Source organism: Rana temporaria, chromosome 3, assembly GCF_905171775.1.
Source record: "Rana temporaria chromosome 3, aRanTem1.1, whole genome shotgun sequence".
Classification (NCBI taxonomy): Eukaryota; Metazoa; Chordata; class Amphibia; order Anura; family Ranidae; genus Rana; species Rana temporaria.
The window spans coordinates 202,169,979-202,289,077 of record NC_053491.1 but is presented as its reverse complement, the minus strand read 5'-3'; the positions used below and the strand labels follow the sequence as shown (position 1 = coordinate 202,289,077).

At 42.0% G+C, this 119,099-nt stretch overlaps 1 protein-coding gene and 1 long non-coding RNA gene across 2 annotated transcripts; one reads left to right on the top strand and one right to left on the bottom strand.

Annotated features, from left to right (window-relative positions):
- Window positions 1-44,364: 44,364 nt before the first annotated feature.
- Window positions 44,365-106,635, bottom strand: DCN (decorin). Its single transcript, XM_040344142.1, has 8 exons — window positions 106,330-106,635; window positions 98,406-98,638; window positions 78,694-78,806; window positions 77,138-77,351; window positions 73,666-73,779; window positions 59,846-59,939; window positions 49,235-49,373; window positions 44,365-46,601 (listed from the first exon to the last, which is right to left on the bottom strand). Exons 2-8 carry the CDS (start codon window positions 98,599-98,601, stop codon window positions 46,407-46,409), a joined length of 1,065 nt encoding a protein of 354 aa, XP_040200076.1. The 5' UTR covers window positions 98,602-98,638; window positions 106,330-106,635; the 3' UTR covers window positions 44,365-46,406.
- Window positions 106,636-111,205: 4,570 nt separating this feature from the next.
- On the top strand, window positions 111,206-111,955 carry LOC120930417. Its single transcript, XR_005747718.1, has 2 exons — window positions 111,206-111,492; window positions 111,725-111,955. It is a non-coding gene; the product is annotated as an uncharacterized LOC120930417 (long non-coding RNA).
- Window positions 111,956-119,099: the final 7,144 nt, after the last annotated feature.

Below are 119,099 nucleotides of genomic sequence, written 5' to 3'. Positions count from 1 at the left end.
GGAATGAGTCAAAGCAAAGTAATGTGTGGTTATCAAGCTGTAGCTAATTTTTATTCTTGCTGGTCAAAGAGTGCACAATTTTATAAATGACATAAGGTCCTACTTAAACTAAAGCTACTATTACTGATTATTATAACAAACTTTAAATCCATACTTACTTTATGCTATTGAGTTGCAGGGTGATGTCATAGCTTTCAAAAGCTGAACTAATAGAACAATGATCACAAATGAGTAGCACAATTTAGTGGAATGATGCGTTATGGTCACATGTTTACACACACACTGAATAAAGTATAATAATGTACTACAGTGCTACTAAATAATTAAACATATGACACCAAAAAAATGACTAAATAATGATCACTGCATATAAAAAGTCAATCAACCAAAAAGTATATGTTAAGTGAATAATTAATGCGCAGAAAATTAACTCTGATGGTGTTAAAACTTAAACAACAGTACAATGGTAATTGCAATAAACGTGAAACAAAAAAACATAAAAACCAGTCCCAATAGTGATTCGGTATGTGAACAAACACTAAGGCCCCTTTCACCCTTGTACAACCTGAATGTCGTGCAACTTTGCCCTGACTTTGCCGCATGACTTTGACATGACTTGAACCAATGCCTGTGTAAACTTGAGGTCTATGGACCTCAAGTCGCATTAAAGTTGGACAAAAGTATTGCAAGGACTACTTTAAATTAACTGCGATTTGAACTCGCACATATATGAATAGTACTCATTGGAAATCATGGGGTATGACTTTTCATGTGACTTTGCAGTCCCAAGTTGCAGGACAAGTCGCACATGTGTGAAAGGGGTTTTGCGTTATACAGTCTTACCAAAATAATTTTTTATACCAGTGAATGCTTATATAGTTGTGTATTTATGTTGCAACATAAATTTACTACATCTCTCCAGGGCTTTATTTCAATGGGAACACGGGGGAAAGCAGTTCCGGTACTTTCAGCACTAAATGCATGTAATGGTTAGGGATGCTGGATGGTCTATGATGCTGGTTGCTGAGGGATCTATTTAACTGGTGGGGATCTATTTTTGCTTGGGGGTCAATTGTTGCTAGTGTGTGTCTTATATTGCTGAGGGGTAAATCCTTGCTGGGAGGGATCTACTGTTGAGGTAGAGGTATATTGTTGCTTGCTGCTGGAAAAACTGTTGTTGTTGCTGGGGGGCTATTGTTGCTGATTGAATCTATTGTTCCTGAGGTGGTAGTTTGAAACAGGGAAGGCAGTGCTGCTGGGGGGGTATAATGTTGTGTAAAGGGTCTATTTTTGCGGAGGGTGGGATCTATTGTTGATAGGTGGATCTGTTATTGTTGGGGTAAGATAATGTGTCTGGGATGGGCTCTATTGTTGCTGTGTGGGGTCTATTTTTGATGGCTGCAGGGGATCTATTTTATTGCTTTTTTTTACCATCAACAAATTGCATAAAACCACAAAAATTGCATATACTTAACACCACATAATCATAATTGGTTGTGTATTCTCCAAAAGCGGTCATACTGGGAGGTAGGTAGGGGGTGGAACCAGGGGATGGTACTCAGAGGTGGGTGGGGGGTAGAGACACAGGGTGACTCAAAAGGGGGAGTTCCTGCACCTAGTATCTGAGAAAAATCCTGCCTCTCTCCTATGGTGGAGATAAAAAGGGGAGTCAAGAAGATGAGAAGAAGCAAAAAAACTGTTTATAGTTGCTTCCTACCATTTGTATATGCTGAACAGTGTAGGGCATTTTTCCAGCACACTGAGTGTATTTATAAACAATTTGTAGAATTATTTATCCAATAAAACTGAATGTACATGCGTGTTGTCCGCAAATGGGCAATTCTTGGCTAAATCAAATGTTATTATTTGGTCGAATGTTTTTCATTCATACCGAATAAAGTGAAAGATTATAGATTTGTTTTTATATTTATATGATCATCAGCGCCATCTAGTGGCCTAATGTGATATTTTCCTGATTCACTCTGTTTTGTATTAATGTGGAACATTTGAACTGAAGAGAAAAAGCAAGGCAACATTTTTTTTTTTTTGCCCCCAATCACACAGAACAAATGTACATGCAGTTTGACATAACAAATACTGTACTTTTTTTTTTTAATATATATAAATACATCCCTTAGTGTACACCAAAAGCAGGAGCCATATGCAGAGCTGAAACTTTTTTTTTACAGTCAAAAACTGCGTGGAAAAAGGAATAAGTGAGAGGAGAATATTTGTTTCTCCACTGTATTAGTGCCAGATAATATGAAGCAGACATTCTGAAATAGGTATGCTCATTTAAAAATACCTTAAATGTGTACTTGCCAACACCAAACACACTTAACATTTATGATGAATTGCTTACAGCACTTGTGAATCTATAATTGTTAAATAAATATTGTTAATAGCTGTTTAAACTTATTTGCATGTTTTCTTGTGAAAAAAAAACTTATTTGCACGTTCTATATTTTTTTTTTACTATACAATACATGTGCCTTCACTTAACATGTTGCAGCTTCCAAATGTCTGACTTTAATCAGTTTTTGTACTGATTGCTGTTCTTTCCATGGAAACTTGTCAAGAATGTGTGGCTACACTTTGATTTTAAGCTGATTTCCATTGCAGATAATGCTCCTGACCGCTTAGCTCTGTATTAGGTCAAAGTACTAGACAGCATCAAGGGAAGATGAAGTGTGAGATTCACTACTAAGAGAAATGATGGCCTCCAGCAAAGCCTAAAGCCTACAAGCATACAAGTTAACCAAATAAAATAATTTAGAAATAATCAACAAATGACTGTGTAGCATCAAACCCCTTAAATTACATTGTTTTGTTGATGATAATGATATGCTACGATGGGAAGAGTTATTTTGGATATAAGCTATAGTTGAATTTGAAAAAGATTTTAAAGCATTATTTTTTTCCCAGAGTGAAGACCACTTCTTGTTTTGATACTGGAGGCATAATAGTTAAAGAAACAGATGATTTGTACAACTAAAACATGCAATTGCATGCTACAAGGAATTGCACTAGAAGCTTTCTGAGGCAAGCTGGTACTTGTATGGCAATTCACATACTTGACATTACTTTATCAGTAAAAAAGTAAGTGTTGCTTTTCAGTCAATTACATATTTAGCAACAATTGCAATAGCAAATTGCAACACATATCTGATAACTTTCCTGCTATTATACAACCAATTCTGGCATATTAATTCCCTAAGTATATGAGAATCTATAGTGTTTTATAGTGTTTAATAGACATGAACACACTGAAATATTTTGTTTCGTAATTTAGTTTTGGTCCGAAAAATACATTTATTTAGTTACTCCCAAAATTCGTTTTTATTTATTTCGTTTTTCGTAAAAAAAATGCATTCGTCCGAAAATCTAAATTAGGTCGAATCTGTCATTGAAGGCTTATGGTGTCTGTCAAATGTTCTAAGAAGAAGAAAAAAAAATCGACAGAATCTTTAAAAAGAAAAAAAATTTGACTCTTCATGTCTCTCTATGTCGAATCTTCATGTCTCTCTATGTCGAATCTTGTCTCTCTATGTCGAATCTTTTCTCTCTATGTTGAATCTTTTCTCTTTATGTAGAATAATATTGGACTAATAGAGTTAAGGTTAGGCACAATTAAGATCAAATCTGTCATTGAAGGCTTATGGTGTCTGTCGAATGTTCTAAGAAGAAAAAAAAAAGAAAAAAGAAGATTCGACAAAAAAATTTTTTTTGGATTCTTCATGTTTCTCTATGTCGAATCTTCATGTCTCTCTATGTCGAATCTTTTCTCTCTATGTCGAATCTTTTCTCTCTATGTCGACTCTTCTTCATGTCTCTATAATGTCGAATCTTTTCTCTCTATGTCAAATCTTTTCTCTTTATGTAGAATAATATTGGACTAATAGAGTTAAGGTTAGGCACATTAGACCGCAACAAAAACGAAAATAAAGCATTTATTTATGTCGGATCTTTCGGTTTTCGTTCTCTGTGCTTTTCGTTATCGTTTGTTAAAACAATAACGAAAATACCTGAAATTCGGACGAAAATGCATTCGGACGAAAACGAATGCACGTGTCTAGTGTTTAAAGCCAATTTGCATTATGTTTCCAGCTGCCAGATTCAAGTAAAATATCACTAAAGAGCATGCCAGCATCATAACAAAATGAGAATACAAGAGTGCTGCCTATATGTCTAGATGTTATTAAAAAAAATTAAGCAGGGCTGTTTTTAGGGTAAAGAAAAAAAAACTGGGGCACTATTGACAGATCCGCTTTCAGCGGTCCGCCAGCTTAGCGGGAGATCTCTCCACTGATCTCCGCTGAGGCGGCGGATGACAGGACCCTCTCTGCTCACTGAGCGGGGAGGAGCTTGTCCAGCATCGCTGTCTCCTATGGAGAGATCGGACAAAAACGTCAGCAAGTCTGTTTTCATCAGATCTCACCCGATCTGATCCACCATGGACGGATGGCGACGTATCGCCATCCATCTGATTTTAGCGGATTGGGTCAGATGTCAGCAGACATGTCTCTGCTGACATCCGACGCTCCATAGAGATGGATAGAGCGACCATTCAGGTCCGCCGACAAAACTGACAGGCGGACCTGAACAGTCTGACTCTGTGAAAGGGGCCTTAGAAATGGTGGCTTGTATAAGGAGCTCCTAAGAATGGCCAAATGTGAAGTAGTCTTTATTTACTTTTGGATATAGTAAAAAAAAGGCTAACCAAACCCCTATCCATTTTTATTTTGCTGTCTGTGTCCCACAAAGAAGATGTTCCTTCACTTCCTCCTCAACGTTAGAGTAATTTCCATATTACTGTAGATAGTTGTCACTAAAACCTTGCTCCCATTGAATGATTAACCTTCACCTTCTGTTTCTGTGGGGATTTCAAAATTATAGATTACTCATGAGAGGGTGAATCTCTTTAACAAGGTCGCAGACAACAACAAGATTTTAACAGAGGACCTAACCCTTACTCCGCCAGCTGCATTGAAATGCTCACATATACTATTGTAATACATACAATATACAGTACTGTGCAAAAGTTTGCATAGAATTCTTTCAGAAATAGAAGTGTTAATAGTTTATTTTTATCACTTAACAAAATAGTAAATGTAAAGAAAGGAGATCCAAATCAAATCAATATTTGGTGTGACCACCCTTTGCTTTCTTTTATTTTCTTTTATCACGCTTATATATTAACATGGTTCGCCATTCCAGCTTCATTAGCAAAAAGCGTGGTGAAATAACTGGTGATGATTAGACATAAATCAAATCATGTCAAACAATTTACATTACATCTATATTGTCACACAGATTTTAACATACACAGAGATGTAAAGCTGCACCCATTGGGTAGGCATTAGTTCCCAAATAGAGCTCCTTACCTCTAAGGGTGTACAGAGGTAATAGAATAAAAAACTGATGCCAAATCATGGCAGACTGTACACGCACCAACCAACCGGGGAATCAACCCACAACTGGATCTTCCCCAGAGGGGGGTATATGGCCTCAAATAATCTAATGTAAACATGAATTGATGAGTTATGAGTAAAACCATAATTCCAAGAAAAAATTATTTTTAGTTTTACTGCAGTAAGCATAATCCCTTATCTTTTTATTATTATCATTATTGTACAGTCCTTTAGTCCTTAGGCAAACAAACTGCCTCCTACTACAGCCAAATATTAAACATTTTGACTAATCAGTCCATTTTTTCTGCACCTCAGTTCCTATTAAAAAATAGTGATATGGGTAGGTGACATTGGCGAAAAGGTGGCACCAACATCCCCGTAGGTAAGTATAAACAAGGGAAATTTTTGGCGGGATTTTGGAGGGTGCCGTTAGAGAAGAAGCAATTGCAATACTCCACAATGAGTATAAAATAACAACGTTTTTATTTACTGTGGTGTCTGCCGTCCATCATGCTCCGCCGCATCGCACCCCCCCCCCCCCCAATATGTAACCTGTGGCTTTGCCCTGTCTTTCAGTCCATGATTAACCTGTCTATGGTTCAGTGCACTTCACCCTCTATACACGTTATATTGTATCTATGCCGTTACACCAACTATCACCCCTCATTTAATTCTTGAATTAGGCACTCCAAGAACTTGTTTGTGTTACTCTATTCATCTTTGCTCCTATGCCGATCCCTACCCTCCATGCGGAGCAGAGGGAGACGCACATCCACTGATTGGGGCATGTCAGCTTCCGTTGCGTCTTCCCTCTCCCTGCCCACGGACCGTGATGCACTATGGGAACTGTAGTAACCTGAGCCTTATGCCATCCTTTTGACCTTTTGCGCATGCGCCATGCGGTATCTATGCCGGAGGCCCATGCGTGACGTCAGACGCTAATTGTACGTCATCTGCATGTCTATATATAGCGTCTCCATATCACATTATATTGCTAGACATACCATGGATAGCCATACTATGAAACTGCTGTATGTAAGGTATAAATATATACACCTATATAAAAATCTATTTTTTCTCTCTGAACCTTGTGGCGCTTTATTGCCATCTCTTATTATGCCTTAAATTTTAGTTCAGTTTTTCAAATTACATCACCTGCTGCCATCTGTGATAGTAACTCTATCCCCCACATTTTATGAGGGGGATGGGTGATCTGCAGCAGGTATATGGCCATCCCTATATATAAGATGACCTATTCTTTAGTATTATAACTACAGTACAACATGAACTTTATCTTCTATATCTATTTTCAAATCTTGATTCATATAGCCCAGACCCAAAGTCCTTATGAAATCTCTTTATCTCACTACTCATTTTACATCTCCCTCCACAGACTTGTGTCTGTCGTTCAGGCACCCGTGGTCCATTTCCAATTATTGTTTTTATTGATTTAAGTACGCTTACATTCTCCCCTGGCAAATATTATGACCTCATATTAGCACATTTTGAGTATGGCTTTTTGGCTGCAATTCTTCCATTAAGACCACTTCTGGTTTTCATCAGTTCTGTGCTGGTGGCACTGTAGGACAACTTCTGTAAAAAAGAGTAAGCATGACATGTCTTTCATCTGCTGCATTAAGTTTACTTGGCCAACCACTGCATCTACAGTCCTTAATGTTGTCTGATCAATGGTGTCTTCAATGCTGAAAAATACAGGCAGATACTTATCCATCTTGCTATACCATCAGGTAGGCATGTGATTGATCCTAAAATTATTTTTACAGCAGGACAACTACACCAGCCATACAGCAAATGTCATTAAGAACTATCTTCAGCATAAAGAAGAACAAGGAGTCCTGGAAGTGATGGTTTGGCCCCCACAGAGCCCTGATCTTGAACATCATAGAGTCTGTCTGGAATTACACGAAGAGACAGAAGGTTGGGGGACTGCCTACATCCACAGAAGAAAATGTTTGGAACAACCTACCTGATGACTCAATTCAAGTCATGTGAACAAACTCTGTGCGTACCTAGAAAAATTGATGGTCGTTTGAAGCCAAAAGGTAGTCACATCAAATATTACTTTGATTTTGCTTGTTATTCTGTTCGCTCACTTTGCATTTTGTAAATTTATAAAAATTAACAATGAAAATATGTTGTGTTGAAAGCATACTTACTTTGCAGCATTACTTTACACATGCCTAAAACTTTTCACAGTACTGTACTATATTGTTAAAAGTATTGGGACATGTGCCTTTACACACACATGAACTTTAATGGCATATCATTATCATATCTTAGTTCGTAGAGTTCAATATTGAGTTAGCCCACCCTTTGCGGCTAAAACAGCCTAAACTCTTCTGGGAAGGCTGTCCACGAGGTTTAGGAGTGTTCCTATGGGACCATTCTTCCAGAAGCACATTTGTGAGGTCAGGCACTGACGAGAAGGCCTGGCTCACAGTTTCTGGTCTAATTCATCCTAAATGTGTTCTATTTGGTTGAGGTGCAGGGCAGTCAAGTTCATCTACTCCAAACTTGCTCATCCATGTCTTTATGGACCTTGTTTGTGCACTGGTGCACGCACAGTCATGTTGGAACAGGAAGGGGCCATCTCCAAACTGTTCCCGCAAAGTTGGAAGCAAGAAATTGTCCAAAATGTCTTGGTATGCTGACGCCTTAAGAGTTCCCTTCACTGGAACGAAGGGGCCAAGCCCAACCCCTGAAAAGCAACCACACACCATAATCCCCCTTCCACCAACAGATTTGAACCTGTGCACTGGTCCAAATCTGGTCCAAATCTGTTGGTGGAAGGGGGATTATGGTGTGTGGTTGCTTTTCAGGGGTTGGGCTTGGTCCACTTTGTTCCAGTGAAGGGAACTCTTAAGGCGTCAGCAAGGTCCGTAAAGACATGGATGAGCGAGTTTGGGGTGGAGGAACTTGACTGTCCTGCACAGAGTTCTGACCTCAACCCAATAAAACACCTTTGGGATGAATTACTGCAGAGACTGAGAGCCAGGCCTTCTCGTCCAACATCTGTGCCTGACCTTGCAAATGTGCTTCTGGAAGAATGGTCAAATATTCTTATAAACACACTCCTAAACCTTATGGACAGCCTTCCCAGAAGATTAGAAGCTGTTATAGCTGCAAAGGGTGGGCCAACTGAATATTGAACCCTATGGATTAAGACTGGGATGCCATTAAAGTTCATGTGTGGCCTACTTAACTCCCTTCCTGGTTACTAAGTTTGACACAACACATAGTCCTCTATGCTCTATGTACTCAGTTGCCTGGCACTTTTTTCATTTATTAAGGGGTCTTGGAAACACCATGGGATCCTCCTTTCTCGAAACCCTAAACATTGCATACTTTGGGATACTTCCTGATTCTGAAGTAGATACATTTATAAAAACACTTCTCCATGAAATCCTATTCTGTGCAAAGAAATTGATAGCCAGGGGCTGAAGCTTGCGGGGGTCAATGCTTGCCTGCCCTACAAAATGTATATTTATCTTTATAGAAGGTGTCCCCCCCCCCCCCCAAATACAATAAAATATGGAACTGCTGGCTAGAACAAGCCAAGACTAGCGTATAATCCCCCTCTTTCATTTTCCCTGACCCAAATTCACTGGGATTAGTGTTGCGCAAGCCCAACTTGCTCTTCTTAAACTAATGATGTCATTTTAAACACTTAGGGCCAGATTCACAGAAGAGATACGACGGCGTATCTCCTGATACGCCGTCGTATCTCTGAGAGTATCTATGCGGCTGATTCATAAAATCAGTTACGCATAGATAGCCCTAAGATCCGACAGGTGTAATTGACTTCCTATTGATCTTAGGATGCAATACTTCGGCCCCCGCTGGGTGGAGTTCGCGTCGTTTTCCAGCGTCGGGTATGCAAATGAGCTTTTACGGCGATCCACAAAGGTTTTCGCGTTCGTTATGTCGTCGCTAGCCATTTTTTCCCGTCGCAAAGTTAGGCCTGCTTTAACATGGCTTAAATTTAGACGAGCCATGTTAAAGTATGGCCGTCGTTCCTGCGTCAAATTTCATTTTTTTTTTTTGCGTAAGACGTCCGGTAATACGAAAGTACGTTACGCACGTCGCCGTTCAAAAAAATTACGTCACTTCGCGCAAAGCACGGCGGGAATTTCAAAACGGAGAATGTGCAGTACATCCGGCGCGGGAGCACGCCTAATTTAAATGGTACACGCCCCATTTGAATTAGGCGGGCTTACGCCGGACGCCTTTACGTTACACCTCCGTAAGTTTACACGCAAGTGCTTGGTGAATCAGGCACTTGCGCTGAAAACTTGTTGCGGTGTAACGTATAGACGATACGTTACGCCGCCAAAGTTATATGTGAATCTGGCCCTTAGTATAAGCTGTAATTATATCACATTTATTTATGGAACATGTACTATAATGTAACGATGCCTCTTCATTGGGGGCCTATTCACCTGCATAAGTCTACATGTATTCCTGCCGTGACCTCTGTTTGTTCATACATGCAGCTGTGGTTATGTGCTTATCTTCTCCACATCAGTAATAATCAAGTCACAGACTGTTTTTGTTCCATACGTGTACTATCTTTACTATGCTGTACATTCTGTGCTGTTAATTATTTCAATAAAAATTCACCTTCCACCTTTTAATTATGCTTAGTGAAGTTTAAGAAACAAGTATTACAGTGCAATGTGGTGCATCGTGCCATCATATGTTAACAAAAGTCAACATTTGCATTTACCTATGCTCAACACACACACTAGTGTGAATGGACCCATACATACTGTATATAGCAATGAATGGAGGAGGAATAAATGATTAACAACAAAAGTAACACATGGGAAAAACTACATTAAAACCTGAGGTTTTAGGTCAGAGACTTAGGGGCAGATCCACGTACAACGGCGCATTATTACGCCGGGTGTAGCGTATCTAAGATACACTACGCCGCCGTAACGTACTTTTTTTTTTCAAATCCACAAAGAATCCGCCCCATAAGTTACGTGGACGCAGTGTATCTTTGGCGGTGTAATGGTGCGGCATTCAAATCTCTGCGATGGGGGCCTGTTTTATGTAAATACGTCATGACCCGACGTAAACAACGTTTTTTTTTAACTGCGCATGCGCCGTCCTTGGGGGTATCCCAGTGCGCATGCTCGAAATTAACCCGGAACAAGCCAATGCTTCCGACGGTGACTTCATTCTACGCAAATCCCTATTACGCAAATGACGGAAAAATTTCAAATTTCTACGCAGGAAAAACGGCCATACTTAACAATGAGTACGCCTCATAACAGTAGCTTTAAATATACACCGGAAAAAGCCGAACGCAAATGACGTGAAAAAATGCGCCGGCTGGACGTACGTTCGTGGATCGCCGTAACTAGCTAATTTGCATACTCAACGTGGAATTCGACGGAAACGCCACCTAGCGGCCGCCGAAAAATTGCATCTTAGATCCGACGGCGTACTAAGACGTACGCCTGTCAGATCGACCCGAGATGACGAGGGCAATTTAAAATTACGCCAGCGTATCAATAGATACGCCGGCGTAATTCTTTTGTGGATCTGCCCCTTAGTACTTAGTAGGAAAACCTAAATACATAGTAGTAACATTAAAATGATCTTGTTTATCATGATTCAGGTCTGGGTGGGGATAGCAAATCTGATTCCCCAATTCTCAAGACACTAAAGAAACATATACTGCTTCCTGTTAGTACACAACACTTACCCTGTTACACTGGGGCAGATTCACATAGAATTACGCCGGCGTATCAGCAGATACTCCGGCGTAACTCCGAATCTAAGCCCGTCGTATGTCTAAATGTATTCTCAAACTGAGATACACTTTAACATGCCTAAGATACGACGGCCAGCGCCGTCGTATCTTAGGGTGCAATATCTACGCTGACCGCTAGGTGGCACTTCCATTGCGGTCGGCGTAGAATATGCAAATGACTAGTTACGCCGATTCACCAACGTACGCTTGCCCGTCGTAGTGAATTTACGTTGTTTCCGTAAGAGATACGCGGCGTAAAGATAAACATGCCCCCTAGGTGGCATATCCAATGTTAAGTATGGCCGTCGTTCTCGCGTCAAAATTTGAAAATTTTACGTCGTTTGCGTAAGTCGTCCGTGAATGGCGCTGGACATTTACGTTAACGTCGAAACCAATGACGTACTTGCGACGTAATTTTGCGCAATGCACGGCGAAAAATTTAGAAATGGAGCATGCGCAGTATGATCGGCACGGGAACGCGCCTAATTTAAATGATCCATGCCCCGTACCTGGATCATTTGAATTAGGCGGGCTTGCGCCGGTGGACTTTACGCTACGCCGCCGCAACTTTACAGGCAAGTGCTTTGTGAATCAAATCACTGATCCAGTTTGAAACCGCTGACTACACAAATAGGCTTGAATGGATGATTGCACATCACTCCTGATACAAGCCAGTTTATTATTTTGTTGAATTCAAAAACAATTATTATTTTGAATCCTTTTTTTTATTTCATTGCAGTTTTACTACCAGCACTGTCACCATTTTGTGTCACCTTTCCCTACATTGACTGATAACATTGATATCAACTGGTAGTACCAGCTGCACCAGGTATCATTATGACTTTTCAAGACAAATGTCTCATTGTGACTTGGCCTCTGTCACAAACAGATGCAGTGGGCAAAGGGCAAAGTTTATTCTTAGGTTAGTGAATAGTTCTCTACCAGCCCTGCCTGTGCTTAAAAAACACTGAACTGAATGTCACCAACACTTAAAAAAAATCTCAACCTGACTCAAGGTACACATTTTTGTTTTTTACTTGCCGTTGGCTGACAAATATCCTTCATGCTGCTGCTTGTTTAAAATACTATTCTACACGTATTACACCACAGAGAAAAAAGATTTTTCTTGAAGTGGCAAATTCATACATATATTCCCCAATACATAATGAGAAGGAAAAATAACTTTTTGTTTTGTAAAACAAGAACCTTTGGAAAAAAACTAACACAAATACTCCAAGGCGTGTCTTCATTTGCACAAACAGCAAAAATTATTATATATTTTTATATTTTCACTTCTTCTGGTGGTTAGTATTTAATACACATTCTTAAGCCCAGTGAACACTTTTATATATGTATAAAAAAATGATTATGTATTTATTTTTTCCTTTACAAGTAGTAGATAACTAGTAAATGAAAAAAGAAATACATAATCATTTTTATATAAATATACAAATGTGTGCACTGTGCTTAAGAATGTGTATTTAAATTGTGACACTACTTGTATCAAAAACTAACAACCAGATACAGTGAAAAAATAAAAATATATAATTATTTTTGCTGTTGCTGGAAATGAAGACACACCTTGGAGGATTTGTGTTAGTTTTTTCCAAAGGTCTTATTTTACAAAACAAAAAGTTATTTTTCTTTCTCATATTATTCTTAAAACACCTTAACACATGTCAGTGTCACCCAACACTGACTTCTTTTAAAAAAACAAAAATAAATTGTGAAGTACATTTTTCTTGGTAGCTTTCTTAGCCTTACTAGTTTTTCCAAAAGTGCTTCCCATTCTGTTCCACACATGTTATTCTACTTTGACAAAAAAAAAAACCTTCCTCTTGCTGCATCTCATTCAAATACAAATGCAGTGTCCCAAAGCAGACTTCTGTACAACTAGTTAAACAAAAATATGGAAAAAGTAATAAAGAATAACTGTTCTACTTTTTTCTGGACAAAATTGTTGTCCACATTCTTGAATGGTATTATTATTATTTTCAAAAGGTTTCATACTACAGAATGTAGAGAATTACACTTGGATCCAGTTAAAAACTATTACTACAAAAAAAAAAAAAGACTATTATTTAACACATATGTGTCTTGTTTGGGGAATAAGTGAGGCCTATTTGTTTCTGCTTGGTGGTTGAATTTTTTTTTTTTTTTTTTCTTGAGTTATTTTAGTCATTTAGATATTCTCATAATTATTATTATATAGGATTTATATAGCGCCAACAGTTTGTGCAGCGCTTTACAGTGTAGCGGGGGGACAGTACAATTACAATACAGTTCAATACAGAAAGGACAGGGGGGCCCTGTATGTCGAGCTTACAATCTAAAGGGAGGGGGAGGTGGTAAAAAAGGTAATAGCTGCAGGGGGTGATCTGATAGAGATGGCTTAGGTACAGTTATTAGGTGGATGTGGGATGGGTTTCTCTGAATACATGAGTTTTCAGGGAGAACCTAAAGGCAGACAGGGTAGGGGCTGACCAAACATACTGGGGCAGGGAGTTCCAGAGGATCGGAGAGGCTCTGAAAAAGTCCTGGGGGTGAGCATGGGAGGAGGTAACAAGGGAGCTAGATAGTAGGAGGTCTTGGGAGGAGCAGAGAGGAAGATTTGGGTGATATCTGCAGATGAGGTGATGTAGCTGGGGGTGATGTTGTTGATAGTCTTGTATGTTTTGGTTAATATTTTGAATTTTATACGACGGGGTAAAGTAAGCCAGTGAAGGGATTGGCAGAGAGGAGCAGCAGTCACGGATCGGTTAGTAAGGTGTATGAGTCTAGCAACAGCATTCATAATAGACTGAAGGGGGGATAGCCTGTGTAAGGGTAGGCCCGTGAGGAGAGAGTTGTAGTAGTCAAGGAGTAAAAAAAGTTGTTATATTATGTTGTTAGTCAGGAAGGGGTGAATTCTGAAAATGTTGCAGAGGTTAAAAAGAAAACTATAAACAATTTAAAAAATGCTTCCTTTATATTGGATTTATTCTTTGAAATTTAAACTATTGTTTAAACTCGTGTGAAACTGTTGAGAGATAACTCGTCCACTCATTCAGTGGCTTAAATCTACTAAATTACTTGAGGGTGTTCACTTAAGAGATGAATGTTAGTAAATATGATTCAGTTAAATGCCCAATCATGTGTACCTGTTCTTTGGTAAATCAGTGCCATTGCTCTTATTACATACAAGTACAGAGAAAATTTAATAAAAATCTATGACATTGACAGTTTCTTATAGCCTACCTGCAAATTAACATTTACTAGTTTTATTTATTTATGAAAAAATAAGTGTTGTAATGATCCATTTGGTAGTGCTTTAAATAGTAACTTAAACCATTCACATAATTCCATGCTCAGAGGGAGCACAATGTATTATCATGCTACCATTGTATTCACCAAGGCCAATTTGATCAGATCCCATTTCACCTCAAATCTTTGGATCATAGAATGAAAACTGCATTCCCTGGAGGAGACTCATGAAGACACAGGAAAACCCTGTGGAGATAGTGTCGCAGGTGGGTTTGAAACCCCTGATGATAGAGCATTGTAAGGCAATATTGTTAACGACTGACTATGCTGGACAATATAAATATACTGTGAATTATTAAAAATGTGAAAGACAAAAATATTGCTCTATTTCAAACAAACATAATCCTTAGAAACAAAGACAGTTTCCACAATTAAAGCCATTATGTAGATTTATTCATCAATTCAATGTAGAGATAGATCCCCCGAACATCCGCTCTAGAATTAGAACACATGATTTACAATAAATAGCAAATAAATTGCCGTAAAATTGGATTATTGGATTTAGAAAGGACAGACTGGAAATCATGTAGTTACTATGTAAGAATTCTAATTGCAATGTCAGTCAGATATAGTAGCCGATCAAGTGATTGAAAAAAAAAAACAGATTGGACAAGAAGTACATTTTCGAAGTGTATGTTAAAGGGAAGAGTAGGTGTTGATATGCTGGTCCTATGGTGTAGTTGGCTGTGGAAATTGACTTATGTTCCAATAAAATTTAAAATGCATGTTTGACAGTTCTTTGTTGACTTTTTCCAAACCCAATGTGTTAGAAGGTGAACTAATTAAGTGCATAACAGAGATAACTTCCAGAATACTGAAAACTGCAATATTTAGTTCCAGGACCTGGCAATCTGATTCCATAGTTTGTGTACTAAACGTTGTGTGCCAAAATAACTTGTTGGTTTGTTCCAAGTTATTGATAAAAGTTTCCACATTACTGAAATTCTAGAAAAGAACAGTTTTAACAGAATACGTTGCTGTTATATTTACAATCCACTTCTACAGTCAGAATGATTACAATTTTGTTTTTGTTGAAAGAAAATTATGTTTTCTTGGCTAAACTACCTGACTGGGTAGAAGAGCTGGGAATCTGCATTCCATGTCAGACTGCTAACCATGCTATGTGCTGATTGAGGAAATAATATACTTTGTTTAGTCATGTTAATGTTAGTCAGATCAGTACTTCACTCTATCTAACCAAAAAAAAGAATTGTGGATGTGGATACAGAAGTGGAAATAGCTGTGTTTTCTTCTTAAAAATGTCCAGAGTAGTGACAGCCGTATTCCAGGTGGCCATCTTAGAATGCTGAATACACCATTTAGTTGTCTCTATAGTCGATGTGGGATCTTGTGAAACCTCTTGACTTCAGAGTAAGGCTAATCTAGACGTAGAGCCAGGACACCCCTTGGTCTCCTTCTTCAGATAACATAACCATGCCTTAATTCAACCAGAGAACCACATTTTCTGTATTCCCCATATTGCTATATTGTTTTATGAGAAATGGTAGTGGTACTGTGTTGTGGAAACAGTAAAACCTGAGCAAAGAGTAATGGAAGGGTGGTAGGTGGTCAGAATACACCTAGACAAACAAGTTTATCCAATCAAGGTTGAGAATAATCATGGTATGGTGATAGTGGAATATGCAATGGGGTTGATTTACTAAAGGCAAACAGACTGTACTTTCCTTGAAATTTTCCTCACAGCCTAACGAATGAGGTGAAACTCAGCTGACTTCCATCATCCAATCGTGTGCAAACAAAAACAGTTTTTTTTCCCTCCTTGAACATGATTAGATAATCTTTGCAAAGTGAAATTCCAACACATTCATTAACCCTCCTGGCGGTATTCCCGAGCGTGACTCGGGGTGGATTTTTTGTGCTAAATTCGGTAACCCGAGTCACGCTCGGGGTAGCTATGCAGAGCCTGCAGCGCGCGCTGGCTTACCTTGTTCCTGGATCCAGCGATGCCACCGCGCTGTGTGAGCGAGCGGGTCCTCGCTCGATTCACACAGTGTCCTCCTGTGCCGCCGCTCTCCGTTCCCTGCGACGTTAAGACGCACGGGGGCGGAGATCGGCACCAAATTCAAAAAGGTAAACAAACACTATACATACAGTATACTGTAATCTTATAGATTACAGTACTGTATGTAAAAAATACACACCCCCCCTTGTCCCTAGTTGTCTGGCCAGTGTCCTACATGTACTTTTATATAATAAAAACGGTTCTTTCTCTCTGCAAACTGTATATTGTCCATAGCAACCAAAAGTGTCCCTTTATGTCAAAAATGGTTTTAGATCAGCTAGAAAACAGCGATAATAAATTATAATCACCTGCAGAATTGTGCGATAGCGATTTGTGGGGAAATTTGTCATAAAAAAAATAATAATGGCAGCAACAATTCTGCAACTGAGCAAATTTCAGTGATTTTGAGTTGATTACATTATTGAATAATTTTTATTAGAATTATATTATTATTTGCTATAATTATTTATAATTATTTATTATATTATAATTTATAATTTTGTTTTTAAAAAAATGTCATACCCGGGATGCCTATTAGACTCTGGTTTGGTCAGATTTAAGTGAGTTATTCCTAAGAATTACAGGCCTACAGTATAAAACGCCAAATTTCCTTGCAAATAATGGTACCGCTTTCAGCATCTTTTTTCTGAAATAATCATACCGCCAGGGAGGTTAAGCTCTGGGAAAAACTCCCTTGCAGTGTGCAACTTCCGTTGCAAAGTGAACAGCTGGTTTGCCCTTAGTATATCAACCCCAATGACAGGCCAGAAATGCCTCGTGGTGGTGAAAATGACAAAGAATCTGAAATAGAGTAACAGTTATGATGGAGGGGCCTCATCAGGATAGAAAATATCCCCAATGGAAACACTGACAGAAATAAAACACTATCCTGATGTAGCGCTACCCCCGCAGGAGCCGCTGATTTGTTATTGGGATCGGCATATTGAGTTACCTTAATGTGGCGTATGGGTGTAGTTGGAGAACAAAACAGTGAGCGAAGGTCCAGACAGTGAATAAAGGGTTTCCAATGCTTTATTTCCAGGCCAAACACGGCCAACATCAACATCAAATGGGAAGAGCAGGTTGATGAAGAAAAGGGAGAACCTTGCAGTGTCAGGCCCAGATATTAATTGAGCAGTCCTTGCTCAACAGAGTACCAAATTATTATTCGTCGCCACTCTAGTTGGAGTGGGCAAAGTGCCCCCGGACAGCCCCCTCTCACAAGCCTGGCAGCCGAAGTGTCACTTAGGATTTGCTGGGAGGAACAGATCTCTCTCACAGACCTGGCTCTAGGGCCTCTGCCACAGGCCAATTACTTTAGGTGAGCTAGATGAATAAATGGAGCGAATTCTCCCAGTAGGCTTTAGTATAGGTCACCAGATGACAGCAAAACGTACCTGTCAACATTTTGGTCACCAGATCCCCGATTGGTTCGTTCAAGCCCTGTTGGAAAACCTGCCTCTGAGTTTCCCTCAAGCCGACCCCCCAATCGAACGGCACCCAGCCTGGGATCCTCTCAATAGAACTGGGGACCCAGTAAGTCACTGGAGTCCCCTTTTACCTCCGGATGAGGGTTTGTGTAGACTGCAATTCTGGCCTGGTAGGCCGCGCTGGCGGGGTCCATGGATGCGCGCACCCTGAAGGTGGATGCCGCACCTGGAACCGGGGACCCCGCAAAACTTGCCTAGCACATGACACCTGTTGCAGATATACCCCTCCCCAGCATGCCTTGCGAGGAAGAAACTTCTCTAATTGGCTGCTGGGGAAAGTTGCGCTGCCAGAACCCCTCTGGCGCCAACTGCTGGCCAGGGATGGTATTGCATCCCTGGAGCACAGACTGACCCAGTGGACGTTTCTGGAGTGACAGAAGTCCCAATTTAGCAAATTGTAAATGGAAGCAAAATAACTCTCCCATTCCCCACTAACTTTAGCGTAGTGCCCATACTGAAAGTAAGGGGGCACTACACTGATAAATCTGTTCCCCCTATTTTTTGCCCTGGCGTCACAGCAGCAAAAAGTCACAAAAAAATCTCAGTTGAGTCACAGATGACAATAAAAATGTAGCATATATTATAGCCCTTAATCACTGTTCAAAGCTTAAAAATGTTTTTCTGAAGTCTGGCTTTTAAACACCAGATCATTCAATGCGCAAAGCACACTAGTCAAATACTTGGTATACTTGGTATACTTCGTATTTGTGTACAAAATGTGTATGAATCTATATTTTTCTTGGTCAGGTGGTATAGTTGGTTTTTCAGAGAAATCCTGGATTTTGGTCCTCTGTCTCCATGTCAGAAACAGTTTTGGAGTAGGTGAATCATATATTTGATGTTCCAATTTATCTTTTTAAAGGTAAGATGTTATGTAACTAATGCTATATTGACACTTCCCCCACATTTTATTAAGTACACATCCTGTCTGTTTTTAAAATGTGCCTTAAGAAAAATTCTGTTTTAAGTATAATTTGAATAAGCTTCTTTATGAAAAGGAGAAAGAACACTTTGTGGTTCACTAATTACAATTATAGTGAAAAACACATAACTTTATACGAGTTATGTAAAATGTCTATATAAAAAAGGACCAAATTTCAAGGAGTGGAAACTGCATTTATTTTTCTACATACTCCCCTGTTACATTTATACACTTATTCCAGAATTTAACTAATGCTTGGAAGGCTTCAGCATGGAAAGATTTGTCAGTACGCCTGAACCATCATAGGACAGCCTGCTTCACTTTGTCATCAGTGCTGAAATACTGACCTCCAAGGAACCAAATTTTATGATAGGTAATGCGTCAGTTATCTAGGATCAGGTGTTCCACAAGCTGAATGCTCACAGGAATGACTGCTGTGAGCTGGGAACCACCAGGGCCGGGATGGTCACTAAACAACGTACAGCCATCTTTGAAACGTTTACACCATTCAATCGTCTTACTGCGGCTGAGCGTCTCATAATCATAATGTGCTTGAAGTCTTTTGTAGATATCCGTGGGTTTTTTGCCTTCATTCACAAAGAAATTTCATTACCCCATGCTGTTCCATGCACTAGCACTTTTGTCTGCCATCTTGATTAACGGCCCCACAACATGTGCGGCCTGTCAGTAATAGAACACACTTGCCACCTACCATCCCTTTTTTAAACTTGTAAAATTAAAAGTCCCAGTTTGACTTAAACCACCCTTGTTTCTTTCCCACGAAACTGGTAAGTTTTTTTTTTACATTGATGGATTAAATAATGTAAATGTCTCATCTTCTTTTGATTTTGATAGGAATAAACCTGGCTAAATCTCTATCTCCAGCTTTATGAGTGCATGGTAATGAACTGTTGTAATTCTAATCATTTCTGATGATGTCTTATATTTGAAGTCTAATAAATATGTTGAAACTTGTAACGTTAAAGGGTTAGTTCACCTTTACCAAAAAACAAACAAAAACAAACAACTTTCTATGCAGGTAAGGGGCCCCTGTAGTTAAAAACAAACTGTGAGGGGGTTTAAGTAAAGTTGCATAATGCTCTTGCTATAGGTGTAGACCATTTACGTGCCTACCAAAGCCTGGCTGGAAAACAGAGATGACATCATCACTTCCTGCCTTGTTGCTAGCGGGTTACTAAGACACTCACAGCTGTTACTGCTTACCCTCACCATCATTGAAGCAAACTCTCAAAATCCACAAATGCGTGGTTGACTATTTCCCTCATCGCAGCATCACCAAGCTCAGACCTTGCAACATGGGGAAGCTAGCACTTGTGAGCGGGGTTGAACCGGTTACACAGGAGGTCTGGTGCTAGAATTATTGCTTTTGCTCTGACATTCACGGAAATAAATCACAAGTGTGGTGTGAACACTGTTTACATATATGTGCAGGACTTAAATATGTGTTTACCTTGGCGTGCGAACACAGGGGATCGGGGGGCACTTTGAATTTGAATTATTATTATTTATTTTATTTAAAAAAAACTTTTTTTACTGTCTAATTTTTATCACTTTTATTGCTATAATGGTGGGGCAGGAGAAACCGGAAAGGCAAACCAGTAGCTATTTAGCTACTAGAATTGCTTTTACATAAAAGTGTATTGTCAGCTGAAAAAAAGATACCAGGATGATGTCTGTAGCTGTGGGCATTTTTCCGGTATAACCAGGACGTCATATGACATCCTACAGGTGGGAAGTGGTTAACTTTGGCCAAAGCTGCACAGTTTATTTTTATCTACAGAAGCCCCTTACCTGCATAGGCAGTTTTTTTGGTAAAGGTGAACTAACCCTTTAAAGCAGGGGTGTCAAACTCAATTTCATCGTGGGCCGCATCAGCATTATGATTGCTCTCAAAAGGGCTGGTTGTATCTGTAAGATTAGACGTCCAGCGCATCTCTTCCTCTTTACATTCGATGTCAAGAGCCACCCCACCAGGGGTCAAGTCCTGGGGAAAAAAGTGTGGGAACTCCCAACCAAGATCCCCCACCAAAAAAAAAAATGATACGCTCATATGCATGTTTTTTTTTCCCATCCACTGTACCTTAGTAATCCTTTATGTTACTGGCCGCTTTAAGCAAGTTCTTTCTAAATCCCACGATAACTCGCGGCAGACCTCCGCAATGTCTCCTGGGAACAATGACAAAAGGTCCCAGGAGACATTGCGGCATCAAGGAAGTGACGAAATACCTGCACACTACCAGATGAATCCATATACAGGAAGCGGCCAGTAACTTAAAGGATTACTAAGGTTCGCCTGCCCCTGACAGTGACTCGAGCTGGGCATCGCCGCTTAGTGAAGGATTGGCTCGGGCGGCTCGGCTGCTCTGGCTGCTCTAGTCCTGCAAAGGGAACTGCGTTCCTGCTGTGAAAAAAGTGCAGGAACTCCGTTCCCACGCGTTCCTGCAGGACTTGAGCCCTGCACCCCACCATCAGAAGTTGAGTCCCTCACTATCATTTAGATCACAGTGCACCCCCCTTTCCTTATGTTGCTGCTGGGAAGAAGCTGGATGCATTGCTTGAAAGAAAGTAAGGGTCTGGATTAGGACCAGAGAAGGGCTGGATCTCTCCTGCAGTTTCAGGAGGGGTGCAAGGGCCACATATAATGGCCTGGAGGGCCGGATTCGGCCCACGGGCCTTGTGTTTGACACCTGTGCTTTAAAGGAACAGCATGTGCCCAGTTTCCCTCTGGTGTATCTGATGCTTTTTTATCTAGTATTAGCATCTTTGTTTGAAGAAGATTCTTGAGCAAGTAATTGTTGAGACTTTACATTTTTTTTTCTTTTATTGACGGGCACTGACTGTAACAAAGAATATCACACAAATAACTTCTATAAAGCATGGAAAAAGTGTGTTAGTGCCAGATAAAGAGAATAACTCTGGTAGAAATGTTTAAAGCAGTCCTGAATGGACTATATGGCCTCGTACACACGGCCGAGGAACTCGACGTGCCAAACACATCGAGTTCCTCGGCCAGTTCAGCACTGAAGCCGCCGAGGACCTCGGCGGGGCGAGAGCTCCCATAGAACAACGAGGAAATAGAGAACATGTTCTCTATTTCCTCGCCGAGGTCCTCGTCGGCTTCCTCGGCCGAAAGTGTACACACGGCCAGTTTCCTCGGCAGAATTCAGCCAGAAACTCGGTCGGAAGCTGAATTCTGCCGAGGAAACTGGTCGTGTGTACGGGGCCTATGGTGTGAAATGTGCAGACTGCTATTGCTCACCCAAAACATACTTTTTTTTTTCGTACAATAGTTTTTATTGAGAGGAATTTTCAGAGTACAAAAGTAGAAAACACTCACATGTATTCCCATGAAACATCCGGGAAAGTTAAACAACATTAACAACTCCAAAGATAAGCAGATTAAATCAGAGTAGAACATATGAGTATGGGTAAGACATTCACAGTGCAACATCAATTAAAGCAGGATAGGGGTACATGGTACATGAGTCCCCACCCTCGTATCATACTCAGAGGAATACATGAAGGAGTACAGTGGGGGGAGAACAGGTGGTGAGAAAGAGAGTCAGGGGGGGGGGGGAGAGGGGGAAGGGAGTGAAGGAGAGAGGAGAGGGAAGGGGGGGGGAAGGAGGTGTAACGCCACTGGCGTTATCCTCTCTGCATCGAGCGCAGCCGTCCATCCTGCAGACAGCTGCGCTCCATTTCTCACTCGATGCGCGTCATTTCCGGCGCGCCGAGGCTTGCGTTCCACGCTGGAACGCGGAAGTGCGACGCGCCGTCCACGGCTTCTCCCGCGCTCCACGGGCTATTTAAACCTCCAGTAATGACGGCAGGATGTGCTGCTATTTTGCTGTACTCCTGCCGTCACCTGGAAACGCTGACAGGACCTCTGGACCGCCACTACCTGGACCCTGGAGACCCCTCTTGGCATCAACAGCACCTCTAAGCCCCAGCCATCAGCACACCAGGAACTGCCCAAAGGCTCAGGCTATCTCCAATACACGCATCTCCAGCTACAGGCATCTCCACCTAGAGTCATCTGTACCTACAGCCTGGACTTCTAACCACAGCCAGCCATAACCTGGGAACACAACCCAGCCTGGAAAGGTCTCCAGAACCGCAAGTATCTTATTAATAATACCTTAAACAGTCATACTGTGAACCACTTATTGTGTTTTCCTATAGGATTTGGCTTACTAAAATATTACATTGCTTGTCAGAACTTTCCTGCTACTTATCTGAGTACTGCAAGTCATTACTGCCGCTTTTTCATTACCTATATCATTTACCATAGACTCATGCATTAATCCTGCCTGTATTCAAGTCACAGCCTAGTTATTTACCCAGACAGTCACTTCTTAACATTATTCCTAATTTTTTATATCTGCTAATACATAGCTTATGAAGTAATAAGCATTCATGATTAAGTTGATTCTCCAAATAGAGGTTGTGATGAACTAAACCCTAAACTCTTTGACCATACAAGAGAGTGAAGTAGTGGTTTAACCCTGAGAAACCTCCGCAGCTGAGATCCAATTAAATCATAATTAAACTCATACGCAGGAGCGTTACAGGAGGAGGATGGGGATGGGAAGAAGCGCGGGGGGGGGTTGAGATGGACACTCGTGGGAACATTGTAATTATATTCTTATATAGGTAGTCGTTTAGAACATATCAAAATGAACATGGCATGAGGAAGACATTTCAAATTCACCCGTTCACTGCGCTTTGAACCAGTCAGTCCAGGGCCTCCACTGGGTATCAAATTTCGCTCTCCTGCCTTCTCTGTTTGCTAATAGGGATTCAAAAACGTAGTTGCTTCTGGTGGTTTCTAGGACCTCAGAAACATTTGGTACTGTGTGTGATTTCCAATTCCTAGTCAGTAGCAGTCTGGCCGCTAGCAGGATGTGTGTGACTACGATTCGAAAATCTGGGGGGAAACCCTCGATTCCCAAGTTCAGTATCGCCAGTTCAGGGTTGGGGGGTGTTAGTATACCTGTTATACGAGAGATGCATCTAAAGATACCTCTCCAGTAACTCGTGAGGTGTTTGCAGAGCCAGAAGACATGGAGAATACTGCCTATCTCTCCGCAATCTCTCCAACACAGCGGGGAGGCCGAGGGGTAGAATTGGGCTATACGATATGGGGTTAGGTACCACCGTAGGGCTATCTTTTGGGACAACTCCCAGTGATTAATGCATCTGGAGGCTTTGTATATATGCTTAAATGAAGACTTCCATTGGGTCGGGGAGAATGTTTTGCCCAAGTCCGTCTCCCATTTACAAAACGGGGGGGTCATTTTAAAAAGGAGCTTGTCCTGGAACAGGTTGTAGAAAAGGGAGACTCCCTTGGGAGGGAGAGTTGTTTTAGTGTAAAATTGCCATATGGCGTCATGAATCAGTACATTGCGAGACTGTAATGAGTGGAGAAAATGGGATGCCTGCGAATGTCTGAAGCTGTCCATTTGTGACAGGCCATATTCCGCGGCTAGTACGTCAAAGGGTTTAAGTACATTCTGACAGTATAGGTCCTCAACCTGGGTAATGCCTTTGGCGGCCCAGCTGGAGAAGGAAGTATGTGGTATTGCAGCTGACAAGGTTTCAATAGGAATTGGTACAGAGACAGAACTAGAGGACGTGTATGCCAGGGTGCGCAGCTCTCTCCAGGCCAACATGGTGGCCTGGAAAGTCAACGGTAGTTGACGCAACGGAAGAGGTCTCCAGGCGTCAAGTATCAGGGCACTGTAGAGGTCCTTGGTCGGGCTGAGGGCTCTCTCTATACTACACCAAAGGATGTCAGGGGTCGGGGATATCCAACGTCTGATCTGGGCAAGTATAGCTGCTCGGTGGTAGTCTTTGAGGTCAATCAGGCCCATGCCCCCCACTGATCTATGTGTAATTAACAGGGACTTTGCGCATCTAGGTCGCTTGGTGCCCCATATATAGCGATTGAGGGTGCCGTTGAGGGCTCTGAGGTGGCTGCATTTCAGTGGAATGGGGAGTGTGCGGAAAATGTACAAGATTTGGGGGAGAAGCAACATTTTGAAAGGGGCCAGGCGTCCTGACCACGTCAATTCGACCCTGGCCAGACGAGCCACCTCCTTAGAAATTTTTTCTATTAGAGGGATGTAGTTGGCATCTGCTAGTTTCGCTGGGTCTGTTGTGATTTGTATCCCCAAGTATTGTATAGTGGATGCGGCCCAGGAGTATGGAAAAGAAGTTTGTAGGCGGGATTGGAGGGAAGGAGGGAGGTTGAGACCCAGAATAAAGGATTTAGTGTAGTTAATCTTATAGTAGGATATGCGGCTGAATTCTGCGAGGACTGTGTGTGCCTGAAGAAGGGAAGAGACTGGAGAGGTTAGGAAGAGTATAATGTCGTCCGCAAATAGGCTTATATTATGGGATCGGCCCGCTAACACAAACCCTGGGATATCTGCATGAGCTCTAATTTTTTCTGCAAGGGGTTCTACGAGTAAGTTAAATATGGAGGGGGATAGGGGACACCCCTGTCTAGTGCCATTGGTTATGTTGAAAGTAGAGGAGAGCATACCTGAGGTATAGACCTGCGCACAAGGCGTGGAGTAGAGTGCCAGAATTGCCGACAGAATGGGGCCTGAAAACCCAAATTTCTCCAGTACCCGGGTCATATATCCCCAGTGTACCCTGTCGAACGCCTTCTCCGCATCCAAGGAGAGGAGCAGAGAAGGCGTTCGAGAGGCCCCCGCGTGGTGGACCAGGTCTATCACCCTTCTAGTGGCATCTGAGGACTGTCTACCAGAGGTAAACCCTGTCTGATCCGGGTTGATCAGAGAGGGCAGGATTGGGAGCAGTCTGGATGCTAGGATCTTAGCATAGAGTTTCACGTCTGTGTTAAGTAGGGAGATGGGGCGAAAATTTGCGGGCGTAGTAGGTGTCTTCCCCGGTTTTGGAATAGTCACAATAAAAGCATTAAGCATTTCACTTGGGAAGGAAGCAGAGAGCATCGCTTCAGAGAATATTTTACCTAAAGCAGGAGCTAAGAGGGAGTCAAAGGCCTTGTAATAGCAATTGGGGAGTCCGTCCGGGCCCGGGGATTTCCCCGGGGGGAGGGTCTTGATTGCTCGCTTGATCTCGGATTCTGAGATCGGTGCATTAAGAGCTTCAAGTTGAGCGTGGGACAAGGTAGGCAGTGCCAGGTCAGCAAGGAAGGAAGAGATTGTCTCTTCTACAGGTTGGGGGGTAGAGGGATCGTCTTGGAGATTGTAGAGGGAGGAGTAGAACTCTGCAAATGAATTTGCTATACCCCGGGGATTATATAGTTTGCTGCCGTCTGGCTGCTTAACTAGAAAAGGGATAGTGGTTTTCACTCTGCGATTTTTCAGTCGCTGAGCTAGAAATTTGCCCGCTCGATTGCCGGACGCATAGTGGGACAGTTTGAGAGATTGAACATGTTTATCATAGCGTTCAAGTAGCAATCTCCTGAGATCTGTGCGCACACCGTGCAACTTAGTAGCTATCGAGACATCAGGAGATTGTTTGTTCTGCGATTCTAGGGAGACAATTTCAGCGAGTATAGAGTCTAGTTTTTGTGCTCTCTGCTTCCTAACCCGCGCACTAAGTTGTATCATCATACCTCTAATGTAGGCCTTATGGGCACACCAAATAGAAAATGGATTGGTTACAGATCCAGCATTGACATTAAAAAATTCCTCCAATCGAGAGGACAGATAGGCAGCGTGAGCAGGCTGTTGAAGTAAATAGGAGTCCGCCCTCCAAATGAAGGGCGAAGAGACCGGGGCTCCCCCGTCCACCACCACCGACACCGGAGCGTGGTCTGACCACGTGATGTCGTGGATGGCGGACGAGGACACCCTCTGCAACAAAAACGTATCTACTAATATCAAGTCTATACGTGAGTAAGAGTTATGTCTGGAGGAATGAAAGGAGTAGTCTCTTTCGCTTGCGTGTTGACATCTCCAGACATCAAACATACCTTCAGCATGTAGTAGTGCGCGTAAGGCAGGGTGGTGGCGTTTGGAGCGGGAGGTTGAGTCCAACTCAAAGTCCACCGTTAGATTGTAGTCTCCGCACATGATCAAAGCCCCTTTCCTTATCTTATTAATTTTGCAGAAGAGTTTCCTCAGGAAGCGGAGTTGGTGGGTGTTGGGTGCGTACAAGTTGACCAATGTATACTGTTTGTTGTTAAAGGTACCAACCAGGACCAAAAACCTGCCATCGGGGTCGATCAGAGAGTCCTGTAGAGAAAAATTTACAGAGTCTTTGATGGCAATGGCGACTCCTTTTTGTTTTTTCGAGGCGGATGCCAGAAAGACATGGGGGAACTTAATGTGTTGGAAGGTAGGTGCGCCCGACGCCGTCAGGTGGGTTTTCTGCAAGCATAGGACATCTGAGCGTAATTTCAGGGCCTCTCTCCATACGGAAGCTCTCTTGACTGGGTGGTTCAGACCTCGGACATTAAGGGAGGTTACCGTCAGGGCCATAATTGAGCATGAAAAGGGAGTGATAACAGTACCTTGTGGCTTCACATCTGGGTTTCCAAACCAGCCGGTTCCAGGCAGTGAGTGTGTGTGGGTAGCAGGATGTCTTCTTTGATGAGAATTCGGTGTCCATCTCAGGGGGAAGAGAGAAAGAAAGGGAGATCTTGAGAGCCAAAAATAGGGGGGTTATAACACAGAAAAACAGTAGCACGGATAAAAAGGAAGATCACATCCGGGATCTGGATGCAGAGTAGCTGCACATATTGCAGGGGGGGAAGTTCGTGGAGAAACAGAACTCCAGTAGGGTCAGGGAATCAAATGAACAACTTCAATAGAACAGGATCCCCGAGGCAAGGGGGTTTTACGATTTTTTCTTGTTGTTTCGTTTGCGTGTCACTAGTGACCATTCGTCTTGAGACTGGGCTCTAGGTGCAGATGCAGATGTTGCGTCCCCAGGGGGGTGTTCGGGCAAAATGTCCCACTTGCGTAGGAGGGCAAGTCCCTCATCCAGGGACATGATTACACTGGAGGTGCCATCTTTGGTTACGATGAGTTTGGTCGGCTGGCCCCACTTGTAGATAATGTTGTGGTTGCGCAGTGCTTTCGTGACAGGTATAAGGGATCTGCGTCTCTGCATCGTGTGCTGCGAGAGGTCCGCATATACTTGTAGGTTAGGATAACGGTCAGATGACTGGGGACTCTTGCGGAAAGCCAGCATGAATTGGTCCTTGACATGATAGAAATGCACCCGCATCAGTACATCTCTGGGTATGTTGTCAGGGAGGTGTGCAGGTTTAGGCAGGCGGTGTATGCGATCCACCACCAGTTCTGATTCAGGAGTGGAGGGCAGGAGCAGTCCCATTAGCTCACGGGCATATTGTTGTAGTTGGGCAGGCATAACAGTCTCAGGGACACCCCTCAGCTTGACATTATTCCTGCGAGACCTGTCTTCGAGGTCTGCGACCTTTGCCCTGAGCCATGCGACCTCATCTCCTTGGTCATTGTGAGAGTCTACTAGGGAGTTGTATGAGGAAGCATATTCTCCCATTTTCTGCTCCACATGATCTACCCTGCCGCCCAGCTCCCCCATTTCTGTTTTGAAGCCTCTCATGCATTCCATCATGTCAGCATGGAGAGAGCTGCGCAGGGAGACCAACATATCCTTTAGGGTAGTGTCTGACACAGGTGTATTGGAGGTAGGAAAGGTGTTAATGGGGGCAGAGAGCTCACGTGTGTCCTCCATGGATCCCTGCAAAGCACTGACCTGAGAGTCACTCGGTGCGGCCGACAGCCGTGGTTTTGACTTCACCGGGCTGCAGGAGAGGGGGGTGGAAGCCCCTGGGGAGCGACGCTGAGTCCCATCCCTAGATCCCGGGCTCGGTGTGGAGAGAGATGATCCGCCGGCGGAGGCCGGAGAGACGCGGCCGGCGCCATCTTGGGACACGCTGCTAGGCCTGGGAGAGAAGAAATCCTCCAGTTTCGCCGGCTGCGTGGCGTTTTTCCGCTTCTTAGTCATCCCCGGGAGACGTGCGGGCTAATGGGTGCTGTTGTAGGTGTTTTTATACACCCCACGATGCCTCGGTGTGCTGGTTTCCCCGAGCTCCTGGTTCAGGCGTCCATTCCACTGCGCGGTAGCCACGCCCCCCCACCCAAAACATACTTTTAACCAGTGACATTAGCACACCTAGTTACATATTTGTTGTAAAGCCTTTGGAGCATCACACTAGGAAACTATAATTTTTAAAAGCAAAGGTCAGTAATGGCAGACTACATATGTTTCTCAGGAAATGTTTCCTTCTTCATGTTTTAGAAACATTCATTGGCATTTTCCATTGGTGCCTACCCAACCACCAGGGTTCTTGATTAGACATTTAAAGCTTTGGTGGAAAAATAGAAGGAAGGTCTCATTAAGGTCCCTTTCACACTGGCTTTCCGATCAGGACCGTCTGTCAGTTTTTCAGGTGGACCTGATTAGTGTTGAGCGGAATACGCCATATTCGATTTCGCAATATATCACGAATATATAGACGAATATTCGTGAAATATTTGCTAAAATTGAATATTCGTGATATTTTTTAAAAAAAATTTTTTTGCAAAATTTCGCTAATGCGAATGCGAAATTGATTGTGAAATTCTGAAACATTCAATTTCACCTGCCCTTTGGAAAAAGTGTGGTTTTACGTAATGGACCCTGCAACTAACAACAAGCTATTAATAAAATAAATACATTATTATATAGATTTGAGGGTTTACTTTGACCAATTTGTATATTGATTAGTTTAATAAATATTGAATAACCATAGATTTGGAAAATACAGATCTCTCCTCTAGACTGACCTATATTGAGTTAGGTAAAGATCAACCGCACACTGGGGCCCCTGATTCTGTTGAGTTAAAAAAAAGCCAAGTAAACCGTTTACGTTGACATCTCTTAAATGTCTGTATGTTAAACAGTTATTATTCTCATTAAAGAGGTGAAATGCAAATGATGACACGGGACAAAAGATGGAAAATTCTTTGAAGATGTGATACACTGGAAAAACGCACAGAAACACTCCACTCTCTCTAGCCACCTTGTGAATCTGCACTGAAATACTGCTGGGAGTGATCTTATATACTGGTCGTGCAGGCAGGTTCCTATTGGTTGCTATGGAGGTTGCTAACCTCTGACAACTGTGGTAGGAGAACTCTGATTGGCTTTGATACAAAAGAAGGGCGGAGAAAGTATTCGCGAATAATCGTAATACGAATATTCGCGATAGCGAATATTCGTCAACATAAAAGGATCGCCTCAGCTTAGCTACTCGGCCCAGGATCTCTAATCATACCAGCAATGCTTTTAGACGTTGATGGAGATCACTAGGATGTGATCTGTTTTAAAAATAAATTAGAAAAAATGCGAATATTCGTAATAGCGAATTTTGGCCGCGATATTCGAGTTATTCGCGAATAATCGAATATGCAATATTCGTAATGAATATTCGCAATACGAATATTCGTGAGCAACACTAGACCTGATCAGAGGCTCCATTCACTCATATGGAAAGCCGGATGTCAGCGGTAACATGACCGCTGACATCCTCCGCTATCCAATCCTATCCTGTCTGATCCTGCCTGTGAAATCCAGACGGATGGTGACCCTATTTTCCATTCGTCTGGTAGATCAGATCAGATGGGTATACATGAAAACGAACAGGCGGTCCATTTTCATCCGATCTCCTTATAGAGGAGAGCGGGGCTCTGACAGGTCCTTCTCAGCACAGTGAGCGGAGACAGACTTGTCATCCGCCTGCTCAGCGAGGATCAGCGGATTGATCCCCCGCTGAGCAAAGCGGAGTCCGCCGGGCAGACCGCCGAGTAATGTTTCTTGCTTCTACTGTATATTGTAGGCATAGTTTGCAGTTATATACTGTACATATATTTGCAAGTGCTGCTTACTGTATAGTAGTACTTATCTTAAAGGGGCTGTAAAGCTTCAAATATATTTTTTTAAATAACAAACATGCTATACTTACCTCCACTGTGCAGTTTGTTTTGCACAGAGTGGCCCCGATCCACGTCTTCTGGGGTCCCTCAGCGGCTGTCTCGGCTGCTCCCTGCTTCTGATAACCACCTCTGGGAAGCGCTCTCCCAATGTGGCTACCTTGCGGGCACGCTCCCTAATCCTGTATCCGGCGTCCATAGCGCCGACTACAGGACTCGGCCCCGCCCCCCAGCCCTTGTGTCATTGGAGTTGATTGACAGCAGTGCAAGCCAATGGCTGCGCTGCTATCAATCTATCCAATAAAGAGCCGAGAAGACCGGGCCGAGAAGAGCAGGTAAGTAAATGGGGGGGCTGGGGGGCCGGTAAGTAGCAGATGTTTTTTCACCTTAATACATGAAGGTTTACAACTCCTTTTAGTGAATCAGAATGGTTTATCCAATATAAAATATATGAAATGCCTATAATGCTTTTGGCAGCAAAAGACCATCTTGCTTTGGATCATATGATAAGACTTGGGAGAGACAACTTTTAAATTATATCAAGTAATTTGGGAATCCCAATATTTGCTCTATTGGTTCATATAAAGCATGATTCTTTTTTTAATGATATGTCCAGTTAAATGGAACATCAGTTCTCACTGACATTTGCATATAATGACAGGTGCATACATCACAACTATTAGTTACACCTACCTAGAAATACATAGCCAAGAATTTAATCACCAGTATGACAAATGGAAGGTTTGCATAGTATGTTTTTTCATGTGACAAAATTAAGAATATGTTAAATTAAAAATGATGTTGAAAGTGTTAGTGCGGTGCAAACTAGCACATTATGACAGACTTACCTTAAAACTATGCTGCTGCTGGGGCTTCCATTTTCCCCCATTGTACCTTCCTGGTTCGCGGGCTTCGGCCATTTGAATGCCTGAGTCACAGTGACATCACACATGCACACAGGAGTCACGTCCATGACACAAAGCTCTGAATTCATAGCACCATCCATTCAGAGCACAGTGCACATCCACCGGTGATACCATGTTTAGGAGATATTTACCGTACCTACCTTATAGGCTTACCTGTGGCTACAGTATAGATCAAAGAGTGGACTTTACTACCGCTTTAAAAACATTCCCAAATAAAGTATTTTATTGAACCAAATACTGCTTGTTGGTATCATGAGGACTTACTAGATCTAGCAAACCAAAGCAAAACAGGAGCATTGTCTACTGAAATTATTCCAAAAATGATTAGGAGCTCAAGTAGCCTTCTATCCCTAATAATTCTTCTAATAATACGTCTACCTGCAAACCTCAGTCACGCTATTATCCAATATTGATCACCCTTCCCTCAAACATCAGTCGCTCATTCATTACCCTCCTCACGTGGCCTCCATACTACCCCCCACCACTCTCCCCACACCACCGCTCAGTCACTCCTTTTACAAACCAGATATTTATTTCATCATTGGTCATTGTGCTTCTCCTTCTTCCTCCAAAAATAACTCAATTATCATCCATTTTCCAAACCTTGTTCTCAGGATTCAAACCTTCATAATTTTGTTAACTGTTCTCACCTCCTTCTAATATCATTAATTTCTCTCTCGTACGCAGCTATCCTCCTCACTTGTCTTACTTGGGTATTCTTACTCTTTTGTTAATTTCTCTTTTTTAGTTATCCTTTCATATGTGCTCCTTCCAGGGAGGTACCATGTTGTGTGTGCATGCAGATCTAAATGACATACTGTTTATTATTATTACATTTGGAAAGAGGGAGGATTGAATACCTACACAATTTGCCCATACTAATGAATGGAAAGATACACATGGACATATAAAGTATAAAGAAGAAGAATGGGAAAATAATTAAAGAGTATAATATGATGAGCATAACTGAGGAGGGTAAGTAAAAAAGAGATTTGAAGCCTCGTACACACGATAGGTTAACCAGAGGACAACGGACCGATGAAGCTGACTGATGGTCCGTCACGCCTACACACCATAGGTTAAATAACCGATCGTGTCAGAACGCGGTGACGTAAAACACAACGACGTGCTGAAAAAAACGAAGTTCAATGCTTCCAAGCATGCGTCGACTTGATTCTGAGCATGCATGGATTTTTTACCGATGGTTTTGCACACTAACGATCGGTTTTGACCTATCGGTTAGCAATCCATCGGTTAAATTTTAAAGCAAGTTGTCTTTTTTTTAATCGAAGTTTAAATAACCTATGGGGCCCACACACGATCGGTTTTGACCGATGAAAATGGTCCTTCAGACCGTTGTCCTCTGGTTAACCTATCGTGTGTACGAGGCCTTAGACAGAACAGTAATCAGCATATATTAACAAAAGGAGAATAGAGAACAGACAAGTAAGGAAAACAGGTTTGGATTACAATGATGAGTAACCAAGATTTGTGAATAACAGATAATATAGACTGATTTACAAATTAGATTTGAACTACAAGTGTGTAAACTGATTTGGAGACCATATGAGGTGGACATCTGAGGTGTGAAGTTGATAGAGACCAATAGTAGAAGGATTTGAAGGAGGGTGGGCAATGTTCTAAAGTACATCCTAGAACACATACTGTTCAAATAGATGTATTTTATTTTAAAATATTTTGGCTTCTTGGATAACTTTATGTATAAAGCAGACAGGATACATTGTCCAATAAACATTGTGGGTTTCATGTTGCATCAACAATGATAACTAGTAAAAAATGTTATGGGGGAAGCATGAACAGTTCTCCACATTAAATTATATATACATTATAACCATATCTGAATTTTTGACCATCCTTTCTAGACTCCTCTAAATAGGTAATATACTTTCTAGATCAAATTGCTAAGGTATAGCAAGAAAGTCAATTATTGGCTTGTCAGGATTGACCATAAATAATTTCTCTTTCTTAGAGAAGGCTTTTGGTAAAGACAAATTTTTAACCCTAACTCTTGAGACTCTTGAGATGTAAATGCTCAGATGGTGTACTCTAGGATCGTGGATGAGCACTCGACTTATTAGATCAGCAGTTGATTTATATGAATAAAGGCAGTAAAGCGTTCAACAATTACCAACATCATTTTAACATGTTGATTCTGTAACCATGCAATTCAATATTAACCTAAACATTTTTATTCATTCCCTGGAGATCCTCTTTATAGGATATAAGGCAGAGCTGCCAACAACTGATTATTAAAGTGTATGTCCACTTTTGCAGCCAAATTAAGTGGAAATATGCTTTTAGCTACTCTATGATGCATGACAATGTAGCAGATGGACACAACTGTTTGCAACATATTGTACAAAATTAATTGGGTGTATGCACTGCCACATAACATGATTTACAGGCAACACTTGCCACAACCATGGAGATCATTTAAGAGTTAGCTGATGTACTTAGTAGCGCTAAAACAAATTGTCAAGTCACACCCTAGATCTTAGTTATTGTGTGTGATTCCTAATCATACATATATTTTAAATCATATAATACCAATAATGTCTTAATGTACAAATATCTAATTTGCAAAATAAGAATGGGAAATCCAGATGTTGAGTGGGCAGGGTCCATTTGATTGGAAAAACACAAAGGCAGGTGAGTGGAGATTCTTGCTATGACTGTCCAACACTGGCAAATATAGATATCATCCCCTATCTAACTTGACCATCACCATCCAAAGCTTTAACATGTTTCCATAGTTTTATAAATGAAGGAATAAGCATATAGAAGAGAAAGCATTATACGCAACAGAAACACTCTGAATATATATATTTACATTAGAATATTTGAAAAGAAAGTTTGAACTAAATCAGACAATGTGATTGTAACCCAAATAATAGATTTTTAATTTAATATGAACATTTTAAGGTATAATTATAAAAAAGGGGCAAATGCAAATGGGGCAAAATATAAAATAATGTTGTAATAATGTGTTTAGGCTATTTCCTGTGCTAGTCAAATGTTTTCCATGAGTTAAAATAATGGATCTGCAGCTTATAGCCAGCTCAATTCCATTTAATTTATCTACACCATCTTTGAGAATGAAGGGCGATTGCCACAATGAACAAACATGGTTAGTCTTTCCCATTTGTTATAAGCTCATAAGACACTTTTTGTTTTTTAACCACCTCAATACCAGGCACTTACACCTCCTTCCTGCCCAAGCCACTTTTCAGCTTTCAGCGCTGTCGCAGTTTAAATGACAATTGCGCGGTCATGCTACACTGTACCCAAACAGAATTTTTATCATTTTGTTCCCACAAATAGAGATTTCTTTTGGTGGTATTTGATAACCTCTGCATTTTTTACTTTTTATAAACAAATAAAGAAAGACCAAAAATTTTGAAAAAATATAGTTTTTCTTTTGTTTCCGTTATAAAATTTTGTAAATAAGTACGTTTTCTCCTTCACTGATAGGCACTGATAAGGCAGCACTGACGGGCACTGATAAGGTGGCACCAATGAGATGGCACTGATGGGCACTGACGATGGGCACTGATGGGCACTGGTAAGCAGTACTGATGGGTGGCACTGATATGCAGCACTGATAGGCATTGATAGGTGGCATTGATGGGCACTCATGGGTGGCGCTGGTGGGCACTGATGGGCACTGATAGGCGACACTGATGAGTGAGTGAGTACATGAGTGCGTGAATGAGTAACTTGTATAGCGCTACAAATGCAAACTAAATCGCCTCAAGGCGCTTTATCCAATGTCGTCGTCTAGCCATGCTTCAGATTAGATGGGTCTTACTTTTTTTTCTGAAGGCTTGGTGCTTTTCTTCCATCCGAATGTCTGTAGGTAGAGCATTCCATAACCGTGGTCCTTGGACTGCGAATCTTTGTTCTCCTTTAGATTTGTATCGAGACTTGGGGATGTGAAGGAGGTTCTGATTAGTTGATCGGAGGGCCCGATTTGGGGTGTAGTGTTTAATTTTCTCGCATAAGTATTGCGGCGGGTTTCCTTGCGTGCATTTGTGGGTGAGGCAGAGGGTCTTCAATGTCACCCGATCCTTTACAGCTAGCCAGTGGAGGGTCCTCATGACCAGGGAGATTGGTTCACACATTTTTTTACCCATTACCAGTCTGGCAGCAGTGTTCTGGACGACTACCCAGCAGGAGGAGAGTGAAGAGTCCCTGGATGGCTGCGCTGGATGTCAGAGGCGGATTTCTGGACGGCTAGGATGTATGTCAGAACTTCAGAGCTCCTATGACACACGTCCGTCTGCTAGATGGTATGTCTGCACTCAGCTGTACTGACACTGACACTGGATGCAATCTGATGGGCATTGATAGGTGGCATTGATGGGCACTCATGGGTGGCGCTGGTGGGCACTGATTGGCACTAATAGGCAGCACTGATGGGCACTGATATATGGCACTGATGGGCACTGATATGCAGCACTGATAGATGGCACTGATAGGCATCACTGGTGGCACTGGCAGGCATTATGGATGTACACTGATTGACAGCTGCCTGGGCACTAATAAACATATCCCTGTGGTCTAGGGTGGCATACCTGGTGGTCCAGTGTGGGTGGCCATCCTGCGTGGTCCTGGCGGCATCTTGGTGGTCCTGGGTGGGCATCCGAGGGGGGCTGCGCTGATAAACAATCAGCACAGACCCCCTGTCAGGAGAGCAGCAAATCGATCAGACGCAAGTGAGGGGTCAACGGCTCTTCCTGTTTACATCGTGATCAGCCGTGATTGGACATGGCTGATCGCATGGTAAAGAACCTCCATCAGAGGCTCTTTACCAAGATTGGTGTAGCGGTATGTCAGACTGACACGCTGCACCACCGATCGCTGCGATGCATGCCCCCATGTGCGCATGGCAGCTGTTATCCTTTTGGATGTCATATGATGCCCAGTCAGGATAACTGAACCAGCCGTCATTCTGCTATAGGCCTGGCGGGAAGTGGTGAAAGTAAATATCTAAAATGGTATACATCACATATACATGATATAGTTTCTGATGTTTATTGCATTATTTATGACCAAGCAGGGCAAACAAGAAAGGCTTATTTCAAAGGGAATAAGACAGACCATAAAAACTGACAATAAGGTGATTTCTATCTTATCAGGGTTAAAAGGCATTATTCACTGCACAGGAGAGATACGAGTTTCTCGTGTGTTAGGAAGACAGCGTCCACTGCTTACTTCCGGTTGTCTCTTCCTGGCTGTGGAACGCAAAATGTCACTGGTTGCCGTAAGGTCACACCCCAATGCGTTTCATCATCACGACCTTCTCTGAGGGAATAACTTTGATAAGATAGGAATCACCTTATTGTCAGTTTTTATAGAGCCTGTCATTTGAGAACAATAAAGGATAAAAAAACGGAATTATGCTATTGTGAGTTTTTTTCTATCTGAGTACTTATGGGATATCCATACAGCTCTGACACCCTCCATGATGTGGATGACGTGTTCTACAAGGCCTGATGTGTTCTACTTTCTGGCTTGAGGAGTCTGGTGTGAGGTGCACATCTTCAATATCACATTAGGACCACCATCTGTGTCTCTCTGGACTTTTATCACCACCTGTCATTCATTTTTTCCTCATGTGTTATTTATCATATGAAAGCTTGTCATAATAAGAAATGACAGTTGTGCTGCTTTAGTAATCATTGTACTAATTTAATTACTTGTGGACATTTACTATTTTGTATGAACTGTTTCTTGTCAATTTATAGCTTTTTAAGCGGCAGCTGACACTTTAATATCGCTGTGGTTCATCGAATCACTGGGATTAATGTATAGTGTTTATTATTATTAGATTTATCAGCTCCACAGCACTGAGATAGTGGAAGAAGGCCTGGGTTTTCATTGTATTTTTGATCTTTCAGGGAATGGAATGCCTAGGTAATTGTCCTGTAATCTGGGATGCAAATCACATCAATATACATGAGATCTGACTTGGAGGCGACTTCCATTAACTACTTGCCGACCGCCCACCGTCGTTATACGTCCTCACTTTAAAGATGAATATCTCGGTAACGGCAGCAGCTGCTGCCACAATCGAGATTTTCATCTCTTCTGTGGGCGGCCGTGTAACCGATAATGCCGGTCTCCGCAGCGGATTCGCCGCGAGATTGCCGTTATCGGTGGGGGGAGAGGGCCCCCCCCCCTCCCGCCGCTCTCCCGCGCCCTCCGCCGCTTACCGTAGCCGTCGGTAGCGGTGGAGGGGATCACGACCGTTGGCTAGCTGAGCGGGGACGAGACTGAAGGAAAAATCTCCTTCGCCCGTCCCCATAGCTCTGCTGGGCGGAAGTGACGTCAAAATGTCAGTCCCGCCCAGCCTCTTAAAGAAAAAATGACATTTCCAAATTTTTTCTTTTTTTTGCATTTAAGCCTAAATATGAGATCTGAGGTCTTTTTGACCCCAGATCTCATATTTAAGAGGACCTGTCATGCTTTTTTCTATTACAAGGGATGTTTACATTCCTTGTAATAGGAATAAAACTGATAATTTTTTTTTTCAGTGTTAAAAATTGTAAAATAAATAAAACTAAATGCGAAAAACCCAAAAAAACTTTTTTTAAAGCGCCCCGTCCCGACGAGCTCGCGCGTAGAAGCGAACCTATACGCGAGTAGTGCCCGCATATGAAAACGGTATTCAAACCACACAAGTGAGGCATCGCCGCGATCGTTAGAGCGAGAGCAATAATTTTAGGCCTACTCTGTAGCTCAAAAAATGCAACCTGTAGATTTTTTTAAACGTCGCCTATCAAGATTTTTAAGGGTAAAAGTTTGACGCCATGTCACGAGCGGGCGCAATTTTTAAGCGTGACATATTGGGTATCATTTTACTCGGCGTAACATTATCTTTCACAATATATAAAAAAATTGGGCCAAATTTATTGTTGTCTTATTTTTTTATTTAAAAAAGTGAATTTTTTCCAAAAAAGTGCGCTTGTAAGACCGCTGCGCAAATACGGTGTGACAAAAAGTATTGCAATGACTGCCATTTTATTATCTAGGGTTTTAAAAAATATATATATATAATGTTTGGGGTTTTTAAGTAATTTTCTAGCAAAAATAAATGGTTTTGTCTCGTAAACACCGACTCTGAAAAACAGGCCCGGGGCTAAAGTGGTTAAAGTCTATGGTCACTAGGGATAAGCTTCGTATTCGAGTCAAACTCATGTTCGACTCGAACATCGTATGTTCGATCGTTCGTCGAATTACGAATGTTTTGGGCCGTTCGCGCCAAATTCGAGTGGCGTGTCACGGCCCATAATTCACTGCGGCATTGCAGTGCATTGCTTGGCTTATGATTGGCCAAGCATGCACTATGACCCGCATGCTTGGCCAATCACAGCTTTCAAAAAACGGAGAGTCATAATTGGCCAAAGCCAGGGTGGCTTTGGCCAATTATGGCTCAGGGGGTTTAGTACACACCTCACACTATAAAAGGCCGCCTGCAGGTCAGCCTTGTGTAGTGTGTTGTGGTAGTTAAGAGAGAGAAGACAGCGAGAGAGTGTCATTTTTTGTAGGTAGATAGAGCAGGCAGGCAGGCTAATCAGTAAAAGTTACAGTGTGTAGAGGATATATATGGATCCCAGGTGTTGTACATATATTTATACACTGTATAGTTTAGCTAGATCCACTCTTCCTAATTTACTGACAGGCAGGCAGGCAGGTGATTGTGCTAGCTGCAGTATTCTCACGTGGTGTACTGCCTGTGTCTTCTGCAGTGTGCACCTAAAGCTATGTGGTGTGTGTACTGCCTGTGTCCTCTGCAGTGTGCACCTAAAGCTACGTGGTGTGTGTACTGCCCGTGTCCTCTGCAGTGTGCACCTAAAGCTACGTGGTGTGTGTACTGCCCGTGTCCTCTGCAGTGTGCACCTAAAGCTACGTGGTGTGTGTACTGCCCGTGTCCTCTGCAGTGTGCACCTAAAGCTACATGGTGTGTGTACTGCCCGTGTCCTCTGCAGTGTGCACCTACAGTAGGTGAACCCGATTTTGTGTCAATCTCGCTCTCTTTCTCGGCGAGATTGAGCACCTACGAGCCCCATCGCGGGAGCCAGCGCCGAGCTGGCTTGCCGCGATGGAGACAGAGCCGTCATAGAAGCGACGGGAGATCCGACTTGGATTCCCGCCAATTCTACACGCGTGCGGCGTTTGTTATGAATCCTGAGGGGGAAGTCCCCGCCGGATTTTAAATAAAAATCCGGCATGGGTCCCCCCCTCAGGAGCATACCGGGCCCTTAGGTCTGTTATGGGTTGTAAGGAGAGCCCCCCTACGCCGAAAAAAACGGCGTAGGGGGTCCCCCTACAATCCATACCAGACCCGTATCCAAAGCACGCTACCCGGCCAGCCAGGAAGGGAGTGGGGACGAGCGAGCGCCCCCCCCCCTCCTGAGCCGTACCAGGCTGCATGCCCTCAACATGGGGGGGTTGGGTGCTCTGGGGCAGGGGGGCGCACTGCGGCCCCCCACCTCAGAGCACCCTGTCCCCATGTTGATGAGGACAGGGCCCCTTCCCGACAACCCTGGCCGTTGGTTGTCGGGGTATGCGGGCGGGAGGCTTATCGGAATCTGGGAGCCCCCTTTAATAAGGGGGCCCCCAGATACCGGCCCCCCCACCCTAAGTGAATGAGTATGGGGTACATCGTACCCCTACCCATTCACCTGCAAGAAAAGTGGTAAAAACACAAATAAACCACACAGTGTATTAAAATATTTTATTTTTCTGCTCCGGAGGCCGCCCCCTGTCTTCTTTATTAGCTCTTTTACCAGGGGGGGCTTCTTCTTTGACGTCTTCGGGTGGGTGGGGGCCGCCGTCTGGTTCTCTTCCACCGCCGGGGGGGGGTGGCTTTTTAAAAAGCCCCCACCCCCCGGCGGGTTTCCTCCGGCGTCTTCGGCGGGGCTCTTCTTCTTCCGCTATCCCGACGGGTCTTCTCAACTCTCCGGGGTTCTCCTTCTGTCTTCGCCGCTCTCCGTTGTTGACTCGGCGCACCCCGGTTCTTCGTCTCGCTGTCCGGTGTCTTCTTCCGTGCTGTACGTCTTCTCCTTCCGTGCTGTGATGAGTTCTTCTTCCGTGCTGTGACGTCATGTTCTTCACTTCTCTCCTTCTCCCGATGTTGACACGCCGGTCCTCCTCGCTGAAATGACGGATGCGCGCCTTGCATCGGACCTATATAGGCCTCACAGTCCCATCATGCTCTGTACCTACCCATGTGATACCTACCATCACATGGGTAGGTACAGAGCATGATGGGACTGTGAGGCCTATATAGGTCCGATGCAAGGCGCGCATCCGTCATTTCAGCGAGGAGGACCGGCGTGTCAACATCGGGAGAAGGAGAGAAGTGAAGAACATGACGTCACAGCACGGAAGAAGAACTCATCACAGCACGGAAGGAGAAGACGTACAGCACGGAAGAAGACACCGGACAGCGAGACGAAGAACCGGGGTGCGCCGAGTCAACAACGGAGAGCGGCGAAGACAGAAGGAGAACCCCGGAGAGTTGAGAAGACCCGTCGGGATAGCGGAAGAAGAAGAGCCCCGCCGAAGACGCCGGAGGAAACCCGCCGGGGGGGTGGGGGCTTTTTTAAAAGCCACCCCCCCCGGCGGTGGAAGAGAACCAGACGGCGGCCCCCACCCACCCGAAGACGTCAAAGAAGAAGCCCCCCCTGGTAAAAGAGCTAATAAAGAAGACAGGGGGCGGCCTCCGGAGCAGAAAAATAAAATATTTTAATACACTGTGTGGTTTATTTGTGTTTTTACCACTTTTCTTGCAGGTGAATGGGTAGGGGTACGATGTACCCCATACTCATTCACTTAGGGTGGGGGGGCCGGTATCTGGGGGCCCCCTTATTAAAGGGGGCTCCCAGATTCCGATAAGCCTCCCGCCCGCATACCCCGACAACCAACGGCCAGGGTTGTCGGGAAGGGGCCCTGTCCTCATCAACATGGGGACAGGGTGCTCTGAGGTGGGGGGCCGCAGTGCGCCCCCTGCCCCAGAGCACCCAACCCCCCCATGTTGAGGGCATGCAGCCTGGTACGGCTCAGGAGGGGGGGGGGCGCTCGCTCGTCCCCACTCCCTTCCTGGCTGGCCGGGTAGCGTGCTTTGGATACGGGTCTGGTATGGATTGTAGGGGGACCCCCTACGCCGTTTTTTTCGGCGTAGGGGGGCTCTCCTTACAACCCATAACAGACCTAAGGGCCCGGTATGCTCCTGAGGGGGGGACCCATGCCGGATTTTTATTTAAAATCCGGCGGGGACTTCCCCCTCAGGATTCATAACAAACGCCGCACACGTGTAGAATTGGCGGGAATCCAAGTCGGATCTCCCGTCGCTTCTATGACGCGCTTGCTGGGATGTGCTGTCACTATTCCAGTGAGTGTGAGATGTCGGCGAGATGTCGGCACCCTGTTGCCGAGTATCAGCGCGACGCTGTCGTGCTAAAAGCACAATATCACAAACACCTACTGTAAAGCTACGTGGTGTGTGTACTGCCCGTGTCCTTTGCAGTGTGCACCTAAAGCTACGTGGTGTGCATACTGCCTGTGTCCTCTGCAGTGTGCACCTAAAGCTACGTGGTGTGTGTACTGCCCCTGTCCTTTGCAGTGTGCACCTAAAGATACGTGGTGTGTGTACTGCCATTGTTCTCTGCAGTGTGCACCTAAAGCTACGTGGTGTGTGTACTGTCTGTGTTATTTTTCTCAATGATTTTCATCCATATTGCAGGGACCAGACATTTACATTAAAGCCGCAAGCAGTTTTAAATTACTTTTTTCTTATAGTAATCTCATTTTGTGCAGGGACAGTTCTAATCACGTGCCACTTCACAGGCATACTATAGACACCCAGCAGGGACGATATTTAAAGGATTTTTAAATTTTTTTTTCACTTTAAGCATCATTAAAATCACTGCTCCAGAAAAAACGACCGTTTTCAAAACTTTTTTTTCCATTGATACATGTTCCCTGGGGCAAGACCTGGGTTCTCAAACACGTTTTACGACAATAACTTGTATATTAGGCTTTAAAATGAGCACTTTTGAATTTGAACGTTCGAGTCCCATAGACGTCAATGGGGTTCTAAATGTTCGCGCGAACGGTCGGTCCGTTCGAAGGTTCTGGTGCGAACCGAATGGGGGGGGGTGTTCGGCTCATCCCAAATGGTCACAAGTTAGATAGAAGTTGCCTTGAAGTAGTACAGGAACCTTTTCAGTCAGAGCAACTTCAGTAGTGCTAATTAAGACAGCTCTCATTAACTAACATGGGATTTCACATGTCATGCCACTTGGGGTCTCACAAGTGGGATCTCAAGTCACGGCAGTGTGAACTGAGCCAAAGCCTGTCTCTACAAACAAACCTTGCAACAGTGTTTTGATCTCAATGCTTGCTGCCAGATCCTTATACCTGTTATCCTGCTCCTGAGCTAGCCTTGCATCCTGTACCCTGCTGCTTTACTCTTGTTTCTGTACCAAGTCTTGATTCCCCCCTTCCTTAATCCTTGGTATTCCCTGTTACCCATGTCCCTCATTTTGTATTCATTAGTATATACTTGTATATATTGTTATCTTGTTAGATTGCTGCAGTTTGTCATTCAGTTTTGATTTCCATGCATTTTTATGTTTATTGCTTGGTGCTGTGTGCTTATCTTTTATTCAACTCACTTGAAAAATATACACATATGGTCTGGTCCCAATTTCTTGGTGTAGCTACATATATCTGGTTATCCCAGCTGCTGACTCCTGACAATAACCTTGGGTACATTTCTATGTTAGGTCTTGATGATGCAGCACACCCTAACTTTGGATGCTTTGGCATCATGTATATATGACAAGAAGGGGTTAAAACCCACACTCATACTGAGTATATATGAGATGAGGACCTGTGCTTCAAAAGGGAGTATGGAATTATGAAGAAAACTGGAAAATGTTTCTAAGTGATCTACGGTCAATGATAAGTCATGCAGAGTGCATATTTGAATTCACCAGATCACAAAAAATCTGAGCAAATACTCTAATAACTAGTTGTAAGCTCCAGCTCCCGTTGCTCCATACTTACATGGGTCTGTAAATGATTAATTACTTCAATACTGGGCACTTTCACCTCCTTCCTGCCCAGGCCAATTTTCAGCTTTCAGTGCTGTCGCATTTTGAATGACAAATGCGTGGTCATGCAACACTGTACCCAAATTTTTTTTATCAATTGATCATATGACACCTATTCAGATTAACACAACCACCCTGCGGCTGTCATTTTGCATATGGCAGGCAGGACATGGTTAAATCATGTACAGTGTCAACAGCCAAGAAACTAGCTTCAAAGGTGATTGACAAATTGGCACAGATATTTCTCTCATGATTTTTTCTTTAAACAACTGTTCTGATTATGTATATAGAAAATTATATATCATTATAATCTTTTGATCTGCATAGTGTCAACCAATCCACAATAATACACTGTACCAAAAAAGACATCACACCGATCATTTACAAAATTCAACATGTGTGAGCTTTTGACATTTTAATGCACTTTACAAATTATTCCTTATTAAAAACTTAACAGTTCCACTTACAATACAATACTGTACTGTAACACACATACATCTAACAGACATGTACAGTATATCTGTAACTGACTATGACTTTGAACAATATCAATATACACTGCAAACCAGTAGAATATCCAAACATTCCATGGATTTAGTGTACTAACTAATTCCAATCCACAAATCCTAGGGAGAACTTTACAATGAATATCAGTGGTCCATGTTAGCCATCAGCATAATGTTGATTTTTGCATAGTTGACTGGTTTTTCATTACATGTTCAAATTTCTTAATTTGTAGTTTTAATATAAACTTTCTAAACTACAATATTTAAAGTGAGAACAATAGCTAGTTGGGTTATATAGAACACTACACAACTGAAGGATGTGTGCATAGGACATATTTCATGTGTACGTTTGGAACTAAATCATCCTTTATGTAGGGAAGTATATAGGGGGACAAATTATGAATGTGGTTTTATCTATTACATACTAATATAAAATAAAAATTATGGCATGTTAATGTTATGCAAAATATGCATTGCCTGTTTATCAGAACATTACAAATTTAGACAGGTAGACATAAAGAGGTCTAATTTCTCAATGAACTAATAAGAAGAACTGGCATGCACTTACATAGTGCTGTCCTGTCTGAAACACTCTCTCCATTAGCACTAAGATGATTCATTAGCTTGCTATTGCAACATCCACAGAAAACAATCTGAAATGACCAAATTATTCTTTACTCCAAAGCATGTATTTCTGGTCTCCTAAGGTAATCATTGGTACCCTCTATGTATGGTCAATTCCTTGTTTTCTTGTGGATATTACAGGCTGTTTGCAGTGAAAATCCATCTTTAATGTGCTTGACGTGTTCCATTATTATAACCTATTGAAATACAAAATACTAAATGGAAATGTGGGGTTTTGGGTGGATACCACTGGCTTGAACCATCCATTGGCTTTCATACATCTCTTACGGTTTTCACACTCCAAATCCAGAATCTTTGCTCTACTATAGTCATTACAAAGCTGATTGAGGAACTGTGACCCTCCTGCTCAATCCCCAATTATATAAACTAACTGATAAATGAATAATTCAGTGGTAAGAGCGTGACCAGTGTGTAAAGAACTTGGCAGGGGTATAAATATGAATGCTACAACAGTAAGATCTCAAGAGGAAAGACTTCACCCATCAGAACAATTTAATAATTTTTGGTTTAGAGGACTTATCCTTAAATGAATAAAATGTTGTCAATTTAAAATATTATCAACCATCGTGCTATGTATGTTAATTCTGTCTCTTCTGAATTTTAAAATTACATATACAGTATAGATTTCGTTATTTCAAAAAGTTGCAGGATTTCTCACTTTTGGCCAATTTAGGGAATAACTTAATAAAAGGTGTAAACTCAACAAGTCTGTGCTGATGCCAAAAGACCAATCAATTTAAGGAAAAATTCAGAAAAGCAGATTTAGAAAACATACATGTAATTGGAGTATATTTTACACACTTTAGTAAATTATCCCAAAAGGCAAAGTAGATAGAATCAAACTTTGACTCTGACTACATCTGTTTATTCAAGACCAACTTTTGCAATGTTTTAGTGGTTGAAAGCTAAACATTATTAAAACTTCTCTCTTCTTTTTTGTGCAAGAGCCTCACACTTGATTGACTAATGCATGCATTTTTTCTTTGTATTTATAATTAATATGAAATGTCTTAATATTGTACATCAATAAAAGTCCATGTTTCATGCAATATCAATTGCCTTCATACAATGGGTATGCATCATGAACTCCATCACTAGCAAATCCCCTTTTTGATCCGAGAAGCCAATGTTTCATGAAACATGAAATTATTATTTGGGGCCATTTCCAGTATTTGACTTTTTATTTGTTGCTAAGGTTTTTTTGAAACAAATATGCAGACAAACAAAGGAACATTTAATTGAAATAAAAAACATTGGCCAGCAAATCATTTTTACTTGTAGTTTCCAATTTGAATAGCAGAGCGTTCATATACACATCGGAATGTGGCTGGCTGGATTTCCCAGTACTGAACAGGATTGCTGAAAAGGCTGATGCCTGTATAAGAAGCCTTCTTTGTGTTGTATCCAGTGGGGCAGAAATCAGTTGTTGAGACAGCAGCAATTTTGTTGTTGTGGAGGTACACAACCTAGAAAATATCATTATAATTTGTTAGTATACATATTATGTAAGAGAAGTTAAATCCCCCACTCCACGCACAGGTAATTTCACGTATTTGTTAACCTTTATTATTAATTTTTATTGTAACTCACGTAAAATAGTTTTTCTTAATCATTCATTATGTGTGCACAGGGTTAATTCTGATACAAGAGGGTAAACTGTGCCTGCATGTTATACGCAGGGGGCCGTGGAAAGGTTTTATCCTGAAACTTCCCTCTTAAAGTTAGGGTGCGTGTTATACGCCTGTGCGTGTTATACGCCTATAAATATGGTATACTGTGTAAGTCAGCCACAGAGCACTTTACAGGTCCAGGGATGCAGTATACCCGGTGTCTCTGAAGACTTCTTAGGCCTTGTACACACGATAGGTTAAACAGAGGACAACGGTCTGATGGACCATTTTCATCGGTCAAAACCGATCGTGTGTGGGCCCCATAGGTTATTTAACCATCGGTTAAAAAAAGCCAACTTGCTTTAAATTTAACCGATGGATTCCTAACCGATAGGTCAAAACCGATCGTTAGTAGGCACAACCATCGGTTAAAAATCGACGCATGCTCAGAATAAAGTCGACGCATGCTTGGAAGCATTGAACTTCGTTTTTTTCAGGTCACGTCATTGTGTTTTACGTCACCGCGTTCTGACACGATCGTTTTTTTAACCGATGGTGTGTAGGCGCGATGGACCATCAGTCAGCTTCATTGGTTAACTGATGAAAACGGTCCATCAGACCGTTCTTATCGGATGGACTGATTGTGTGTACGCGGCTTTAGGGAGTATGCCCAGTGGAGGGGGCAAAGTCTTTCTGGCCAGATCCCACAGTTGGTCTGTAAGTACCCCTTTTGAGGTCTGCATATTTGCTGCATGATAGATCATAAGCACAGAGATATCAGTCCTGTGGACCTTAGGGGCTCAAAATCCAATGTCAGCTTTGGGATGGCTTACAGCATTTCTGCACAAGGGCCAGATATTGACAGCAATTCCTTGCTAGAGTCATCCTGCTCCCTGGAGTTTTCACTGACTATCTCAAGCATGACCCCATCTTTTACATTATTCAGGGAGCAATTTGCTTCTTTGGATAAAGCGTGGAATGGTTAGAACATCTGCCAGGTTTGTATTGCTATTTATGTCCCAACTGGGAAAGTTTACCTTCTCTGTTTTACTCGCTGACATTGTCATTGAGACAGAAGTTCACAACTTTACAGTTGTTACCAGAAGCAAATAGAGGAGAACTTTTCCAATAGGGACAACTGTTCTGGTGACAACTCTCCAAATGGCTTTTCTATTAATTAGAGTGCCTTTAACTTTCTGCAAAGATTGTGGAGACCTACAATGGTCACAGATGAATACACAATCCTAATTCTTTCACAAATAGTATGGCCCATGACAATATTGTATCCATGACTAATACAGTAAACAGTATACATTCTTATTTGCTAGGAAGCCTAAAATCAGTCATAATTGTTATCTTCTTGATTTGGGGGCTTTTGCACACTCCGTAATGATTGGCATGAACTGGTAAGTGGTAACTGGTAAAGATGATTTAATTTTCTTTACTTCCACCATGGGTGAAAGAAAGAAAATCACTTGATACCCACATCAACAGTCAGCGTTGATGGGAAAATCCCTCCTGCAGGGCTATTGTGTTCTTCCAGCGGGTGATGGGGGGACCCGGGAGCCTTCCCAGCTTGCAGAACTCTATGATTACAACTAACAGCTATAGTTGCTAGCAGTCATTGAATGTAAAAAAATTGACAGGCATGATCGACATCTGTACAATCATTATTTAATGTGCTAAGGTTTCTCACTATCTCACTATCATTCAATATGCAATACACACAACTGCTACTAAAATCAAATATTTGATGTTGAAGGAAAATATAATTAAAATAACTGCTGTCTGCCCGTCTAGACTAGGATATCATATGATCATATTGCATTTAAATAATTCTAAACAATAGTGACTAACCTCAAATCATATAAACAAATACATTTAACGCCAAAATCCAACTTTATCCATTTACTTTAGAATACATGGTGGATACCCTCTTGATGACAGTGCAGCAACTCTTTTTTTGCTTACCCAGCTAGTGGGACACACAGATATTAACCAATTACATTATATACATGCTGCTAGAATAATGTTATGAATACTGTAAAGCCCCGTTCACACTGTCGGACCTTTGTCTGACCAAAATCACATCCAAACTCCGACAGAATTCCTCGGAATTTCCGATGGAAATAATCAGATGGGGCATACACACGGTCAGAATTTCTGATGGAAAAAGTCGGTCTGACTTTTTCCATTGGAAATTCCAATCGCGTGTACGGGGCATAAGGATAGTAAGGATCTTATGGACCTTTTTTGTCCACCTCAAAAAGTTATGCCTTATACAATAAAACTGTAATTTATGTTGCATCATTTTGCTAAATTCACAAGAGCTAGCCCACAATATGGTTTGGATCTTGGGAGTTGTAGTCTGGCAGGGCAAGCCTATGTTAGCAGGAAGAGATATAAGGTACCCTTGTATACACAGAAGAAACTTTGGGAAAGGTTGCAATAAAAAATAATAAAATTACAGAAGAAAACTCATACTCTACCTGGATGTATTTGTGTTCATTGAGCCCACCAGGCACCTGTGTCAGACTGTTGTGATCTAAATGTAGCTCCCGTAAATGAGGTACATCAGAAATTGACCCATTTTCCACAGTTTTGATATTGTTGTAGCTCAACCCCAATCTGCAACCATAATGACAGACAATGTATCATTTGTATATATGTATAAACAAGAAAAAATATATTCAAATAAAGATATTCATACAAAATTAATAATTTAGATTTTTTAATACAGGCTTAGGGAAAAAAGACCTACCCCTTTTACTTTCACCATGATCTCATTGATGTTTTCAAAGGATAGTATATTATACACAGTGCTTGGGAGCATTACAGAAATTGAAATACACAGAAGACCTCAGGTAACAAATGTTGTAGATAATGTGCTGTGTTGGGGGCAGATGCTGCTCAAGGCAACCATTTCTGCCAACGCTAGCACAAACACACACTGGCAGCCAGCTTAGTGATGCTGAGCCTGATAAAAGTAAAAGGGGGATCCTAGACAGCAAAGGCTTCTCTCAAAGGGCACACAACATTTGCGCAAATCATGGAAATACAGACAAAAAACGGATGAAAGAGCCCAACATAATTTTATCTCTTGGGAAATAAACCATATAAAAACATGCAAGACATTTTGGGCACGACACCACTTCCCATTATTCAGAGCTATAAAAATAAACATAAAACACAGTCATATAATAAAAAAATATATATTATTAGATACAATCTTTCATCGTTCTAGCAGCTGCTTAAAATGGCCTCATGGGTGACTTGGCACTGTCTAAATACCATAAATCCACAATGTCAAGCATCAGTTGTTGTAACTTAGCCATAAAAAAATTTAATTGGCACCATTTGTTACAACTGGATAGGCACACAAACACTGCATTGTTGTTGCTAAATCCCAAGGAAGAGTTTACACAATTTTTGGAAATGTAATAGATTGCTTACATAGGCTTTCACACTACATAGTTGTTCTACAAGAGCACAGATATTGTACAATCCAAATATTATGTGACCAAGTATTGTTCAGGGAGGACATAAATATTAGAATATTTGTAAAGCACTTAGTAAAATGTCAGTGCTATATAAACAATTGTAACTGATAAATGTGTAAAAACAATTGTAAGCACTGAAAAAGCAAAACAGGGAGCTAAATACTATAAAACTTTGCCACAAGGAGGCAGAGACAGGATATTTGCTTAGCCTAAGAGAAAGTTATTATGAGAGTAACAATAAAGCTGTCAATGCTGACCTTTTAAAAATTGTTTGTTGCTTACCCACTTGCATCAATGCACTGAACCACTGACCAGAATAAAGAATCCACTTTTTTAATTACTTTCCTTATCTAACTTGAGGTGATTGCAGCTATATTAGTGCACTTGCAACAGAAACAATTGAGCAGTAGGGTATATATATATATCCTCTTCTTCAAGATTCAAGCAGTACTAATACACAAAGTTTAAGCAGAGTGTGAAGTAAGACAATCTCTGAGGGGAAAAACATCAGTTGATCCAAAAGAAGGTAAAAAAATAAAAAAATATACAATAAAGCTTGATCCAATTTGCTCCAACAAGGAAAACAATTCTTTCTTTTTTATTTGCACTGGCATCCATGTTTTCGTGACAAGACTATTATTATTATTATTATTATTATTATTATTATTATTATTATAGGTACTTATACAGTATAGCACCATCAATTTACACAGTGCTTTACACAGGGCTTTTATTCTCAGAGAATAGGTACAGGAACTCCCCCCTTTTAAGTCACCCGTCCTCTCTGCCCTCTACCCACCTCTGAGCACAGTCTCTTGGCTCCACCCCCTACCCACCTCCCATTACCAATTTGAGAGAATACAGAACCAAGTATCATTTTGTGCTACTAAGTTATTTGTATGGAATTTGATAGACCCCCACCCCTGCAACAAGGGATTCTCCCAGCATCAACAGACCCCACCACAGCAAAAATACATCCTACACAACAACAGACCTCCCCCCAGTAACAATGAACCCCTCGCAACACAATACCACAACAGCAAAAATAGACCCTCAGCAGATCAACAGATCTCCCAGAGGCCAGCAGTAATAGACCCTCCAGCAGCAAAAGACCTTTCCCTTAACAGTAGATCCCTCCATGCAAATATTGACCCTCAGCAACATAAGACCCCCAGCCAACAACAACAGATCTATACAGCAACAATAGACCCCCACAAAAATAGATTTCTCACTAGGTGTACCCCCTGATCCAAGCAGTACTAAATTTACCAATTGTGATCGCAGCTCTGTAAGTGAATGGAGATTCCTTTCACTTGCAGCAAAACAGGTATTTATTACTAATATTCTTTTACAGGCTGAATATTTTAGTTATTTATTTATTTAACCACTTTAAGACCAGCCGTCGCAGTTGTACTGCGGCAGGTTGGCTCTCCTGGGCAAACGTTAGCGTGCCAGTGGATCGGGCGGACTCGATGTCTGCCAGCCACCCGGGATCGCCTAGTACAGGGGCAGAATGGAAATCTGCCTTTGTAAACAAGGCCCATCCCCACTCTGACAGATGACATGGCAGAAATCTACTGTTCCCAGTAATCAGGAGCAATGATCTCTGTCATGTCTCGGGCAGCCCATCCCCCCTACAGTTAGAACACACCTAGGGAACACATTTAACCCCTTGATTGCCCCCTAGTGTGAACCCCTTTCTGGCCAGTATCATTTTTTTTACAGTGATCAGTGCTTTTTATAGCACTGATTAATGTAATAATATCACTGGTCCCCAAAAAGTGTTATTTGGGGTCAGATTTGTCTGCCGCAATGTTGCAGTCCCACTAAAAATCGCAGACTGCTGCCATTACTAGAAAAAACGAGGGCTGTGGAAATTAACGATTAATTCCTCGATCAATCGTTAATTACGTCGTTAAGTACTCACCTCTCCGCCGGCTTACGAGTCTTTAGGGAGTTTTGTCACGTCACATCACCGAAATCCTCCCCCCTTTCCCAAGTGCCTCTATCTGCTAACGAACAGAAGGGAGGAGGAGTCCGGTGACGTTGATGTCCATGACGTCACCGGACAGCCTGGACAGTGAGACTTACCCTCCTGGATGCAAGCAAACTGCACCCACTGGATTGAGGTACCTTTGCATCTGTGTAGCAGGAGGATTCATCAGGCTCCATCAGGGGAAGGGGGCAAAAAGGGAAAAGTTCTGTGAGAACTTCAAAACCTCCAATGCTAACAGTGTGACAGAAAGAGATCCTAGGGGTGTTATATAAAATGTTGATGTTTAGAAAGTAAACAACAATGGCGAGCAATGAAAGCAACGTTGCAGTTAAGCATGTAAGCGGAAAGATGAGAAAGCATTTCCTTTTTAAACTGCTGATGGCAAAGTAGACGATGGCAACAACGTTTACTGCATTCACTGCAATAAACAATTGGCTTTCCGTGGTTCAAATACATCGCTGACGTACCACCTACAGCACAAACATCCACCCAATTATCAACAATTACTTACGTCAGTGCTACAGTTTGAATTTAAAACGTATTTGTGTGAACTGTGAAGTTAAGTCATGGATTGTGGAAACTAACTAGTGTCGGGTAATTGTATATGGTGTATACCACATTTACCACTGACTAATGCAGGGTTGCAATGCAAGGAGATCAGCTAAAAGTAGTTGGATCTGTATGTGCGTTATAATTAATCGAAATTAGTTGATTAATCGATTTAAAAAAAACGATTAATCGAACACGAAAATTTTAATCAGTAACAGCCCTAGAAAAAACAATAAAAAAAATAAGTTCCTAGATCTATCCCATAGATTGTAGACACAATAACTTTTGCGCAAACCAATCAACATACGCCTATTGCATTTTATTTATTTTTTTAAAAAATATGTAGAATAATATATATCGTCCTAAAGTGAAGAAATATTTTTTTTTAATTTTTTGGGGGGGAATATTTATTATAGCAATAAGTGAAAAATATTGTGGGTTTTTTTTTCCAAAATTGTTGCTTTTTTGTTTATAGCGCAAAAAAATTGAATCGCAGAGGTGATCAAATACCACCAAAAGAAAGCTCTATTTGTGGGGAAAAAAGGACATAAGTTTTGTTTGTGTACAGCATCGCACAACCACGCAATTGTCAGTTAAATTGATGCAGTGCCTTATCGCAAAAAAGTGGCCTGGTCATTAAGGGGGCAAATCCTTCCACTCCTTAACTAGTTAATGCTATGCAGGACTAGTTGCCAGGTGTCTGGTGTCTACAGTCTCTTACAATCTATACATCCAGCCTAATATCAATAATGCATTATTAATAGTGTTTAATAAATCATGTCATTTGCACAATGCTTTAAGGAATATGAGAATATGAGATTTTTCTACTATAGCGTTGGCTTAAAGTCATCATCATTTTTAACTGTCAGTTAAGGAAAAAAAAAAAAAACAGATAATGACAGCAGCTGTATATTGAAGCCTAATAACTCTCTAGTAAAGCAGTGTACCGTATTTTGGAATTTGTACATGCCCAAGGTATGTTATATATTTCAGGTGCTTCCTTTAAAAAAATTCACAAAAGCACATTTTTGTGCAATCTGGAATGTGTTATCTGAGAAAGGAGGCAGCATTTAGAAAGTGTGTTGTATGTTGGTGCTTGCCTTCCAATTATTGTGCCTCTAGGGCAGCCTTTCTCAACCTTTTTCACAGTAAGGAACCCTTGAAATAACTTTCAGATCTTAGGGAACTACAGCTAATAATTATTATATCTACATCCCCTAGGACGTTAGTGTAAACATAAAGTTGTGAATAGGGATGAGCCAAATGTACCTGGCTGTGGTTTGCAGTAGGTTTTTCAAACTATGCTGAAGGTTTGAATTTTAAACACCATCGATTTGGATCTGAAATGTTTTAATTGGTTCTGAACGTTTTCAGGGCTAATAAGCAAGGAGACCTGGGCACTGAGGGATTTGTACAAATGGAGGGAGCAGTGATTAAAGGAGTTGTAAAGGGAGATGATTTTTTTATTCTATGTATTAAGATACAAAACATTCTGTGTGCAGCAGCTGCCCTCAGCCCCCCTAATACTTACCTGAGCCCCGTCTCTGTCCAGCGATGTCTACGAGTCCCTGGGCCATCCGGGACTCTCCCTCCTGATTGGCTGAGAACCAGCAGCGGCACCATTGGCTCCCACTGCTGTCAATCAAAGTCAGTTAGCCAATCAGGGGACAGAGGGAGCAAGGCCGAACAGCAGGTCTGTGTCTGAATGGACACACGGAGATGCAGCTCGGCTCGGGTGCCCCATAGCAAGCTGCTTGCTGTGGGGGCACTCGACAAGGGGGAGGGGCCAAGGGCAGCGAAGAGGGACCCGAGAAGAGGAGGATCCAGGCTTCCCTGTGCAAAACCACTGCACAGAGGAGGTAAGTATAACCTATTTGTTATTTTAACGAGACTTTACAATCACTTTAATGCTTAATAAAAGTGAAACATAAAAAAAAAAACATTTTTTTTTTTTTTAAAGAACATGCTTGATAATGTCCTAGACCTTCCTGTAAAGTGACACATTTGTATGACATATACAATATACTACAGCAAAATGGCATTTAAATTGATGGTAAGCTATATTTACCTTTGAGGTTTGCTTTCTTTTCAAACAAAATAGAGACCCTCCCCCCCCCCTTCCAAAATGCATACCAGACCCTTAGCGGTCTGGTGTGTTTTGTTAAGGACTGTTGGGGTTGGGGGAGTTTTTAATTATTATTTATACAATGTTATACTAGACCCATATCTTTGATGAGGCTCTGCTACAGATTTTAAGGGGGTGCACCATGCAACATAGGCTTCCTCCAAAATACATACTACACCCTCATTTGAGTATGTAGCCTGTCAAGGAAAAGGGGGAATGAGCATACGTCATGCAGGCCCTATGCATCAACATGCCAGGGATGAAGTCAGGGTCCACAACCCTGGTCTGGTCACTGTGGGGATCTGCAGGCTGGGGGGCTTTAAAATCTGGAATCTGGAACCCCCTTTAAAAATAGGGGGCCCCTAGATATAGCCCTCTCCCCTCTGGTGAATGAGTAAGCGGTACATAGTAAAAATGTCCCACCAAGTAAATTCATTATCAGTGATGTCATCCAACAAAGCAGATTCTTGTCAATCATGATATACAATGCCTGCCAACCCACCAAAAGAAAAAAATAAAAGTATCGCCGGTTATCTCTTGTCACTACTCCTCATTGTATGAAGGTTTGAGGTGGTGGCTGATGTCATTGGACAAATGTGGCCATAGCCGGTGTCCAATCACCAGACACTAAGCTGTCCACTAGAAGCTTGACTGCAGCAATCAGGTTATTGCAGCTGAAAAGCTTCATTGGGCGGTGTTTGAAGTGTAAACAGGGTGCAGGCCATGTGTCCTGTTTACACTCCCAGTCCCACTCTACATCGAATCAATCATGACTCCATTCCACCCTCTTGCACCTGCTGATTGGCGGGTCCGGAGGACGATAGGTGGGACGTATCGCAGACCTTCAATTCCGGTTTCACCACCACTCGGAGAGCAGCACCGACCATCCTTCTCTCCTGCACACTCGCTCTGTACCCTCCAGCCCTCCAATCCAACCCCCAACTCGATCTCCAGTGCCCCGCTGAGAGAAGCCAGAGCCGGAGCACAGCCTATGCTGACAATGCAGAGAGAGAGGTGAGCTGAGCTGCGGTCTGAGGAAAGTTTGTGCAGATAAGTAGGTAGCCTTTCATGTCGGGATATAGGATGGATTTTTTTTGCAGGACATGAGACACTGACAAGTAGGGTCAGAAGAGTAGGGGAGTGAGTGTGAGGTGGGGGGGAAGGGGAGAGCTGGTTACTAAGTCTACAGTCTCCCCATAGCTGATACACACCTCTCAAGCTGACACACAATCACTGTTAACCACTTGCTACCCAGGCCAATTCTGACACTCCTCTTCTACATGTAAAAATCATAATTTTTTCATAGAAAATTACTCAGAACCCCCAAACATTATATATGTTTTTTTTTTAGCAGAAAATAAAATGGTGGTCATTGCAACTCTTTATGTCGCACAGTATTTGCATGGCAATTTTTCAAACACACAGTAACGTTAACCTAATTTTTTTGTATAACGTGAAAGATGATGTTATGCCGCAAAAATAGATACCTAACATGTTACGCTTCAAAATTGCAAGCACACTTGTGGAATGGCGCCAAACTTAGAAATCTTCATAGGCGACGCTTTAAACATTTATACAGGTTACATGTTTACATGTTTAGCGTTACAGAGGAGGTTAGCACTAGAATTATTGCTCTCACTCTAACATTTCTGGTGATGACTCACATGTGTGGCTTTAACGCCGTTTACATACAGTGCCTGCCGCCGAGAATGTGTTTTTAGCACGACGGCATCGCGCTGATTCTCGGCAACAGGGTGCCGACATCTCGCACTCACTGGAATAGTAAAAGCACATCCCAGCAAGCGCGTCATAGAAGCGACGGGAGATCCGACTTGGATTCCCGCCAATTCTACACGTGTGCGGCGTTTGGTATGAATCCTGAGGGGGAAGTCCCCGCCGGATTTTAACTAAAAATCCGGCATGGGTTCCCCCCTCGGGAGCATACCGGGCCCTTAGGTCTGGTATGGGTTGTAAGGAGACCCCCTACGCCGAAAAAACGGCGTAGGGGGTCCCCCTACAATCCATACCAGACCCGTATCCAAAGCACGCTACCCGGCCGGCCAGGAAAGGAGTGGGACGAGCGAGCGCCCCCCCCTCCTGAGCCGTACCAGGCTGCATGCCCTCAACATGGGGGGGTTGGGTGCTCTGGGGCAGGGGGGGCGCACCGCGGCCCCCCCACCCCAGAGCACCATGTCCCCATGTTGATGAGGACAGAGCCCCTTCCCGACAACCCTGGCCGTTGGTTGTCGGGGTATGCGGGCGGGAGGCTTATCGGAATCTGGGAGCCCCCTTTAATAAGGGGGCCCCCAGATACCGGTCCCCCACCCTAAATGAATGAGTATGGGGTACATCGTACCCCTACCCATTCACCTGCAAGAAAAGTGGTATAAACACAAATACAAAAACACAGGGTATTAAAATATTTTATTAGTCTGCTCCGGAGGCCGCCCCCTGTCTTCTTTAGCTCTTTTCACCAGGGGGGGGCTTCTTCTTTGACGTCTTTGGGTGGGGGCCGCTCTTCGCCGCCGTCTGGTTCTCTTCCACCGCCGGGGGGGGTCGCTTTCATAAAAGCGCCCACCCCCCGGCGGGTTTCCTCCAACGTCTTCGGCGGGGGGTGGTGTGCTTCTCAGGGGGGGTTTCTTCTTCCGCTATCCGGGGGGATCTTCTCCGCTATCCGGGGGGTCTTCTCCACTCTCCGGGGGTCTTCTGCTATGTTCGCCGCTCTCCGCTGTTGACTCGACGCACCCCGGTTCTTCCTCCCGCTGTCCGGTGCCTTCTCCTTCAGCGCTGAACGTCTTCATCTTCTTCTTCTTCCGTGCTGTGACGTCTTCTTCTTCTTCCGGGCTGTGACGTCGTCTTCTTCTTCTCCCGTTGTTGACACGCCGGCTCTTCTCGCTGCAATGACAGGTGCGCGGCTTGCATCGGACTTATATAGGCCTCACAGTCCCATCATGCTCCGGTACCTACCCACGTGGGTAGGTATCACATGGGTAGGTACGGAGCATGATGGGACTGTGAGGCCTATATAAGTCCGATGCAAGCCGCGCACCTGTCATTGCAGCGAGAAGAGCCGGCGTGTCAACATAGGGAGAAGAAGAAGACGACGTCACAGCCCGGAAGAAGAAGAAGACGTCACAGCACAGAAGAAGAAGAAGATGAAGACGTTCAGCGCTGAAGGAGAAGGCACCGGACAGCGGGAGGAAGAACCGGGGTGCGCTGAGTCAACAGCGGAGAGCGGTGAACATAGCAGAAGACCCCCGGAGAGTGGAGAAGACCCCCCGGATAGCGGAGAAGACCCCCCCGGATAGCGAAAGAAGAAGCCCCCCCTGAGAAGCACACCCCCCCACCGAAGACGTCGGAGGAAACCTGCCGGGGGGTGGGCGCTTTTATAAAAGCGACCCCCCCCGGCGGTGGAAGAGAACCAGACGGCGGCGAAGAGCAGCCCCCACCCGAAGACGTCAAAGAAGAAGCCCCCCCCCCCTGGTGAAAAGAGCTAAAGAAGACAGAGGGCGGCCTCCGGAGCAGACTAATAAAATATTTTAATACCCTGTGTTTATACCACTTTTCTTGCAGGTGAATGGGTAGGGGTACGATGTACCCCATACTCATTCACTTAGGGTGGGGGGCCGGTATCCGGGGGCCCCCTTATTAAAGGGGGCTCCCAGATTCCGATAAGCCTCCCGCCCGCATACCCCGACAACCAACGGCCAGGGTTGTCGGGAAGGGGCCCTGTCCTCATCAACATGGGGACAGGGTGCTCTGGGGTGGGGGGGCCGCAGTGCGCCCCCCTGCCCCAGAGCACCCAACCCCCCCATGTTAAGGGCATGCAGCCTGGTACGGCTCAGGAGGGGGGGGCGCTCGCTCGTCCCCACTCCTTTCCCGGCCGGCTGGGTAGCGTGCTTTGGATACGGGTCTGGTATGGATTGTAGGGGGACCCCTCTACGCCGTTATTTCGGTGTAGGGGGGTCTCCTTACAACCCATACCAGACCTAAGGGCCCGGTATGCTCCTGAGGGGGGAACCCATGCCGGATTTTTTGTTAAAATCCGGTGGGGACTTCCCCCTAAGGATTCATACCAAACGCTGCACACGTGTAGAATTGGCGGGAATCCAAGTCGGATCTCCCGTCGCTTCTATGACGGCTTTGTCTCTATCACGGCAAGCCAGCTCGGCGCTGGCTCCCGCGATGGGGCTCGTAGGTGCTCAATCTCGCCGAGAAAGGGAGCGAGATTGACACAATATCGCAGTCACCCACTGTATGTGGGCGCGACTTACATATGCGGTTGCTTCTGGGAGCAAACACGTGGGGACAGGGGCACTTTAACTTTTTTTTTATTGTTAATTTTACTTTCTTTTTTTTCTTTTTACATGTTTTTTTTGTTTGTTTTTTTTTGGATCACTTTTATTCCTATTACAAGGAATGTAAATATCCCTTGCAATCTTGCAATAGGAATATGGCATGACAGGTCCTCTTTACAGATCTGGGGTCAATAAGTTCCTACATCTCACCTCTAAGCTAGGAAGCCTGAAATCAGACAAAACAAACAATCTAGGCTTCCCAGCAGAGGTGACGTCATAACATTGCGCCCGGACTCCAAACGATCGTAGAGACTCTGCGGATTGTATACCCTGATCTGTAATGTTGAGCTATACACTCTGATCTGTAAAGCTGAGCTATATACCCTGATCTGTAATGCTGAGCTATATACTCTGTCCTGTGATGCTGGGGCTGCATACACCTGGCCTTGTGTACTGCTGAGCTGTATACTCCTGACACTATGGGTGGAAGCAAGTGGAATACAGGGGATGTAGTGGGTGGATTATATAAGGGGTGGGGCTTATGATAAGTGGGAGGGGTCCAAAAAGAAGGATGGGGTCTGGTGCTCCCCCATCCTGGGCAAGGAATAAACCAGCTTTATTACAATACTTACTTTGCAAGGTTGTTCAGTCCATTGAAACTGTCAGCATCAACTTTTGAAATTTTGTTACCATCAAGATGCAGCTCAGTTAGAGAAGTTGGCAAACCTAATCACAAAGAAACATAAAGCACATTAGCTATAATCAATGTTCATACCTTATAAAAATCCCATTAAAATAACATCAAATTCACTAGGGTTTATGAAAAGTCACAAAGTTGGAGCTAAAGAACATTTTCAACATTATTAACAGAGAAATGTTCAAATTTGTATTACAAATTGTCTGTGAGGGCATTTCTAGTGTGTACTGAAATCTCCCATCTAATTCTTACCGATTTCTGTTTATCTATGTAATAAAATTAAGGGGTCTAACCCCTCACAAAACCCTCATAAGTTAGAGGAGAAGAGTGATTTTACAGTTGTTTATGTTATGTGGTGGTCTAAATTCAGTTTTATGTGTTGCAAAAGTGTCCACAGACAATCATAACACTTCGATACCACATTTCATGAACAGGTGCTGGTACGATTGAAATCTAAAACCGACGGTTTTAGATCTAGAAAAAAAAACTGAAAGCTGATTTGGGTGAGATTGATGACGTATGGTCGGGACCCACTGATTGGCTGAGCGAATGACAGAAGGGAGCCTTGTGCTGGTAAACAACACAGGGCTCTCTACAGATAGCAGCAATGTAGGTATTAAAAACAGACACATCGTTCAATAAAAACAGCACATACTACACACAATAAACATTGTTAGGCTCACAGTTAACCCTTTGATTGCCCCTAAATGTCAACCCCTTCCCAGCCAGTGTCATTAGTACAGTTCCCCATTAATAAGCCCCGGGAGGCGTAGTGAAACGCGTTGGGTGGCGTCGCTTGGTTGGAGTCCTGGCTTAGGTTGCCACTCTATTCACCACTTCAGGACACCTAGATGTGTGACTTTAATTGGCCACCACATTGTTCACTGAAGTCATTAGTACAGTGACTGTGTATATTATTAGCACTAATCACTGTAGTAGTGTCACTTGTGATGTCAGTTAGTCAGTTCCCACAAAGTGTCAGTTAGTGTCAGATTTCTGCCGCCCTATCACAGTTCCACTATAAGTCGCTGAGCGCCGCCATTACTAGTATAAAAAATAAATAAATTCAAATTCCAGTATACAGTATATACCATTGTTTGTAGATGCTCTAACTTTCACGCATTCAATTAATATACACTTATTGTGATTTTTTTTACCAAAGACATGTAGCAGAATACATTTTGGACTAAATTTATGAAGAAATATGATTTTTATACATTTTTGTTATTGGAAATGTTTTAACAATTTTTTTCCTTTTCATTTATATAATTAAAAACGAAAACCCTGTGGTGATCAAATACCACCAAAAGAAAGCTCTATTTGTGTGCAAAAACATTATATAAATTTCGGTTGGGTACAGCGTTGCATGACCTCGCAATAGCCAGTTAAAATAGCGCAGTGCTAAGAGCCAAAAAAAGGCCGGTCATAAAAGGGGTAAAATCTTCCAGAGCATAAGTGTAACTGATCCTCCATCTTTTTCAGCTTTAGTATACCTTAAAGGGAATTTGTCAAGACAGGAGCCGTTTTTGAAGGCCCTGTAATGCACATACTTGTTCCAGGTCACTGGTCAGTGGCCCAGCTAGAAAGGATAAAGAAGACAGCACCTAGCCTACAGGTATAGGACAGCCCATATATTTTGTCCTGACTTGTTCAGTATAAGAACAAGTTGCATTTTCAAAGCTGAGCCATGAATTGGACAAAGCAGATATTTAAAATAAAGCATAGCAACTGATGTAAGAATTCTAATGAGAAATGTAGGGATGTATTGAAGCTCTAACTACAAAATGAAATACCTGAACCCTTAGTATTTATTAAATAATATTTGGTGGTCTGGTCTATTTACCAAGAAAGTCTTGATATAAACACATTTTAGACCAATGACCACATTGAATAATTAGTATTGACAACTTTTTTTTTCTTGCTTGAAATATAGAATATAGGTTTAGGACACACAAACATGTAAATCAAAAATGTAAATCAAAAATGTAAATCAATGAAATGTATATAAAATCACTAGCATACTTTATATTCTTCTAGAAAATGAAAAATAAAGAAACTGAAAAGAAAAAGTTGTACAGAAATAATTAATTGAAATAAAGTAAGATTTCACAGAAACAGATCAAAGTTGAAATGTAAACAAATAGATAACTAAACAGAAAAAAAAACACATCTATTGGAATAGTTTTATCTGAAAAAATTGGTCACTTTTTTGTGATCTAGGCACTCCTGCCAGAGAGCAGAGTCAGACATTTAACCTTTACTGCAGCAGCATTAGAGTCTTCCTAGTTAAGAACATTCTCCAGCCTGGAGCACGGACAATAAAATAGCAATAGCACATGTTTTTACATACACTGTACTTATTTTGATGGTTGCCTGCAGAGAATACCAGTATTGTCTATACTCCTTTTGCTTTCTTCTTTTTTATTTTAAAGCAATTTGTTAAAACAATATGTTAAAACTGAAGTCCAGGCAGATAGAAGATACAAGACACAGATGAATCTATCTCTGTACTGTATTCATTGACACATGTGTAAGGATCTGCTGCCCTCTACTGTCTGTATTTGTAATTGCCTAATATATCATGTATGCACTTCCTGTCTCTGGGTTGTTGGCTTTAAAACCCCAGAGAGAGGAATTGGAGAGAGAGAAAGACCACTTGTCCTGTTCATTGGAAAGCTGTTGCTATGGATTATTAGGCAAGTGCTCATATGTTAAATTGTTTACTATCGTTGCTTATTATAGAGTCTCGGTGTAAATATATATATATATATATATATATATATATATATATATATATATATATATATATATATATATATATATATAGATATATATATAGATATATATATATAGATATATATAGATAGATAGATAGATAGATAGATAGATAGATAGATATCTACCTATAGATATCTATAGATATATAGATTTATGTAATATATATATATATTAGTGCTGTCAAGCGATTAAAATTTCTAATCGCTATTAATCGCATTAATGTCATAGTTAACTCACGATTAATCGCGCGATTAAGGAGGTTCACCCTTTAAAAAATTTTTTTTTTGTTTTCTTATTTATTTTATTTTTTTTTATAATATTAAATTGTGTTTTTTTATTTTTTTACATTTTGATCACTTTTATTGCTGTCACAAGGAATGTAAACATCCCTTGTGACAGCAATAGGTGGTGACAGGTACTCTTTATGGAGGGATCGGGGGTCTAAAAGACCTCCGAGCCCTCCTTTGCACTTCAAAGTATTCAGATCGCCGAAAACGGCGATTCTGAATACTGTGTACTTTTTTAAATCCGGCGCCATTGGCAGCCGAGAAACCCGGAAGTGACGTCATGACGCCGCTTCCGTGGTTTCAATGCGGAGACTGAATCAAAGCCGTTTACGGCTTAGTTTCAGTCTCCGCCTGAACACAGAAGGCGCCGGATGGAGGATCGGGTCTCCCGGTGGGACGGGAGGCCCGGTCAGAGCGGCGAAAGGCGCGGGAGGGGGGGGATGTCCCCTCCCGCTCCTCCGGCATAACAACCGAGCGGCTTTTAGCCGCATCGGTTGTTATGTTTGGATAGCCGATCGCCCGCTCTAAACAACGGTACCGGGATGATGCCTGCGGCTGCAGGCATCATCCCGGTATAACCCGGTATAACCCCCGAACGTTAATCGCGCGATAAAAAAATTGACGGCGTTAAAATGGGTCTGCGTTAACGCCGTCAATAACGCGTTTAATTGACAGCACTAATATATATATATATATATATATATATATATATATATATATATATATATATACACACTCACCGGCCACTTGTTATATACACCTTGCTGCCAGGTTGGACCCCCTTTTGCATTCAGAACTGCCATAATTCTTTGTAGTTTAGATTCAGCAAGGTATTGGAAACATTTCTCAGAGATTTTGGCCCACATTGACATTATAGCATTACGCAGTTGCTGCAGATTTGTCGGCTGCACATCCATGATGCGAAACCCCCATTCAAAAACATCACAAAGGTTCTCTATTTGATTTAGATTTGATGACTGTGGAAGCCATTGGAGTACAGTGAACTCCTTGTCATGTTCAAGAAACCAGTGGTGAGATGATTTGATCTTTGTGACATGGTGCATTATCCTGCTGGAGGTAGCCATCAGAAGATGGGTACACTGTATTTATAAAGGGATGGACATGGTCAGCAACAAGACTCATGTAGGTCTTGTCAACAATGCTCAGTTGGTACTAAGGGGCCCAAAGTGTGCCAAGAAAATATCCCCCACACCATTACACCACCAGTCTGAAACATTGATACAAGACAGGATGGATCCATGCTTTCATGTTATTATATGCCAAATTCCGACCCTACCATCTGAATGTCGCAGCTGAAATCAAGACTCATGAGACCAGGCAACTGTTTTCCAATCTTCTATTATCCAATCTGCCTCAGGGTTTGATGTGTTGTGCGTTTAGAGATGGTATTCTGCATACCTTGGTTGTAACGAGTTGTTATTAGTGTTTTCTTTCTTTCATCTCGATCTAGTCTGCCCATTCTCCTCCGACCTCTGACATCAACAAGGCATTTTCATCCACACAACTGCTGCTCACTGGATAATTTCTCTATTTGTCATGCCATTCTCTGTAAACCCTAGAGATGGTTGTGCATGAAAATCCCAATAGATCGGCAGTTTTTGATATACTCAGAACAGCCCATCTGGAACCAACAACCATGCCACTTTCAAAGTCACTTAAATCCACTTTCTGCCCTATTCTGATGCTCAGTTTAAACTTCAGCAAGTCGTCTTTGTCACATCTAGATATCTAAATGCATTGAGTTGCTGCCATGTGATTGGCTGACTGATTAGCAATTTGTATTACCAAGCAATTGAACAGGAATACCTAATTAAGCGGCCAGTGAGTGTATATGTATATCTTAATCATTGATATCTTTCATGCGCTATACTAGTTTAACTAAATCTGTGATGCGATGAATGTGTGTAGTGGTCATCTTACTGTAAGTTAGTAGGTTAACCTGTTTATTGCAATAGAGTTTATATGCAGCTTCTGTTATTTTAGTTAACCCTTTTTCTACTGGTCGTGGATTCTATAACTAGGGGGCGAAGAAGTCACCGGAGGGGGCGTAGATACCAGCAGGTGGCTCGGGTATCTATTCCCGTAAGTGAGAGCAGAATACCTGTATTCGACAGGTATCTGCTCCACCTCCCCCTGAAAGGTGACAAATGTGGAGGAGAAACCGGAAAACAGAAGTTACATTTTTGGGTGGAACTCCAGTTTAAGGCTGAAAAAACAGTGAGGTCATCAGTCTACTACTATCCATTTCACTTTCAAGTCCTAGGCTGGGTAAGGGGTAAGGGACCTATAAGTGTTATTTCACTGTAGCGTTAAAAAACGGTCTTTTGTCCCACCAGACAGGGTTGTGCTGTGTGGCAGAGCTGTAAATATCATAGAGCTGGAAAGAGTTAAATTCAAAACCTTTGACAGGTACAATAGCTCCCATTGTATCTGTGTTTTGAGCTGTTTGCCTGGAGTTCAGCTTTAATTTTGCAAAAAATTTAACTGCTTTCAGCCTGTTGCAAACCCTGTGCAGCAGAGCTCCGAGTGAGGAAGGGAAGCAGCACAAGGAGGCAATTATTTGTGCTGCAGTGCAGGAGAATATTAATGGCAGAAGAGCGAAGAGTGACAGAGAAGTGGACTTCATATTTGCTGCTTCTCTATTTTCTGTCCAATTACAGGGAGGGACAAAACCTATAAGTGTTACTGAACTATGACAGAGGAAAATCAGGTTTTCTGCCTTGTCAGACAGGACTGTGGTATGTAGTAGACAGCCTTCAAAATTTCCACTCACCTGCTCGGATTTTGCGAGTGGAAATTAGTGGAGGGTGAGTGTGGAGCAAGGACAGACTTGGCCGACAATTTCCTGGCTGATCGTTGCTGGTAGAAGCAGTGCGGCCATCAGAGAGGCCCGTAGGGGGACTCCCTGCCCCCTGGGCCGCTCGGATGCTCTGTAAAAGAAGCTGCACCGCTTCTGCCAGAAGTGATCAGCCAGGAAACTGTCAGGAGGATCTGGTGGCCGGATCTCCCGCTGAGACACAGCTTGTATATGGATAGCTGGCTCTGTCAACAAAGTCCTGTCTCCAGGACCAGCCACTATGATAGACAGCCCACTGGTCCAATGCTTGTCCAGGAGGCAAGACTTTGTTTGAAGGCGGGCGGCTATTCATATATAAGCTGTCTCACAGCGGGAGATCTGCGCTCTGTGTGATCCCACTGCCAGATCCTCCTGATTCCTCCCTGCTTCATTGATGAGCACTGATGAGGCTGCACTTATGGACACTGCTAAGCTGCACTGATGAGCAATGACAGGCTTCATTGATGGGCACTAATAAGCACTGATAGGCTACACTGATGGGCACTGATAAGGCTGCACTGATGTACATTAATAAGGCTGTACTTATGGGCACTGATAGGCTGCACTGATATCCACTGATGAGGCAGCACTGATGGCCACTGATGAGGTGCAATGATGGCCACTGATGAGGTGGAACTGATAAGCTGCATTGATGGGGCTGCACTGATAAGGCAGAACTGATATGCTGCACTGATGGGCACTAATAGGCTGCATTGATGGCCACTGATGAGGCGGCAATGGTGGGTACTGATAAACTGCACTGATGGGCACAAATGAGGCTGCACTGATAAGGCAGCACTGTTATGCTGCACTGATAGGCACTGATGAGGCTGCACTGATGGCCACTGATGAAGCTGCACTGATGGGCACTAATAAGGCTTCACCGATGGACACTGATAGGCTTCACTGATGGGCACTGATAAGGCTGCACAGATGGGTACTCATATGCTATATGTTAATATTGTTAAAGTTGTTGTTAATATTTATTTTTGTAACCTACTTCTGCATAAAACATTTACCAGTGTCTTTCATGAGATAATTTACGAGAACATGTTTAGGGGCAAACTTATGGGTGGGGCAGGGTAGGGGCTGGGTGGCGAGTAACTCTTAAGGCCTGGCTAGTGGCTCAGGGCTTTCAATTTTGAGCCCTGTAGTAGAGCTGTGTAAATTTCAAAAATCAATGAACAGAAATAAAAATCCTTTGGCAACTGAAACAGTTCTTAAGTATGTATTTCATCTGTGCATTTAACTGTTTGCCTAAAGTTCAAATTGAATACACAGAACCATCTGCATTGCATCATGTTGATAAAGTACAAAGAGAGATATGCAAAGCTGGCCCTGTGAGGCTTGCAGCTGGCATTACAAAAAATGACTTCTAAGTTCACATCATGATTTTAAGAAGTTAATTTTTATACCCAGTGAAAATATTAAGGGAATGTAGATTTGTAGTGTCTGTTCTTGGTGAGTGACATTTGTATAGAAATAAGTGACACCCTAGAATGAAAAATACAGAGGCGCAAACTGCCTGGTCACAAATGCAGACACATTTAGGGAAACTCCCTTACTAGTCGGCCAATAAATGGATCAGACATTTCAAGCAGCTGTAGAAATCAAGAAAGTTTAACATTAGAATGTCCTTAAAAGACTTTTACTGGCTGCCAATCAGCAAATTCATAGGAAATTCAATGGTCATCAAAATGAACTTCTGGTTTATACAAAGCCCAGGCTAGCAACTCAGCACATTTTATTATAGTTTTGTATTTGCAAACTGAAGTTGTTCCCATGGATGCTCTTTCTACATACAGATTATTAGCAATGGGATTGATTTACTAAAACTGGAGAGTGCAAAACTTTGAGCAGCTCTGCATAGAAACCAATCTACCCCAACGTGTCCACAAGTAAGCTAACCTGCATCAAAGTTTTAGGGTATTTTTACCAAAGGGTGATATACAATGTTCCCATTTTTTATTGAACTTTAGTTCCAAATGTTTTTTACTTTACTGTTGATGTAAAATACACTTTACAGTATAGCATTTATCAAGTTGAGATTGAACACTGGTTACAAGTTTTTTTTTTTTTAGATTATTTTGAACTTTATTATTCCTGAATATTTATGTTTTTCTTTTCTGTTGCTGTTTTTAAGTTACAAATATCTAAATTGTTTTCCATTTACATTGAACTTTTAGGACCCCTTTAGTAGCAGCATGTCACCAACAAAACATATGCCAGGGCAAAAAAAAATTATAATAAAAATGCAGTACATCTCTGCAATAAACCCTTCCTGTATTGTATCCCTTTTAAAATCCTGAAAGTATAGAAGAATCCCTGTTGATCTGCTAACAATACACTCAGTTCTTACAGTGTATGTTACCCTAAATATTTTTTTTCTATGTATGTTCACATATGTGTATTTTATAAATCTCTATCATTTTTTACTTTTTCCATCAGAAGTTCCTGCCTGATCCTGCCAGTCACCTGCCTTCCTTGTTCTAAACTGACCACGCAAAGCACAAAAGCTAAGCAGTGCTTGCATGGTCAGTTGTCATCCTTTGATTTGCCATACAGAGGCGCAGGATACAGGGGTGTACTTAGAGCATTTAGCACGTGGGGCGGAACCTATATCTGGCACCCCACCCAACTTGGTGATGGAGCTATGGGATCTGTACCAGAGGGATGGTGGTGGAGAGATGGGTTCAGTGACATTGGCACTCATCTGCTCTCAGTGTCATTTAATTCCCCCTCCTCCATGCTCAGTGTGTCTCTGCCTCTCTTCTCCATTTAGATGATGCCTCTCCTGACAAGGGGTCTTCTCGCAGAGCTCCTCCCCCTTCACTCTACGGGCTGCCAGCTCATCAGCTGACTTTCTGCTCCAGTCAGCTCCAGTGTCCATCTCACTCCATACTGCGGTGGACGGGGAATAGGAAGGGGAAGGGACTTTATCCATCAGGCTCTGCCTCTGTGTATACAATCGATTCAGTGATTATATTCAACGCCCAAGGCTGACACCCCCCCAATGTGTGGCACCCGGGGTGGACTGCCCCCCCTGCTTCCCCATTGGTACGCCACTGGTAGGTAGGTAGTTCACTTGCAATGCTGCTCCCCAAACCAATAACAGTCTGCATCTAGCACACACCCCCTCTCAATCACAGTCTGTCTCTTAAAAACACCCCCTGCTGAAGCACAGACTGCATCTTGGCTCAGGCTGAACAGACTATGGAATACAGGAGGGTTACATGGCTAGCAAATTAGTCAATGTTTAAAAAACGTATGTTTATTCTCTTAGAACCATGGGCAACAAGACATATTTGCTAGCCATGTCACAAATGCTTCATTTAAAGTCCCAACCCTCCTTTATTATTTATAGATATAGGGATAGAGGCAAATGGATTCATACGTTTCATTTAAAGTCCCAAACCCCCTCTTTAGTTTAGGCCAGGGGTCTCCAAACTGTGGCCCGAGGGCCAGATGTGGCCCTTTGCTAGCCTTTATCCGGCCCTTGGGGCACTATTCCTCCCACTGACATGAGGCACTATTCCTCCCATTGATACCAACAATGGGGCACTATATTATCCACTGATACCAATGATGGGATACTATTCCTCCTACTAAAAGGGGGAATACTTATTTTCCTTTTGACCACCAACCCTGAGGCCATATTTGTTCTCACTGATGCCGGGCCCGTGACATTTTCTTTCCTTGCTGGCCCCAATCCGGCCCTCCTAAAGTCTGAAGGGCAATAAAGTGGCCCTTTGTTTGAAAACGTTTGGAGACCCCTGGTTTAGGCTATGGAATACAGGCACACTGTGGGGTTTATTTATTAAAGCTGGAGTGTGCAATATCAGGCTCACGTCTGCTTAGAAAACAATCAGCTTCTTCAATTAAGCTTTGGAAATAAAACCTGGACGCTGATTGGTTGCTATGCAGAAGTGAGCATGATTTTGCACTCTCCAGCTTTAGTAAAAAAAAAAACTGTGTGTTTGCACAGTGTTCAGTATCCCCAGCCCCCATTATCAGGAAGAAGAGATGCATGGTTGGTCACATTAAATAACTTTTTAACCTTCTGAATCTAAAACAACAACTTTAAAATCAGTTTTAGTACTTGCATATTTATAATTGTATTAGAAAGTGTCTACAACATTATATGTTTATAATGCCCTTGCTATAGGTGTTTACATACCTCCTGAAGCCTGACTGGAATACTTCCAGTAAGTTTCCAGGTCATTTCTATGTGAGGCCTAGTTGTTACTGCTCACCTTCTCCATCACAGGAGTGAGGTCTCAAATGCTGATCTCAGAGCTACTGCATCAGGGGGGAGAAAGTACACGTGAAGGGGTTTGAATTCTTCTGTGATGATGGAGGTGAGCAGTAAGGCAGGCTATGGATGATATGGGAATCCCTCCTGTGGAGCCATTGTGTTCTCCCAGTGTTGGGGTGGGGGTAGGGTGAGGAAGGGTTGGTGTCCATGACAGGCTTAATGCTTTTCGAGGTATGTAAATGGCCTACACCTATAGCAGGAGCATTATTCAACTTTAGTTAGATCTGCACAGTGTTAGCTGGATTCACGTAGGGCGGCGTATGTTTCAGCCAGCATAGCGTATCGTATTTACGCTACGCTGCCGTAAGTTAGAGAGGCAAGTGCTGTATTCACAAAGCACTTGCGTCCTAAGTTACGGCGGCGTAGCGTAAATGTGCCGGCCTAAGCGCGTCTAATTCAAATGAGGAACAGGGGGGCGTGTTTTATGTTAATAAATCTTGACCCGACGTGATTGACGTGGACATATCCCAGTGTGCATTGCTCCAAAGTACGCCGCAAGGACTTATTGGTTTCGACGTGAACGTAAATTACGTCCAGTCCCATTCACGGACGACTTACGCAAACAACGTAAAATTTTCAAAATTTGACACGGGAACGACATCCATACTTAACATTGACTAGGCCAGCTTTTTGGTAGAATAACTTTACGCCTGAAAACGCCTTACGTAAACGGCGTATCTTTACTGCGACGGGCAAGCGTACGTTCGCGAATAGGCGTATCTCGCTGATTTACGCATTCTAGGCGTAAATCAGCGTTCACGCCCCTAGTGGCCGGTGGAACTAGACAGCTAAGATACGACGGCGCAGGCCGTCGCATCTTAGCTAGATTTAAGTGTATCTCAATTTGAGAATACACTTAAATATACGACGGCTTAGATTCAGAGTTACGACGGCGTATCTACTGATACGCCGGCTTAACTCTTTCTGAATCTAGCTATATGTTTTTATCTACAGACACCCCTTACTGGCATATGCAGTTTTTTTTTTAAGTTGAACCTTTAACTCCTGTTGTGGGCTGACAAAAAATGGAATGTTTGTAGAGTGAATGGTATCAACCATGTCCAAAGTCTTTTACTAAAGTACGCAATTACTCCCATTTTGATATCTCTACAAAATAAAGGCCAATCATTATGTTGTCCAACATAAAAACTAGGAAGGTTTGTAAGACAACACTGGAGTGTTTAGGACACGTACAGCTCCGAACTTCTGACAAAATAAACAGTTTTTTTTTTGCTATTATCAAACATATATAACAAAGTGCTTAATTTGTGCATTTCAATGACTAAATAGGAGCAAGTAGGAAAAGTTTGCTGTTAATATTTACATACATTTAAGAAATTTAGTAAACTTATAGGGGCAGATCCACAAAAGAATTACGCCGGCGTATCTATTGATACGCCGGCGTAATTTAAAATTTCCCGCGTCGTATCTTTGTTTTGTATCTACAAAACAAGATACGACTGCATCTCGGGTCGATCCGACAGGCGTACGTCTTAGTACGCCGTCCGATCTTAGGTGCATTTTTTCCGCCGGCCGCTAGGTGGCGTTTCCATCAAATTCTGCATCGAGTATGCAAATTAGCAAGTTACGGCGATCCACGAACGTACGTCCGGCCGGCGCATTTTTTACGTCGTTTGCATTCGGCTAGTTAAAGCTGCTATATGGTGGCGTATTCAATGTTAAGTATGGCCGTCGTTCCCGCGTCAAATTTTGAATTTTTTACATCGTTTGCGTAAGTCGTTCGCGAATAGGGATTTGCGTAGAATGACGTCACCGTCGGAAGCATTGGCTTGTTCCGGTTTAATTTCGAACATGCACACTGGGATACCCCCACGGACGGCGCATGCGCCGTTCAAAAAAAACGTTGTTTACGTCGGGTCACAACGTATTTACATAAAACACGCCCCCATCACATTGTTTTGAATTGCGCGCCCTTACGCCGCCAAAGATACACTACGCCGCCGTAACTTACTGCGCGCATTCTTTGTGGATTTGAAAAAAAAAATAAGTTACGGCGGCGTAGTGTATCTTAGATACGCTACGCCCGGTGGGAAGATGCGCCGCGCTACGTGGATCTGCCCCAAAGTGTTTCGCTACAATGGTGTTCAAGGCACATCCTACACATTCTAAATTCATGGCCCTGGTAAATGTATGTGTAGATTCATAATAGGAGGTTTTATATTTCAACCATGATAGCCTTTGACCTATGCCCAGCAGACTTATAAGGGTCAAAAGTCAAAAGGGGGAGGGGGAGGAGGATAAGCCAGTCACCTCACTATAGTGTGTTGGAAACTGCTGTAGGGAGGATAGGGAAAGGTCACAAACTGCAAATGGAGAGATGAGGGTCAGTTAGGAAACTGTACTTTAATTTTGAATGCTAGCTCTGTGAGCAACTAACCCATTTGCTTCCTTTTGTATTATTATTGGTGGCTTTTATGTCTTTCATTTTATTCTCTGCTTGACTAAAGGTCAGGGGTCCCTTTCAGCTGCTATCCCTTCCAGAGAATTTTTTTTTTTTTTAATTTGTGGGCTTTTTGATTTTATCATTTTTTTATATATATATATATATATATATATATATATATATATATATATATATATATATATATATAATATATATATATATATATATATATATATATATATATTTATAGGGTTACTTCACAATAATAATAAAAAAAACACTAATCAGTCACACTACACCATAGCAGCATCTAAATCATGCAATCAGATCTTGCAATCATGCCTCTCCTCTGGTAACATACCTATGGACCACAACAGAAGGATAGCAGATGCATGCCAGAAAATCTGCCACTGCTTTATATGGCCCCTCTCTTTTATCTTGCAGCTGTTAAAACGAGAGGGCCATTTATGACAGCTAAAACTATTGCTTATAAAAGTAAACATCACTGTTATAAGCAATACTAGTGTCCACCAAGGAAAACGTTATTGGTGTGAGAAAAAAAAAAAAGAGTTAGCACAGTGTTGCATGACCAAGCAACTGCCAGTTAAAGTAGCACAGAGCTGAAAAGAAGAAATTAGCAATGGAAAATGATGTAGCGCTTGCACTACGATGACCTGCCACAATGACAAATGCTGCCCCCTGCTATTCCCATCACAAATGACAGCTCCCTGAAATACCTGGGTGATGTTACTGACCATATGATCAGTGGCAGCCTGTCTATATGGGACTCAGGGGTGCCGCCCCCCTAATCCATCCTTAATCTACTTGCAGGGCGCTGAGCGAATGGATTCCAGTGTTTTTTTTTAAGCACATGATTAGAGCCTGAGGCTTTAATTGGCTTAAAAAAAGGGTGGGCTTGAGGCGCAGAGCACTGTGCCCTGAGCCCATCCAGTTGTGTGGCAATAGCAAATTAGTATTCGCTATTGTCTACCTTATTCTCTTCCCGGCCAATCGGGTTAAGGTTTATATACACTTTAAGATATTGTTTGAGTTGCCAGTAACATAATACTGTACATACAAACCAAATTTATAAATTATATATTTTTTTTCTTACCTTTAGGAACGCTGGTTATATTAGTGTCTGCAATTCGGAGGTAGGATAGTTTCTTCATGCCTTGAAAAGCTCCTTTTTCAATCCCAGAGCTATCTATTGGATTTGTGCCTAGTTCTGTAAAAAAAAAAAAAAAAGGAATGCATATTACTTTAATTTATCTCAGTAGCTGTAGGAATTTGCAAACACATACCATCCATCTTCACTGTACCTTACAAACATAACACAAAACGCCCAATAAAGTTTATCTTCATGTTATTGTTCTTCCCACAATCCTGAAACGGAATATGTTTTTAGGAGTGTAGACATTTTATAGTGTTCTCTTTAGAATGAGTAGATTTTTTTTTAACTGTTTCGCAAAATAAAATAGAACGATACCCAATGAACAGAAATGCAAACAGTTAATGTTACCAGTCAACTGCATTACATAATGATTAAATAATATACAGTATATCTGCTACTAGGGACAAAATACTAGATTTATAAAAATCTTGTTGATTACATTATTGAATATTTTTTATTATAATTATATTATTATTTGTTATAATTATTTATAATTATTTATTATATTATAATTTATAATTTTGTTTTTTAAAAAATGTCATACTCGGGATGCCTACTAGACTCTTGTTTGGTCAGATTTAAGTGAGTTTTTCCTAAGAATTACAGGCCTACAGTATAAAACGCCAAATTTCCTTGCAAATAATGGTACCGCTTTCAGCACCTAAAATCTGAAATAATCATACCGCCAGGGAGGTTAAAGGTATGATTCTTTGCAGATCAGATACTGTGCAAAACTTGTTGTACAGTTCAGACCACTGTGTACAGCTTTTTTCTTTTGTAAGCTGAACAATAAATCAGTCTAGTCCTCCATTCACACTAACAAAGTGGACAGTGGAATCTCCACTGCAAGCTATTGCATTCAGGAAACCATAGCTGCCTGAATACTTGAATAGTAACTGCATCTGATAAGCAGTCATGTTAGGCCGATCATACATGGAGCAAATTTCTTTCCTAAATCCACAGATCGAAGGAAATAAATCTGCTTGTTTCCCCCAACAAAACAGACAGTGTTGATGCGGGAATCCTTCCTGTTGGGCCATTGTCTTCTCCCAGCAGAGGGGGGGGGTGATTAAGCTGCTCCCCCAGGAAAAGACAAATAGCAGCTGCTAGCGATAATCACAGGTAAAATCTGGCAATGCTGGTTGTACCCAAGTTGATCAATGGATCAGATTGGTACATTCAGCTTGCCTACACACAGTTCAAATCTTGAGATTTGATTTGATCCGTGCCTGCCTTAGGTGGTGCTTTCAGCCAATTTAGCAGGAATCAGCTGAAGTTTGAGCCATCTATGGAAACTTTTTAAATACACATGAGTACAGTCATGTATTGTAGGAAGGTCTTTAAAAGTTAATCTTGTGGTAATTTAGTTGTTTGTCCTCCTATCTGACCATAGTTGCTTTTAAACCTTGACCCTTGTTGCAATTCTACTTTTCTGCAGACTGTAGGTGTAAATGATGTATAAAAATAGATACCCCATAAAAATAAAGTTTATATTATATAGTTTATATGATATGTGCAGCAGCAGCCTGGAACCAAAATCCTGCTCTGGAAAACATTTCCTAGAACACTGCCTGCAAAGCAGGTGGAAAGGAAAAAGCAGTAACATGTTTCTGGTGGGAACTTACTTCAGTTGTACCCTATTCCATAGTTGCCAACATTCAGAAAAAATTAATAGGGACACTTTTTTTATGTAGGCAGAGTCTTAATTTAATTAGGGGTAGGGCATTCATTTGTAGGTTTGAGAGAGTTTGAACCCAGGGGATGATGTCGTTGGGACGAAACATGTCGGGAGGACCCCACTGTTGCTACTACTTTGCACAAAGCGCTTGTACATCCATCTAAATGTAAGTGTTCTTGCTACATTCAATTTTCAACATTCAACACAGAGTTACACTATGTGGATGTTTTTTTCTTCCTAATCTATGGTATACACCCTTCCATACACATCCAGGATTTTTTTGGGGTAACCAGCTATCTTTGTCTGTGGTATACTCCATTCCTCTGCCGTTTGGTCACTCTTGCTACAGCCATTGGAGACACATACAGGATTGCCCAGGTTCCATCGCGGTTTTACCACACAAAGCTCTGTTTGACCCATCTGAACGTAGGTTCTCCTGGGTTCAAACTCTCTGGTAAGCCCCTTACGTATCGGTGGTGGTTTCTCTTCACGTTAATTCATTTCAACTCTCCTTCAACTCTAGCACCTCTTTGAAGTTATCACCAGGCTTTGGAATTCACCAATATTATTGCTGGACTATTCTATAGTCAGATTTGTCTTTTTATATTTTTACACTATTCGTGTTTTTCACATATGGACATTTATTTATATAATTATATATTTATGTATTTATGTGGACATTTTCATTTCACTTTTATTGTCTTACTTGTAATTTGAAGTTTTATGCCAACCTAACTTGATTAGCGCTACACTTTTTTGTTTTCAAATGGACACTGCCTCCCCTATCCTGTTTCCCAATTGGCCAAAGCGTCAGGCAATCTCATTGGATGCCTAGCGGTTTGACGGAAGAGGAGACATGTGGTAGAGGAAGCAGCTGGAGGTGAGGACCACCGGAGCTGCCCCGGCCCCTGCCTGCAATTCAGGAGAGGACACCACGGCCCCACGGGTAAGAACCGGACTGCCCGGGTTTTTTTTAGTGCCGTGCCATGCCGCAGGGGGCGTTCTTTGTTTTCAGCCCCCCAAAAGAAGATCCCACCAGCTGCCACTGCTAACTAAAGAACTTTCGAACCAAAGGACCAAAACAAACATGCAAGTATCAATAAATTTCATATTTGCTTATCTCTGTACTTTTTTGTAGATCAGTGACTTAAACAGCACTAAAACAAAAAAATAAGCATGACATCCAAGTAAAGAATTCTCAAAAGAAATGTACTATTAGTAAAAAGCAAATATGAAGACATTTTTACTATTCTAGAGACACTGGGCCAGATTCAGAAAGATCAGCGGATCTTTCTGCTGGCGTAACGTATCTCATTTACGTTACGCCGCCGCAAGTTTTTCAGGCAAGTGCTTTATTCACAAAGCACTTGCCTGTAAAGTTACGGCGGCGTAGCGTAAATCGTCATTTGCATATTTCTCGCATAAAAGATACGGAAGCGCCACCTAGCAGCCGGCCTGAAATTACAGCCTAAGATCCGACGGTGTAAGACACTTACACCTGGCGGATCTTAGGGAGATCTATGCGTAACTGATTCTCTGAATCAGTCGCATAGATACGACCGGCCGAACTCAGAGATATGACGGCGTATCTCTTTCTGAATCCCGCGCAGTGTATATAACCTATAGTGTAGGCTCTCCAATGTGATGTAGAGTTTCATGATACCCTTCTGTTAAAAGAGTTAATTCAATTCAGGGGCTTTTTGGCACACTGGCACACATTTAAAAATGACTTACCAATGACAATCATGTTATTTAACCCATCAAACACGGACTTCTTTACTTTTGTTACCAAGTTCTCATGCGCACGTAATTCCTGAAGTGACTTTGGCATATTGGTTGGAAGCTCTTTTAGGCTATTTTTTGATAAGTACAGTCGTTCCAGTTTTGTCAGAGGAGCAAAAGCACCAGGACTTATTGACTTGATTTTATTATTAACAATGATTAATGCCTGAAAAAAAGATACAAAATACGTTTAGAAAATTGCTGAAGAATGCCTTATTGATAGCCATTTTATCATTATTCACACTGTTTTCATTCCTAGCATTCCATGTCTGTGTGTTCAAACTGTTATTTTTGCTGTTGGGAAATCTACAGTGTAGCAAATATATTTGCAGATAAGGGAAAGATTGCACTTAATGGAAATGAGCCAAATAACAGTGGTAATTTTCTCTAGGTCATATCTAAGGGTTGGTTCACACTGGTTCGACATACGACTACGACTTCCAGAGCACAAGTTGCATGACATGTCAAAATCAAAATCAATTAAAATGATACAACGTCACAAGAGGCAGAGTCTCATGGTGGTATTTAAGAACTGGCAGACATTGCAGATGACACAACGGCAGAAGCGAGCATCGGAAGAGGACCAAGTCGGCGGAGGAGAAGACAGTAGCGGAGGGAGAAGCCTGGAGGAAGAACACATCACTGGAGGGAGAAGGAGAAGCCCGGAGGAAGAACCGGAGGAAGAACATATCACCGGAAGAAGAAGACAGCAGCGGAGGGAGAAGACCGGAGAAAGAAGACACGTTGGAACTACGACAGGGGACATTAATAACTTTTAATAAAGGACTTGTCAAAAACCGTCTCTTGTTTTTATTTACACTACACTTACACTATACTACTTTTTTTTAGGGTTGAATGGGTACAATGTACCCCTGCTCATTCACATGGAGGGTGGGATCTGGGGGTCCCCTTGTTAAAGGGAGCTTCCAGATTCCGATAAGCCCCCTGCCAGCAGACCCCCACAACCACTGCCCAGGGTTGTCAGAAAGAGGCCCTTGGGGACAAGGTTCTTTGGGGTGAGGGGATTAGAGCCCCCCTGCCCCAAAGCACCCACCCCCCATGTTGGAAGCATGTGGCCTGGTATGGTCTGGGTGGGCTCTCTCATCCCCCTTTCCTGACCTACCGGACTGCACGCTCGTATACGGGTCTGCTATGGATTTTGGCATGGGGTTTCCCCTCAAAACCCATACCAGACCGATAGTCTTGGGGGAAAGCCATACCGTTTTAATGTTACATTTTGGCGTGAGGTTCTTCCCTCAAGATTCTTACCAGACTCAAAGGACCTGGCATGGTTGGATTAAAGTCAGATACCATTCATTGAAGTCGCATGGAAGTCAGACATGAAGTCACAGGGTAAAGTCAGATCAGAAGTCGTACTACTTTTGTGCTGTGTGAACATAGCCTAAATCATATTACACGCAGACTGTTCATTCTAAGCATATTTCTTATTCAGAGCATTAACTGCTTTGTCTTAGAGGCTTTAATAAATAATAATAAAATACTCTCACATGAAGCTGTTTGAGGTTTTTAAAATCATCATCTTTAATTTCTGTGATTTTGTTGTTCTGCAAATCAAGCAAAGTGGTATCAGGAGGAATGTTTTTCGGCACTTGATCCAGTCCTAAAAGAAAGTAAAATTTTTAACAGTTATTGTGCTTGTCATAGTATGTTTCCTGATTCTACAGTTGTTTACAGAGTTCAACAGCTTGAGCATGTACACTTGAATGGGTGAAAGCAGCAGTTGCCACTGTGCAGACATTAAAAAAAAACTATATACAAATTTTAACCTTTTCCCCTATGTTTGCATTAGAGAGATATCACCTACCTATTGGTCTTTTAGTGACCATGGTAACTAGGACATGAAGTGAAGAGAAATATTCCAAAGTAGGGTTTCAAAGCGCAATTAAAACCTGACAGAAGTTCTAACCAATTTAGCAAAAAAAAAAAGTTTTACTGCAGTAACTCTTTAGACTCTTAAAAAAAACTGTGGTTACTAATGATGCCTGCTAATTATCCCTGACTGACCTGCTTCATGTGGTATCAAACTCAATAAAAAAAAGAAATCACTGACAGGTAGGGTTTTATTGACAGAATAAAGCCTAATGGTCTCAGAATACATTTAAGGCAACCACTGTGTGCTGTGATGAAGTAACTTCCATGCACGTGTGTGGGAGTAATGTCATTGTAGTCCGGCTATGCAAGAGGTTAAACAGCGTGAATCCAGGAGGAAGACCAGGAGAAGATGGAATCACTGGAGTGCTGACTATACAGCGCTGGAGGGCTTTCTTTGACAGGTAGGTCTATAACAATGTGCTATAATTGTGGTACATACTATCACATCAAGGTATTTTCTCATGGGGGCCCATTTAGGATTTTTCTTTCTGAGTTTTTTTCCACTCCAGGCTGGTAAAACCCCTTGGGCATTGTGTTAATGAACAGTAAGGGGATTTTATTAAAACAGGAGCAGGAGAACCTGTAGCAGTTGTGTGTGGGAGCCAATCAGCTTCTGTCTTTCATTTTTAAAGCCTAGCTGAACAAGCTGAATTTAGAGGCTATTTGTTGCCATGCACAGCTGCTCCAGAATCTGCTCCAGATTCTATGCTCGCATGCATTTCATTAAGGCCACCTTCCAGCATAGGTGAAAGTGACTGAGTGGATTAACAACAGCTGCGTCAATCACTTCTACTAGAGAGACAACAGTTGGTTATAGAGTATAACTATATTTATAGCTGCTATATCATCCAGGAGCCAGTTTTACAGGTATGTGCTTCCACAGACATAATGCCTACATCAGTGGCAGCAAAAGGGTTAAATGTCTGTGATTATACTTGTGCTGTGATTAATAGAGATGGTAATGTAGCTTATTTTTTTTTTTATTGGTGTATTTCCATTTAGAGGGATAACAACCAGAGGCGTCCCTAGGGGGTGGCTACTGGGGCTATAGCCCCGAATCTAGGACCCATAGCCCCGAGTCTCTAGGGCAGGGGTCGGCAAGCCCCTGCAGAGTGATCCTGGAAAACCACCTCCCACATGCAAAAGCCAGTCTAATATTCAGTGGCTGTATATGAGAAGCTGTGCGGCATGAAATGTTTGCTGCCATGTTTATTCACCAGGAAATTAAAGACAGTGTATTTGAGCCATCCATTCGTTTTGGTTGATCGGATCTGATCTGAGGCAGCTCCAACACACAGTATATAGTCATTTGGGTGACTTTAAAATAACCTGTGCCTAGTCTGACCGCCGTTGTGGTCAGTACATCTGGTAAGGAGATTTTACTTCTGTCACTCGGGTGTACCCTTGGTGGAAGGTGGTGCCAGCTTTTAAATACCCTCTATTGGAAGATCGTTTTCTGGAATTCACTTTTCATGAATGTTTCTTTAAACACTTGGGAATTTTTTTATGGACACATATATTTTTCTACCTAAGTTTGGAGTTATTTATTTGCATTCTTTGTACTCATTGTTTTTTTACAAATACACGGACAGACATTACTTTTTTTATATAATTTTTATATATTTTATGTAATCACTCAATGATTATTTGATTATTTAATTGCATTTGTAGTTTATATATCAGTATCAATTTTTTCTGATTAGCATATTTTTCACAGCTAATTTTGTTCATACATTATTGATGCATGGTGTTTTTGTTATATCATTTATATAATTTTGGATTATTATCAGTATTTCAATTATTTCGTTTTTGCGCTGTACCTCACTCTTTTTCTAATCTCTTCCTAATATACGTATCTATATTTTTGGTACTGGCAGCAATTTCACGGTTCTTGGTTTAGCGCAGTGTTTTCTTCCTTTTTTCAGTGAACTACAGTAAACAGTAAAGTTGGGACAGAAGTGAGAGCAGCAAACAGAAGAGAGCTTGGAGGGGCAGGCTCTGCTGTGCTTGGAGGGGCAGGCTCTGCTGTACTCTCCTGCCTCCATCTCCCCACTCTTGTCAGAACAGTGCTGTATTATACATTACTGCCCACTCTGTACTCTGCCCTCCCACTTGCCCTGCACTGTGCCCCCCGCCCGCTCTGCACTGCACCCACCTGCCCACCCTGTACTGTACCCTCCGGTCTTCCCTGCACTGTGCACTCCTGCCTGCCCTGCACTATCCCCTCCCGCCTGCACTGCACCTTCATTCCCACCCTGTACTGTACCCTCCCGTCTTCCCTGCACTGTACCCTCCTGCCTTCCTTGCACTGTACCCATCTGCCCGCGCTGCACTATACCCTTCTGCCCACCCTGCACTGTACCCTCCTGCCCACCCTGCACTGTACCCTACTGCCTGCCCTGCACTGTACCCTACTGCCCATCCTGCACTGTACCCTCCTGCCTGCCCTGCACTGTACTCTCCTGCCCATCCTACACTGTACCCTCCTGCCTGCCCTGCACTGTACCCTCCTGCCTTCTCTGCACTTTTCCACTTCTGCCTGCCCTGCACTGTACTCTCCTGCCTGCCCTGCAATGTACCCTGCTGCCAACCCTGTACTGTACCCTCCTGCCTGTCCTGCACTGTACCCACCTGCCTTCCCTGCACTGTACCCTTCTGCCTGCCCTGCACTATACCCTCCTGCTTGCCCTGCACCCATCCTGCGCTGTACCCACCTGCCCGCCCCGCACTGTGCCCTCCTGCCTATCCTGCACTGTACCCTGCTGCCAACCCTCTACTGTACCCTGCTGCCAACCCTCTACTGTACCCTGCTACCTGCCCTCCACTGTACCCTCCTGCCCACCCTGTACTGTACACTTCTGCCCACTCTGTACTGTCCCCACCTGCCCACAATGTACTGGCTTTGTGAGAAATGCTTTATATCTGGCTTTGTGAGCAATGCTTTATAATTAGCTTTGTGAGTACTGCAAAGCCAGTTATAAAGCATTTTTCACAAAGCCAGTTACAAAGTATTTCTCATTAAGCCAGATATAATGCATTTCTTACAAAGTCAGTTATAAAAGAGCACTGCTTTATATCTGGCTTTGTGAGCAATGCTTTATAACTGGCTGCGCTATACACTGTTAAAAAATTCCAAAATTGTGTATAAACGATAGAAGAAAAAGAATCAACAAATAATACTGCGCAATACATTTTAATGCAAATATTAATAAAGTGAATAGTGCTTAACCACTTCAATACAGGGCATTAATAGACCTTTCCTGCCCAGACCAATTTTCAGCTTTCAGTGCTCTCACAATTTGAATGACAATTACTCAGTCATGCTACACTGTATCCAAACAAAATTTGTATAATTTTGTTCTCACAAACAGAGCTTTCTTTTGGTGGTATTTAATCGCCGCTGGGTTTTAATTTTTTTTGCAATATAAGAGAAATAAAAAAAAATGAAAAACACTTTTTTTTTGTTTCTATCTTGAAATCTTGCAAAAAAATATTTTTTCTTCATAAATTTGGGCCAAAATGTAAACTGCTACATATCTTTGGTAAAAATAACCTACATTTGTGTGTATTATTTTGTCTCTGTGAACGTTATAGAGTCTACAAGCTATGGTGCAAATCATTGAAAAATGATCACATCTGATCACACCTGATGTACTGACATCCTATCTAATTTCTTGAGATCCTAACAAGCCAGGAAAGTACAAATACCCCCAAAATGTCCCCATTTTGGAAAGTAGACATTCCAATGTATTTAGTAAGAGGCATGTTGAATTTTTTGAAGTTGTAATTTTTTCCCACAATTCTTGGTAAAATTACGTTTTTTTATTTTTTTTAGACCAAATTGTCATAATAACAAGTTAGTTCTCTCACACAGCACATCCATACTTACAATGACACCCCAAAATACATTCTGCTGCTTCTCCTGAGTATAGTGATACCACATGTGTGAGACTTTTACACAGCCTGGCCACATACAGAGGCCCAACATGTAAGAAGCACCTCCAGGCGTTCTAGGAGCAGAAATTACACATCTCATTAGATGACAACCTATCACACTTTTGAAGGCCCTGGAGCACTAGGACAATGGAACCGCCCACAAAATGACCCCATTTTGGAAAGCTAACACCCCAACGTATATTCTATTAGGCATAATGAGTCTTTTGAATGGCTCATTTTTTTCCAGACATTTTTGGAAAATGTGGAAAAAAATGAAAAAGCATTTTTTTTTACACAAAGTTGTCAATTTATAAGATATTTCTAACACATAGCATGTACACAGCAAAAATTACACCACAAAATACATTCTGCTACTCCTCCTGAGTAAAACGATACCAAATGTGTGAGGCCCCGTACACAAGACCGAGTTTCTCGGCAGAATTCAGCCAGAAACTCGGTCGGAGCTGGATTCTGGCGAGAAACTCGGTCGTGTGTACACTTTTCAGCGAGGAAGCCGACGAGGAACTCGTCGGGCCGAAAAGAGAACACGTTCTCTATTTTCTCATTAGTCAATGGGAAAAGTCAGCCCGCCGAGTTCCTCGGCGGCTTCCACACTGAACTCGACGAGGAACTCGATGTGTTTGGCACGTCGAGTTCCTCGGTCGTGTGTACGGGGCCTGAGACTTTTACACAGCCTGGCCACATACAGAAGCCGAACATTGAAGTAGCACCTACAGGCGTTCTAGGAGCATAAATTACACATCTAATTTCTCAACCACCTGTTACACTTTTGAAGGCCCTGGAGCACCAGGACAATGGAATTGTCTACAAAATGACCCCATTTTGGAAAGCTAACACCCCAACGTATAATCTATGAGGCATAATGAGTCTTTTGAACAGTTTATTTTTTTTCCAGGCGTTTTTGGAATATGTGGAAAAAATATGAAAACGCATTTTTTTTTTACACAAAGTTGTCCATTTATAAGATATTTCTAACACACAGCATGTACATAGCAAAAATTACACCCCAAAATACATTCTGCTACTCTTCCTGAGTATAATGATACCAAATGTGTGAGACTTTTACATAGTCTGGCCACATACAGAGGTCCAACATTGAAGTAGCACCTACAGGCTTTCTAGGAGCATAAATTACACACACAAATTCCTGCCAACCTATGACATTGTTGAAGGTCCTTCATATTTCTAACCCATAGCATGTACTGTACATACCAATTACAAACCAAAATACATTCTTCTGAGCAAAGAGTAAAGAAAAGATTACCTGCGGTTTTAGTAGTGCAGTGGTCCACAGAGCAGAGCATCGGTCCAGGTAGCAGGCAGATGTGGTCAGCAGCAGCGAAAGGATCGTCCATGCAGCAGGCAGGAATACTGTCCATAGTATAGGCATCAGGCAGAGATATGGTTAGTGCAGCCAAAGTATTGGTCCAGGCAGCAGGCAGGACCATCAAGTTTAGGGCCTCAGTCAGGGAAGAATGGGGACATGGGTAGAGGCTTCTCCCACCCAAATCGCTTTGAAGCCTCCGGGCAACCAGACCCTTTTCTGGGAACACAGAGACCAAAAACTGGTTTTCTGAACACCGAGCACTATTCTGGAGCCCCTCACATATGTGAGACCCCTGTGTAGCAGGGTGAAAGATCAGTCCAAGGGGCAGGCAAAAACATGGTCAACAAACCGAGCTCAGTGCAGGTAAAAGGCAGAAATAGACAGTAGGCAGAGGCATAGTCAGGAAGCAGTCCAGGGTCAGTTCACGTGAAAGGCAGAAACATGGCGGATAAACAATGCAGACGGCAGGCAGAGGCATAGTCGATAAACAGGCCAGGGTTAGTTGAGTTGAGGCATTAGGTTGGTTGGTTGAGGCAGCAGGGAAATAATCAGCACAGAAATTGAAACTGGGGAAATGGCAGTCTATTAGAAATTTGGGTTAATAGTCTTCAAGAGTGTGATATCGCCTGAAGCATTGTCCGTTACATAGGCCAGGTTGGTCGGGACAGTCGGGACAATAGAAACTGGGGTCTTTCCTAATTCCACTTTTGCTGCACACCCGACATTTTTTTTGGCATCTTCTTCCGGTTGCTGATGGTGGAATATTTTCAGAAAAATGGCGCTAATGCAGTCTGCTGACACAATCGGAGCGAAACCTTTCTGGGGGGGAGACTTGCTGATAGATCAGGGCAGTGAAATGTTTTTCAATAAATCGGATAAAAGGGATAGGCATTTCCGTTGTTTTTTGATAAGTGACATATGCTATGCATTATAAAGGGCCATATGGATCAAGTATATTGCAACTTTTTTGTACCAAAAGAGGGACTTGCGTGTTGAGAGATAGGGCTGCAGAATTTGATCGTTTAAATCCACCCCCCCCCCATGAACTTATTGTATTCGTTGATAGAGCAAGGCTTTTGAACGGTACGGCGTCTCCTGTAAAGTTCCACTGAGGTGTCATCATGGATGGTGGACATGATGTAAACGTCTTTCTTATCCCTCCACTTCACGGCCAAAACTTCTTTGTTCCTCAGGCTTGCCGATTCCCCCCTTTGTAGCCTTGTGGTAACTAGACACTGTGGGAAGCCTTTCCTGTTTTTACGTGCAGTACCACAGGCCATTTATTCAGGAATAGGTGGTGAAAAAGGGGCAGACTGGTGTAGTAATTGTCCATGTATATGTGATACCCCTTTTGGAAGAGTGGGAATGCCAATTCCCATACAATTTTCCCGCTTATTCCCATATACGATGGACACTCAGGGGGCTGGAGCAGGGAGTCCTTGCCTTCGTACACACGAAAGGCATTCACATAGCCGGAGGAGCTTTCGCAGAGCTTGTTTAGCTTCAAGCCGTACCTCGCTCTCTTACTGGGAATATACTGTTTGATTCCCAGCCGGCCTGTGAAATGGACAAGGGATTCGTCCACAGAGATGTTTTGTTCCGGGATGTAAAGTTCGGCAAACTTCTTATTAAAAAAATCTATTAGGGGTGAATTTTATACAATCTTTCAAAGTCCGGGGGGGGGGCACTGTGAGTTGTCGCTGAAATGCAAAAACCGCATTATCATGTCATAGCGGGACCTGGGCATCGCAGCGGAAAAAATTGGGATATGGTGGATGGGCTTTTTAGACCAATATGATTGTAATACATTTTTTTTGTAAGCCCCATGTTTAGCGTAAGGCCTAAAAACAATCTAAGCTCCTGAATTGTTAGGGGTCTCCATACAAAAGGGCGGGCATAGCATGAGTTGGGGTTGGTGTGTATGTACTGACGTGTAAAAACATTTGTTTGGTCTAAGATGCTGTGAAGTAACTCATCAGTGAAAAAAAAAATTAAATAATCGATTTCAGAGAAACCTTTGGTGTTGGCCTGCACATCTGGCTGTGCTGTGAAAGGGGGGATTGTGGCTGACCCTGTGCTAGAAGGCAGCCACAATGGGTTGGCCAAGGCACCCGGAAGATGGGTTTGGGCCCTAATTCTTCGGCATGGAATTTCAGAGCTGGTACTGGGCCTTTCCTCCTGGGGTATAGAAGTGCTTGTACTTGGCCTCTCGTCCTGGGGTCTAGCGCCATTGGCATTTGCTGATTGGCCATTGGGGTGTCCAGCTCTGCTGGTAGCTGCCTGGGGTTCAGTCCGTCGTTTTTTTGGACGGACTACTTCCTCCTCTGATTCAGATATACTGCCTTCGGGGGGCTCATATTGCGAACCAGAATGGGAACTTGAATCAGAACTGTACTGGGGCGTTGAGAGCTCCCCGCTGCTCTCATCGGTCTGGGCTAGCATTTGGTATGCCTCTTCTGGGGTGTATAATCTTTTGGACAAGGTGGCTGGCTGTATTACAGGGCTGCACGACAGGGACTAATGGGCTGTATGTCAGCTAGAAATTGGCTGCACGTCAGGCACTGCTGGGCTCACGGGACAGGTACTCCTGATGGAGGTGACGGGTACTCCTGATGGAGGTGACGGGTACTCCTGATGGAGGTGACGGGTACTCCTGATGGAGGTGACGGGTACTTGGGTACTACTGATGGAGGTGACGGGTACATGGGTACTACTGATGGAGGTGACGGTACTCTGGTATTCCTGATGAAGGTGACGGGTACTCGGGTACACCTGATGGGGGTGATGGGTACTCAGGTACACCTGATGGGGGTGACGAGTACTCAGGTACTCCTGATGGAGGTTATGGGTACTCAGGTTCTCCTGATGGAGGTGATGGGTACTCAGGTACTTCTGATGGAGGTGATGGGTACTCAGGTACTTCTGATGGAGATGACGGTACTCAGGTACACCTGATGGAGGTGACGGTACTCAGATACTTCTGATTGGAGGTGACGGTACTCAGGTACACCTGATGGGGGTGACGGGTACTCAGGTACTCCTGATGGAGGTGACGGTACTCGGGTACTCCAGATGGAGGTGACGGGTACTCAGGTACTCCTGATGGAGGTGACGGATACTTGGGGACACTTGATGGGGGGTGACGGGTACTCAGGTACTCTTGATGGGGGTGACAGGTAATCAGGTACTTTTGATCGGGGGGTAACAGGTACTCAGGTACTTTTGATGGTGGGGTGACAGGTACTCAGGTACTCTTGATGGGGGGGTGCAGGTACTCAGGTACTCTTGATGGGGTGTGACAGGTACTCTGGTACTGTTGATGGAGGGGTGACAGGTACTTTTTATTCCAGGGGGGACAATCTGGGCACAGTAGGTGACACTTGTACAATTACAACACTGTAACTCACTGTTTTCTGATTTCTCCTCACACAGGATCGGTGTGTGAGGAGAAAAACACAGCAACAGCAGTTACAGTCTGCTCTGTTTACACTTGTGACTGGCTGTGATTGGACACAGTCGGTCACGTGGTATTGAGCCAAATTTCATTGGCTCTTTACCCTGATCAGGGCTGGGCTATGTCCAAGGGATGAACCTCGTCCCCGATCCCCACGCTGCGCGCCCCAGGGGGGCATGCACGAGCGGCGTGCACCACGGATGGAGGCAATGTGACCGGCTGTGATTGAATACAGCCGGTCACATAAACAAAAGAAGAGAGGCACTAAAAGCTCCAGATCGGGGATGGGCTGTGCTGTGCGGGGTTGGGCTGTGTCCGAGGGACACGCCTCGTCCCCGATCGCCGCGATGCGGGCCCCCAGCGGTGCACGTCATATGGCGTCCACTCTGAAAGGGTTCCTGCCGACGTCATTTGTCTATGGCTCGGTAAGGAACAGGTTAAAGTGCATATACTGTATTTTAAACATATGTTTACTCATTCAAGTGCATCAATAATAGTAATTCATCAATGAAGTCCATTCAAGATATGCAGTGAGTCAAATTCTTGTGATGGTGCTCCAAACTCTTCAATGTGTCAGCACACGTGTGCTCCCCTCGCACTTAGATATGTAACAATATTTTATATATATATATATATATATATATATATATATATATATATATATATATATATATATACACATATACACACACATCTTATATACATGTGTATGCCCACCCAAGCGTATGACTTTCTTTACTTCGCTGTTATGGGCTCTAGCCCCAGATCTTTTGTAGACCTAGCAACACCCCTGACAGCAACAATTATTTTAACTATTAATTATAAAGGGTTTATATTTACTTGTCTTTACCACAATGGAAGTACTCTTTTGTATACAAGTATCAATGGTTTAAAAACTGTTGGTTATACAAAGCTAACAGTTCAGTATAAAACATTACATTTTTTTACTGCCTGAAGTTTGGAGGCTTTCTTAAAATATACCCAGTATTCTCTATTTTAATTCTCCTTCTCGGAGTGCTTTAATAAACCAGAAAACGCAATTCTCTTTCTAAACTCCCTTTCTTTTCTCCTTTCCAGTAAATTGTTCACCTCAGCACATTGGACATGAAATGAATAGAGTGGGAGTTGACCGTTTTATGACTCTCATACCAAAAGTGTTTCCAAATTAAGCTTAAAGATGGAATGTGAATCCAAGAGCTCTGGAGAACAGATTTCTCATTTTCACCCTAAATGCCAAAAGAACATCAGACAGTTTAAATTAAAAACTCTCAGTGGGACAATTCTATGAACAACTGATATCTAGCATAGATGAAGTCATGGAAATTGAAACATGTAACAACAAACGTAAAGTGTCTTAACCCATGATATACTATTTTGATTCAGGTGTAAAATATTTTATTTCCATTTCTGTGTAATCTGATAAGGCATTTAAATGTAAGTTTAGACTTGTCACTAAAACTATGTGGAAATATGCAATTGACAAGTAAAGTGTTTTAAAATGTGTTCTAGGTTACTGGGTTTAGCATAGGCAGTCATTTACAGGTGAATATAAGTTAGTTACATTTTATAGCTATATAAAACATTACCATTACCATCACAATAGTTTATGATCCTTTCTTTTTGATTTTAGTATGTGATGCTACTAAAATCCTGGATTATTTACATTAACCTCCTAATTCAGAACAGCCTTGAATTGTGGACCAAGTAAAAAAAAAATGTTACAGGACTTGATGACATATGCAAAAGATAGTACCACATGGCAACCCACTGCAGATACTCAGACTGCATATTTAAAAAAAAGTAAAGTGGGCATGCACCTGGTTGCAGAACTGCTACCAGGAACAATGTGGTTACAATTGTCAGACACACTGTCCTATTAGGGTTTCTACATACAGTATTTCTACATTAGCTACTAAGGCTGTGACATAGGGTGGAAAAGTTGGCAGAGGTGGGACATTTTCATGTAGCATTTCTTTCAACTTGTTCTACTTAACCCCCCGATAACAGCATCAGGCTGGTGATGGTGCAGGGCATGAGTATTACCATTGCTCATCACATATCCAAAGAAAATTACCAGTAGCACACGGCTGACCTTTCCACCAAGGCCATTTGGCCAGGCTGTGTTTCTAACCCTACCCTAATCGATCCAAAGTTTTAGCTATACATACACTTTAACTATTTATATGTTACATAGGAGCTATCATGTTGAAAGGGGGAGGCTGTCGATTGCTTTTATGTGCCAATAGAGACTTCAGAGACTGGCATACATTGCAAATTACTGCTGAGAATGATTACAGCACACACAGAGAGAGCATGGTGAAATATTCTGTGTCAAATTGATTTACTAAGGCAAATACCCTGCTCACTTTGCAAGTGAAGTTGTTCTCTGCTAAGGGAATCTTCCCAGAGCTTATCGAATGTAAAAAGGGTTCACTTTGCAAAGAATGCCCAATCACATGCAAAGAAAATAAAAAAATAAAATTTTTTGTTGCAAATGATCGGAAGATGAAAGCGTTTCACTTTATTTATTAATCCCTTGGCGGTGGCCGCACACAAATATACAGCCTCTCAGAGCCTGGTCCTTGGCACCGAGAGGCTGCATATTGGCATGAATTGCTGTCACTAGAGCTGTTCCAAGGTCACGTGCGCTGCATGCTCCCTACACAGTTACTAACGCCTAACCGAAAGCTCCCAATCGCTCCATGTGTTTCCAGATCACGTGACCGCCATGACAGTCAATCATGTGATCTTTAGCCCCACCCCGCCTCCCAACATCATAAACCTCTTAAAGGATCTGGAGGTGTGAAGAAGTTACATAATTAGACCTAATTAATTGCTCAACAGCGTGTGTAATCTATATGATAACATGCCCATGTCCTAAAATCTACATTGTGAAAACAAAAAGAACCCTTAGGCCCCGTACATACGACCAAACATGTATGCTGAAACTGGTCCGCGGGCCAGTTTCAGCATACATGTTTGGTCGTGTGTAGGCGCGAGCGGGCCGAATTCCAGCAAACATTTGCCCGCCGGGCCTTTTCCCAGCGGGCAAATATTCCTGGACGTGTTTTAAAACCGTCCGCTGGAATCCTGCCCGCTCGGACATGTACGGTCGTCAGTACAGACCTACCGTACATGTCCGAGCGCCCGCCGTCCCTCGCATGCGTCGAATGACTTCGACGCATGCGTGGAAGCCTTTAAATGGCAGGCCCGCCCACGTCTCCGCGTCATCGCCGCGTCATCGTCGCGGCGACGACGCGGACACGCCCCGCGTATTGTTTACGCGCGGACTTCTGTACGATGGTTAGTACAACCATCGTACAGAAGCCCTCTGGCAGGCATGTACGGTGAAAACGGTCCGACGAGCCGCTTTCACCGTACATGTTTGCTCGTGTGTACCGGGCCTAAAAGTAAGCATAGGTGAACACTTGAGAGAAATTAACGAAAAGCATAAAATTCCAGAAAAACCACAAGCAAAACATTTTGCCTTATGTCACGGAGGGAGTCCCGATGGAATGAGGGTAAAGGGAATCCATGTCCTCAAGCTACCCACCCGGCGAGGTGACTTTGATCATATACTCCACCCAAGGAAAAATGGTGGATATATATGTTGAAGTCCCACGTGTGGGAGGGCCTCAACACCAAATTAAATATGCAAGCTTTTCTGCAAAGCTAATAATGCTAGGGACACCTGATATTCCTGAATCCAGAATCTCGTTTTGAGGTCTATATTCCATATATGCATATATATACTGTATCTATGTGCCTCTACAATTATGGTGCCTTTTACAGATTTTGATGGGGCACATGTGCCCTTAATAAACTTTCAGCTGTGTGATTCAAGCTATTGTTCATCTGGCTGTCCATGTGGTTCGTGTTTAATCCATATTCTTTGTCTCTGACTTCTCCATATATGTCTATAGTGACACTACCCAATCTATTCCCCTTTTCTTTTTCTTTCCCCTTTCTGTTTCATTTCCTTTTCTTATTCTTTTCCTTACCCTTTTTTGTCTTTTCCTTCTTTCTCCTATCCCCCTTCAAGCAGATGTAATTTATACTTGTGCTGTTAATAGAACAATTTCTTAGGCCAACAGGTATGTCTACTTTAAACTGGTCACTTTGGAAATCACCACATACCACTGCAAAAAATAAGACACTGGTCCCTTTAAATCTATTGTGATGGAAGACATCCTCATGAAACAATGACAGGGAGTGAGGTTTGGCGTCCAATCATCGTCCAGATGAAGCTACATTACCTCCCATAGTGAAACGCGTTGACGTCACAAACTGTCCAATCACGTGACACCATCCACGTGAGGCTCCCTGTTTGGAGGACGCTAGCCGTGGCTACGAGAGGACACTTGCTGTGGCTAGCCAAACGCCTCGGACCATTCAAAAGGCTAAGAACATTCCCAACCTTTGGCACAAGTAACTTGATCTTCTCTAATCCTCGGACAGGACCTTAAAGGATGGAGACAACCAATACAACCATTGCACAGGATGGTAAAGTACCCTCACCATAGGGCTAATGTATCGAGCCCATGGATGTTTTCGTGCAGCATGTAATGTAATGAGGAAGTCTCACCTTTTTGTTTAACCACTTCCCGTCCGGTCCATAGGGGATTTACGTCCGGGAAGTGGTTCTGAAATCCTGACTGGATGTCTATGGACGTCCTGCCGGTTTTCATGCCGCGCGCGCCCTTGGTGTCGCGCAGCGCGGCGATCGGTGATGCGGAGTGTCAGTCTGACACCCTGCATCTCCGATCTCGGTAAAGAACCTCCCGCAGAGGCTCTTTACCATGTGATCAGCCGTGTCCAACCACGGCTGATCATGATGTAAACAGGAAGAGCCGTTGATCGGCTCTTCCTCACTCGCGTCTGACAGACGCAAGTAGAGGAGAGCCGATGGGCGGCTCTCCTGACAGGGGGAGGTTCGCGCTGATTGTTTATCAGCGCAGCCCCCCCTTGGATCGCCACACTGGACCACCAGGGAAGCCCACACTGGACCACCAGGGAAGGGCAAAAAAGGAGCAAAAAAAAGGCAGTAAAATAAAATAAAATAAAAAGGCAGTAAAAAAAAAATGCCAATCAGTGCCCACAAATGAGCACTGACTGGCAACATGGATACATCAGTTCCACCCCACAGTGTCCATCAGTGCCACCCCACAGTGTCCATCAGTGCCCAGTGCCCACCTATTAGTGCCCATCTGTGCCACCCATACCTACCCATCAGTGCCACCCATAAGTGCCACCCATGAGTGCCCATCTGTGCCGCCTATGAGTGCACAGTGCTGCCTATGAGTGCCCATCAGTGCCGCCCATGAGTGCCCATCAGTGCCACCCATGAGTGCCCATCAGTGCCACCCATGAGTGCCCATCAGTGCCGCCTATGAGTGCCCATCAGTGCCGCATACCAGCGCCGCCAATCAGTGCCCATCAGTGCCACCTCATCGGTGCCCATCAGTACTACCTCATCGATGTCCATCAGTGCCATCTCATCGGTGCCCATCAGTGCCGCCATATCAGTGCCCGTAATTCAAAGAGAAAACACTCATTTACAAAAAAATTAACAGAAAAAAATAAAAACGTAATTTTTTTCAAAATTGTAAGTCTTTTTTTAGTTGTTGCACAAGAAAAAAATTGCAGAGGTGAACAAATACCACCAAAAGAAAGCTCTATTTGTGGGGGGAAAAGGACGCCAATTTTGTTTGGGTACAGTGTAGCATGACTGTATGTTGAAAAAACAAGCTCCCTGCCTAAGTTCTGAGCACAGGGGAAGGCTAGGTGGGGCACTGGCTGGCAGAATCTTGGACCGTTTACATGTTTTACCTAGGGTTCTTAACATATGCTGTCCCTCCTGCTCTCTCTGTGCTTTGGGAGCCTGCAAGATTGCACACGCACAGGTGTATAACACGCACCCTAACTTTAAGAGGGAAGTTTCAGGAAAAAAGATTTCCACAGCCCCCTGCGTATAACACGCAGGCACAGTTTACCCTCTATTTTCAGGGTAAAAAAGTGAGTGTTATATGCCAATAAATACAGTGGCCTGGATTCAGATACAATTGTGTATCTATCAGCGGGCGTAACGTATCTCAGATACGTTACACCGCCGTAACTTAGGGCGCAAGTTCCGTATTCATAAAGAACTTGCGCCCTAAGTTACGGCGGCGTAGCGTATGTGGTCCGGCGTAAGCCCGCCCAATTCAAATGTGGATGATGTGGGCTTGTTTTACCTTAATTTAGTTTGACCCCACGTATTTGAAGTTTCCAAGTGCGCATGCTCCAAATTACGCCGCAGACTGTCAATGCTTTTGACGTGAACGTAACTTACGTACAGCCGTATTCGCGAACGACTTATGTAAACGACGTAAAATACGGCGCTGTTCGGTCGTTTCCGACGTCCATACTTAACATGACTTACCCCTGCTTTATGAGGGGTAACTTTACGCCAGAAAAAGCGCTACGCAAACGACGTAAAAAAATGCGCTGGGCGGACGTACGTTTCTGAATCGGCGTATCTACCTAATTTGCATATTCAAAGCGGAAGTCTAGGGAAGCGCCCCTAGAGGTCAGCGTAAATATTGCACCCTAAGATACGACGGCGTAGGAGACTTACGCCGCTCGTATCTAGGCAACATTGAGGCGTATCTGATTCTATGAATCAGACACTGAGATGCGACGGCCCGCACTCAGAGTTACGACGGCGTATCTGGAGATACGCCGTCGTAACTGCTTTCTGAATCCGGGCCAGTATGTTTAGAACCACTTTAAACTACTAGGACACAAGCAGTTATACTTTTTATGTCTTTATCAATCATATTGTTATTTATCAGTTGAGAGAACCTCCTTTAGCTTCAGTAACACTTCCTATAGCCTATCAGGTTTGCATTATGGTAATTGGGAATTTTAGACCATTTTTCCATACAAAACTATTTCAGTTTGTTGATATTTGTTTCTTGTGGGAATGGCTCTTTTTAATTCACGCAACTGTATCTCAATTGTGCTTTGGGTCTTCAGAGCTGTTTTAATAAAGTGCTGAGAATATTCACTCAAATATTATATGAATATTCACTTAAATTATCCAATCATTTAAAAAACATCTACACCTGATTGGGTATTCAAAAAAAAGAGGAATTTTCTTTTTGCATGACTGATTGAAGTGAATAATCTCAACTTCTTTAGTAAAACAGCCTCATTATCTTTTTGTATTACTCAATTTCTCTATTGCTTCTCATGTTAGACACAGCTTCCCCTGACATTCTATAAACAGTCTTGGTTCAGTTCTTACTGTTCTCACTGTCCCTTCTATGATAACAAGATGCTGTATTTCCTTCATCTGTAAACAAGTTTTCTGTAATGAATAATGACATTCAAGCCTTCAAAAATGTGTTTGTAGACGTTTTCAGCTTTATAAATTCCTTCTATGCTTCTGATAAAAATTCTCCGTAAATTCATTTGATCGGGACAGTTATCTACTGTTTATGATACTTTTGCTATTTGCAGCAGTATTCTCCACGCTGGAGAGATATGGAGCAGAGCTGGTCTGTCTGCAAGAAACACACCTAACAAAATATAAAACCCAACAACTAAAGAACAAGAAATATCAGCTTCAGTACCACTCGGTATACTGCTCTTACTTGAGAGGGGTAAGCATTATGGTGAGAGCAGGGGTGAGCTTTTCCTGCAGACAGACCAGCATAGATGAGAATGGCCGATACATTTTTATGTACTACTCAATAGAGAACCGGATGTATATTGTAGCAAATGTTTATATTCCTCCACCATTCCTCCACCATACAAGCCTTATGCCACATACACACCATCACTTTATGTGATGAAAAAAAACTACATTTTCTGTGAAGTAAAAAACAACGTTTTTGAAACTTCAATTTTCAAAGACGAAGTTGCCTACACACCATTGTTTTTTCACAATTCTCTAGCAAAGCGAGGTTACGTTCACCACTTTTTTCCATTGAAGCTCGCTTCATAACTAGCTTCTGGGCATGCGCGGGTGTAAAAACGTTGTTTTAAACATCGTTTTTTGCTACACACGGTCAATTTCTGTGAAGTAAAAAACGACGTTTTGAAAAACGACACATAAAATTGAAGCATGCTTCAATTTTTTTTGTCGTTTTTCACAAGACATAAAACGACGTTTTCCCCCACACACGGTCATTTAAAGTGACGTTTTTAAAAACGTCGGTTTTTTTCATCACATAAAGTGATGGTGTGTACGCGGCATTAGAGTGGAATAAAACGCCTCTCTTTCAAAATATACTCCAGGCAGGCTCAACTAAGGGACTTATAACTGAACTATATGGACAGATAAGCAAAAGAGGCAACACTGGATCAGAACTACGTAAGGAAAGAGAGAAATGGGAAGAGGATATAGGGGAAATAACACAGGAGCAGTGGAGGAGAATCTTAGAGATAGGACTGATGGTATTGGTCTCGCCCCACAGAAGGTATCCCACCTGATGTTGATATACAGAGCTTATCATACTCCCAAGCAACTGTTTAAGTATGGTAGAAGATCAGATGACAAATGCCCCAGATGCCTGGAGATCAGAGATCTCATACACATGGTGTGGAGATGTCCAACGTTGTTTCGATATTGGGAGGGAGTGCTTAATACCGTGGGCGAGATATTCGGAATAACCCTCGAGTTGGAGGCCGCACTATGTATACTAGGATATATGAAGGAACGGAAGAAGCGAAAGAGTACCACAGTTGCAATGTTAAGATGTCTGTTCCAAGCCAGAAAAACTATAGCAATGAGATGGCAGTCGACGACACCCCCGGCAGTAAGGGACTGGATTAGTGTAGTAAATGAGACCATCTGTAAAGAAAGAGCAGTTTATACAAAAAGAGGTAACCTCAAGGAATTTGAGAAGTTGTGGAGGCCCCAGTTGGAAAAAATGGGTTCCCCTCTTTAGAGAGGAAAATATATAGTAGGACTAGAGAATAATTAAAAATAGAGTATCCGATAGGACATTTTTACATTTACATTTAGTTGCAAAATGTCTTTTAAATTAAACAATTTAACATTGAGATTAACTGAAAAGTGACAGGAGGGGGGGAAAGAAGAGGGGGGAGGGATTAAAAAACATTGCTAGGTATACAATATTGGAACTAGGAAAATCAATTGGGATAAAGGTGCTTTCCTTTGCCCTTTTATGTTTCTCCCTTATTTATTAAATTTTTTTCCTAGTTCTCTTTTTGCTGTGTTCTTTTTCTTTGCTTACTTTTTGATTCTATGATGTAGATAATGACTATTTTGCTACTGAATTGTTATTACTTGAAAGAAAAATTTATAAAAAATAAATAAAAAAAAAAGGTATAAAAAAATTCATGAAGACAAATCTGAAGACGACCATCTCGTATGCCGCATACAGACGGTCGGACATTTCGACAACAAAACCGATGTTGGCTCAAACTTGCATACACACGGTTACACAAATGTTGTCAGAAATTCCGAACGTCAAGAACGCGGTGACGTACAACACGTACAACGGCACTAGAAAAGGGAAGTTCAATACCAGTCGTGTTAGTAGAAGTTTGGTGAGAGACGATTCGCGCTTTTCAGTCCGTTACAGCGTGACAAATGTGCTATCTCCATTACGAATGCTAGTTTTGCCAGACCGAGCGCTTCCGTCTCGTACTTGATTCAGAGCATGCGTGCAATTTTGTGCGTCGGAATTGTCCACACGGGATCAGAATTTACTAGAACCAGCTCTCAAATTTTTGTCCGATGGGGCCTACATACGGTCGAAATTTCCGACCAAAAGCTTCCATCGAACATTTGTTGTCGGAAATTCTGTGCGTGTGTACGCAGCATAAGGGTGAAAGAAGTCCACAAGTTACAGAACTATCTTAAGATTGGAGTCTGTCAGACAAAAAACTTTGTGAGCAGTTATATAGGTCATGTAACTTACAAACCACACCCTTATAACATCCATTGATAACCTTTATAGGGGTTGTACCTTTAAAACCCCTGTAATGCCTATTACATCTCATGGAATACCTGAATCCGGTTACCCAATAGGTAACTCTCTCCCACTCGCTCACTCAAGGCCCAAGCCAAGGCCCAAGGTCCATTGTTTGCTGGGCAACAATGTCTAATGATAGGGCACAGCACGGGCACAGTTTAGGAAACCTAAACCTGTGGTGAAAGAGCATGAGAAAAGCTCCCGACAGCAGCAATGAAACTGTGAAACACAGCAATGATATGAGTTTGTACAGGTTGACACCTAAAGAGACTCTGTGACTCCAACAGGTACAAAATGCAGGAATCCAGAGTTTCCTAAACATACCTAAGGCAGTTATTTCATTTTATCAAGGATTTACCATTGATTCCCATACAGAACCCCCCCCCCCCTCAACACCCTCAATCCTGCCTCATGCATTTTAAATGCAGTGTGTTGCTGAAAATCCTAATTTGTTTATTGAACCATGTCCCTTTGCACGTACTTCAACAAATAGTTATATTCTATGGATAGTGGGGGGATATGGGTAATTGGTCCAAAAATTAAGTACTGGATTCAACCATTTCTTAACAATATTCCTCAAAGTGTAGTGAAAGAACTTACCAATATCAGAGCATTGGACAACACGAAGGTGGCATTGGCAGCGGAATGGGCACACAGGTCCAACTGGTTCTAAATCCTCTTTGATATCTATACCAGAGCCATCATCTTCAAGCATAAAATCAAATATGCCTCTTTGGTGGAAGGGCTTGGAATAGCAGAATGTGACAAACAAAGTGAGAATGATAGCTGCCCTCATACTGTCAGATCATTTAGCACTGGCACTGTAATGTAACCTGTAAGAGAAATGTATTAGTAATTGAAAAGACAAGGCAAATGTGTATTTTTAAGGAGCATTTTAATCTTACATAGTGCTGGCATGATACAATAGTAAAAAAGACTCTCATTCAGTTCACTAGCTTAACCAGTCAAGGACCTTTGTACTGAGAGCACCTAGGCCACCACTGCTGACCTTCTTCTCAAAATGCTACTTGCCCGGCAGTCCTAGGTTTCACTAACTTGAGACACTAACCTGGAAAAAGCACACCAATCAAGTAAGTCAACATTGACTTATTATTTCTACTCTTTATTGTTGCTCCACATCAGAGACTTGGAAAAAACTTAGACAATCAGACCATCATGACAACCTGGAAAGTAATGGAAGCAACAAGAAACTTCCTCACCACAGGTCTCCCTTAACTAGAATAGCAATTACATTTGCAGTCAGAAGTAATATACTATTGTTTATTGTTACCAACCATCTAACCTTCTGTTGTCATTCTATACTTGGAAAATAAAAGGATTTATGATTGACTGTTATGGGTAACACATACACCGGCTTTTCAGACATTTTTTTTTTATTGAAGAAACTTAAAATGTTTTGGACATTTTCTGTGTAAAAATAAGTTGCCTCCAAGGATGGGTGTCCCATGTGTGGATGGTGCTGCGTTAGGTAAAACTATTAGTTTTATTCATCACAGACACTACTGTAAGCACCAAACATCTGCCACTGAGACTTACAGCTCCGACTCTCATACAGTGAAAGACAAAGGGTTATTAGCTCTGCACCTTTCCATTCACAAAGTCTTGTACTCATTTCACAGAATACAAGGCATTCGGTGATTGGACAAGGAATTGCTGTGATGTTCATTATACCCTCCTACCATCCTGGTATTCTGTAAAAAAGAATACACAAAGTTTTGTGAATGGAGGAGGGGGGAAAAGGTAGAGACCAACTATTCTTCACTGTACTAGAGTCAAAACGGTCAGTTTTGACTCCAGAAGTTTAGTGCTTAGAGTAATGTCTGGGGTGAATTAAACTTTTAGTTTTACCTAATGCAAGACCATCCACACATGGGAAACCTATCAATAGAATTAATTTACTTTTACATAGCATATGTCAAAAGTATTTTTCTTCTTCAAGTTCAACTTTAATGTCCAATTGAACTATCCGTTTAAATTAGCTAAATTTATTTCAGGTGCATCAAAACAAAGGTGTTCAATAATTTATTATCAATTCATTTTCTTTCTAAATAAGCCATAGTACATGTAAAAATGTATGTTTTCTATCAGCAGCTGCAGAGTGAGACCCTTGCTCTCAGTAGGAAAGAAGAGGCCTCTCTGCTAAGGTCTAGCATGCCCTTTGCTGAGTCAGATCTATAGCTCTGCAATCAGCAAAGTTTATCCTCTGCTCAGCAGGTGGTGTGTTCAACTTTTTTTTCTCTTGAGGCACCTAGAATTTATTTAGTTCATTTAAACTGAGTGTTCAATTGCACTTTAATAAGGATTGTTTTTTATTCAACATAAGAGCAATTGTAGGTGTACCAATTCACTGAGTACAAGAAGTACCATTATGTCTCCAAATCTGGATGTATCCAAATTGGTTTTATAGAGTGATTGTAAATCCACTGTGAGTATCACAATTTGCCAATTTTCGATACAAAGAAGAACTAGCATCAAAAAAGGTCCACAACAACTCACCTCCACTGATACATGTAAAAGAGCAGCTCTTCAAGGAAATTGAAGATGGGATTAATATCTAACTCGAAGAGTATTTAAGTGAACCTGTCAGCTTTATTAAATGTTTAAAACTCAAAGACCTTCATTAGTTAGGAAATATTTCCTTTTACCAAAGAAATAACCTCTGATTTCAAGAGCCCCATCCAATGGTAAGCCATGACCATACATGATCCTGCTACTCAATTACACCATCTCAGTAAACAAGAAGTGAGTGGAATTTGGGTGACAATGGCTTTGCTTAGAGGGCAGAGTAAGGCCTCGTACACACGATAGGTTAAACAGCGGACAACGGTCTGTTGGACCATTTTCATCGGTCAAAACCAATTGTGTGTGGGCCCCATAGGTTATCTAACCATAAAAAAAGCCAACTTGCTTTAAATTTAACCGATGGATTCCTAACCGATGGGAAAAAAATGATCGTTAGTAGGCACAACCATCGGTTAAAAATCCACGCATGCTCAGAATCAAGTCGACGCATGCTTGGAAGCATTGAACTTAATTTTTTTCAGCATGTCGTTGTGTTTTACATCACCGCATTCTGACACGATCGTTTTTTTAACCAATGGTGTGTAGGCGAGACGGACCATCAGTCAGCTTCATCGGTTAACCGATGAAAACGGTCCATCGGTCCGTTCTCATCGGATGGACTGATCGTGTGTACGTGGCATAAAAGGTGGAAGCCTGTGTTAGGACTCTAGTTTTAAATGTTTTAAAATGATAAGACTGGGACATTTTGGTAGTGTGTACCTCTTGGGAGATCCCAAGCTTGGTCAGTTATAAACGTTAATGAAAATAAAATGACATTTGTTCTCATCCCCCAAGACTATGATCAATAGCAGAAGAGCAAAGTAAATGAAATAGTGTTACACAATTTCCATGTTTTTAGTTTTTTTTTAGGTAGAAACATAACAATCAATTAACATAACCTTGTTGCTAAAATGAATGAGAACATTTACAGTGATCTATGATTTTACACTGTTATGAAAACTCTGGGGCTTGTAGACAAATGTCAGACTTTAGAAGACCTCTACCCCTGACTCAAGCTGAGTCAAACCAAGAAAAGGTAAAAAAAGCAAACAATAAAGCAAATAAAATTTACTTGTAAGCCTGCACAGTTTTAATCATTTAAGACTAAATATTCCTAAATTTTTATGCCCAGTCATTATTGTTTTTTACTAACTATTCATATAAATTGCTGCCTAAAAAAAAAAATATGCAGTGCGTCCATACCAGGTACTAGGAAATGTTGAGTCCCAGGTCAGACATATGATCTGGAATGACTACAATCCCAGCTTGGCTTTTAGGTTTCACCTGCTGTATGAACTGGTAATATTGTTAGACTATGACTAAATTAAATGTCTGTGGTCTGCTGTAAAGATTAGACCTTTCTCATTTGCTATTTGGTTCTATGGGTTTCTGTACAGTACTCCTCTTTGTACTGTTTATTAAATAAAGTAGAATATTATATTTGAAGTTAATGAAAGATTGCATGGCCTGTAATCATCCTTTGTTTTTGTGCAGCTTCCAAGTTCCAGAGGCAGGCATTGAGGGATGGATCCTGATCTTAGGCCCCATACACACGAGAGGATTTATCCGCAGATACGGTCCAGCGGACCGTATCCGCGGATAAATCCTCTCGAGGATTTCAGAAGATTTCTATGCGATGGCGTGTACACACCATCCCATTGAAATCCGCGCTGAAATCCTCTGCCGATGACGTGTCGCGCCGTCGCCGCTATTATGACGCGGCGACGGGCGCGACGCTGTCATATAAGGAATTCCACGCATGCGTCAAATCATTACGACGCGTGCGGGGAATCCCTTTGGACGGATGGATCCGGTAAGTCTGTACAGACGAGCGGATCCATCCGTTGGAATGGATTCCAGCAGATGGATTTGTTGAGCATGTCAGCAAATATCCATCTGCTGGAAATCCATCCCAGGGGAGATTTATCCGCGGATAAATATCCGACGGAGTGTACACACCATAGAATCTATCCGCAGAAACCCATTTGATGGGATTTATCTGCGGATAGATTCTATGGTGTGTATGGGGCCTTAGTGTAGCTTACATCTAATGGTTTAGTACAGCCTTTTTCAACCAAGGTGCCTTAGGGTTTCTTCAGGGGTGTCCTGGCAAAATGCCTAAAATATTATCAAAAATTGTATACAAGCCAACAGGTAGATCAAGCCTGCCTTTTAGTTTCACAAAGCCAGGGGTTTTCATTATGCACCATTATAACTTTTTAGACACTGGCAATCTAACAACCAATGATGTCATCAGCTGATAAGGAGGATGTCTGTTGCCTTGACAGCATCCTTGTTTGACCCACCTCTGCCCCTCTACCTCAGCACTACGTGAACATCAGCTGACTGATGGAGAGAAATTGAGGGAGAAGAGAAACATTGGAATACTAGTCAGTACCAGTGTGCAAAAGTGAATTTGATTTGGAAGAATAAATCACCTCTAACACCTCTGGGTGTCCTACATGTGTGAATGTTGCTGCATTATGTAACGCTATTAGAATCGTTTTTTGTATTTTATATTGGGGTGTCTCGAGACTGTCCATAATTTAAAAGGGTGCCTTGAGATTGTTTATAATTTAAAGTGTGCCTTGACTGAAAAAAGTTTAAGAAAAATTGGTTTAGTATTTGATCCAAAAGTTATAATATATGGGCCTTTAAAGATGTCTTTAAAGATGTATTTTACTTTATTTACTCATCACAATCATCAGAAACTTTAGTATACATTGATTTATATATGTGATCAGCGTGCCCTTCAGGTACCCATAGCTATGAAAATTATTTTAATGAATTTTAATCATAGTAATATCTACTGAGACATTCCAATGATAACATTCAATCAATCAACCAACCAACCAACCAACCAACTGATTTCTCAGGAAAAATCAACTAAGTGGATTGAGCTGCCCCATTTCATAGCTTTGTCTCCCAAGATAACTTTGGTGCTGTACGTGTACCTAAATGTTGTCCATAGGAGCATATGTCTGACAACCATCTTGAAATCTAAGCCCACCTATTTTCAATTGTACTTTAGCTCAGTTAATTGATAATGTTCAAAACAATCCCATTGTTCTATGATATATTTTTTTTACAATCTGCAATAAAAGCTTTGTAGCTTAAATAACATTAACTTCCCAAGTGATTTGAAAAATCTACTCTTTAATATTAACTTGAGTAGACTTTAACATGGAATCATGGATTGCAATTAACGTAACCAAGATATAATTCTGATTCTGAGATACATTTTATATGAATAGCATAAGACAAGATACAAGTTATCTTTTTATCTGTTAAACAGTATGACAGGATGTAAAGTAAGATTGACAGCCTTCATAATTGAGTAACTTTTTAATGGGTATGTCACATCATTCTCTCTTTTCTCCTGCCCTGGCATTAGGTATCTGACCTATGTAGATAAGTGTTTCAAATTTCAAACATGCATTTTAATAAACAGCTGTTAACCTTTGAAATAAGAGCAAGTCTTGTCATGAATGGTAATGTATCAATGTCTGTCTAATTTTTTAATCAATTACCATGTTAGCAGCTCATGATGAATCCATATTACTGTCTATTATATTATATTTTGTTTTCATTTGAGAATAGAAAAAGTAAACCTCATTGTGCAGAGGAAAAAATCATAGGAATCATAGGAAAAATCCTTTTTATGTGTTTAAATCTTAATTGTAGTATGCTAATCTAAATTAGTGTCCAGATATATAAGAATATAATATAACATTGAATAAGTCCTTCCTTTTTCTTTTATACAGAACAACAACTTGAAGTGCTAAGTTATGTCTATAATAATAATATTATATTATGTTTTATTATATCAGAAAACATTACTTTATACATTATGTATAGAATTAAATATATAGAGATATAGCCAGAAATTTCCATTTCATTCCAATGATTAGTGTAGTGACACTTCCAGGATGATCACATGGAACCTACTGAAGGCAGAATGCATGTATTAGCTCTAGCTCCTAGCCTTAGATAAACAGGAAGTACTTTTACCACTTCCTTTCCTCTGAGCAATCAGTGATCAAAATATATTAATTTGCCTATGGCAAGCTGGAAACAGATAATATATTTAGTTTCAAGAGGTTTTGTTACCTAGCAAAGCTAATAAACTATTAATCAGGCAAAATAACAAGAACAAAAAAGAAAACCCTATTGGTTCACTCAAAATACAGTATTTAGTATTTAGTTTTAACATGACTCAAAACTGTCAATAAAGCAGTGTTCTACCTTTTCCCCCAGAAACATTATCAGAAATGTATTTTACTTTATTTTGATGTACCTTATAATAAACATATGTGATGTCTTAAAACAAAAACTTCACTTAGAAATATGGCATTCTGAGGCCTAAAGTCTGCTGTTCATTTAAAAGCTATGACACACATATGTTTTAAAATAGTACGATTGGGTTACGGAAAGATTTAGTATAAAAGCACTGGATAAACTGAAAAGGTCTAGCTTGCCAAATCTCTGGAAAATAACTTGGACTTTCCAACAATATGATTTTTTTAGATAAAAAGTTTAAGCCTGATTATGTTCATGCTTGCTTTAAATTATAATGTACAACTTAGGGCTAAATTGAAGGCATCGGCAATAAATGTTCTTGGATTGTTTAGTAAACATGTATGGGACATGGAAGGAATGTGTTCCTAAAACACAAATATGCACTTATTTTGTAAAACACATAGCAAGGTCCAGTGATGAACCGTACCCAATAAGATTACTTCTTTGAGAAGTTTATTGCGGTCTGGTTTCTAAAAGCTGACTTGTGATTGGTTGTTCTTGGATGTGGAACAGCACATTAAATAAAGAAAGCTGTCCTACTTTTGCAATGATAACTTACAGATTGCTAGTAATATCATGTCAATTGTTCCAGTATCTGATATAAATATAGTTACTTATAAGCAAAATAAAAACTAACATATTGTATGTTGTGATTTATGTGCATATATACACATATTAATAGTAAAATGGCTGAATGGTTCTAAAACATGGCTCAAGGGGGCGGGATGATTCTTGTTATACACTTACTTGATATTTCAGTAGCACATCCGATGTGCACACATAGTTCCAATGCAAGGGAACAGAGTAGTCCACAATGTGGTAATGCTACATTTCATTTTACAGGAATTAGTAATACAAGAATATATCATATGCCTGACTTTCTGAACATTCATGACTATTTTAAGGTATATATTTAAGTAATTAACATAGACTGTAACTCATGTTTCAATCTGAAAAAAATAATAATATTTTAAACTCTGTGTCAGTATTTCTGTTTAAATGCACACAAAAGCATAAAATAGTAAGAATGCTCCAGAGTATGTTTTTCATGTCATTCATTATGTTACAAGATTTCAACATGTCAAATAACAACATTCCAACAAACCACAGCCCAGCAAAATTACCCTTCTTATGAGTTAAATGCATTGTATTTACACAATTAAGTTACGTACAACTGACAATTACATTTGAGAACACTATTGTAGTTTCCAATACTTAAAGTCTAGTGTGTAATGCTGTATTAACTGGTCTGGAAGACATTACACACAATATTACCAATGAAATATAGCTCTTCTATGTCATTGTATGGACAATGTTTAACTACTCTAAATCATAGCACTGTCTGGGATATTCTTCCACGTGTCTCTAAGACTGCAGAATGCTTTACATTCATTGTGGCATGCCAGCAAACTAATCTATAGCACTTAATCTATACTTCAGATTTGAGAACTTTGCAAATGAATCAAATGAACAACAATAATTAATGGAAATATGTGCATTCCCCCATATAGCATAACTTTAAAAATTATTAGAGCTGAGAAAGCAACAGCTGAGAGTTTACAATGATTCTTATCTTTTTCAGTTAAAGCTCAATAAAGTTTTGTCATTAATGTCCAACATTCAGATTTTATATAAATCATACCTTGTAATCCTGGGATTTGCAAGAAGAACTTTCAAAGTAGAGATGTAATTTAAATATTCAGTCCAGACAAAAGGATCTTACAGGTGTGCAGAGGAGGAGGAGGTAGACCCAGTGCTGAGCGACTGTCACTTGGTGAAAACCCTCCTGCTCCTATTCCCAAGCACTGTTAGAGAATACAGTTTCCTTCAATGAACACAATCCAGGCTGACACCCACATTAGATCATATGGTAATGTCTCCAATGTCTTTAGCCAGGATTTTATCAGCCTTTTCTTTCACTTTTCTTACTTATCTGTATTGTACTTTTAAGTGCTATTTGTTTGCCTCCTGTAATCCTGCAGTTTTGGGAAGGAGGATTTTTTTTTCTTTAACAAACTTATAGTATACCTAACTTTAAGAAAAAGGGGTGGCTGGCACAGCACATTTCTGCCAAGCTTTCTATATGTAGCTAAATAACAGAGTTGTTGACCTAGGTCACATTAGTCAGTAACCTAAAGAAAAAAAAATTAGGCGGTACTTTAAATAAACTTCAGTGCTACGGAGTGCATTTTATTGTCCGTTTGTGTTTTATTCCACATCCTGCAGGGAATTATACAAGTATTGCAAGTCTACAGATATTTCATCAGTGTAAACACACATTTTATGAGACACTAACATTGCTAGCTTGAATAATTCAGCAAATAATACATGATCCAAAATTGGAAGCATATGACATGCTTTCCAGAGTTAAAAATAAATGGAACAAATAAAAGGCTGTCTCTTTTATATGATTTAGATGAGCTTTTGGGCCCAGAATGTCTTTTCCTTGGACAAACATGAGGCTTTTCTCTTAGTCCACGTATTCAAAGAAAGTAAAATTGAATGACATCATGTTTGCATATGAACACAGAACATATTTCATACAGTAGAATAGTGAACTTGTGGAGTAATTAAAGTGTGTGTGTGCAAATGTGTCTAACCTCAGGAAGAGCTATTGCTTTTTATCCACTTTAATTTTAATCTTGGAAGCAAGCTGAACATGAACCTATAGGGAACAAATATGCATAAAGTTCAGAGACTTGACATGTACCACCATGCCTGCCCCAAGGCTAAGACCAGGTGCAACTGCAATCACGTCTGTATTTATAGAAATATATAGGCTTACCAAGCTCTGTAATTCAATTAATAATTCTCCTTCTAATACAATTGAATAATTGAAAAACGATTCATATAGTATAAAACACTACTTATATGTACTACAACTTGCTACCGTTTGAAAGGGTTAGGCCGTGTACAGACGACTAAACATGTACGATGAAAGCGGTCCGCCGGACCGTTTTCACCGTACATGTCTGGCCGGGGATTTCTGTACGATGGCTGTACTAACCATCGTACAGAAATCCGCGCGTAAACAATACGCGGGGCGTGTCCACGGTGTCGCGGCGACGATGACGCGGCGACGTGGGCGGGCCTGCCAGTTAAATGCTTCCACGCATGCGTCGAAGTCATTCGACGCATGCGAGGGATGGCTGGCGGTCGGACATGTACGGTAGGTCTGTACAGACGACCGAACATGTCCGAGCGGGCAGGATTCCAGCGGACTGTTTTAAAACAAGTCCAGGAATATTTGCCCGCTGGGAAAAGGCCCGGCAGGCAAATGTTTGCTGGAATCCTGCACGCTCGGGCCTACACACGACCGAACATGTCTGCTGAAACTGGCCCGCGGACCAGTTTCAGCAGACATGTTTGGTCGTGTGTATGGGGCCTAAGAGGTAATGTTCAAGATACAGTATATTGCAAATAGTGTCCTTATTACAGAAAGCCAGTTTACATATGATAACATCTATTACCCAATTCACTAAGATTTGATAAGCTAAAATGTAATGCACACCTACAGTATATTTAAATATCAACAAAAAACTATGCTTTTTATGTATTTCCAAGATGCATGAATAAAGAATGAGAGAGTTGAAATACTCACCTTTCTGAAGAAAAGACTTCTCCAGGTTCCCTTTAGTACTGCTTATGTATGTGAAGGCCTATATTCTTGGTCATGTGATCTCTGCTAAAGGTGATAATCAGAGTTCAGCCTGCATGATCGTTCCCTTTAGTGCAGATTATGTAGTCCAGCTGTAGGCATGGGGTAACATTTGTTTAAGATAGGGCGAGTATTTCAGCCCTTCTTTTACTTTATTTAATAATCCTAGTAAGACTATTAACATAGCTTTAAATTCAATTTGAGCATGGGTCCTCCTAAGAAAATAGAAATGTACCCTTTCAGCCAAACTTAAATTTACCTTAAAGCAGAGTTCCACCCAGAAATGGAACTTCCGCTGTTCGGATTCCTCCCCCCATTTGGCACCTTTCAGAGAGGAGGGGGGAGCAGATACCTTTAAAATCCAAGTGTCTGCCCCCACTTCCAGGGAAAAACACTGCAATGTTCGGCAAATCCTCCTTCCCCCTGCTGTCTTCTCGGAGACACTCATGTCCCAGAAGACAGCAGGGACCAATCAGAACGTGCAGCGCAACGCGCGCATGTGCAGTAGTGAAGCCGGAAGTTTTCACTGCCTGGTTCCCTTACCAGGAATGGCGGTGGCAGCACCCGGAGGTCGATCCGATGATCAGCTGGGGTGCTGACATTGTGGGCTCCCTGGACAGGTAAGTGCCCTTATATTAAAAGTCATCAGCTGCAGTATTTGTAGCCGCTGACTTTCAAAAAAAAAATCCGCAGGCAGAACTCTGCTTTAAAATCAGCTTCTGCATCAAAACAAAAAGGTTGCAAGTCTGCAGTGTGTTCTTTGGAAAATAACCACAGCCTGGTTAGAGAAGCCTGTCCCCTGCCAACATTCTGTAAAGAAGGATTATTGCTATCAGTGGTCTCTCTGCAGAAGTTTAAGGCTGGCCATGCATTATGCAATTTTCTCTCCTTCAACCACAAGTTGAAAGAAAGAAAGTCACTTGATTACCAAATTAACACTGTCAGTGTTGATGGGGGAATCCCTCCTGCTGCACTATTCTGACAGTGGGAGGTTTTCCCTGCCATCAGAATACAATTCTCATTGTTGAAAGCTATAGCCAGCAGCAGTGATCAGAGGAAAAAAACAGGCTGGTCATTAGTGGCGGCCCGTCCATAGGCCCCCCCCCCCCCTCCTGTAGTCACAAAAAAAAAAAAAAACGGGCCCTTTAAGAATTTTTTTTTTTTTGTTAAAATGTCGTTTTTACTAATATTAACTGCAGCCCTGCCCCCTCTGGCTCTCGCAAATAACATACATTCATGCATTGCCAGCTGCCACTGGTCTATTCACAGTGGCGACAATTAAAGGGCACAGTGGTGACAATTGGCACAGTGGCGACAATTGAGGGGCACAGTGGCTGCGTTTGATGGCATGGCACAGTGGTGACAATTGATGGCACAGTGGCTGTGTTTGATGGCATGGCACAGTGACTGCGTTTGATGGCATGGCACAGTGACTGCGTTTGATGGCATGGCACAGTGGTGTGAATTGATGACATAGTGACTGCATTTGATGGCATGGCACAGTGGTGATAATTGATGGCACAGTGGCTGCGTTTGATGGCATGGCACAGTGGTGACAATTAATGGCACAGTGGCTGCGATTGATGGCATGGCACAGTGGTGACAATTGATGGCACAGTGGCTGCGTTTGATGGCATGGCACAGTGGTGACAATTGATGGCACAGTGGCTGCGTTTGATGGCATTGCACAGTGGTGACAATTGATTGGACAGTGGCTGCGTTTGATGGCATGGCACAGTGACTGCATTTGATGGCATGGCACAGTGGTGACAATTGATGGCACAGTGGCTGTGTCAGAGCATTCTGAGTTTAAATCATTAATTACTGCCCTCTTTTAGCCAGTTTTCTATCTATTTACAAATCCATTTGAATCTTCTAAATCTATAGACTTTGGGGAACTGTGCCAAATGCTTTTTTAAAGTCCAAGTATGCTATATACACAGCCAGTCCTTTATCTAAATGTGGAAAAGAGACAGGGCACTATGATGGAGAGAATGTGGCTGCTCACTCCGATAAAAATGATGAAAAGAATTTTCCCAAATGGGGTTATTGCGCAGCTCAAAAGGAGAGAGGTAATACCATGTAATAAAAAAGTTGTATTTATTCACATGTTAAAATTGGACAAAAGTGGACAAAAATTGGGTAGCATAAATGGATGGAGCATGAGTTGCATCAAGTACACAAACAGCGTTTACATAAATGTATAAGAAGCAGTACACAAACAATGTTTATACAGTCAAAAATGTGCATTGTAGTAAAAACAATCTAACGAACGTTTCGACCTTTGGAGGTCTTCTTCAGAGAGTTTGTGTGGCTGGAAAGGAACATATAGTGGTTAGACATCTCATGATCATAATTTAGGTAATAAGAGGTACATTGTTGGTTTTACAAAAAGCCCTTTGGCTAGAGGAGCAGTGTGCAAAAGGATGCAATGAAAGCAAAAGATCAAAAAATTAAGCAAATTCGTATGCAACATTGCAAACAAAAGTATCTTGAATACATTTTTTAATTTTTAATTTTTAGTTTTTAATTATTAATTCCTTTACCTTGATGATGTGTCTCAATGATGTGCTGCAGTCCAAGCGGCAGCATCAGGCGGTCTAATAAGGATAGCTTCCATCCCAGGCAGAAAAAAACAGCTGTCCACATACTGTGAAACACCCCGCTCAACACCACAAGAGGTCACCCCCAAAAATTATGGGGCCAAGATGGAATGACTATATAGAAACCAGGAGCGGTAAAGGAAAGTCGGTGGAACGAGGAGGTTTAATAAAGAAGCCTGTAAACAGAATAGTAAAATTGATATTCTGGATGTCTACATACATATGTAGTGGCACGAGTTAATTTTTAATAACTCGTGCCACTACATATGTATGTAGACATCCAGAATATCAATTTTACTATTCTGTTTACAGGCTTCTTTATTAAACCTCCTCGTTCCACCGACTTTCCCTTACCGCTCCTGGTTTCTATATGGTCATTCCATCTTGGCCCCATAATTTTTGGGGGTGACCTCTTGTGGTGTTGAGCGGGGTGTTTCACAGTATGTGGACAGCTGTTTTTTCTGCCTGGGATGGAAGCTATCCCTATTAGACCGCCTGATGCTGCCGCTTGGACTGCAGCACATCATTGAGACACATCATCAAGGTAAAGGAATTAATAATTAAAAACTAAAAATTAAAAATTAAAAAATGTATTCAAGATACTTTTGTTTGCAATGTTGCATACGAATTTGCTTAATTTTTTGATCTTTTGCTTTCATTGCATCCTTTTGCACACTGCTCCTCTAGCCAAAGGGCTTTTTGTAAAACCAACAATGTACCTCTTATTACCTAAATTATGATCATGAGATGTCTAACCACTATATGTTCCTTTCCAGCCACACAAACTCTCTGAAGAAGACCTCCAAAGGTCGAAACGTTCGTTAGATTGTTTTTACTACAATGCACATTTTTGACTGTATAAACATTGTTTGTGTACTGCGTCTTATACATTTATGTAAACGCTGTTTGTGTACTTGATACAACTCATGCTCCATCCATTTATGCTACCCAATTTTTGTCCACTTTTGTCCAATTTTAACATGTGAATAAATACAACTTTTTTATTACATGGTATTACCTCTCTCCTTTTGAGCTGCGCAATAACCCCATTTGGGAAAATTCTTTATCTAAATGTTTACTTACTTCTTCATAAAAAAAACAGCTTTGTTTGACAACTTTGGTCTTCATTGGATGCTATCTATTGCTTAAAATATATACTAACAAAAACTCTTCTATGTAGTCTTTTTATTAAACTCTCAAGTATTTTCCCAACTACTGGTCTGTATTTACTTGGTAAAGTCTTTGATCCCCTTTAAAATTTAGTCACCACATTGGCCTTGTGTCAATCTTGTTGTACCGAGCCAGCCATTAAAGAGTCTCTAAAATTAGTAACAATGGCCTGGATTCACAAAGCACTTACGCAGCGTATCTCCTCTTTAAAGTGAGATCTGGGGTCAATAAGTCCCCAGATCTCACCTCTAGGCTGGGAAGCCTGAAATAATAAAAAAAAATGATCCTAGCTTCCCAGCCAAGGCGGTGGCATTTTTTCAAATGCAGAGGCCGGGCGTGACATCATAACATTGTGCCTGGCCTCCGAACCATCATAGAGACTTCAGGGACCATCTGTCCCACTGGAAATCTCTATGGGCATCATCCGGCACCGATCGGTTCCTTCTTCGGCTCACCGATCGCAGGGGCGAGCCAGAAGAAGCACCGGAGGGCGGCGGGAGGGGGGACGTCCCCTCTCACCGCCTGTAAGAATGATCTAGTGGCTGAACAGCCGCTATGATTGTTCTTATGGTGAAGGGAATCGCCAGCTGTAAAAGAAGATATCGTAATGATGCCTGTAACTGCTGGCATAATTTAGATATCACAACTCAAAGTCGATAACGTCATATAACGGGTGGGTGGGAAGCGGTTGAAAAAAAGGGCACTGCACTCCGGTGATCTTTGATCTCTTCATTGTTGTCCAGGTAGATCTTCGTCTCTCTATGGTTGCCTACCCCTGGATTAGATGTCTGTACAAACTAACATTTCTTGAATATATATTTTTCAACATGATGAGCACATTGAATCAAACAATAGATTGGACTAAAATTACCTCAGATGGCATGATTTTTGAAAATGTATCTCAGCCCACGGGAGCCATACTTAGCAGCTGTTTTGAAATATAGAAATCAGTCTGTGGTAGCAATATTTACCAGGCAACTCAAAAAGTGTATGTGAAACATCCAACGTCCATACCTTTATTTCAGTAAACAAATTATCCTTAAAGTGAAACTTAAGTCCTCTTACTTATGACCCCACCTCCAAAAAATGTTATATCCAATGCATGTGCAGATCTCCCAACTATGGGACCTAACAGAGACCTGCAGCACATTTCCACTGATTTTTGTGTGCATGCACAGACAAATAGGTCCTTGACCTGATTAACTTCTCAGTCTAACTCCTGCGCATGCTTAAAGTCTCTGCTGGCATTACTTACTAAGAAACTGGAGGCCGGATTGTGCCATGAAAGTCCTTCAAACCAGGACCCCTACAATATGTTCAGAAAACATTATGAACTTAGTAGAGCATTGTTATCATCATTGCTCCTGAATTGTAGCACTTGGTAGAGATTATTTGATACCTCTTTATTCAGAATTTGTGATTTTTCTCTTTTTATTTTCAAAACTATAGTCAATTTCTTTTCACTCTATAACATTTTTTAAATCACTGATCTTACCTTCACATTTCAATATGTATATCAATTGTAATACAGTTCCTGTTCTCTTAATAAATTAAATGTTTCCTAATAGTTTACACAGAATTCTTTTCATGTTGCCACACATTATTCCTACTTTCTATGTTCTGCAAGTCTCTTCTCGGGTCTACAAGATTATTTCATTATCAAAGTCAGCTGTAGCCTACTGTCACTTTCAGTTCCTTTACATTTGCCTAAATTGAAATATGACATATGTTTCCTCAGACACATTTATAGCTTGCATACACAAGTGCAATACATAGCGCATCCAAGGATCATATTTCAGTTTCCCCTTCATCATGAGAGGAATCATTATTCTTCAGACAAATTAGGTCAAAAGTTTATTTTTTTTAATATAATTTTGGATAGATTTGAGGAGAGTTAAAAATTATGTCAGCTTTTTGCCATCTGCGTCTCATTAAGGAGATTTCCCTTCACGAGTCCAGTAAACTCAGCAATAAATGAAATGATATACTTCCAGTTTGAGGGAAATCCCCTTTTAAAAAATTGTCAAGGAAGAAGGTGTCCTTATTGGATTCCCCCTCTAGTCCTGTTTTGGGGACCACCCAAAATGATGGACTTAACCTCACTTCCTTTCCTGATGACACTGGTGATCAGGACAATTAGATTGAGTCATCCTAACATGGACACAGACAGCAGTAAAAACCTGATAGTGCTTTAACTGCTTTCCATCTACAAAAATGTTTTGCCTTTAGTTTGGGTGATATGCGGCAGGAATTATTCCTATAAGCATGTAGCTAACTAAGTTTTCCTCCCAATCTCTACAAAAAGAGGGACGTTCCCCTCTTAAACAGTCGTCACTGGAACAGGTGTCTCCATTGTAAGATTTTCTCTTTTTTTCTCATTCTGGTGACAACTCTTAAGCCTAGTACACATGGGCATCATGACAGAAACCGGCCAACATTCGGCCCGTGTGTACTGCAGCTGGTCGACCAGAAGCCAGCCGCTTGAAGGGGCATGACCAAAAAAGGTTTGCTGACTGGCTTCCGATCAGCAAACTCGGCCAATAGATGAGAACGCTGGTCGGAGTGTTCTAGCAGGGGGAAATGCACTGTCAGAGCACAATAGCACAGCCAATCGCTGTACTAACCTTGCATAGGTAATACAGCGGCTCCTCCGGAGCTGTCAGTTTTTTTTTTCATTCAGTCCTTTTGGGTTCAATGGAAAAAAACTACTAGCGTGTACTTAAAATTTTAGATTTTCCATAGCTTTCTGTCCTGGCGATAATGGTCAACAGAACAAATAACGAGGGTGAATCTCCCCAGCTAGATAACACAGCAATAACCCCTACTTCATCCAAATCTTAAAAAAATAATCCTATATATGCAATTTGACACACTGTTTAATTTGTGTTGCAAATCAAGTGTCTCAGTCAGCAGCCATGTATAACCACTAATACAATATAGGAGCTTTTTATTTTTTTGGGCTTTGCTTAATGCATAATTCCTTTTTAGATTCTAAACTTCAGGGAGCAAGATACATTCACATTCTGATTTAAGGCATGTCTCATATTTGAATATGATGTTGAAATAAGACATAGGGTCATCAAGTTCTTTAAATTCTGCCGTTGTTGGTCTTTGGTAAGCAAAACAAAAATCCTAAAACTAACAGTTTAAGCTTACAAGAGGAAAGTCCCTTTTTAACCTCACAAAGGGAAATGCTTTTGTTTGAAACTTTACAGTTATCTTTTTAACCATTAATACTTTCTCGTATGAAATGCTCCCACACATTCTTAAGACATAGAATCCAAGGAATGCTCAGTCTTCATTACGGTACGAAGCATGCAGTTTTGTTTTGTCTGATGCTTTAAAGCTGTGTTTCACAGGAATGTGCCACTGATGGCTTCTAGTATATACAGTAGGTAGCTATCAAGCCAGGTACCAAATCTGCAGGCAAGTAGTATAGTCTTGAGGTCAGTTGGGATCAGAGCATGGAGTATTTAGGCAGAGACAGAACACAGCAAGAGGTCAGAGAAGATGGCAAACAACATCAGAATCCAGGAAACAGACTTAGTGTTTTTAACGTCGTTTTTTTCTACACACGGTCAATTTTTGTGAAACAAAAAACAGCTTTTTGAAAAATGCTTTTTTTTTTTTTTTGTCGTTTTTCACAAGACATAAAACAACGTTTTCCCCCACACACAGTCATTTAAATTGACGTTTTTAAAAATGTCGGTTTTTTTCATCACATAAAGTGATGGTGTGTACGTGGCATAAGCAATAGGAGATGATGGCAACAGAAATAACATTGAGAAGGTAAGACAATTGGCTGTCAACAAGAAGTAAGAAGTAGCCTCTTAGGCCCTGTACACACGATCGGACCAAACCGATGAAAACGGACTGAAGTTCAGTTTCATCGGTCCAAACCGACCGTGTGTGGGCCCCATCGGTCCGTTATCCTTCGGTCGAAAAATTTAGAACTTGCTTTAAAATTGAACCGATGGACGCCTAACCGATCGGTCAAAACTAGGGGTGCAACGGATCATCACCGATCCGTGATCCGAACGGGTCACCCCGTTCGGATCGGCACACTAGGCGATCCGCGGATCGCTCCGGAGCCTCGGCCGTAGGAAAGTCCCCGGCTTCGGCCTAGCTCCGGAGCTTCTTGCTCCACCCCAACCAATCACAGATCGGCTGTGGTTGGTTGGATGGGATGTCCGGTCTCTGCACCTGATTGGCCCGCGTGATGAGCTGCCCGGATTGGCTGGCTTACTTGGCGGCGCTCTGGGAATCATCTCTGCTGACATGTGTCTTCATTCCGGTGCCTTGGCTTCCACTGTAAAATACACTGTGACGCACACTCCATGCAATCTGCCTGCACACTGATTAAACTTCTCCTGCAAACAGACCAGGTGGATAGGAAGGATGGCACAGGTCAGTGATGTAGCCCAGGAGCAGTTATAGAGCTTGAAATGAAGCCATAAAAGGTTTTGGGCAATTTTTTTAAAAGAAAATTAAGTTTACAAATTTGAAAAAAAAAAAAAAAACTGTGTATATTTATATAAAATCTCACATACGTATATACTGTTTACATGTTAAATTTTAAAAGCCGCAGCAAACCTTACATGTTTGCTAATGTGACAGAACACCTCTGATTTTCAAACATGTAAGGTTTGCTGCGGCTTTTAAAATTTAACATGTAAACTATATTTTGTGTTGAAAATAACTGAATCTAAAACTCTGTTGGGTGTAACAAGATTAGTCTTTTTTTTTTCTTTTTTGCTGATCCGAAAAATGATCCGATCCGTGACTCCTGATCCGAGGATCGATCCGATCCGTGAGTTTTTCGATCCGTTGCACCCCTAGTCAAAACCGACGGTTAGTACGCAAAAGCATCGGTTCAAAACCCACGCATGCTTGGAATCAAGTCAACGCATGCTTGGAAGCATTGAACTTCATTTTTCTCAGCACGTTGTTGTGTTTTACGTCACCGCGTTGGACTCGATCAGTTTTTAAACTGATGGTGTGTAGGCACATCAGACCATCAGTCAGCTTCATCAGTTAAGCGATGGGAACGGTCCTTTGGACCGTTCTCATCTAATGGACCGACCGTGTGTACAGGGCCTAACTGTTAGCAAAATCTCAGAGATTGATTAGCGATGGGAATGTTTGGAAAAACATGGAAGGGAACAAAAACTTTGGGATGAAATTAATTTACTGCTCAGAATGATTGTTGTAGGACGCTGCGTCAGCAAAAGCAACTTAATCCAACCACCTTCAAAAATTAAGAAATAGGTGGAAACTTTTTCAAAGTGATTTATCTTCATCTAGTTTACTAGATGGACTGCAGATGGTAGTGTAGCTTTACATAGAAAAGTGATGTCAGTAAACAGTGGTGTACTAAGTCTTCCCCATTTCTTATGTCTACTTACACATGGCCTTCTAGAAATGAATAATTATCTCCACTTCCATTTCAAAAGGAAGTGATGGCACACCACCAAATGAAAGATCATATGGAAAATGGCTTACTAAGACTTGAGCCTAGTACACACTACAAATTTTTTTCTGTTCAACCCAACGGACCGTACTAACTATCTTACTGTGCTAATGTGTTCTGATATTGTGTTCTGACCCCCCCTCCCCCCAGAATACTCTGGTCAGCGATTTCAGCCATTGGCTGAGAGTGCTGATCAGGAGCCGAATGGCAGACCCTTTTCATTCATGCCCCTTCAACTGAAGCCGAATGTCTGACTTCTGTTGGACTGGCTGTGGAACACATGGGCCAAATTTCAGACGGTTTCTATTGAACCGGTCAATGTGTACTAGGCTTTAAGAGATATAGATGGATCAAAATATGGCCCGTTCAGCAGGACCTGGCCGAATTTGGATCCATGTGGTTGTACTGAAGTCGATAGCTCGGGTCAAGTTGTTTTTTTTTTTGTTTCATCATTGCTGGCGGCTATAGCTGCCAGGAATGATAATTGTATTCCGATGGCTGAGAAATCCTCCACCACCAGAATACAAAAGCTCTATGGTAGAGATTCCTTGCAGGAAAAAAATTGCTTAAAGCGGAGCTCCGCAGATTTTTATTTTTTTAAAGTCAGCAGCTACAAATACTGCATCTGCTGACTTTTAAAATAAGGACACGTACCTGTCCAGTGCGCCTCAGCTCTCGGGTGCTATTGCAGTCATCTTTGGTAAGGGAATCAGGAAGTGAAGCCTTATGGCTTCGCTTCCTGGTAACTCTACTGTGCATGCTCGACTTGCGCTGCACATTCCCACTGGTCCCTGATGTCTTCTGGGACCTGTGTGTCTCCCAGAAGACAGCAGGGGGACGGAAAAGGCGCCAGACATGGCGTAGCTACCCGTGGGTGGCTCGGGTATCTATGCCCGAAGGTGGGAGCAAAATACCTGTATTACACAGGTATCTGCTCCCCTTCCCCCCTGAAAGGTGCCAAATGTGGCACCAGAGGGGGGGTTCCGAAAAAGGGGAGGTTCCATTTTTGGGTGGAACTCCGCTTTAATGCATGGCTTTAGGTAGACTTGTGTTAGGAATAACGTGTGCTATGAAAGAGCAGTGCTCCACAACCTCCCAGATTAAAGGACAGCAATTGGATTTCAAACATATAGTGTGTTTTATCTGGCCCTTGGGGGACTATTTTCATCCACTGATCCCAACAATCGGACGTAATTCTCCCCAATGACACTAATGAAGGGGAAGAATTCCTACTAATGACACCAATAATGGGGCATTATTCCTCCCACTGACACCAATGATGGAGCACTATAGCACAATTCCTCCCACTGATACCAATGATGGGGAACTATTCCTCCCTCTGACAACAAATATGGGGCACTATTCCTTCCACTGATACCAAAGATGGTGCATTGGTTATTCTCACGTAGGTCAGAACCTTTTCTACTTCCAATTAGTACAGTCCGGCCCTCCTATAGTCTGAAGGACAGTAAACTGTCCATTTTGTTTAGAAATTCTGAAAACCCATGGTG

Bases quoted from the DNA above. Each gene is read 5' to 3' on its own strand.
- DCN (XM_040344142.1), bottom strand. From the start codon at position 98,601: ATGAGGGCAGCTATCATTCTCACTTTGTTTGTCACATTCTGCTATTCC. The intron at 78,807-98,405 runs GTAAGTTCTTTC...ACTTTCTTTTAG, and splicing joins TGTCCAATGCTCTGATATTG to GACTGGATCAAGTGCCGAAA. The intron at 59,940-73,665 runs GTAAGAAAAAAA...CTTTGTGATTAG, and splicing joins TATAACCAGCGTTCCTAAAG to GTTTGCCAACTTCTCTAACT.